The following is a 121,896-nucleotide window of genomic DNA, read 5'->3' as shown; positions in this document are numbered from 1 at the left end:
ATCAGGGATACATGAAATGTCTTTTTTTACACTCCATCAAGTGCTAAACCACATATTTTAATTTGCTTCATATTTGGACTGTGGCTTTCTTATCCTGGAGTTTTTAATAGCTTAATGTTGTTATTGCTGATAAAAGAAACAGGTGTCTGTCTTACCGCTAAGATAATCAAAGTTCTTTATACACTATTTGAATGAATCTGATATCTTACAGAGATTTTTCTTAGGACCCTCTAATACACTGTTAATTTGGACCATTTACTTGCTAGGTCTGCTGCACAGCTTTGATTCTGGAATTCCTATTCATTATCGTCTTAGTTTGTCAGCTGCTACAACAAATAACAACACAGTGGGTTGGTTTAAACAACAAAAATATATTGGCTCATGGTTTTGAGGGTATAAGTCTAAAATCAAAATATCAGCAAGACTTGCTTTCTCCCAATGTATAGTGTTCTGGTTCTGGCTGCCAGCAGCCCTTGGGTACCTGCCAGCAATCCTTGGCAATCCTTGGGGATCTCTTCTCTCAGTCACATGGAAGCTCTTCTGGTTTCCACTGACTTCTGGCTTCTTGCGTGGCCTCCAACTACTGGCTTCCACTTCTTCTCTTTATAAGGCCTCCAGTAATAAGGATTAAGAGCTACCCTGATTCACTTTGGCCATGTCTTAACTAAAAATAACACATTCAAGAGGTCCTATTTACAATGGGTTCACACCTCAGGAATGCAGATTAAGATTAAGTACATGCCTAAATTGGGGTACATAATGCAATATACCACAGTTTTATACCTCTTTAGGTCTCCTCTTTCTTAGCTCCCAATGTTCTTTTCTTGATTTGTTTTACTAAAGTAAATAGAAATTATATAATTTTCTCAGGAGAAGAAAAATTGCTGGGAAGCAAACTTAATCCTTGCTTGTCTGACTTTTATTTTGCTTTTGTGCTTAATTGGTAATTTAGCTGCATATAAAATTCTAGGTTCAAAATTATTTTCCCTCAGAACTTTGAAGGCATTGCTCCATAGCCTTCTAGTTTCCAGCTCTGAAGGCAAATACCATTTTATTTGTCTTTCACAAATATGCCTGTTTGTCTTTCACAAACCTTTTGAAAATTTCTATCCTTGAAGTTGTGACATTTCACAAGAACATGTCTCAGTGGGTGCCCTTTTTCATTTGTCTCACTAGACAGTTGGGGAAGGTTCTTAATCAGAAGACTCGTGACTTTCTTTTGTTTTAGGAAATTTTCATTTATTTCCCACATTATATCTTCCCCTCCTACATCTTTGCTCTTACCTTCTTTAATTTTTGTTTAAAACAAATAAGCTCAAGGATCTTATAATAAAAAGTAACAAGGGAGAGACTAGCAGATGCTGCCATGTGCCTTGCCATGTGGCAGAGGAGCCACCAATCACCGGCAGCCCGTCTTCAACATGAAAGATTGGCACTTGTTTCAGTCTCCTAGCTGCTAAACGTCCATGCAATGGGTTAGCTTAAAATGATTTATTGGCTCATGATTTTGAGGCTAGGAGAAGTCCAAAATCAAAGTGTCATCAAGGTGATGCTTTCTCCCAGGAGGCATTCTGGGGCTGGCTGCTGGCAATCCTTGGCTTTTCTTTTACATGGCACGTGCACATGGCAGTCTTCCTGGCTTCTCTCTTCTCTTCCAGGTTCTGTTGACTTCAGCTTCTGTCTGCTCCTTGTGTCTTTCTCTTCTGAGGCCTTCTCTATAAGGACTCCATTGATGGGATTAAGACTCCTCCTGATTCCGTTGTGCCACACCTTAACTGAACTAACCTCAAAAAATGTTCTATTTACAAGGGTTCACACCCACAGGAATGGGGTACAGGGCTCCAAGCTACCACAGCAGTATTTCTTAAAACATGCATCTACCATACAGTCCATTCAATTCCTTGGTATTTACCCATGAGACTGAAAGCATTTGTCCACGCAAAAATTTAGTTTCAAATGTTCATAGCAACTTTATTTGTAATATCCAAAAAAACTAGAAACAACCCAAATGTCCTTCAACAGGTGAATGGGTAAGCAAATTGTATATATCCATATAGTAGGATACCATTCAGCAATAAAAACTAACAAATTAATGGCACACACAACAACATGGATGAATCTCAACAACATTATGCTAAGAAGCTGTACACAAAGTATATATTATATAATTATATGAAATTCTAGAATTTGAAAACCTAATCTATAATGACACAATGCAAATTAGTGTGTCCGGTGTTAGGGATAGGGGTAATTAACAAGAATCATTTGGGTTGAAGAAAATATCACATCTTGATTAGGGTGCTTTACTCTGTATACATTTGTCAAAACTGTTATCAGTCACGTTACTGGATCAATGCAGTGGATTCTTTGCCAAGGCACTCAAATGACCAATTCCTGAGGCACTGGGGTTTCAAAGAGAGAAAAAGTTTTATTGCTAGGTGTGAAGCAGGGGAGCAGATGGCCTATCAGCCCAAAATCTGTCTCCCTGAACTGCAGTAATTTTGATAGTTTTATAGTACCAAAAGATGGGTAGGTGTTTTGGTTTGCTAATGCTGCCGTTACGCAAAATATCAGAAATGGATTGGCTTTTATAAAGGGGATTTATTAAGTTACAAATTTACAGTCCTAAGGACATAAAGTGTCCAAACTGAGGCGTCAACAAGAGGGTACTTTCACTGAAGAACGGGGTCCAGAACACCTCTGTCAGCAGGGAAAGCATGTGGCTGACGTCTGCTGTTCCTTTGCTCCCAGGTTCTGTTTCAAAATGGCATTCTCCAAAATGTCTCCAGAGCAAACTCTGGGCTAGCATCTCCAAATATCTCCAAGCATCTGCTTTCAACAGCCGTCTCCAAAATGTCTCTCTCAGCTGCTCTTGGGACATTTTGTCCTCTTAGCTCCTGTGCATCCTTAGCTTAGCATCTCCAAATGTCCTTCTGTCTGCAACTCCAAACATCTCTAAGCATCTCTAAAGCATGTGGACCTTGGCTTAGCACATCCCAGGGCATTTTTCATCTCTCTGCTCTCTGTGCAAGCTCCCTTTACAGGACTCCAGTAAACCAATCAATACCTACCCTGAATGGGTGGGGGGTCAAATCTCCATGGAAATATTCAATCAAGAGGTCACACCCCAACCAAAAAGATTAATAACTCTGCCCCCACAAGATTGTATTAAAAAACATGGCTTTTCCTGGGGGACATAATATATCTAAACCAGCACAGCAGGTTTTAGAATAATGAGCACAATGACCCCAGATGATGTAATTGGAGGTGATTAATTGAGCATGCACAGACTGATTACATGCTTAGTCACAGAACATATGCAAGAAAATGGAGGCCTTAATATGATCATGGGCGTGCTTTTTAGTATTATGAGGTACAGATCACTTGTAGGTTAAAGTCTAAGCTACTGCACATGTCAGGCAGGCCTATTTTGGTTAGATCCAGCTTCAGTTATCAAGATAACTTTGGATTTGTGGTGAGTTAGTTCTGGGCTGATCCAAGACCCTTCATTAATAAACATTAGAGGCTGTCTTCAATGACCATAAGACTTTAAAGTAGAAAAACTGGATAAATGGATACAAGTGAAGGTTAGTCACAAGGTTTTTACAATCACAAGGGCACAAGATAAAGGCTATATAATTATTATCAGAGATCAAGGCAGCTGGTTTACAGTTCAGATTTCAGGTATTTCCTTCTGTCTATTCTAATTTACCAGAAAGCCGAAAGGAATATCTGTATAATGATTCAGTAATCATAATCAGCCCTTAAATCCTAACTTCTCAGTTACATCAATGATGATATAATAATTCCTATCAACTAATGTACACTTAAAACAGGTGTATTAATTTATATGTAAATTACTTCAAAGTTGATTTTTAAAGTTTTTTTTTTTTTAAGAAAAATGAATTGGGGTATTTTTACCTGGCTCTACCCAAATAAACTAAAAGGCAAGAAAACAGTTCTTTCATTGAGGCTTTTTTTTCTTTTTTTTTTTTTGAATCATAGTTATTGTGATCCTTCTTAACATCTTGGTCTTAAACTTTTCTTTTTTTATTAAGCAAGAACATGTGATTACCAAATTGATAATACTACCCTGTAGCTTTCATAACAAACACTAAACACTAAATTGATACCATATATTTCCTAATTTAAACATTCATTTTGAAGATCTTTTGTCACACCCTCAAATTTCGTTATAGTCTTCTCAGTAGTAATTTGAACAAGGTTTTTATACATCTGCATACTGCTGCTAATTTTTGAATTGCATTGGCAGCATTGGACTGTTTTGAAGTCCTCCCACCCCCAATCACCTTCAAGTTATAATCATGTGTTACAGATGGAGAAGTGGCTTCTGTGGATTTCAGTTTCCATTCTGAGTCTTTTATTATTAAGACTAGGCTCTGGTTAACATTTCATTCCTTAACAAGTATAGACCCTAGTTAACAATACTTCAGATCCTAGGGTTCTCAGACAACAGTGATCAGTTGGATGTATAATTGGAAAATCAGCATAATTGGAAATTACATAATTTCTAAAACTGCAAATGACTGATTTTTTTTTTTTTTTATTCTGCTTTCTAAGATGGTAAGAGTTTTGGTTCTTTTTTTGTGAGAGGGTTCCTTTTTCATAAGCTACTGAAAAGAAGGTTATCATGGTTAAGTCCTTCAAGGAAATTAGTAAAAATATGCTCATTTTAAGAGGCTAAACGAAAATTCTAAGAACACTAAGGATGATGATGGGAGATAAGCACGCTCATGCACTGCTCCTGGAAAGCAATTTTGCAAGAATTATTGGAAGGTTCATACTCTTTGATTCAGTAATTCTTCAAGGAATCTATTAAAAGGAAATTATCAGAGATGTGCACAAGACAGGTATAAAAGATGCTCTCAATAACATTATTTTTTAATAACATTTATTTTTAATTGTGGTGAAACTGACACAACATAAAAATAATTAACCATTTTAAGTGAGCAATCTTTTGACATTAAGTACACTGATAATACTGTGTAAGTTTCACCATATCTATTTCCAGACTATTTTTATCATCCCAACCAATAACTCCCCATCCTCCTGCTTGCCCACCCCTGTTAACCACTATTCTGCTTTCTGTCTCTATGAATTTTCTTATTCTAATTATTTCATATGAGAGAAATCATACAATATTTGTCCTTTTGTATTTGGCTTATCTCACTCAGCATGATATCTTTAAGGTTCATCCATGTTGTAGCATGTACCAGCACTTCACTTTTGTATGGCTGAATAATATTCCATTGTATGAACTTACCATGTTTGTTTATCATTTGTTGATGGACAATTGAGTTGCTTCCACATTTTGGCTTATGAGAATAATGCTGCAATGAACATTGGTGTAAAAATATTTGTCCAAGTCCCTGTTTTCAGTTCTTTTGTGTATATACCTAGGATTGGAATGGCCAGATCATGTGGTATTTCTGTGTTTAACTTCCTGTGGTACTTCCCAAATTTTCCAGAGTAGTTGCACCATTTTACATTCCCACTAAAAATGTAAAAGGGTTCCTATTTCTCTCCACATCTGAGTCAACACATTATTTTCAGGTGTTTTTTTTTTTTTTAAATAATAGCCATTCTAGTTGGTGTGAATGGTAACTCATTGTAGTTTTAATTTGTATTTCATATATTTAATGGCCATTTGAATACCTTTTGAAGAAATATGTATTCAAATCCTTGACCCATTTTTAAATTGGGTTATCTTTTTATTGTTTAGCTATAGAAGTTCTTTAAACATTCAGAATATTAATTCCTTGCCATATATATGGTTTCCAAGTATTTTTTCCAAATATGATCACTTTCTTGATAATGTCCTTTGATGTAGAAACATTTAAAATTTTGATTAAGTCCATTTTATTTATTTTTTCTTTTGTTGCTTGTGCTTTTGGTGTAAAATCTAAAATTCCATTGCCTGCTGTATGCTCCTAAAGATATTTTCCTATGTTTTCTTCTAAGAGTTATATAGTATTAGTTCATATATTTAAATCATTTCCATTTCGAATTTTTGTGATGAGATGTAGAGGTCAACATTCATTCTTTTGCATGTGTCTCAGCACCATTTCCCCTTTTTTGTGGACTTGGCACCCTTGTCAAAAATCAACTGGCCATATATATGTGGATTTACCTCCGGACTCTCAATTCTATTCCATTGGTCTATATGTCTGTCCTTATGCCAGTATCACACTGTTTTAATTACTGTGGCTTTGTAGTAAGTTTTGAAATCAGGAAGTGTGAGTCCTGCGACTTTGTTGTTTCTCAAGGTTGTGTTGCTTATTTGGGGCCCCTGGCAATTCCACATGAATTTGAGGATCAACTTCTCCATTTCCGAAAAGAAAAAAAAAAAAAAAAAAATGGCTGCTGGAATTTTTATGATGAAGTTGTAGATTGCTTTAAGCACTACTGACATCTTAAAAATATTGTCTTCTACTCTGTGAACATAGGATGTCTCCCTTTATTTAGTTCTTTAACTTCTTTCAGCAATGTTTTTTTCTGGTTTACAGTGTACGAGTCTTTCACCTCCTTCAGTTAAACTTATCCCTAGGTATTTTATTGTTTTATATGCTATTGCAATGGATTTGTTTTCTTGATTTCCTTTTCAGATTATTACTGGTGTATTGAAACCCAACTGACTTCAGCATGTTTATCACATATTATGCAATTTTGCTGAATTTATTAGTTCTGGTAGCTTTCTTGTGGATTCTTGGGCATTTTCTATATATAGTATCATATATCTGAATAGAGATAATTTTAGTTCTTCCTTGACCTTCATAAGCCCCTACTCTGACTGGTGGACCAGAGTGACATTTTGGGTCTCCTGGAATTAATGTCACTTCTGAGCCAATGTCTAATAATCCCCGAAATATCTGATCATTTCCTTTTCCCCAATGCACAGTTACCCTGGTAAAAGGCCATAGGTCCCCCTGGGGAAGGGTGGGAGGAAGAGTAACAGTATAAATTTTGGGCAGTGTAACAGGGAACTTCCCCAAGGGTACCTGGCCTTCCCCTCATTCCAGGGGCTCTGGGTCTGTAAACTGTCTCAAGTCTGAGAATTGATTAAGGGGCTGTGACTCTGCTTTTGCAATTCAAGGTAGACTTTTGTTCACTTGACCTTGAATTCTTCTGCTTACCCAGATCAAACAATTTAGTAGACTGCTCATCTATTTTACTTCTGGGTACTCCATGATCTACTAGCCAATGCCATAAGTCTCTGCAAGTAAGATTATTTTGACTACTGCTTTGAGCCTGCTGTCCATTATGGTAGCCATGCCCACCTTGTCTTTGGCGATTAACTGCTGCCAGGTGGCTTCTGCTGACTCAGGATCCGATTATCCCCATTTTAAGGATTCCAGCTCAGTGACAGCAGTTCCCACAGTAATAGCTGACCTACAGAGAAGTACGACCACAGAGCAATTCAGGGATGATGGAGCTTGTCTCACAAATGTATTCCTCACAGTCCTGGTAAAAGGTATGTCCTCCGGACATTCCTGGGGTGTGTGAGTGGGTCTTCCATGATAAATCCACTCTAACATTCCAGTATCTCTAAGCCTTTGGATCCCCTCCTCTACATTATACCAGGGCAGTTCTGGCATTTTGACCTCAGGTAATGTCAGCCACCTTTTAATCCATGTTTCAGCCAACCACCCAAACAGTTAACATCCTTTCTAACCCCTTGAGCTACAACATTGAATGCAGAATGCTTAGTGGGCCCATATCAATAAATTCAGCCTGATCCAACTTTATATTCCTTCCACCATTATTCCATACTTTTAATATCCATTCCCACACATATTCCCAATTTCTGTCTATAGAAATTGGAAAACTCACGCAGTTCTTTTGAGGTATAGTGTACTTCCTCATGGGTCACATTTTGTATCTCACCCTTCCCTTTGGGGCCTGTTGGGACTTTAGTCTAGTTATAGGTCTTGAAGCAAAGACTGGTGGTGGGGTGGGTTATGTAAAGAATTAGAACTATCCCTCAAGCCATTTACCTCAGGACATTCCATTGCAGTTTTATCTTGTGAAATAGGATTAATCCCTCCAGACAGAGGAGTGAGGGCTGCTTCCTCAGGGAAGGTGATTATAGGTTTAGCAGGCACTAAAGGGTTAATCTCTTTAGGTGGAGGTTGGATGGCAGGCTCCTCAGGGCAGACTGGAGGTCTGGAAGCCGTTTCCTCAAAGCAGGCTGGAGGTTGGGTAGCTGTCTCCTCAGGGCAGACTGGAGATGGGGAGGCTCTTTCCTCAGGGCAGACCATTACAGGTGTATGTAGCAAAGACTCAGCAGAATCCAAGGTCTAAGAAGCTCCCAGATGGAGCCAATGCATCTGGTGCATGGATCACACTTTGAGTGGCAAGGATAAATACTAAATACCACCATTTATGATGCATGTTTCCTGGGGTGGGAGGGTGGGGATCCCTGAATCTAATCAAGCTTCTAGATTGAACTACCAGTTTATAGGAAGTACATCTGTAAGTATCATCACAAGGAAGCAATCGGTCAAATCTAAAATGTGCTGTATTCTATAGGACAAGTGACAGTTTCCCCAACAAATCAATGACAAGAAAAAGGGGTAGGGAGAACTGTTACAGATTAAAGAGACATATCAAACAAATGCAATGTATAGATTTTCCTGGATCTGATTTGAACAAACCAATAGTTTTGAGACGATCAGAGAAATGTGAACATAAACTAGACATTAGTTATTGAGGGATTATTGGGTTTTGTTGTCTTCATATTAGATGAGTTAATGGTATTGTGATTATGTTTTTTTTTAAAGTACTTAGATGAAAATATGATGAGTTGCTTTATAATGCTCAAGCAAAAAAAAAAAAAAAAAAAAAAAAAAAAAAAAACCCAAAAGGGGAGAGTAGGATAGATTAAAAAAAAGTTGGCCATAATGTTAATAATTAAGAGCTGAGTAATGATAATGGATACAAAGGGATTCATTATAATATTCTATTTTTGTTTGACATTCAGAAAATTTTTAAACCAATTTTTTTTGTAAATATAAAATTACAGCTTTACTCAATATTAACTGTTATTTTTGTTTACCAGTTCTCATGAAAAATTGTAATTTAGAGCAAAGGAGAGGGAAAATGTACATACTTGCTACCCAGTTCATTTAAATTTGGCTTTATCAACCATTATTTAATTCAAATATTGAGCCCATATATAAATTACCAGACTCTTCTAGCAGAAACCTTCAGGGAAAAATGTGTTCCCGGTGCTTGAGCATCAGAGTTATTTAGGGTATTAAAAGGCCCTTTCTGTTTAAACATTAACTAGTTAGACTGGTCATTATTACCAAAGTCATGTACTGTTTTGATTCTTAACTCTGCTAAGTAACTCTGAAGTAGATAAAAAACAATATGCTCCTTTTCCAATAAGAAAAACCTCTCTATTCCTTACTGTCCTAATTAGTCAATTTTTCTTTAAAAGCCAAAATAAGTAAATAAATAAAATTTTTAAACTCTCACAAAACCTGGAGTAGTTTTCCAGGTCTCCCCTTCAATGAGGAATAGATCATACCCGGCTCATAACAAGGGTTCAACAAATAAGAAAAACAAATAATAAAAACCTCACCATATTACCTTACAGATACCTAGTTTATCAAAATGTAGTATCATAGAATTTTTGCCATCTTTCATTTGTTTACCCTGTTCTTTTGCCATTTTGTGACATGGACTACTTTTAGTCTTTAGGAATGTTGTAATAAAAACAATAAAAAGGAAAATTTTAAACACAGCATGTATCAGGCAAAGGCTCTTAGTTGTTTGCATTAGAAATGACCTCTGATCTAAGCAAGAAAAATAAATTACTGAAAGGACTTTGAGCAGCTTACAGGATACTCAGAAAGGATCCAGGGTAGCACACTGGAAAATGGGGCAGGTACAAAGGAGCAGAGCTAAAAACACTACAAAACCAAATGGGTGAACACCTGGACAGTGCCAGCATTTAATTTCTGCTTCTCCATTTCATTTTGCCACTCTTGCAGCCCCTGCCATCCATCGATAACAGAACGGATTTTCAGTGGTCAGCTTCTTTGCAATCAGTAACTTTTGATTCAGCCTAACAGGATGAACTGCGGTCCAGTGCCCACGCCTCAGCTGCTAGGATGGCTGCAGAAACCTTTTTATCAGCTTATACAGAAGGCTCTGCCTAACACCAATAATTACAAGATGGGGAATTCTCCAAACAGAGGAAGGGCATTCAGGGGCTGAAGAGCCAAAAGGAAGAAGTCCATTATCCAGATTCTGTGGTTTCCTTGTAATCTACAAATGAGAAGCACAATTAATAGGTCTTTTTGTTTCTATGCTCAAGAGTATTTGATAGCTTTTTATCATCACAATATTCAGGAAAAAAATATTTTAGAATTTCTTCAATTTTGCCTGAATTTAATACTCTACTTCTTAGAAACAACCCAGGCTCAGATAACATTTTTATATGCTGTATTGTCACATGTTAATAAGCTATTGTTGATTATTTCACAGTAAAAGTATAAATAGAACCCACATTCAATACATTCTCTTCTCTTCTACTGTTAACCTCAATTGGCCTTCAGCTTTATTATCAATATGGATAATAGTTGACCTAAATCAAATTCTGCTGTTTAGACTCTTCTTCCATCTTGAATAGCAAAAATAAAAAAATCCAACAAGTTCTCTGAAAACCTAAACAAATATCAGCAAATCTACTCTTTACTTAGAGTTCCCTTTCTACCCCAAATAACAACAGAACAAAACCACTATTCAGTTTCATGACTTTTTCCAGCCCATAATATATTAGAAGTAGGAGGAGAAGGGAAGGGAAGCTGGATATATAAGACCTAAAAAAAAAAAAAAAAAAGCCACAAGAATCAAAAGTCTGTTTAGTATAGTGACAAGTAATAATCAACAATCCTTAGCTGAAGTGGTTCAAGGTACATTTCCTAAAGAGGTAGGATTTGAAGTGGGTCTCAATGAAGTAGCAGGGTATGATTAGAAAGAAACAAGAGACGTAGGCCATCTATTTACGTGAATAATTTTAGTAGCAAAAGGTGGAGGCAGGTAAGGTGAGTTTAGCCAGAGCCGGGCAGCTGTAGGAGAATGGGAAGGACCAGATAAAAAGCTTCCAATGGCAAACTAAGGAATGTGACCTTGGCCCTGCAGACAATAGAGAATGAGGTTATTTTAGTAAGTTCTAGAAACAGTGTCTTCGGTTTCTTTTTCTGTGTAGTGTATGGACTGGACTACATGAATGTTTGTTTCTTAAACTTTTTTGACCCCCCCACCCCACCCCCATACGTCCTCTAGGAGAGCGTTAAGGCTGGGAATCACTGCTAGCTCTAAAATCCCTCAAACCAAAAAGATTTTGTCTTTGTACTGTTAAAAAAAAGTTTTCGTTTTGTTTTGAAACGCAAGATTGTAATACTCAATATGCCTGATCAAATATCTCCCCTTCTTCCTAAGCTCCGCTTCCAACCTCCTTGAGAATCAGTGGACTAAATGAGTCCTAAAGTTAAAAACTCCAGGATTTCAATTCCACAAAAGAGAAAAAATAGTTTAGTACTGAGTTCTTTGAGGGAATCTACAATGCCATCGGGGGGACTGATCGTTGCAGTCATCTTCCAATTGTCAAAAATGTTCAAAAATATCAATTTCCTTCCTCGGAGTATCTCCAACATAGCTACTCCTTCAGCTCCGACAGCTGGGTGCCCACTTCCCAAGGCCCACAAAGGGATCAGGGGAAAGCCGTACTTCCCTGTGATTTCAAGTCCGTTCTTTCCCTTAAGACCTTTGACTGGTTGGGAAATAGTTGACTTCCTGTGTGAAACTGAAAAACTTAACCTAATTCCCATTTCCATGAAAAGTAATTTTTTTTGGCCAAACTCTTGACAGGACAGAAGCTATTTATACGAGAAACATGCAACGTGATTCATCCTTTCACCTCCAAAACCTCATTGCCGGTGCTAACACCCCATTTACAATCAGTAACAAAGTAATTAACCGCCATTCTTATAAACGGATGGACTTTCACTGGGTTGATTAAAAAGGAGAAAAGCACGAGGTGTGTCAACATATTTTGCTCGGGGTCTGAATCAATCTCCAAGGACTTTTCCAGCTCTTTACATCCTCTGCTTGTCCTTTCTCTGATGCCAGCGCTTCCTCTTTTTCCTTCCTCTCCTTTCACTCCCACTCTCTACTTCTGCAGCCTTTCCTTTTCCTTTTCCTTAATCTATTTTCCGTTTCAGGCTTGCCAAGAAAAAAAAAAAGCCAGGGCTCGAGGGAGACCTTGGGACCCAGATAGGACAGGCTCAATCGGAGCTGTCACCGAGAGACCCTTCTTCTCAACATCTACGCCGCTGGGCTGCATGTCGGGATCCCGTAAGAAAAGATAAAACACCCCGCGCGGCACACGGAGGGGGCTTCGGCGTGATGACGCAACTGTGGGAAGAAGCGCCACCTCCGCCCAGACGCCTGCGGTCTCGCGAGAGCGAGGCCGCTCCGCCCCGCCCCGACCCCTCGGGCACTCACGTGACAGTGTGGGGGCTGGTTGCGTTGCAGCGGTCACATGATAAGCAAAGCCTTCGGCCGGGGTCTTCTTCCTGCCCTGCGGAAGCCGGAGCGGCTGGGGCTCCTGGAGTTCTCTGGGAAGCTGCTGTCCCTGTAACGCCCCTACCCTCGGTCTCCCCGCGTTTTGGCCTAATCCCCGCCATTCGAGTTGAGGCGGGTTGCAGGAGGTGCGGGTCGCCAACCGCCAACCGCCTCGAGACCTTCTCGCGTCGCTCGGCTCCTCACTCCCCGGCCTCTCCCGTCCCCTCGCGCCCATGGCAGCCCCCAGCGGAGCTCGGAGGTGGCAGCTGCTTCTGCTGCTGCTCGGTAAGACGGGGGAGAGGGGAAGGACATGGCGGGGGGGCGCCGCTGCCGTCCCGGACTTTGAGACGCCGCGGCCTACGGGAGGAGGGGGGAGGCCGAGGGGCTGCGCAGTGCCACCGGGTCGGCTGGGCTGTCTGGGGCCCCGTGGGTCGTTCCCTGCGCCAGACTTGTTCTCTCTCTACGGTGAAGTTTGGCTCATGGCCGAGTTCTGCTCGTCAGGGGCGGCGGCTTCTGCCGGGCGCTGGCTGGGCTTGCAATTTAGGGCGTGGGATTCTGAGGTAGAACTCCACTGACAGGTGGTTTGGGAGTTGGAAGTCCTGATGCCTTAAAGTGGAGAAGGCGGGGGGAGGGATGTGTCTTCAGGGCTGGAGATCGTAGGTTAGGTCACGGTCCGCTCTCGGGTTTGATGTTTCCACACAGTCACTGAATTCATTTTTCCTGGGCTCTTAGGTTCGAAACGAAACTTGTAAGTGATTGCTCTTTGGTTTGGTAATTTCGGGATGGCTATGGTTGGTTAATTTAATTTAGTGGCAAGTTTAGCTAGGGATGTCTAGGGAGGTTATACAGCCAAAAATGGCAGGAACTTATCTCTGTGTCGTCTCTCAGGTTGCCTGAATAGGTGACCTAAATCAAGCTCTTTACAGCATAGATTTTACTCAGAAGAAAATAGAGAGGGCACTGCAGTGATTCCTGTCTTTTAGGGTTAATGCTTAGTACTTTTCCCTTGGATGTGCGTACGTATGTAGTTCTTTTACTGTGAATTGAAGTTTATGTTAAAATGGTATAATTATCTTTAAGCTTTTCGCAGATTATATGGCAGGCAAAATGAGAGGTAAAACTAGGCTTCGGACTCACAATGGCAGTGTTCATGTCTAATAAATAGATTTAAAGAGCATTGTTCTCATTTCACAGTAGTGTGTGCTGGTTCCTATAAGCCAGAATGAGAGAATCCATTAACACGTTGGCAAGCATTGTGACTCCCGATCAGTCTATAGAATTTGTAGAAGCAGAGGGTGCTTTTAAGAAATTTTATTCTTATTTTTCTGGTCTAATAATGAGGAATATATGCCATCTCTTAAATGTGAATCCATTATAGGGTTTAATTTTAACTCTGTTCGGTGGCCCTCAGTAAACCTGTCTCTGTAGCATTCTTTCTCACCGTCCCACCTCTCTCCACCCCTTAATAATATAGCAAGATTTATTTTTATTGCCAGATTTAACTGAAGAGACAACTCTGTACATTAAATACATACATCTTGATACACGGTCCTATATACACCTGTTCATGAATTCTTTAAGTCTCATCCTATCTAAAATTCTTTTATTGTGATTGAATGGATTTAGGTGTCACTTTTGTTTTGTTTTGCTTTTTAAGTAAAATGAACAATTGTAACTGTATGAGTAGCCACAAGAGATGACCTTATTCCAGTAGAAAACTTGAAACCTTGCTCAGGACCTGTGACCCTTTACCAGCATGTGTAATTAGTTTTAAGAAGAGTTGTTGAAACAATTTTTGTCATGTCAAAACAACTGCTTTATTCTTTTATTAGAAAAGCTCTCAAGCATTAGAAAAATCCATAACTTCCTTATATTGTGATAGCTTGGAGTATTGTGCATAGTCATTGCCAGTAGTTTCTTTTTATGCTTTAGGTTACATATCTTGCGGTTTCTATTGGAAAGTAAGAATTAGGCTTAATAATTCACTCTATCCTCATTTTCTTAATTTCCAGCCAAGTGCTTCTCTAAAGCATGTTTATAGGTCCCCAAACCAAAGTGGGGGGAATTAGAATCATCAATCTCATCTTCCATTTATCAGGAGAAATTTGCAGAATACCTAATATGTGCCTTCCACAGTGCATGCCCTGTTACCAGCCCGTAGTCATCAAATGCAGTCATTTAGAACTTAACTACTAATATAAATTGGACTTCTATTCTATTTGGTTGTATATTATGGGAGGAGTACTGTCATTGGATTATATAAAGTTCTCAATTCCACTTTCATCATAATTAAAATTTATTGTGTAGGATCTTTGTACTATACCATTTGGTGTCAGTAACCTCAGAGTGTGTGTATATGTCCTTTATTTTGAAGAAGTGCATCTTTAGTTCATTCTAAAGATTTTCTTGATACATGTGGGTAACATTAGAGGTGAAATTGATGAGCAGACAATTCTTACATAATGTTCATCAGAAGGGTTCAGTTTTCTCTTTGGGTGAATTTTATTTAAAATCGGTTTAGTCACACAGCAGGAAATCTATTCAGACATATTCTGTATGTTTCAATTTCTTGTTTATTTTTTTTCTTTTCACCCGTTAGTGAGTGAAAACTTCCATTATGTTGTCATTTAAATAAAATCGGGTTTTTCAACAATATATAAATATTTTCAGTAAGATAAGCATCTTTGTTTGTTGTCTTTGAGTATTTTGCCTCTGTGAAAAGTGTTTGGCCAGCATTAAGAATGAAAATAATTGGTCTGAGGAGAAAAATGTTCTTTCTTCACTTAAAGTAAGAAGTATAATCACTTTATACATCTTTGACATTGGGAACTTAGTTGCTTTCTACCAGTTCAACGTTAGGTAACCTTACCTAGCACATTTCTTGAATGTTTCACTTTTCATATTAAGATGTATTAAGTTGAAATTGGTTGTGGATAAATGGATTGCACCATCTCCCAACTGGTGAGCTATACTTCCAGAATTGGTGAGAAATAAGTAAATTAGTCCTGGCCTGTTAGTAAAAGTTATTTTTTCTTTTTGTTTTTTATTTGTTGGTTGCATGAATAGCTCTTCATATAATTAGCTTTTTAACCTCAATTTCATTATATCTTTTAGGTTTTGTATTCAATTAAAAATGCAACTTTTAAAAAGATCTTTTTAAAAATTGGATTTAGGTCTGCACAGTTTCACCAGAAAAAAAGCATCTTTTTAATAAAATTTCAGACTTCTAAATTACCAATTCCTCATGTTAATAACTGGGAATTAAAGCTTCTTTTGTGTTTGAATACTTGGAAGAAAGCACTGACAAAGGTGAACTGGAACTTTTATTTTTGATACACAAGATTAAGGGTAATTGCATAATGTGACTCTTTAAACCATTAATATTAACTAGATTTTGTCATTCCCCTTTCAAAATGAAGAATTGTCACTTGGAAAGTTTTATACCAATTAATGTTACACTTGATTGTGGGAGTTTGTCAGGTTGATACCCGAATTCAGATTGAGTATCAAATTATTAGATCTGAGGTCAGAATGTTTTTCTGCTCCTGTAATTTTGAGTTCATATTGTTAGCCCACCCTGAACAACATTAATCTTACCTTTCTCTCTTGAGTCCACAGGATTTTTACAGTACGTGCTTTCACAGTACCTGCTTTTATACTATATAGCATTAATTCAATGTGTTGTGATTATTTTTATATGTATATCTCTCTTCCTCATCTTAACAGTCCAACTTGTGTCTGACATAGTAAGTACTCCGTGAATTTATGAAGAAATGTCCACCAAATTTATGCATAAACCATCTTTTTAGAAATATGCATACTTGTGCCCTATCTATATAGGTTGTGATTCAGTGACAGGGAGAGAGGCTTGGTCTCCCCCCACCTCCTTTAAATCTTCATAGAGGATCATCACTGGTTAAGAAGAAAAATACCAGCCTAAAAAAATCAAGGCAAAACAAAGTAAGGTGTAATTTTTATCAAAAAATTTACTGTATTGATGTGTTCCTTCAGATGGCAATCTTGTTTCAAAATCAAATATTTCACAATTCAAAGCATATTTATTAACTCAACAAATGCTTGAGAGGTAGAGTGGTTCAGGGCACAAGCTTCTGAGATAGAAGACCCTAGGTTCTAGATCTGGCTCTGCAACTACTTACTTGCTTAATGGCCTTGAGCAAGTTACTTAACTTCCCTGTGCCTTTTCACGTCTGTAAAAGGGGAATCATAGTAATGTCTACCTATTAGAGTTGTTATGATAATTAATATATTGCAGAGTGCTTAGAGAAGTACCTGGCATACAGTAAAGTACATTATAAAAACTTGGTAAATAATTATTCAACTGAGAATTAAATGGTGAACTTGATAGATACTATCTGTACCTGTACAAAGCTTAATGTTTTAATAGTAATAGCTGATATTAAAACCCTAGTGTCAGTGTCTTAAACATGCATTTTTTTTTCATTTAGTGCTCTGAAGAACTTTACCAGATATCAGAACTCTTATTTCCATTTTACGAGTGCAAACAAAATGCAAGTTTGGGAGGTTGCTTGTTACTTGCCCAAGATCACCCAGCTGTAAGTGGTGTCAGAGCCAAGCTAGAATCTTAAGGTGGTCTGACTCAGAAGCACACCTCTTCCTTCCCACAGCTGCACTTGTTATAAAGAATGAAATTTCTACAAGTAGGTGTATTTTGAAGGAATAAACACAAGTTACTCCTTTATATCACCTTTTGAAAAATGATCACATTCACATTTGAATGAAGAAATGCTTGTTTTTATGGATTGACATTTTATAGAATTTAAAAAACAAACTTCTAATCATTAGCATAAATAGATTTCTCTTGCAATATTTTATTCTAATGCTGCTGTGGACATTTTACCTTGACTAGAATAGGCTTCTGGGAGTAAGGTTCTTATTTTAATAATTCAAATTTTCTGTACCTCTCCAGAATAAATATGGGCTCTTTAGATGCTTCTAAAGCTTATTTTAAATTTGTAATTTACTAGTACTTATTTGTTTTCCTTCAAAGTTCAGACCCTCAGCATATTTATTAAATGAAAAAATTGTATGATTGAAAAGTTACTTAGCGTGAAATGTTTCCTAATGAAGTGCTTTGGGTCAATAAAAAGTTTTTTGATGTTTTAGAAAATTATTTTATGAAAAGGAAGCTTAGTAATAGCTGAACGTTGCGTACTTATGTGCAAGGCATTGTACTGTGCATTGGGTTATCATATACTCCTTCCCCAGCAGCATCACATAAATGGTGTCTTACGGATGGAGAAACCTAAGCATGGAGGGGGCAATAACCCACATAAATGGTGAGCTTAGGTTCAGGATTCCCAATGGGTCTCTGGCTCGGAGCCTATGCTTTTGAAACATATTTTGCCTCTTTTGCCTGCCTCACTTGCTTTTGCATGGCATGGCATCTTTTTCTGTAGCTTTTGCACACTCACCCCATCCCCTACAGTGAGGATCATTTTTCTATTTTTAAAAACGTCTGCTGGATTAAAAGCAAGTTGTGGAATCTTCTCTGGATTTGTAGAATAGAATGTTCATTAATTAGAGATGCTTTCCGGGTAATCTTGCCCGAGTATTGTGAAAGGAACTTCGTAAGGGGGTAGACTTAGAGGAACTTAAAAGACAAAACAAAACAGACAAAAAATTGCACTCTAAATAGGTTTCCTTGTTAGACATAGTTTGCTTCATTCTCATGTAGCAACTTTTCTTTATGAAGAGACCTTGGTACTTACTTTTCCAGAGGTATAAAGGAAGATTTGTGGGACTTCTGGTTATACTCTATTTGTTTTAGGCTTGAGTAGTAGTTGCTCTGAAGATTTCATTTATAAACGTCCTAAGGGTAAGATGAGTCGGGTTCATTGGAGTCCACCTGCTTTCCCAGGGACTAATATTTTAGAATACAAAAATTAATTGCATCTTCTGTTTTGAGTATGCTGCCCTCAGAGCGTGTTTAAGTCATATTTACACTTACCATATCAAATCATATCACAAATGTATAAATGTTCACTAAAAGGGCATACACTCAACTTTGATAGTTATCACCTTTCTGTATATATATATAATATTTCACAATAAGGAAATAACTGAAACTGTGGAACTGTAACTACAGTTACAGTTACCTCTATAACTGCTTATTAAGTTGTACTTTGAAAGTTATCACCTTTCTGTGTATATGTTATATTTCACAGTAAGGAAATAACAATTTGTGGAACTGTAAACCATAGAATTCCTTGAAATTTGTTCTCTAACTACTTGTTAAATATTACTTTGAAAGTTATCACTGTTATGTATATGTTAAATTTCACAATAAAGGGCATGCACTCAAAAGCAGGGCAGTGTGTGTGCGCGTGCACGTATGTGTGGCTTGCGCTAACTTGTACCAGCAAAGACACGTAATGGCACGTAATTTCTAGACAAGTAATGCTACACAGTAGTAGCTGATAAATGTTTGCTTTCAGAATTAGGCAGTGTGCTGGTTTGGAGCTGTTTTGTACCCCAGAAAAGATCATGTTCTTTTTTTTTTTTTTCCCCTTTTTTTTATTTTAATGCAATTTTATTGAGATATATTCAAACACCATATAATCCATCCAAAGTATACAGTCAGTGGCTCACAGTATCATTAAATAGTTGTGCATTCATTGCCACAATCAATTGTAGATTTTCATTATTCTAAAATAAAGAAGAAAAAAAAGAAGACCCAAAACATCCCATTCTGCTTAAACCCACCCACCCACCCCCATTATTTATATATATGTATATTTTTTAAGGCCGTGTTCTTTTAATCCATTCTTGTGACTTGCAGACCTATTGTGGGTGGGACCTTTTGATTAGGTTGTTTCAATTAGGATGGAACCCAGCCCATTTAAGGTAGGTCTTAATCCTTTACTGGAATCCTTTATGAGAAGACTCATAAACAAACAAACCTAGCTTTGCTTGTCTGTAAAAGAAAATAAGATATATGCTTTGTAATATTAACTTCTCTACCATAGTGATCAGATTACTTTTGCTATTAAACATCTCAATCACAGGGCCACGGGGGTATGAAAGCATACATGGTACTAGCCCTTAAAGAATTTACTGAAAGAGGAAATACTTATTGATCACTCCAAAGCTGGAAAGACCCAAGAGATCTTCTATTCTGTCCCTTCACTTTAAGAATATGGCAGTTCTAATTAGAGAGGTTATAGGATGTGCCTAAAGTCACACAGTCAAGTTCACATTATGTAAATTTACTCACCATTTTTTTTTGAGGACCTTTCTAAAGTTGGCTTCAGATAAATATTCTTAAGTAAAGCATTAAATAGCTGTAGACCAGGTTGGCAAGTTGATCAGATGCATTTATAGATGATATTTTCAAAGTAGTGTCTGGGAGGGACAGAAGACCCAGATGAACCAGCCTGTGTGATCACCTTGTCAGCTTTTTAGTGGTTTAAAAAGCACAGTGAAATCTAATAAAACTATCGCTTACAGCTGTAAAAAACAAAAATGCCTAGTTGTATTTTCAAAAAGGTATTTATTTAGAGTATTTCTGTCTTTCCTGGAATTAGCAGGCCTCATGCATGGTGCATCTTCAGTGTTTGTAGTGAAAAATGGCAACGGGACAGCTTGCATAATGGCTGACTTCTCAGCTGCCTTCTTGATGACTTATGATACTAAAAGTGGCTCTAAGGTAAGAAATGCCAGCATAATTCACTTTGCTTGTGTGTGTGTATGTGTAAAGATTATTTAAAGATTTTAAATAAATCCTTGAAAAATAATCCTACCTTACTAGTTCTTTTCGTGTATGCATGTTTCCTCCTAGGCCCATCAATAACATGCTATTTTATAGACCGTAGCTGCCATAATAGACATACTATTTTGTGTTTTGCTTTTCACTATTTCATCATGAATATTTTCCCAGCTGTCTTCATAATTATTTTTATAATCACAATGTAATACTTCATTATGTTAATTAATCATGATTTTTTAAGGCACTCCCCTGTTGGTAGTTTTTTATTTTCTTTTAATGTCCAGTGACAGTTCCATAGATATAGCTTTTTTGATCAAATGAATTTTTTAGATGATTATACTCCAGAAAATGTGTATAAACAGTTATTTGATATAAAGTGTTAAAAGCACTGTACTCATTTGATCAAAATGCTTCTTGTATTAGTTGTTTTGCTTAAACTTTGTGCTTACATAGGATGAGTTAGGTTTTTTGCATTTCCTAGATTTCTAACAAGTAAATATCATGTTTTTGTGTGTATTTCTTTGTGTGTTAATTACTTTTTAAAATATATATCCTTGAACCAAATCTTATTTTCATTTCTTTGTTGAAACTATCATTTTTCTTTTTCCACATCCATATTGACAGCATCATATCTTTTTACTACTACTCAAAGAGCAGTTGGAGCTAGGATTGCTGGAAAGATAAAAAGTTCCTTTGAAGCTCTGAAATTTGTGCTAGCCTTATTAGTTTAGTTATGGCTTCTGTAATGTGGTTGCTATTAAGGTAGAAAAAAAACTGGAAGTATTTGGTTTCATAAAACTTCTCAAATTATAAAGACTTATCTAAGTTCTTTTAAATTTCTGTTTCATTTAGATATGGTGGTTGGGTTCTTAAAGTATCCTTTTGTTAGATATTAGTTATGTTACATGAATGGGATCGTAAATATATTCTTATGTGCTTTACTGTTTTAAAAAACCATGTCTTTGTCAGCTCACAAAATGTCATCTCATGACTGTCATTTTTTTTTTAAGGACTGCCTTAGTGTATGGTTTAACCATAATTCATGTAACCAGTCCATTTCATTTTTTTTTTAGTTCATTTCATTTTGATGGTCATCAAGTTGTTTTCCAATTGTTTTGCTTATAATAGTAAATTCAAACAATTCTGCAATAAAGATCCCTCTTCTCTTTGTTTAGAGATAGTCCTAAATAAAAATTTCATTTAAAAAATAACTTTTTTTACAAACATAACATACAGCTCATTCTGAAGCCAAATATGGATTGTTTCAGTTTACCAAGACAACTTTAGGTTTTAAATACAGTTTTATTGAGATATACTCATGTACCCTACAATCATCCAGTGTTCATTCAGTTATTCACAGTACCATCATAAAGTTGTGCATTCATCACCAGAATCGGCTTTTGAATATTTTTACAACTTTAGTTTTTTTTTTTTTTTTTTTTCATGCCTGCCTTTTTTTTTTTTTTTTAATCATCATTTTATTGAGATATATTCACATACCATGCAGTCATACAAAACAAATTGTACTTTCGATTGTTTACAGTACCATTACATAGTTGTACATTCATCACCTAAATCAATCCCTGACACCTTCATTAGCACACACACAAAAATAACAAGAATAATAATTAGAGTGAAAAAGAGCAATTGAAGTAAAAAAGAACACTGGGTACCTTTGTCTGTTTGTTTCCTTCCCCTACTTTTCTACACATCCATCCATAAACTAGACAAAGTGGTGTTTGGTCCTTATGGCTTTCCCAATCCCATTGTCACCCCTCATAAGCTACATTTTTATACAACTGTCTTCGAGATTCATGGGTTCTGGGTTGTAGTTTGATAGTTTCAGGTATCCACCACCAGCTACCCCAATTCTTTAGAACCTAAAAAGGGTTGTCTAAAGTGTGCATAAGAGTGCCCACCAGAGTGACCTCTCGGCTCCTTTTGGAATCTCTCTGCCACTGAAGCTTATTTCATTTCCTTTCACATCCCCCTTTTGGTCAAGAAGATGTTCTCCGTCCCACGGTGCAGGGTCTACATTCCTCCCTGGGAGTCATATTCCACGTTGCCAGGGAGATTCACTTCCCTGGGTGTCTGATCCCACGTAGGGGGGAGGGCAGTGATTTCACCTTTCAAGTTGGCTTAGCCAGAGAGAGAGGGCCACATCTGAGCAACAAAGAGGCATTCAGGAGGAGACTCTTAGGCACAAATACAGGGAGGCCTAGCCTCTCCTTTGTAGCAACCGTCTTCCCAAGGGTAAAACTTATGGTAGAGGGCTCAACCCATCAAACCACCAGTCCCCTATGTCTGTGGTCATTACAACTTTAGTTTTAATTGTTATAAAATAAAATGTTAATGGAAGGGGAATTTTTACTGATAAGAATAATTAAGTTAACTTGGTCTTAAATTTGAAATGTATTTTCAGTCCATTACTGACATAGAAGATATCTTTCTTTTGGTGTTTCTGAATCCCTTTAATAATTACATTCTAATTGGGTTTTTTGTAATTGTGTTTGTTCTAGAATGCGACCTTTGTCCTGCCATCTAAAGCAGAAGTACTAAATAGCAGCACTTGTGGTAAAGAGAATACTTCTGACCCCAGTCTAATGATTGCTTTTGGGAGCGGACATACATTGACCTTAAACTTCTCAAGGAATGCAACACATTACAGTGTCCAGCTGCTAAGTTTTGTATATAACTTGTCAGACACAGATATTTTCCCCAATGCAAGCTCCAAAGGTAAGGCCCAAAATTGACCAGTTATATGGTGTTAGAAAAATGGGGGGAGGGGTGACATGGAATGGTCTAAATTACTTCGACTTAGTATTGCAAGTTCAAATTCAAAATTATGATTTTTTTATATAGAAATCAAGACTGTGGAGTCCATTACTGACATCAAGGCAGACATAGATAAAAAATATAGATGTGTTAACAGCAACCAGATACACATGAATAATGTAATAATTACACTCCATGATACGACTATCCAGGCATACCTTTCAAGTAATAACTTCAGCAAAGAAGGTAAGATATTATTTGACTCATTGGTGCTGTTTGTTTGACTATGGTAAATGAAAATTACTTCTTTATATCCTGATGTCTGGATGAAATATAAGTTAAATAAGCATGCATCCAACCAGGACTAAGTTGATAGTTTGCACTGCATCTTTGAAGAACAGTCTACCTTTTTTTCTCTTTTTAGAGAAGGTGACTGCTGCACATGAGGATGGATATACAACTTGATTTAAAAAGGGTAAAAGAGCAAAGCAATTGAAACCTTCTCTGTATCTTCTCTTGTTATAGCCCTAATGAGATTAGGGTCACAGGATCTCTTTCAATTCAAGCCAGTTGTCTTTTCTAGTCTTATCTCAGTCCTTCCTTTAGGCAGGTCTAGGGACAGGTGGTAGGAACATTCCTTTCTGATTAGGTTGTGACCACTAGAGGATTTATCTACTATTTCAGCTAGTGATGCAGATTTTATCCTAGGCTAGTCTAATGGCTGAGAGCAGGAGCTCTCAAATAAGATGACATGCCAAGCCACTTAGCTCTGTGATCTTTTTCTTTACTTGTAAAATAAGAGTAATAGCCTTAGATGGTTGTTAGGATTAAAAAAGGAAATTTATGTAAAGTACTTGTCCAGTGCCCTGCACAGAGTAAATAGTAAATACATGTTAAATATTTTTACTCTTAAGAAAATTTTCTTCCCTAATTCCTACCAGTCATCTCAAAATTCCCTGTCATTTTGGTGTGGTGTGGTCGCAAGATTGCCTTTGGGTATGCTTAGTACTTCTTTTAGAAAACCAAGGTTGAACTTCTCCGTGGATAAGTTTATGTTAAAGACGATAGCCATCTCTAATCTTTTGCCCTGCCATGACAAGCCTTTAATCTACAATATTCCTCAGCAACCTTGCTTAAAGTGTCAGAAGTGACTGTTGGGATAGTGACCAAAGGGATTGTTTTGTCATCAGTGGTAATTTGCATATTATGACATTCAGTCATAGTGTGCAAATAGAATTTAAGGAAATTGAACTTAAGGAAAAAAACTAACATTTATTGAATTAGTTACTTTTATTGCATTTATGAAAGCTTGTCTAACCCGGTGAGAGATGCAGTGATACCCCCTTTCTTGTAGATGAACAGAGTCACCCAAGATGTTGTAGTAAGTGGCACCAAGAGTCTGACCAAGTTTCTGACTTTTCTCCATTCCACGTCTTCTCAAACTGGGCCGGGAGGGATAGGTTATAAGCACCATGTGTGCTTCATCAGGAAAAGAAGAATACTAACTATAAGCCTACATATTGAGACAAGCGTAATTAATGTATATTAGAAGGTAATGTCCATCTATCAGCCTGTCCAATATATTCATCCTATAAAATAGATCTCATTCAGAGCTAAAGGTGACTTTAGTTAGGCATGGTAGTCAAGTGGGAGTTAGAGTAAGAAATTAAATAATATAAGTAATCAGTGTTTAAAATGATAAATCTCCAAATTATCTGGGTTTCTTATCTAGCAGAATACATCTGAATTGTGTCAATGTTCTCTCAGATCTAAAGAGAAGGAAAAAGCAAAATCTGTCAGATAAAATTGGAAAATGATAGATGATCTAGTTTACTGACTTCATACAGTGATTTCACTGTACAAATGAGGCCTGAAGGTGGTTATAGAATATGGCTCATTGTGCCTTACAACCATAAATACATGTCAAGTGATGGCTTGTTTTGCTTTGAAGACTTCTAAATATGCCTAAACATTTTCTGGCCTACCCTTTCCTGGGCTTCGAGATATGGTCTGGTGCTATTTAAGTGACTTGCTGCTATGTGTGGGATGGGAGTGGACTTCCAGAGCCCTGTGCCTGGAGGCCACATTTTCTAGACTAAAAGTGGAGACAAATAGAGATATGCTAATTATGTTTTTAAAGGTTAATTTATCCTGTTCAGTGGAGAAGCATATTCACCTTATTGCAAATTGAAAAGGTATAAAAGTGAAGCTTTCCTTCTCATACCTATGCCCCAGACACCAGTTCCCCTCCCTGGCAGCTATCAGTGTTACATACTTGGATTTGACATAAACATTACTCTAGAGATTTGTAAACTCCATTTTGGGAAGCCATCCCAATCTGTTGAGTAGAGTTGTTCAGCAGAAGCTTGCCCTTACATTTGAGACGTGAGTCGAAGAATATCTTCCCTCACCTCCCCACTCGTACCATGGTGGTAAGCCCTCTTACCAAAATTTGATTTGATTTTATGATAAATCTGCCTGTGTATATATATACTTTGGAAAGGAATATCCTACTTCTTTTTAAAAGACACTAAAACAATCTATTAGTACATTATACTGGGTAAGAGGAGAGTTAAGAGGAAGCTTCAATACTGCAAGTTCATAGAAGTTGGAGTGTACTGACTGACTTTGCTTTTGATTATCCCAAGGAGTAAAAATGAAGAGTTCTCAGAGGTGTCTTGATCCATATTAGCTCCTCTTTTCATCGGAGGGATGAGGGATGGAATAAAATCACAGACAAATCGTGTGTACTCTTTAGTAGAAAGGAAGGAGTCTCCATGGGACTTTTGGAATTCATCTCATTATTTAGTTAGATCCTTTACAGTAATTCCTTATCTCAGTCTGGAACTTGATTGCTAAGAAACAGGAAAAGATCAGAAAAGAAAATGAACAAAACAGCTTGAGCTGGCAAGACTTCAAGGTTCCTTTGCTAAAGTTGGTGCCCTCTTTTCTTGAGTGCTGATCTCATGACCTCTCATAGAACCTATTAATTCTTTCTTTACATGATGTTTTATGGAATTTAGTTCTCTAATGGCCTAGGCTCTAGGACCAGTGAGTAGCAAGTTAGAAGAGTTCTAGAGGGCCAGTCGCCAGTAGGCCTACTTGAGTGAAGGAGAAAAGAAAAACATGTTGAATAAGGTCTCCAGATCTCAAATACAGTAATGAATCTTGGTAAACCTAAAGGGCTTAATCTATTGCAATAGAATATTGATATATTCTGAATAATTTTCTAAAGCTTAATTATTGGCATATTCTGTTTAAGATTCATGTAAAATGGCTCAGCTAGCCAGTTGACTCTTCAGAGTCTCAATTCCTTAAAGGTTTTAGCTAGCCACAGTTTTATTATACCACTTTTTGTCTATTCTTCATGTCTTGTTTGGTTCTTTTGTTTTTTGACAGTGATTGGTATTAATTATTTTGCAATTAAAGAGATCAGTATTTTCCCTAAAGATAGAACTTTGAAATAACTGACCAAATATACTACCATGACAACATACACTGTTTAAAAACATTGATTTATATTGAAATTGAGCCATCTCTTCATCTCTTCTTGTTGTACCAATCTCATTCTTGTGGTTCTTAAGCACTTTTTGACTTTTTTTATCTCTTAACTAAATTGATAGCTTCTTGAGGGAAAGGCTCCCATATCAAATATACTAAATATATTTTTATATATTCTGTTTGTTTCCAGCTGCTAAAATAAAAACTGTACAGTGGGTTGACTCAGTTTCAGAGGCTAGAAGGCTTGCTTCCTCCAGGAGTCAGTATCTTCTGGCTGGCCAGCAGTTTTTGGGGTTTCTTGACTTTTCTGTCACATGGCAATGCCTGTGGGGGTGTCATCTTTCTCTTCCGGATTCACTTGATTTACCAGTTTCTGGCTCCTCTCCGTGTGTCTGAATTTTATTCTATTTATAAATGACTCCAGTAATCCAAATTAAAGCCCAAACTGATGTACTTGGTCACACCTTAACTAAAAATATTGTCAGACGGTCTTGTTTAATGGGTTCACAGGAATGAATTAAGATTTAAGAACTGTTTTTCTGATGTACATAATTCCATCCCCAACATAGTCCTAGTCTGTTCTATATATTATGGATTCTCAATAAATATTTATTGAATAAATAGGTTCAGTACTTTTTTTCAGTCATGAAATGACCCCCTTTTCTCATGCCCATGTAAAATTTTTATTTGATAAATTGCAGGTTAAGATATTAAAGTAGGCTTCTGTGACCTTTATTTGTTATTAGTGTAATGGTGGCCTTTACCAGAAAGCCCTCGTTCATCTTGCCTTTAAATATATTGTCATATCTAAAAAAGAAAAAAAAACTTGGGAACTTAACCGATTTTATTTTGAAACAAAGTAAATCACAAACCAAGAGAGATTGAACTGACTATCCTGTCAGTTTTGTTAGTTGAAGATGAGTTCTAAAGAAAACGTATCTTCTTTCTTAAGGTCTTCAAAAGTAGGGTAGATGATTATCTTTCTGGAATGATGTAGGCATGGTTCTAGCTGTAGAGGCTGGAGAATAAACTAGGTGAGTGGGTCTCAAATTCCAGTGTGCATCAGAATTAAATTTCCAGCCTCATGCTGATTCTGGCTTAGGTTTGGGGTGAGGTCCAACCCAGGCATCTGGGTTTTACCAGCTTAGCGTTGTGTCTTTGAGAAGTGCTAAACTGGATGAACCTCTCCAGGCTCTTCCACACTTGGAGGGCTAGAATTTTATTTTCCACAGGAAGCATATATAGCAGTGTCTTGTTTTAAAGCAAGGATTTATAATTTATTCTTTTTTATCTTTAATGTTTGATATATAGATACTCATTGAATGAATACTCTTGTATGACCAGTAGAAGTTAGAAATGGAAAGTACTTTTAAATATAGTTTATCATAAATCTCACTTCCTATCCAATTTGACAGTATTGTTTTCTTATATCTTAGGAATCAGACTCACTCCAAATCTAGCTTAAGTTGAAGGAATCAATACTAAGACATCTCTTTCCATTTGAGACTCTTCTTAATTGAAACATACAGGTTTATTTGAATATTTGTTGTTGCCAGGAGATAATTTGGGACCTATGGAGCACACTTTAGAAGTAGTCTGGCAGCAAATTCTTTTCTCCCTTTATTTTCTGTGTGAAAGAAACTGAGGATAACCATGTAGCAATGCCTAACCTCCCCCCATATTTATCATACTTCAGTACATTTTATTTGTGATTATCTCCTAGACTGTGTGTACTTGGTGTTGAACATTTGTTTAAGAAGGAAGAAGAAATGTTTTTGTTAAAAGGCGTGAATTTTGAATTTATAATTTACATAGAAGGAAGAGAGGAGAATTTATCCAAACAGATTTCTGAAGTCCAGAATTTTTCTGATTTGTGGGTAGATCAATAGTATGTTAAGGAAAATGAATGTGATGAGTGGATCATACTTTAAAAAATAATTGTCAAATGAGTGTAGGCTACACTTCTTAAATGTGTATTGTGTATTGTGTGGCCATTTAGACTAGAATTTGGAGAAGAGTCTTTTGGTTTGGTTTGGTTTTACACATTTAACTTTTGTCCATTTAATCATGTTGTATTCTATATTCGTTTATAAAGTAATGGTTGAAGCTAGTTTTAAAGATTTAGCCAGAATTTCAACTTGGAGCTTAGTTGAAGGATAAGAAGTGAACACAATGTTTGTCAGCACATCATAGGTTAAGACTTTTCTAATTCATGATTTAGGCCTTCCAATTTGCCACATCACTGTTAACCTAAGGTCAGAATTCACAGAGGTTGATACATTTACTTTATGGTCTTTTTTTTTTCCTACCATCTTTGTTACTATATTATGTCTAGAAAGGGATTTTATTTTATAGGATTAGATGTGTGAAAACATCCTCAGTGAGTTGACCTTTTCAGAATGAATGGTAAATACCAAATATGTTAACAGTAGTAAGTTAAACTTTCTTGTCTCTTCCCTCTCCCAAGTTGATGGAATGTGAAGGTGGGAATTAGCAACCAAAGAAGAATTTTTGGTTTTGGGTAAGAAATTAAAACGTGATTGGAAAGTTACAACTCATCCCTTACAGTCTTTCCCACCACATAAAGTATTTTTAATCAGAAGGCTTAACCTAGAAGGAAGTGTTTGAATAGAAGTTGAATAAATACTGTCTTCAGAAACAAGATGGTAAAAGAAAGAACCTAATTTTGATTTTGATGATTTTGTATACCTTGGTTTTTTAGAACATAAATTGTAATCTGTCCATAAAAGGCATGCAGCTCTCCTGTTTGCTCTTATAAAAATGTTCCATTGTCTTTCTACTTTTGGTTTAGTTTGCCTTAATTTTGAATGTAAATTTTTGTTGTCAACAATCATGGTGAACAAGTCAAATTCTGAGAGACAGAATAAAATTCAAACTCCTTAGCATGTCCCTTAAGGGCATTTTGTGGTCTCCCCACATTCCAGCCTCCTTTGGTTCCGGATTATGCCATATTCTCTTATCTCAGGGTCTTCACATACTCACAAACTGTGCCTTTCCTGAAACTAGAATGCTTGCCCATACCCTCACCATCCTCTGCCCCAAATAGAAACCCAAAACTGGCTAACGCCTATTGATCTCTAGTCACAGCTCAGATACGTCCTCAGACAGGCCTTAAGGTCTTTAAAAGTAGGACCTGCTCAGCTGTTCCTCCCTTAAATCATCCTATTCTTCACAATACTAAGGTATATTTGTATGTTTAATATCTGTTTCTTATGGACTAGTATCCATCAGTTCAAGGACCCTTTGTTGTTCTTCAAGCAAAAATTGTTGCTAATTCTGTGCCTGGCACGTAATAGGAACTCAGATAACATTTAATTGAATTGTGTCATTATTTCACATGGTGTATTGGCTGGCTATTCAAACAGCATGGCCTTTCCTACTCTAGTTCCTTCATGACTAAAAGTATTTTTGACCTCCAAAGTAAGGTTTGTCTTGCAGAAGAGGATAAAACAAACACTGTTGAGGCACACAGAGGTGAAAGAAGGTGCTGTGGGTTTAAACTGTTGCATAGAGGATGAGATAAGGAAGAATCTCCATTTAAAGCTGTTATAGCACAGTGGAACTGTGGAGACGGGAGAATTGAGAGTGCTTGAAAAATTCTCTTGCCACTCTGCTGCCCTTGCTCAAAAGGTTCTGTGGGACAGTTACACCCAACGCTCTGATGCATCCATTGTATGTAATGATTTAACTTCTATACATCTAGAAAGGTATTAACCATGTAACATCCTTGGGAGAATTGAAAAACTAGTCAAGTTGTTTTCTGTAGGACTTACTGAGAAAGTCTGCTAGGGTCTACCGTGAGATCAAAGAGTGAGTTAAATTTTAAGTTCTGATTGAGGTATTACAAGCAAGCGCTGATGGTTATAGGAAATCTAGACCTTGAATTTTCTTCCTGTGAACAAAATTACTTATTTCCACTATTCCTCCAGAGACACGCTGTAAGCAAGATGTAACTTCCCCAACAACAGCACCTCCAGGTCCAAAGCCTACAACTCCTTCACCTTCTCCAGTGCCAGGAAGTCCATCTGTGTATAGGTACAATGTGAGTGGCACAAATGGAACCTGTCTGCTTGCCAGCATGGGGTTACAGCTGAACATCACCTATGAGAAAAATGATGGCAAGGTATACAAAGAATCATTTTTGAGGCATTTTCTTTTTGTATATTTGGGACTGGCATTCTATATCATCAGAAACTCACCTTCATAGTTCATAGCCTTTTAGAATATGTATCATGGAAAAAGAATGTGCTTATTTTTGTAGATAAATTTTATTGGAATACAGCCATACTATACATGTACCTGTTGTCTTAAGGCAGCTTTCCTCTAAAGTAGCAGTTGAATAGTCGTGACAATGACCATATCATATGGCCCACAAAGCCTAAAATATTTGGCCCTTTACAGAAAAAGTTTGTTGGCCCTTACACAGACCATTAAACTTCTATTGCTTAAACTTCTATCACTTACACATTTGTTATTTTTGTGCTCTTCTTTTGAAATAAAATTTTCTTCCTTAATGGTGATGAACTCTATGGGACTGTGGCAAATAACTTGCTTGTGATGAATTTTTTTTTTTTTTTAAATCTTCATTTTATTGAGATATATTCACATACCACGCAGTCATACAAAACAAATCATACATTTGATTGTTCACAGTACCATTACATAGTTGTACATTCATCACCTAAATCAATCCCTGACACCTTCATTAGCACACACACAAAAATAATAATAATAATAATTAAAGTGAAAAAGAGCAATTGAAGTAAAAAAGAACACTGGGTACCTTTGTATGTTTGTTTGTTTGTTTCCTTCCCCTGTTTTTCTACTCATCCATCCATAAACTAGACAAAGTGGAGTGTGGTCCTTATGGTTTTCCCAATCCCATTGTCACCCCTCATAAGCTACATTTTTATACAATTGTCTTCGAGATTCATGGGTTCTGGGTTGTAGTTTGATAGTTTCAGGTATCCACCAGCTACCCCAATTCTTTAGAACCTAAAGAGGGTTGTCTAAATTGTGCGTAAGAGTGCCCACCAGAGTGACCTCTCGGCTCCTTTTAGAATCTCTCTGCTACTGAAGCTTATTTCATTTCCTTTCACATCCCCCTTTTGGTCAAGAAGATGTTCTCCATCCCACGATGCTAGCTCTACATTCCTCCCCAGGAGTCATATTCCATGTTGCCAGGGAGATTCACTCCCCTGGGTGTCTGATCCCACGTAGGGGGGAGGGCAGTGATTTCACCTTTCAAGTTGGCTTAGCTAGAGAGAGAGGGCCACATCTGAGCAACAATTGTGATGAATTTTGAAGTGTGTGATCTTGAAAGGAAGGGCACTAGGATCTGTACTTTTCACACAGGTATGCATCATTCTAACAGTATCAATCAGAAATAACAGGGAAAACCTGTTTTGAAATCCAAAAAATCTGCAGTAGTGCAAACTCCTAATGTTTTCCTTCTGGTTTTTGTTGAAATAAATGTGGTCTCGAAGTTACAATTTTAGAATTGTTTTTGTTCTTTCCAAGTTTGTGGAGGACCCAAAGCATAAAATAGAATGGTAATCTGTTTGCCTTTCTTGTTTAGACTGTGACGAGAGTATTCAATATCAACCCAAATAAGACCGCAGTTAGTGGGAACTGTAGCTCTCATTTAGTGACTCTGGAGCTCCGAAGTGAAAATGTCATTCTTGTCTTCAGTTTTGGAATGGTGAGGACCTGTGGTTTTTCTTCTTTAATACTAAGGATTTTCATGTCAAGCTTGCCTTGGTTTCCTAACATGCATTGTACTGTAGTTTACCCTCTACAACTTTTTTCCATGTACTCAGTGTAGTGCTCAGTAGGATCCCTGTTCTTACTGCTTTAGAAAGCCAAGGCTGCAGTGTGGTGCACAGCCAGAATGAAAATAGGACGTAGAGTCTTAAAATTCACAGCCCTGCCTTAAAATGGAGTCTGCTTGCTTTTTTCTGTCTCCCAATTTTGAAGATCATTTTGGTTCCTCTGCCTTTTTTTTTCTGCTAACAAATGTCATCATCCATTTTTTCAACAGGCATTTAACAGGTGCCTCCTATGTGCCAAGCAACTGCTGACACCTGAAGTAATAGCATTTTCTCTATCCTGTACCTTTTCTTAATATATCCTAGGAAGAATCATACAAAGTTTGCAAAATAATACATGAAGAATAGAAATGTCACTTATTATAAATATTTTCAATATGCTATGCAAGTGAACTGATCGATATTTGGGTTTCTCATTAATTTTAGCTTTCCTAATGCTGCTTCCCTGTACCATTCAGAAAAACTTTGTTTTAGAACATATATCCTTCAATCCCCATTTTATCAGAGAATCTTAATGATTCTGCAAAAATGTTCTGGAAAGAACTAGTCAAAATTTTTGTTCTCCAAGTTTGTATGATGCCTTTTATAGACAGAATATTTTGTAGTTTCATTCTAAAGCTAAAAATATGGGAAGTAAGATTTATTACCAGTGACTTTTCAGGTTTAATAAAAATTTGAATCTAATAAGTCTGATAAAGAATTGTTCTTTCTCTTTTAAGAATGCAAGTTCTAACCGGTTTTTCCTCCAAGGAATCCAGTTAAATACAACTCTTCCTGACGCCAGAGGTAAGACTTCCACAATTCATATGAATATACCCCACTACCACCACCACAAGATTTCCCAGAATAACTAGACAACTCAATGATTTTGCAGACCCCACTTTTAAAGCTTCCAATGACTCACTGAGAGCACTTCAAGCCACTATTGGAAATTCTTACAAGTGTAATGCTGAGGAAAATGTTCAAGTTACAAAGACATTTTCAGTCAACATATTCAAAGTGTGGGTCCAGGCTTTCAAGCTTGAAGGTGACAAGTTTGGATCTGGTAAGTAGCATCTGATTGTAGTGTTTACAGTGATAGTTGGAATTGAAGCGTTTAAGACTCTTCCACAGTCCTGACATTCTCTGGTTCTATTTTGGATATTTAATAGCTTCTATATTGGGAGTGTGAGTGGGGGTGGAGGTTCCCTTTTTCTCTACAAAAAAACTGATTCCTTTTCCCAATCTAAGGTATTTTTAGAGAAAATTCCCCTTCCTGTGTTACCTTGCCTCAGAAAGGCCCAGAATATCTTTCAGATGTAAATACATGTGAACACGTGACAGCATTTAAGAAAAATGTCATTTTATGAAATAGTTGTTGCTGTTCCCTTTGTTAAAGTTGAATATGAAAATGTCTTTCTGGTATGTTGAGTGTTCCAGAAGGGCCTAAAGGCCCTGTATATTGCACAACTGACTGACCACATTGACAGCTGAGTAGCAGTTTCTAATGTGTGGGCAAATACATTTCTATAATTTTACAGCCACGCAGAAAATCACATTCTCTGTTAAAGGCTTCTCTAAGTGACAGTTAATTAGAATTTGGGATCTCCCACTTTAATTTAATTTTCTTTCCCCTTCTGGTGTGTGGGGAAGAAGTTGGGAGGAGGGCTAGACCTATCTTTAAGATCTTAAGATCCCTTTGGTGACAACAAATGTGACCATGCAATATATCCTTTTTTCTCTTCAGTGGAAGAATGTCAGCTGGATGAAAACAACATGCTGATTCCCATTGCTGTCGGTGGAGCCCTTGCAGGACTGGTCCTGATTGTCCTGATTGCCTATCTCATCGGCAGGAAGAGAAGCCATGCTGGCTACCAGACGATCTAGCGTCCCCACTTGCTCATCGCCACCACCACTGTAGATCAGCAGCAGTTGCAAGGGGTCTATATTCATTTTCCCTGAGCTTAAATTGGTATTGAAAGGGAGGCATACGTTCTTGCAAACTGTTTTTCAAGTCTGCTTTATCAAATGTGAAGTTCATCTTGCAACATTTACTATGCACAAAAAAGTAACTATTGAAATGATGGTGTTAATTTTGCTAACTTGGTTAAATGTTTTGCTAACTGGTTAAATATTAATATTTACCAAAGTAGAACTCTAAGGTAAGGGTAAGAGTACATTTCTAAATTGGCACTGGCTCCACTATCATTTGACTTCTTAAGATTCTGGTATTTGGTTTCTTCATTCTTTACTGTATTCAGATTTAAGCCTTACAAAGGGAAAATGCTTGGTCTTAATACTTAAAATTGATGAAAGCTAGGTAATTGTTACGTAGAAGAAGAAAAACGTAAAAGTACTCCAAAAGATGAAACTATGAAATGCTTAAATTAAGCTTTGAAAACCAGGACAGGCTGGACCGTACACGGTGTGCAGCATTCATCATTCAAGCATTACAGACTTAATTGGGCATATCTTTGGTATTTTTGATGCTCTGCCACTTAAGAACTGGCACTTTTTAAAATATAAAAATGGGTGTTATTTTTATTTACTTTTTTGTAAAGTGATTTTCAGTCTTCTGTTTGAAGTTCAGGGTGCTCCTATTTCTGCACTTGTGTACAATATAGATTTCACTCTACTGATTTATCCGCTTACAGCTTGGTTGGGGTTGTACACTTCAAGGATCAGTTCATATGTAATGCATTGCCTGTAACAATGCTAATAAAAATTCTCTTTCTTTATTTGTCTGGACGTAGTACTTTTGTCAGCTAAAAACGAAAGACCATGACAGAATGATGTTGATCTTACTTTTAAGTTAAAAGTTCACTAAGAATAGTCAGGAGTTAAGTGTATAACAGCAATAACCACACTCTGGGGAAGGGTGAGGAGGTAGTCTGCTCAAAGTGACACCTGGTTTTAGAAGAGGACTTTGTAGCCATTCTTTTGGATACTAACTGCAAGAAAACATTAGTTTTCTCTTAAATTCAGTCTTAAATTATAAGAATAAGGCCAACTGTTGTGGCCTCTAGCAAACATCCATCTATGTCATGAGTAACATGTACTAGTTAAAAATAAGGATGCAGTGGAGAGAAGAGGCCAGAGCAGGTGGCTTCTCTGTAGTACTGAAAACTGCCATCTCATCTGTCAAAGGACCACAGGTTCTGAACAAGAACATCTGAAACAGAGGGGCTCCGTGGTGTGCTGATCCAGTTTCAGCTCGTGAACCAATATGTTTAAAAGGACAAGTCAAGTCTGGTTTTGCAGATAACGCATTTAAAATGCTGCCCTCCCCTCCCACCTGGCCCACTCTGTAGGCCAAGTCACTGCTACCTCAGGTTCTTCATGAAGAGCTTGCACAGCAGTATTTCATTTGTTCCTAATTGCTTAATTTGTTTTTGTTTTTTATTTAAGCAAATACAAAACATTATCAGGGGCTGCAGACCTTGATTTGTAAAGCTGAGAAAGCCTGCCGATAGCCCCCAGAATTTGAGCTCCCCTGACCTACATCATCACACACCTGCATCAAAAAATCCTGTCCTGGAGTCTGCTGTCAACACTGGACCTTACCTTACAGTCAAGCTCCAAGGGCTTCCATGTGAATTTTTACTCTGGGAGTATGGGATTTACTTTTGGTAAAACCTGATGTGGCCCTGTATAATTATTTTGCCATGCGTGCTGGGTCCATACTTGGCGCTGATTAGCAGTCCTCTTCAAATCAAGTGCGGAAGAGCACAGTCCACGTGAACAGGGACACTGAGCTCAGAACAGGATTTAAGTTGTCAACAATCTGTTGTTGCTAAGGAAGTAAAAATTCTCAAGATCCCAGAGGATGGAGTTTCTTAAGGCCCTCAAATAGCAAAACAATCCCAAGAGTTAGGAAGTTGGTGATATGTCTCTGATTAATTTCCCAAATCTAAAGAAATAGATGAGATCTTGGACAGTTTATCAAGTATTTAAAATGATGAAGAAATGATCCTTTTGCCTATTCCAGAAAGGAGAGAGAAACCAACAGTCATGGCCTCTATAATGCCAGTGTTCAGGTCTTGGCAGATGTTTTGTGATTCACAGCATAAAAGTTAAGAGAACGTTAAAGTAATAGCATTTGCTGAAGCAGGCAGTAGTCTCTGCCTGACAGGACAAAAGCTACCAAGGAACCAAACTGAGCTCAGAAGAGCCTATCATGTAAATGAGTTGCGCCCCGTGGTAACCCCCAAAGTGGACAACATTGCTTTCCCTAGCAGATTTGAAAGCAGTGATGTGAGGCGATGAATAGTTAATACCCAGGCAGGTTAGCACTGAGGAAACACCAACTACTGGGTGAACCTGATGCAGAGATTCCAGATGTTTGTATTTCAAGAAGAGGAACCTTGGCAATTTGAGGGTTCCTTTCAGAGGGTCTGTGAGGTCTTAAGAAATCCAACCAGCTAGTTTAGATAAAACTGCTTCCAGTGAACTGCCTTGGAGAGATGCCAGCCTCATCCTGTCCAAGGTAGCGTGTGCTTCACCAAGTCCTGGAATTGAAGAGGGAGAGCTACGCAGCTGGTGTTGAAGTGTTAACAATTATGCATTTATGAGACCAGTCTTTTAAACAGCTGTGCTGCATACATACAAATTTGTATATCGTGTCCTTCCACATGGCAGAGGATGATCACAAAATTTTCAAGTCCACCAAGAAAGCAAACATCCGTTCTTATAAGGCAATAAGCACCACTTTAGCTTCCATAAGAATTTGGGGATTGAAAGAATCAATGATTATCGGTAAGCCAGATTCTAGGCTTGCTGGGCCAGTGATGAGCAACTCCAGTCAGTCCAAGTCACTTGATTTCTCAGTTATTTTTTTTAGTTGTGAGTTAAGAAAGCAGACCCCAGGATCTCTATGATCCATTTCACTTCCCCAGACCATGACTGATCGAGAGCCACGATGTGATTAAAAGTACAGTCCACTGTTTCACTTCCTAGCAGCAAACCTTGTAACAATATCAGAGTTATTAATTGGGACATTACTGTATTTTGGTCCTGACTCCATCTTCATTCATGGATAGGCTCTTGACATCTGCTCCTCTTTTTCTCAAGGGAAGGAAGCCATCGTAGTGATTGTCTGTTTGTCGTACGGTAGAGGTGATGACGGGGGTCCCAAGAGTTTACCATGATCTGTCTGGTGAGACAAGGAAGTAGGTGCAGAGCCTGAACCAGAATCCAGAACTTGGGGCCCCTTAGACAGGGCTCTTGCAATCCTCCAGGCTGTTGCTCTGGACGAGGATCTATCAATATGGTGAAAACATGCTTCCTTTCACAAAACACTTCCAGAGTTCAGAGTGAATTCAGTATCGACTCTCATTCCCCTGTTCCTCTTTGAAGGGAAGTGAAACTTCCATGAAGACATGTAATTTAAGAAGCCAATCAACTGAGCAGGAGTCAGGACAGAAATCTGTAAGGGGTGCTAAAACATAACTGGAAATTCAGAGACAGAATGAAGGTGAATTTTTTTCCTGCCAGACTGATTATTTATTTGGAAAAACTAGGGTGTTTACAAGTAACAGCAGATGGTTAAACCTGAGTAGGGTAAGCAAGCCTGGGTACAGCCATCAGCAGGCCAGCCAGGGCTCAGCTCTGCCGAGAGTTCTCAATCCAGCCCCAAGGCAGAATCCCTATTTCAGGCAGTGAGGCTGAAGAAATGAAGTGGAGTCAGGGCTGGGGAGACTCAGGGGGCTCCTGCCCTGCCAGAGATGCTCCAGCTGGGTCTGTCTTGCACCTCTCAGGCAGCTTCCCACCATTCCCAAGCCTGCCTTCCTCCAGATGAGGCTGTGGGCTCCTGGGCAGCCTTACCTCAGCACCACCATTTTAAACACCTTTCTCCTGAGAGGACCGTCTTGAAACCTAGGATGAAATGACTGAGGCTTTCATGGGCCTGATTCAAACATCCCATTCCTAAGGGTTACACATTTACATCTGGTTTATTTTCATGTAACACAATAATCTTTGAAAATAAATTTTTAATTACCCTTTCTAAAGAGAAATTACTTGCCACATATCCAAACCTTACATAAAAGTAAATGTTCTGCCACAGAAAAGAAGGGACTAGACTAATATTTTAATTGTCATCAATAACATAATAGTGACAGTTCACTCTTTTGATTTTAATTTTGTCTGCCGACAAGCTGATAATCATAAACTCAGGTGTTGGCATACTTCTAAATACAAATGCACATATTATATGTATTATTATTAATGTCTCAGGAAAATTTCTTTAGAAAGTTACGACAACTCAATCCTAGAGTCGTAGAATGACATGATTTTAAATCTCTCTTTTAAAAAAGCATGACTAAAGTGTAGTGACATCAAGTATTTACAACACTAAAAAGGGAAGCAGTAAAAACTGGTCATGTCAACTCTGGAAATGATTCACTGTCAGTGCAAAGAGTGGAGGAATGTGTAGTTGCGGAGACGGACGGTTTACCCCTGAGTGAGCAGCCTGGCACGACAGCTCTCTCGAAGCTTGGTAATGGTTGTCATAGATAAGCTTCCAGGTTCTGAAAATATTTTCTGGAAAAAAGAAATGGAATTTGTTTAAAAACAAACCAACCCAACAACACATTTTTACCTTAGCTGCCCCCTACTGAAGGCTAAATTGCAGCAGATGGACAGACTGTCTGCCCCATGTGAAGCAGAAGGGAGGACCAGCCCACAGTAGGTAGAGTCCACACAGCTTACCAGAATTGGGCAGGACTCATTTCTGTCGTACGGCCTAGGACTGCAAGTCTGCCTGCTCAGTAAGTGTTAAGTGAATGAATGTAATGGGGAAAACATGATCTTAAAAAAGATTTCTTTAGACTTTCTAAAATGAAAGAATGGCGCCATAATAAAATTGCCCATTGAATCTTACAACATACTCCATACAAGAGAGAACTGCCGATTTTTCCTAGAGGCAATAAATGGAGAGCCAGGCCAGCAAACATACAGAAATCCACAGAAGGCTAAGCTTTATTTTAGTGGCTGGTTGCAAGAACCAGCTAGCTAGCAGGAAACCACACTAAATGGTGTATCGTTTGGCCTATCCAGCCGATGGCTGTGGTAAAAAGCATTGCAAAAGCAAAGAGCTTAGATAGACCATAAGTAGGCCATTAGCTCTTGAGTAACTTAGAGTTAAGAAGCTGCATGACATTTTAAAACACCTTGCATTTGTGTAGTACTTGGTTGTTTTCAAGTGCTTTCATACCCATCTGATCTTCAACTCATTCTCTGAGAAAGACATTGCCACTTAGATGAGGAAAATACTACTAAGGTAGAAAGAGGGGAGGGGAGGGAGTCAGGTGGATTCCCGGACCTATGAACACGCCTATATTCAAATCCAGGCGCATTATTCTATTCAAAATGGCACGTAACACAAAATAGTAAATGACAAGGCAAACTTGATAGAAAATACTGACTCTGCCACAGAATTGAATGAAATTTGTCAGATATTTGCAAATTAAAGTCAAGAACACTTAAAACCAAAGGCTACCCGGAGATTGAGAGGCAAGAACTAAGCAAATGAAGAGATCCCAGCTGTGGCTGGGGCATCTGTCCAGCTTACAGGGCTCAGCCTCCCTTGGAGAGAGCCCGCTCTGCCTCTGCCACCGCTGCTTAGGACAAGCCCCTGCACCAGCAGCTTTCTCCTTCCTGGGGTTCTGGAATTGTGATTAAGAGTAAGGGACCCTGTGCCGGTTTGAATGTATTGTGTCCCCCAAATGCCATTATCTTTGTAGTCTTGTGTGGGGCAGACCCTTGGGTGCTGGTTGGATTTGCTTGGAGTGTGCCCCACCCAGCTGTCGGTGATAATTTTGATGAGATGTTCCCATGGAGGCGTGGCCCCACCCATTCAGGGTGGGCCTTGATCAGTGGAGCTATATAAATGAGCTGACTCAAAGAGAGAAAACGGAGTGCAGCTGGGAGTGATGTTTTGAAGAGGAGCAAGCTTGCTAGAGAGGAGCATCCTGGGAGAAAGCCGTTTTGAGGCCGGAGCTTTGGAGCAGACGCCGGCTGCCTTCCCAGCTAGCAGAGGTTTTCCGGACGCCATTGGCCATCCTCCGCTGAAGGTGCCCGGTTGCTGATGTGTTGCCTTGGACGCTTTGTGGCCTTAAGACTGTAACTGTGTAGCGAAATAAATCCCCGTTTTATAAAAGCCTATCCATCTCTGGTGTTTTGCATTCTGCAGCATAAGCAAACTAGGACAGATTTTGGTACCGGAGAAGTGGGGTGCTTTTGCTGCTGAGTTTGCAAATACCAAACATGTTGGAACGGCTTTTCAAATGGATAATGGGGAGTTTCTGGAAGAATTGTGAGGAGCTTGATAAAAAAGGCCAAAACTGCTTTAAAGAGACTGATTGTGGAAATATGGACTCTAAAGATACTTCTGATGAGGCCTTCAACAGAAATGATGGATGTGTTATTGTGAACTGGAAGAAGGGCGATCTTTGTTTTAAAGTGGCAGAGAATTTGGCAAAATTGAGTCCTGGTGTCAGATGGAAGGAGGAATTTGAAAGCAACAACCTGGAATACTTAGCTGAGGAGATCTCCAGACTATCTGTGGAGGATATACCCTGGCTTCTCCTTGCAGCTTGTAGTAAAATGCGAGTGGAGAGAGATAAACTTAGAACTGAACTCTTGGGTTCAAAGAAACCACAAGCTGATGGCTTGGAAAATTATGAGCTTCCAGAGGGTGGAATCCCAGAAGCTACAGCCCAATGTGAGGATGTAACCAAACATGGAACCCAGGCGCCATTTCAGTACAAGCCAAGATTGGAAAAGGAGTTAAGCAGAAAGGATTTGTGGAAAGTCCTATTGTCTAATGGCTTTGACCCGTGTGCTTCATGCAAAGCCAACAGAATTTTTGCGAGATCTTTAGAGACAGAGCCATTGCCGGTCTGGACTGGAGGAGACAGACAAGGAAAAAATTAAAGGAAAAATCTCTTCAAAGACAGAGCTATGGAGGTTGAGGTCAGGAGTCAGGAGGTCTCGGGCTGGGAGAGCGGAGCAGCCCACATGCATGGAAAGGGTGAGTTTGCCCTGGAGGTTGAAGGCGGGCTTTCCGCCTCGTTGCTCAGGGAATGTCCTGCCACCCCAAGCCCCAAAGAAGGTGGAGCACATTTCCAGGGAATTGGGGAGAGCCTGGCTGCCACCCCACTGTTCTGAAGGGGTTGAGCGTGTGCCCCGGAGAGGGAAGGGAATCTGGGAGCTGCCCCGATGTTTGAGGAGGGTGGGGCCAAGAATGTGGTCTCCCCAATGTGTCGATATGTTGGAGCACTCACCCAAGAATTTGGAGAGGAAACAGCTGCCAAAAAGGCCCTTGGGAAGGGTTAGGCTCCCGCTCTCTCAAGCCCCAAGGATGCAACATCGTTCTGTTAATGACTTTCAGACTTTGAAATCTAATGGAGTTTGTCCTGCGGGTTTTAGGAACTGTTTTGCTCCTGTTAACCCTATTTTCCTTACTGTTTCTCCTTATGGCAATGGAAATGTTTATCCTATGAATGTCTCTCCTTTGTATATTGGGAGCACATAACTTGTTCTAAGTTCACAGATCCACAGCTAAAGAAGAATTATGCCTTAGGACTGACCACGCCTAAATTGATTTTGATGGGATTTTGTACGTAACTTTTGTTACCGAAATGATTTAAGTTTTTGTGATATTGTGATGGAACAAATGTGTTTTGTATTTGGAAAGATAATGTCATTTTGGGGTCCAGGGAGTGGAATGTGCCGGTTTGAATGAATTGTGTCCCCCAAATGCCATTATCTTTGTAGTCTTGTGTGGGGCAGACCCTTGGGTGCTGGTTGGATTTGCTTGGAGTGTGCCCCACCCAGCTGTGGGTGATAATTTTGATGAGATGTTCCCATGGAGGCCTGGCCCCACCCATTCAGGGTGGGCCTTGATCAGTGGAGCTATATAAATGAGCTGACTCAGAGAGAGAAAACGGAGTGCAGCTGGGAGTGATGTTTTGAAGAGGAGCAAGCTTGCTAGAGAGGAGCGTCCTGGGAGAAAGCCGTTTTGAGGCCAGAGCTTTGGAGAAGACGCCGGCTGCCTTCCCAGCTAGCAGAGGTTTTCCAGACACCATTGGCCATCCTCCGGTGAAGGTGCCCGGTTGCTGATGTGTTGCCTTGGACGCTTTGTGGCCTTAAGACTGTAACTGTGTAGCAAAATAAATCCCCGTTTTATAAAAGCCAATCCATCTCTGGTGTTTTGCATTCTGCAGCATAAGCAAACTAGGACAGACCCTAAGCATGTAGCTGAAACAAGTGTGTGTGGGCTTTCTGGGCCACCATATTTCCCTGTCTGGAAAGCAGGTGCTGTAGAAAAAGTCCATGTGCAAAATGAGAGAAAAGTGCAAAGTACTTACTAAGATAAGTAAAGAAGTCATTTATCCACACAATAAATAGATAAGTATGTGGAAATACACAAATACATAGAGCAGGCCAGCCTTACGACTTTTCTCATTCCCAGTTCCAGAATCCTGGAGATTCACCACACCTCTGCGTCTTAAAAGTAAACTCCCTTTAATATGCTTAAGCTGGTTTGAGGCAGTTTCTGTAACTTTCAATCCAAATCCAATCTAATACACTGAGGTTAAACTACATCTATGCAGTTAAACCCTTACTCATGAAACCTCAGCCTATTTTCGCCAACACTTTTCTTAGGTCTTTGTAGGAAGAAAAACATTTAGATCCCTAAACCTGTAAGTTAACCACACAGCAAATGTAAAAAGTCAGTCATTGCGGACCATCTTGAAAAAAAAAAAAGTATTAACAAAAACTAAGGTCAAGAAAAATAATTTGAAAAAGTTTTTAAAGAAGTATCATGAGATTATGGGGGACAAGTGGTGAGGTTCTCACCTTACAATTTATAAGATATGCATACCAATGCAAAGGAATTACTAATCATATGAACTGAAGTTTGAATTGCTGGCAAGCTGGGTGGATTCAACCTAACTCAGTATATTCCTACAGCTCACTGACTCAGAAAGGTAGGTCTGTATATTTATTTAACATCAATGCTCGTTGCACCAAATTGTGCCTATTGATCTTGCCAGAAAAGGGGTTTTGAGAAGCTTTCCTGAAACACAAGCCCATAATGTAACAACCTTGGGAAACACTACCTGGGGAAAAGCAACGCTCACCTTTTTCATAGCTGACTCAGTTCTTTTTCCCTTTTGTTCACTTCCATGGCACTTTATAAAAATGTCTATAACTGAAGACAAATCCTTTACATCATGCTACAAACCTACAGTATGACTTGCTTTTTTTTCCCCCCTCTCTGCCATGCTTAACTTTCAGGCAAAGAGCTGATTCTAGGAAAATAAAAACTCATTTTCACACCACCAAGCTACAAGAGTGGCAGACAGAGGCAGCTAACAGTGGAACGTCTAGTAGAGTCTTCACCAGATTGCCACCACACAAGTTACCTTGTCACCTTGTCTTACTCTTAGGAAGCTAGACTTTAAAGTCAGTTTCCTGGAAGCCAAAATTAACCCTAGTACACTTACGTAAGGCCTCTTGAGAACTTGGCACCTGGAATAAGCTCCTCTAAATAGTAATTTTTACTGACACTGCAGTTCACAGCATGCTACAGTTTATATCTTCACAGACGTTCTTATGTTTGCAGACGCAATCTGTGGTTGACTTTAGTCTTTAATTGCTGTTGGGATATTCAGTTCTAAAAAATTTGTTAAGATATTGTTTTCTGTTCAATGAAGGCTTGACTCTTGACTTAAGCAAAAACATCCTGAAAAGACCGACATTGCTGCCCCCAAATGCTCTGCCAGTACCGGTTTCCAGAGACAGCAGCCCTGGCTCGCCCCCAGCTCCTTACCAGACCGAGATCTCCATTTGCTGCACAGAGACCCCCAACCCTCAACCTGACTCTCGGCTCCAAAGCACAGCACCTTCCAGGGAGAGAACAGGGGTAGGAGGGATGCGGGCCTGGAAAGTTCCTGGGTCTTCCTACAGACTAAAACACGAATGTTTACTGTGTGGCAAATGCCCTCCCTCTATGCTCGTGTGTCTGAGGTAGCAGGTGGAGACAGGTACTCAGGTGTTCTGTCAACCTCTGAACAGTGGTTTTTCAGGATGGGGTTGCAGAATACAAATGGGTAGTATGAAAAAATATTCAATATTATATTCCCATTCAGGAACACATTTAAAAGATAGTAGTTTAAAAAGGAAAGCTCCACAAAATGCCCTGGTTAATGGGGATATTCGAGGAAGGCACCCCCTCCAGCCAAGCAGCCTGGGGGGAGAGGCGGGGGTAGGACGTGCTCCTTGTCGAAGGGAGGGACCTTTTCAGAATTGGGGAGGGGCCAGGGGATGTGAGATAACATGTTTTACCAGAAAGGATGATGGGCTAAACAGGGTTTTGAAGATTTAAAGAAACACATGGACCCCACTTTGTGTAGAAAAATACATGAAGAAGTCTCATGTCTGATTTCTGAGCTCAGTGATCACCCACCCCTGCCCCACAAGGAGCTCTCCAGCGTAAGCAGAGGATTTCAGAAACGGAGAGATAACGGGTCCTGAACGTATGCAGGTGTTCAACCTCATGCAAAAGAGAAAAATAAACCACACTAAGATACCATTTTTTACCTATCAGACTGGCAAAAAGATGGAAGCAACCCAAGCATCCATCAACTGATGAATGGATAAACAAAATGTGTATACGTATGATGGAACGTTATTCAGCTGTAAAAAGGAATGAAGTCCTGATACATGTAACAACATGGATGAACCTTAGGCTATTAGGTTGAGTGAAATAAGCCAACCACAGAAGGACAAATATTATATAATCTCACTGTTATGAACTAATTAGAATAAGCAAACTCGTCATTAGAATCTAGAATATAGGTTACCCAGAAGTAGACAGGTGTTAGAGAAAGGGGAGTTGATGCTTAACTTGTACAAAATTTCTATTTAAGTTGCTGATAAATATATGGAAATAGATGTGATGGTAGCACATTATTGTGAGTGTAATCAATAGCACTGAAGTATAGAGGTGAGTGTGGTTAAAAGGGGAAACTGTAAGATGTATATATTACTAGAATAAAAATTAAAAGATAAAGCATAGGATTATACAACACAGTGAACCCTATTGTAGATGATGGACTGTACGTAATACTACAAATCTAAGAATATTCTTTCATGAACTATAAGGTATGATACTAATTCAAGGTGTTCATAATAGGGTGGTATATGGGGAAAAATACACCTAATATAAATTATGGATGATATATAGTAGTACAATTTTAATAATCTTTCAAAGGTAACACTGTTTAAAAAAAAGTACAATTTCCAAAAAAAATGCTACCATTAATCGTAACAAATATTCCACACCAATACAAGGTGTTGGGGGTGGGATGGTGTATGGAAATCCTGTATTTTATGCATGATTGTTTTGTAAACCCATAACTTCTCTAATTTAAGAAAGAAAAAAGTGTGCTGTGTTAGGTTTAGGGAGGGAGAAAACAGGCAATCTCATACCCTGTGGGTGAGGGTATAAATCGATACCACCTCTCTGGAGGGCAACTCATCACATTCCACTTTGGGAAATTTATCCTACAGACATAATCGGTTATGCACAAGATGATACGTGCACAGAGTTACATGCTAGAGCCTTATTTGTAGAAGCCTGAGACTGCAAACAAGTTAAATATCCATCAACATAGTACAGGAGAAAATAATTACGGTAAATCCATACAATGGGAAACCACGCAGCCACAAAAAAGAATGAGGACTCTGATATGGAATCATCTCCAAAATGCGTGGCTAAGTGATGAAAGCAGAACAGCAGGGGCAGTGCACTGCCATTTATGTAAAAGGGGAGCAAGAGACTAGAAATCTCCTTGCACCCTTTTGCACTTTTGGAATTTTGAATCATTATCCACACTATAGACAGATAGCTATATGGAAATATACAAATAAATACATAAAGTAAATGTCCTACATTCTGAAGTGATAGACTGTAAACCCTTGGGATTATTCAGGGAACATTTTGTCCAATTTCTGTTCTTTTAGTTTTGACTCTTGATCTGTCATTGTTTCCTGCAGCAGCTCCGAGGCCAATTAGGGCTCTTCATAAGGAACTGGGTTTGAGAAGTGGAAGCAAGAAAAACAGAGTAAGACTTAATTCAGCTAAGGGAGAAACTACTTCACAATGAGGAAAATGGACGACACACAAGGAAGGGAGGGAGAGCTGTGAGTGGAAGAGGCCCACGGCCCAGGTTCTTGGGAACCCAGTGAGACCAGGGTTCGCACAAACTGCCGCAAAGAACAGACAGTGGGAAAAGGCATAAGAAAGAATAAGATTTTTTCATTGGGGGCTGGCTATCTTTTCTGTTTAATAATTTAATAACCGTTTGTGCAGTTACTACTTAGCAATTCATGGTTAAAAATTGGCCAAGTGTAAGGCTAGCATTAAAAACTTTTTTTTTTTTTTTGAAACATTTCATTTTAGAAATTCTTTAGCAGGTTCATAATACACAACACCTGAGATTCAGTTTAGAGCTTTTCCATGATAACTGCCCAGTCCCTGAGAGGTGGTAAATCAAATCCTTCAAAGTATTCTAGAACTTTGGTTCAGTGTGCATGATTGTCACGTTGCCTTTATATATTGTGCTTAGCTCTAATATAAAATAATTTTTATTCTCCAGAAAATTCTAGATGTTCTTGTAGGATTTCAACAGGTTTTATGTATACATGCAAAAGCCCTGTTATGTGTTTGTTAATACAACCTGATCACACAGAAAATAAGATTCATCATACTAGACTCATTATACAACTAACTTTCCTTGAACGGCTGCAACTATTCGGTGAAATGAGATACAGTGATTCTCTGCACAAGCATGTTGACACAAAGTAGGTAGAGCAGCCAAATACACACCAGCTTCCTTTGTGGTCAAGTCTTCTATGTGTCCCTCAAACCTGCTAAGCCCTGAAATCTCTCAACAATCGGCAAAAAAACCATATGGACCCCCATGGGTAACAGGAGGCCCAGGCCCCAAGCAGCCCATTGGGCTCACCGGGCAGGGAGGCCCAATGTCCACTGAAAGGAGTGAAACTGGCCTTCCTGAGTTTCTCCCACACGTACTCATTTTATCTCTGTGGCCCCACAGAGCCGACTTGACTTCATGTATCTGAAAACTGCTGCTCTGTTCCACCTCAGCCTTTCCCAGGCCAAAGAGTCCTCAGGTTCTTCAACCATCCTTTACAATCATTGTTTTGAGGCCCTCCACTCTATCCTGCTGATCCCCTTGGAAATCATCCCATGCGGCCGAGTCCTCTTTCGAGTGTCATAAAAGAACAGAACCCATCACCCCCCACCCCCCACCCCGTCCCCAGCGTGGCCTGCTGGTGCCACAGTCCCGGCACAGGGTGAGCCGCCCTGGGCTAACAGTGAAGTCCCTATTTTCTTCTTTTTTAACCTGTGCTGTGACCTGCTCCAATACCTGCACTTAAGCAGATTGAATGCTAAGGACTGGACAATTATTTGTTAAATTCTATCCTTCGGGAGCCCATTCTGACATGCTCTATTTGCCCTCCTTTCCAACCCATGCCCTCTGAAATCTGATAAGCAAGCCTTTCCCAACTTCATCCAAGTCTGCGCCTGTTCTGGTTTCTGTTTTAATCCGTCATCAGCTCCTGACATCTGCTCTAGTGAGGTCAGTCGCTGCTGCCTCCTGTACTTAATAACACTAGCACTTTAGGAGCATTTACTAGGTGCAGGTACTACGCTAAACAGTGGCATAAATGATATTTAAAACTAAATAACCTTAAAGACATTACTAAGTGAAAGAAACCAGTCACACAAAGCCGCATATTGCATGATTCTATTTACATGAAAGTTCTCGGTGAGTCCACAGAAACAGAAAGTAAATTAGGGTTTCCAGTGGCTGGGGATAGGGGATGTGGCTAATGAGTATGAGGTTCCTTCTTGAGGTGATGAAAATGTTCTGGAATTTGATAGTGCTGATGGTTGCACAATCTTGTGCATACAGTAAAAACCACTGGGTTGTACACATTAAAAGGGTGAGTTGTACAGAAGGTGAATTACATCTCAAAAATAAACAACTGCAGGACACTAGGATGTGGGACCTATTACCATCATCTCCGTTTTATAAATGAGGAAACTGAGTGTTGAAGGGGTTAAGAAACTTACCACAAGTTAAACAGATAACAGGGAAGCTATGATTCTGCCTGAATTCAGTGTCCTATGAGCTTCCTGACACGGGTGCATGAATTTCCTTTGTAACATTCTCACCGAGTGGCCTTCAACCTCTGCGGGAGACTTCCAAGGAAGGAGAACTCACCATTTCCAAAAGAAACATTCTGTCATTGGTTCCAATTTTACTTTACAAACCCCTCCAAATGAATCATGATTTAATTGCCATCTCACTGCTTTTACAGATTTATAGTCAACATTTCTCATCAGTCATCATAATCATTTATTTACTGAAACCACTGGGCACTTCTTGGTACAAGCAAAAAATATCAGCACTCACTGCCCTTCCTTTCTGAGAATGGTAGAGAGCTGAGCCACGTAACTGCAAAATCCCCTCCATGGTGAGTTGACAGGTGATCCTCCAGCTTCTACCTAAGGCCTGGGGGAAGGGAGGACCCCATCTCCCCTTAGTTTTAGCCCGGCCCGCTGGGAGGAGACAACTCTGATCCTCAGAAGGGTTTTACTCACACTGTCAGATCTGCTTCCTTGTGACTTCCACACCTTAGTCCTAGGTTTACATTCTAGAGCAACCAGGGGGAAAGCTGAATGACACCTGTCATTCGTAAGTCCTTCAAGCCTTTAAAGGGAGCTTAAGCCATGCATTTTCCAGCTAAGTTCCCTCAGTTCTTTAGGAAGGAAGGCAGTCCCAACCACCAGAAATCTCCCCACTTACTTATCTAACAGCTTTCGGTGCTTCCCAACTCAAAGCTGCCATTCCAGTTAGGCGGCTTTCACTACCTCCCAAGGAGTTTGGGAGAATCACCATTAGGCATCTAAAAATAGGTGCTAATGCAAGATGTAGGAGAAAACTGGGTGAAAGGTGCATGGGGCAGGTACTATCTACTTGTACTATCCTTGCTACTTCCTTTTGAGTTTATAATTATTTCAAAATAAAAAGTTTTTTTTTAAAAAGCCCACACATTCTACATTAAGGTCCCTCTGGCTCTAGCATTCAATCAAATTCTTGCTCACCTTCTTCCCACTATTCCATTTAAAATCTGCTCTTTCCAGTCCAGCTCTGCCTCACCGGCTCCTAAGTCTTTTCCTGCTTCTGCAGCCCCCATGCATTTCCCCTTCTCAGAATACCTGTTGGGGACCCCTTCTTTCATTCAGCCGTGGTCTTCAGCACCCACTGTTCACCTGTGCCAGGCCCCAGGACCAGCAGGGAAGCCCCTACCCCCAGGGAGCTGAACTTGCAGGAGGGGACAGACAACAGACAAGTGCAAATCTACCTGTGCTAGGAAGGAAATCAACAGGGTGTTAAGGTCGAGAAGAAAAGGAGGGTCTTAATTTAGACAGGATAATTAGGAAAGCCCTCTCTGATAACCGAAATGTAAGGAGGTGGTTATTGTGAGGAGCTGGGGAAAAAAGCAGAGGTGAAGGTCCTGAGTCTCTAGCAATAGAATATTGCTGATTCCCAGGCCCCTGTGAAAAAACAAAAAAGCATGGATAAATCAAACCCAGAAGTTTTGTTGATGCTAAAACCCTGAGTTCTTCCCCTTGTTATGGGACAAAAGTGATGGGTTCTCTGCCTGATGCGCCTAACAGCCAATCAATGACACCGGGTTTCAAAGGGAGAAAGTATTTATTGCTACCTGGGAAGCGGGAGAGCAGATGGCCTATGGGCCCAATAATCTGTCTCTGGGAATCTAAAGAGTTCAGGGTTTTTATAGATTCAAACAAGGAGGGTTGGAGTTGTTACAATTACAATAGTAAGTATACACAGGCTGGCTGAGAACAACCATTACAACAGAAAGTATAAACAGGGGTGAGACTAGGCTAGGATAACCATCACAATGGAAAGTATAAATAGGGGTGAGACTAGTTGAGTTTCAGTAATTTTGGGTATTAACTTCTGCCTATTCTACAATATAGCAAGAAAAACATCCATATAATGATTCAGTAATCATAATCATTTGTTGATTATTAATTTCTTGGCTACACCATCTATCACAGGCCTTTTAGGATCACATCATGACAGAGTTTGTGTTCTAGTGCTCCCCACCCACCCCTGGGGATCCTGAATTGGCCCTACATGTAGTCAAAGAAGCAACAAGAGGGGAGCAGCAGCCCATCTGCCCAGGGGCAGGTCACTGTGTGGCTAAGCCTCTGGAGAAGGAGAGCAGCCAATGGAATTCCAATGTGGATTACCACCCAAAGGTTTGTCTGCTGTCCCCAGGGCTCTGCTTGAGACGCAAGGGAGTGGAGGGTGGGCAGCCGAAGCAATGCAAGGAACTTCGTATCGGTAGGCAGGGCATCTAGCTCTGAGGCAGAAGGAGATGCTGCTGAGCAAGACAGATGAGAAAAGCCAGGACACTCCATTAGTTCAATAGCCAGCTAATAAATGCCTCAGGTGCTGGCCAAATGGGCACGCAGCAGAGAGAAGCAAAGCTTTCTTGGAGCCTGGCATGGCTTCTCAGTGTATCAGATAGCAACACCTTTTCTCTTCTGTTTGTGCTCAGGCTAAAAATAAAGCCAATGAACTCAACAACCAAAAGACAAACAACCTAATTTTAAAATGGGCTAAGGAACCCAGAACCCATGAATCTTGAAGACGATGGTACAAAAATGTAGCTTATGAGGGGTGACAATGGGATTGGGAAAGCCATATGGACCACACTCCCCTTTGTCTAGTTTATGGATGGATGAGTAGAAAAATGGGGGAAGGAAAAAAACGAACAAAGGCACCCAGTGTCCTTTTTTTACTTTAATTGCTCTTTTTCACTTTAATTATTATTCTTGTTATTTTTGTGTGTGTGGTAATGAAGGTGTCAGGGATTGATTTTGGTGATGAATGTACAACTATGTAATGGTACTGTGAACAATCGAATGTACGATTTGTTTTGTATGACTGCGTGGTATGTGAATATATCTCAATAAAATGGATAAAAAAAAATGGGCTAAGGACTGGAATAGACATTTCTCCAAAGAAGATAAACAAATGACCAATAAGCACATGGAAGTGTGCTCAATATCATTAGCCCTTAGAGAAATGTAGACCAGAACAGCAATAAAAGACCACTTCCCATCTACTAAAAATAAAAAATAATGTTATTGTCAAGGATGTGGAGAAATAGGAACCCTCTTACATTGTTGGTGAGAATGTGAAATGCTACGGCCACTGTGGAAAACAGTTTGGTGATTCCTCAAGAATTAAACATAGAATTATAATATTACCCATCAATCTCACTTAAGTATATATCCAAAAGAACTGAAAGCAGGGACTCAAACAGATAATTGCACACCAATGTTCACAGCAGCATTATGTACAACAGCCAACAGGTGGGAACAACCCAAGTGTCCATCGACAGATGAATGCATAAACAAAATGTGGTATATTTATACAATGAACTATTACTCAGCTGTAGAAAGGAATGAAATTCAGATATATGGCACTACATGGATGAACCTTGAAGACATCATGTTAAGTGAAAAAGTCAGACACAAAGGGACAGATATTATATCATTCCATGCATATGAAATATCTAGAATATGCAAGCTCACAGAGACAGAGTAGAGTATAGGTTACCAGGGGTGGGGGACAGAGAGAAAGGGGAGCTAACACATAATGGGTGTGGGTTTTCTGTTTGGGGTGGTTGGAAAAGTTCTGGTGATGGATAGGGGTGAGGGTAGCACAACATTGTGAATGTGATTAATATCACTCAATTGTACACGTGAAAATGGATAAAATAGGGGGAAAAAGAATCAAGCCAGCACTTACCTGCATAAATGTGTGACATTCTGTTACAAAATTTCCTTTTGTAATCTGCTTGAATTTATCACAAATGTCTGGAAAACTGGTGGCCTCCAAAATAAAGGCCTGATGTTGTTTAATTAACGTTAAGGCCACCCGGAAGATAATTTTTGAGCCTTCATTGAATAAACAGTCCCAAATTCGGAGCACAGTCTATTGAAAGAAAAACAGATGTTAGAAGAATCACACACAAAGTGACCTAAGACGAGGGGTGAAGTTTAAGTATGTTCTAAGAGCTCCGAGGCAGTGCATTTACTCTCTTACCTCCACAGGCAGGATATCGATGAACAGGCAAATAAACCAGCGAGATACGACCAGGGTCCACAGGACACCGTGCCCCTCCATCAGGTCAGCCACTGCTGGAATCTTCATCCTCACCAGCTCACCAAGGACTTCCTGGTCCGTCTTCAGACCCAGCATCGCTGGGCTATAGTAATCTTTTACAGAGAAGAGGAGAAAGAAGAAAACAAGAAATGTAAATTACACACACCAAAAAGCAAGCCCCGGCTGACAGCATAGTTCCCCTTGGAGTCGACTCAACCAGACATAACCACACAGGTTCCTTTTCAAAAAAAAAAAAGGGCCAAATGGCTGAGAGATTTCAAATGGAGTCGAGAGGTCACTCTGGTGGACCTTCTTATGCACTATATAGATAACCTTTTTTAGGTTTTTAATGTATTGGAATAGCTAGAAATAAATGCCTGAAACTACCAAACTCCAACCCAGTAGTCTGGACTCTTAAAGACGATTGTATAACAATGTAGCTTACAAGTGGTGACGGTGGGATTGCGAAAACCTTATGGATCATACTCCCTTTATCCAGTGTATGGATGGATGAGTAGAAAAATGGGGACAAAAACTAAATGAACAATAGGGTGGGAGGAGGGGATGATTTGGGTGTTCTTTTTTACTTTTATTTTTTATTCTTATTCTTTCTGGTGTAAGGAAGATGTTCAAAAATAGACTGGGGTGATGAATGCACAACTATACAATGGTACTGTGAACAGTTGATTGTATACCATGGATGATTGTATGGTATGTGAACATATTTCAATAAAATTGAATTTAATTAAAAAAAAAAGAAAGGGCCAAATAAAAAAAGAATGCAGGGGCCATGTCCCAAGCCCAAAAAGGCAGGAACTCTTGGTGAACGAGAAGCAAAACAAGGCCTCCCAGATGTCCACAAGGGGGAGATCTGGAGCCTTGAGGCAGGACGCCCAGCCTGGCTAAGGCCACTTGCTGGGCATCAGTGAAAATCTGCAAATAGCAGCTGCCATTTTCCAGTCACTTCCACTAGAGGGTTAGCCCCAGTAGCAACAAACAAACCAATCCTCATCTCAGCTGATCACCTAAGGGCTGTAAAACTGAATGCTGAGCAACCCAGCTGTTAGATCAGCAATAGTGAGAGCTGAGGGGAGGAGGAGGAGGTAGCTGTAGCTCAAGCTGGAGGCCTGAGGGCCGGCACAGAGAAGCCCACGACCTTCAGCTGTCTGCAGCAGCATTTACTTGGGCTGGAAATGCAAGCCGGTTTCCTATGCGTGAGACGCTCCTGGAGGTCGAGAGAGGTCCACGAGGCTCCTAGAGGTCAAGAGAGGACATAGAAGGTGGGGCTTCCAGGGGCAAGCGAACCCAGGACCCGGTGGGGTTATCTCCACATTATAAATGAGAATATAAATCAAAGAGATTTGGAAACTTGCCCAGGAAGAGCCTGTGGGATTCATGGCAGCCTACTTGGCTCAGCCCCTGCCCCCCATCCTTGCCCCTCCATCCTGCCTCCCACGGAGAAAGGACACAACACACAGCCAAGGGGAGAGCCAGAGGCCCAACTCACGGACATGAATTAGGGACCCCTTCAATCATTAATGTTATAAAACACAATTAAAAAAAAATTGTCCTAAATACAGATTTCTAGTCACATGGCTGGTTATTAAAATGTTTGCTGTGGATGGCGAGTGGATTTCAGGCTGGTGACATGGCCACAGCAGCAGGGATTGTGGCTTCCCCAATGGCTGGAGGAATTCTGAACCAGCTGGGGACGGCCTCCTGAGTACCCAGCAGTCGTCTGTTCTGATTTTCCATCAAACAGGATCCCCAAAAAGCAGCACCCATCCAGCCTTCCCTTCTCCCCAGCACTCTGTGTCATGTCACAAGACAGCTCCTTCCCTTGGAGCCATTAGACACCTTGCCCACAGCCCAACCCCAGCCCCCTTCCATCCTCCCAGCCAGGCTTTCTTTGTTTCTTTCTTTTTTTTTTGAAATAAATTCAAAGTTATATGAACAGTTGCAAAAACAATACTAGCCCCATACACAGAATTCCATCATACCCTGACCCCCCTCCCCCGATAGCTCAATCCACCAACTTTAACATGCTGTCACATCACTATTTCTTTTCCTCCCTCCCTCCCTCCCTATCTATCATCCATCATCTATTGCTCTGTCTTCTGAACATATGAGAGTTAGCTGCACACATCCTTGAACATACACTATAATTCACGTATACACTTCCCATGAACAAGAACATTCTTTTATGCAATTCCATTAAGCACACCTACGAAGTACAAGAGATTCAACAATGATACAAAGCTTACATTCTATATTTCCTTTTCCTTATGTCTCAACTGTGTCCCTTTGAGCCACCTGTCCTCTATCCTCCAATTCCACCCAAGTTCATCCTTAGCATTCAATTGTCATCTAGTTAGACTTTTTTTTTTTTTTCAGTTGTGGAAACATATATACAGCCTAAATCTTCCCACTCCACCCCCTCCCTCGCCTTCCATTAGTGGGATTAATCACATTTAGAATGTTGTAATGCTCTTTCCCACCATCCATTACTAGAAATTTCCCTTCACCTCAAACAGCAATCCTACACTCATTTCTTAACTCCCCATTGGCCCTTCCCCCATTTCTCTTAACCCAAACTCTACTTTTCATCTCTATGGTTATATTCTCTGATACTTTCTTTGTGTTTACTGTGGGGCTTAAAATTAACCTCTTAAATCCATAACTATCTTGTTCTTCTTTGATACCACCTTCACTTCAATAGGACACATAAACTATGTTCCTATACTCCTTCATTCCCCCACCTTTATATAGTTGTCTAAAATTACATACTTTACGTTGAGTTCAAAACCACTGATTTGTCATTAGAGTTTGTGTATTTTATATCATGTAGGAAATTAATAGTGGAGTTACAGTTCAAAAATTATTGACTTCTATTTGTATTCCATTGTGGTTGGAGAATGTGCTTTGAGTATATTCAATTTTTTTTTTTTTTTTTTTAATTTCTTGAGGCTTGTTTTATGTCTCAGCTTATGGTCCCTTCTGGAGAAAGATTTGTGATCACTAGAGAACAATGAGTGTCCTGGTGATTTGGGATGTAAGGTACTATATATGTCTGTTAAAATTCTCTATATCTCTTTCTCCTTTCTTTGTTTCTCTGTCGGTAGGGCTCCCTTTAGAATCTGAAGTAGGGCAGGTCTTTTATTGGCAGTCTCTCAGCATTTGTTTGTCTGTGAAAAATTTAAGCTCTCCCTCAAATTTGAAGGAGAGTTTTGCTGGATAAACTATTCTTGGTTGGAAATTTTTCTCTCTCAGAATTTTAAATATGTCATGCCACTGCCTTCTCGCCTCCATGGTGGCCGCTGAGTAGTTACTACTTAGTCTTATGTTGTTTCCTTTGTATGTGGTGAATTGCTTTTCTCTTGCTGCTTTCAGAACTTGCTCCTTTTCTTCAGTATTTGACAGTCTGATCAGAATATGTCTTGGAGTGGGTTTATTTGGATTTATTCTATTTGGAGTTCACTGGGCATTTATGTTTTGTGTATTTATATTGTGTAGAAGGTTTGGGAAGTTTTCCCCAACAATTTCTTTGAATACTCTTTCTAGACCTTTACCCTTCTCTTCCCCTTCGGGGACACCAATGAGTCTTAAGTTTGGACGTTTTATTTTATCTATCGTATCCCTGAGATCCATTTCGATTTTTTCCATTTTTTTCTCCATTCTTTCTTTTGTTCTTTCGTTTTCTGTTCTGTGGACTTCTAGGACACTGAGATGTTGTTCAGCTTCCCCTAGTCTTGTATTGTGAATATCCAGAGTCTTTTTAATTTGGCCAACAGTTTCTTTTATTTCCATAAGATCTTCTATTTTTTTTATTTACTCTTACAATGTCTTCTCTATGCTCTTCTAGGGTCTTCTTTATGTCACTTATATCCTGGGCCATGGTCTTCTTGATGTCCTTTAAATCCTTTGCCATGTTTTCATTCCTCGATTGTAGTTCTTTGATTAATTTTGCAAGGTACTCTGTTTCTTCCGGTATCTTGATTTGTGTGTTTGGAGTTGGATTCTCCATATAGTCTGGTTTTATCATATGCATTAAGATTTTCTGTTGTTTTTGGCCTCTTGGCATTTGTTTTGCTTGATAGGGTTCTTTCAAGTTGTAAAAAAAAAAAAAAAGGATATCGATTTAATTTTTCAGAAACACAGTTTGGTGGCGTACACTTTCTCTAACTAACCAGCAGATGGCGTCTGTGAGTCACCTATACCCCTCAAGTCAGTTCTCCTCCACCTTGTCCCCGCAGTGTGTGGGGAAATGATTCTTGTGGGTTCAGTTGGAGAACTCAGTTTGGGTGTGTTGCTGGAGCTGTCTGCCCTGAATGTGGGGTGTGTGTACGGGTGGCCAGGGAGGAAGGGCAGTTTTAATGTTCAAATCCCCCAGGTTCCCAGAGATTCAAGGCCGCCACAAGAGTCTAAGCCTTCACTTCAGTTCAGCCCCAGATCCTCTCTCTCACTGATCCACAAACCACCGGACTTGGCGTAGCGCCCCTGGGTTCTCTGAGCAGGTCCCCCCTCCCAGCCACGATCCTCTAGGAGCTCAGCTGAGGGAATGCCGCGCTACGTCACCAGTGCATGCCGTCCCTCAAAGGAAGCCCTGGGCCGCCGGGCTGTGCAGCAGCGCACTTTCAGCCTGAAGCAAAAATGGCCGAACAGGGCGTCTCAACCCCTGCCCCCTCGCACAGTTCCTCCTTCCCAGCTCTGGGACAACTGGCAGGGCTCTGGGCTGTGGGCACGGCCCCGGGCAGGAGTTTATCCAGCCCTCCAGGGGGCCAGCTGCTAGCCGCGGGGTTTCTTTCTGCTTTTGGCTCTCCCCTCCGTTCCTCCGGACCCAAGGGTATCTGCAGCGGGCTATCTTACCGGCCAGACACTGAGAGGCTGGCCCAGCCCCTTCTTGCTGTGTTTTACTGCGTGGTTGCCACTATTGCAGCTGCGGCCACTCCTGGGTTTTTCCCTTTTTTTTTTTTTTAAAGAGCCAGCCGGTCTCCAGACTGAGTCCTGGCTTCCCCAGACCACCACGCGGCTGCAGGTCTTCCAGCCAGCTTACTTGCTCATTTCAGAATGCAGACTCCCGGTTTCACCAAGTATATGGCCCCTCTGGGGCTAGGAGCCCTCGTCCAGCTGGTGCATAGCTGTAACCGGTATTCTGGGTCACTTTCTGGTTTTCAGCTAGTGTTTCTCGCAGAGGTGTTTTTTTGCCCTGTCTCAGCTAGCCGCCATCTTTGTTTCTCCAGGCTTTTTTAATGGCCTGCCCTTCTTTTTAACTTTTATTTTTTTTAATGTCTATTTTCTCCATGTATTTTTTATTACGAAGATGACATATATTTGCAATGAATTTGAACATTACAGAAGTGTATAAAGTAAAAACTGAAAGCCACCCTCCCCATACCATTGGCTAGAGATAGCCAATTATTATAAACAGTTTGGAACACCTTCTGTACATTTTATATAATCTACATAAACACACACATACATATTTATTTACTTATTTTACAAATAGGATTATATTATACATTGCCCTAAAAGTTGCTTTTATTTCACTTTACAGATTTCCCTGGACAACTTTTCATATCACCTCAAATAGATTTACTGTACTCTTTTTCATGGTGGCAAGGCACTCTTACATGTGAATGAGCCACAGTTTACTTAACCAGCTCTCCACTAATGGACTTTGAGGCTGTTGACAATTTTTTTGTTAGAATAAAGACATCTTTATGCACATGTGTGCAGCGTAAATTCCTACAAGTGGAGTTGCTGGGTCAAAGGGCTGTCCCTTTTGCAGCCTCATGAAATTCTCCCCATTTTCTCCAAACTTAAGCAACTTTTAGAAAGAGATTGATAGCTAAGGATACTTCATGACGTTTACCAAAATTCTAGCAGAATGAGCCAAACTTCCTAACGACTACCAAATACAGAAAGGCAGAGGGCAATATTAGGTCTGACTTTATTTTCTCATTTATTCCCAATGAGGATTGATGGCTTAAATTGGAGAAATTAGTTCTACTCTCGTCAGTGCTGCCTGGCGGCTCCCAGCTGTCAAGAAAAGGGAACCACCCCCCCTTGCTAAGGCAGATTTCCGAGTACCTGCCCCATCCCTCTGCTTCTCTGTTCTTTCTCAAGGGGCCCAGGACCTGGTGCTGGCAGCTGGGGGGCCTCTCACAGCTATTACCACACGTGCAAAGTCCATTTCCAACAGGCTTTCTCCCTTATCTTTCTTTTTGTGGACATTTGTCCTACCCAAGAACTTTTGGGGTTCCCCTGTAACTTCTTGGCTTGTTAATGAGATGCACTGCAATAAAGTTTAGTCTTAATTTATGCTATAAAAATTCAGTAAGTAATCTATTTAATAAAATAGGACAGTATGGTGTGTGAATATATCTCAATAAAATTGCATTAATTTTTTTTTTTTTGAACTAGGATAGTTAAAGACATCAGGAGCAAACACAGTGTCATGTTCTACTGTCCGTAGTCAGTCTCAGTTATTCATCATGGCAGGGGGAGGAGATATTTCTAATATTTTGATTAAAATAGAATCATCATAAGTACTGACATGACATCACAGTTACTACTTTTCAAAGTGTAAGCATACAATAAATAAAGCACGTTTAATGCTAAGTATCATGAAAAACAGTTTAGCAGAAGCCAATCCAGCTATAAAATATCAATCCAGTTATAAAATTCTTCCCTTTCAAATTATATTGTATCTGTCTCTTGAGTCTTTGGGCTATTAGCTCTTTTTCATTTTTCCTGTATAATTGGACAGCATTCCATTCCAGTTGGGGAGAGAAGGGTGCAGATTTTTTTAAATTATGCCTACTCTCTTTCCGAGTGCCATTAGTGCCGACCCCAATTCCACAAGTGCTGCCTCTAACACAAAATGCAGCTCAGGGGAAACCAGATTTGAGCATCACGGACCAGTAAGGCGATTTGCAGAGAATAAAGGATAAAGACTAAGCGGAGCATGACCTTGTTCTCAATTACAGAGAGGCCAGTTTGGGACACTTTCCAAAAGAAAAGATGTTAAACTCACACCCTAAATTACCTGCCGGAACCCAAGGCCTAAATCACCAAGATAGATGATTAAACAAAGTCCACCACGCCATTCCATTCTCCCTCTGCAGTGCACTCTTTCCTTGAATATTTGTTCTGTGCCTGGCCTGGCTGCAGCACCTTCCTCACTCTTCTTTCTAAGGCAGAAGGGCATTGCACTAGCGTCTAAGCGAGCACGTCCTGACACAGGATCTGATCAGGGCCAGCCCGCTGACCCTGAAGTTCCCTGTTGCTCCCAGGCCGTGCTTCTCCTTGACATTCTCACCTCTGCCAACGAGCTCACAAACTCCTTACTCAGGTTCAGATCCAGTGCCTTCCCTACCCTCAACACACAGGAGAGGACGTAGCTCTCCTAGGCCCCCCTCATGGCCCACACAGCTGTCTGGGGTTAAAACGTGCAGGCGAGCATTCGTGCACTGAAGCCTGGGAGCGGCTGCACACAAATTCAATGTTCTCCTTCACTTATTGATTTTTTTCTGCGTTTTTGTTTAAAAGCAGTTTTATTGAGATATATTCACGTACCATACAAACCATGCACAGTGTACAATCAATGGTTTTTAGTATAATCACAGAGCTGTTTTCTGTGACCCCAGTCGATTTGATGCTTTCATTACTCCAGGAAGAAAAACCCCAGACCCCTTAGCAGTCTCCTCTCAATCCCTCTGTCCTTCCCCAGCCTGACATAACCACTAAGCTAATTCTGTCTCTCTAGATTTATTTATATTTACATTTTATATCTCCTTTATTCTTGATTTTGTATTTTCCATAATGAACATACATGAATTATGTGATGTTTCTCTCCGCTCCCCTCCCTCTTTGTCTGTCTGTCTCTCTCTCTCTCTCACACACACACACAAACACACACACCTGGTATTTTTAATTAGAAAATAAAAGGCATGGGTAAAATCATATTACTAATATTACCACTAACTACAATATGCCTAAGAGCACTACCTACTGCCTGCCTAGTATAGACAAAGAAGTGGAGTGAGAGGAAGGAAGGAAGTCTGTCCTTTGATCATAAGCATCATGGAGTTAACCCCATGATTTACCTCATTTGAAAATGAAAGAACTAAGACCTTGAAACCATTTGGAGTTAAAAGCCCTATAAGGTAGAGTATAAAAATGGGGACCACCAAAAAGGCAGGATAGTTCCATTCAGTAACTGCCCACACTGAGGGTTCAGGGTCAACCCTGTAGACAAGGGCCCAGCGGATGGGTGCACAGAAGGGGCTCCCTGGCGCTGCCCCACCTGGGTCCTGTACTAACCACCTCATGACTTCAGCAGACCCCTACAAAACAGAGGACTTCTAAGGGAAGACCTTAAAGCTGTGTCCTATTCTAAGTTACTGTGAGGGCCAACTCCTCAGGGATCAATAAGGCAATTGATATTCAATATTTGCCTTCAGGAAAAAAACTACCCTTTAAGCCAGTGTTTGCAAATTCAAAAGTGCCAAAGAAACACCTTGGAGATTCTGATTTGGAGGCTGTGTTTCTAATAGCCCCAGTTTGGCTGGTGAGAGAAATGGTGCCAACCCAAGCCGGTGAAGCCAGGCCCTGGACCCAGGTCAGAAACACTGGGTTTCGCACGGCCCAGCCAGGAGACTCAGGGCATCTGGGAACTTCAGCGCCCTCAGATATGAAACGGGGGGGAACCACTCGATCTGCTGCCTCCCAGGTTATTACAGGCATCTACAAAAAAGTCCACCTAAAATAACTAGAAGATTACGAAGAACTGAGAAATAGACACAGGGATGATATAAAAGCTTTTGAGAACCCTCTGGTTATATCCAGTCATCTATTGCCTATACACCTCCATCCGAAAATCCTTCCTCTCCCCAAAATAAACACCAAAATACATAGGGATGGCTTCCAACTATGTACCGGCTACATCCCCAGCCTTCTCTCACCCTCTAACACACCCACTATTAGGAGTATGACCCCGGGAGGTTCCCGGGGAGCCCTGGAGTTGGAGGAAACCAGAGGGGGGAGTCTAGTTGGAACCGAGGCCCACCCACTCCCCAGTGCCTTCAGGAGCAGACCCCCAGCTCCCTTCCGCTCACTCCAAAACCCATGCACTTCTCTGTGTTCCTGTGGGAAAGGGAAACTGCTAGACGCAGTTTAAATGGACTCATGAAGATATTTCATGCTGGCGACACCTTCAGAAAAGCAGTTTGACTATTTATGTCTATATTGTTAACCCTTAAAAATGGCACATGTTTTGACACCAAAATTCCACTTCCAGGATTTTTTTCTTAAGAAAATAGTTGAAAATTGCCAAATGATGGAAGCAACCCAAGTGTCCAAAAAACCAATGAATAAATAAATAAAGTGTGGTATATATATACAATGGAATATTATTCAGCCATCAAAAGAAATGAAGTCCTGATGCATGCGAAAATATGGATGAACCTTGAGGGCATCATGTAGAGTGAAATATGCCAGGCACAAAAAGACAAATATTGTATGATCTCACTGATTTGAAATAATTAGAATAAGCAAACTGACAGAATCAGAATCTAGAATACAGGTTACCAGGGGATTGTGTGGGGCTAGGGAATGGGAAGTTAAGGCTTAAAATGTACAAGGTTCTGATTTGGAATGATGGGAATGTTTTGATAATAGATGGTGGTGATGGCATCGAGAACATAGTTAACAGCACTGAAATATACATATATATTTATATACATAAATAAATATATAAATATATATATATGCTGAATGTGGATAAAAGTGGAAACATTGGGTTGTATATATGGCACCAGAATAAAAATTTTAAAAAATCCATGAAACTGTACTACACAGTGAACCGTAAGTTAAACCATGGACTATAGTTAACAGTACAGTTATCCCTTTCACATCGCAGCACCTCCATGATCTGGAAAATCTGCATAAATTTTTTTTTTTTCAGGATTTCAGGAAGCACCCTGGCTGCCTCTTGATCCAGAGACGCTGCCTTTCCTGTTACTTTTACATTGCATTAGCTAAACCTTTTTTTAAAAATTTCAAACCAGCCTTGGCTGGCCTGAAAATCCATAGGGGTAGACCCTTCACCTTCATTTTCCTTTAGGGAATCATAAAAGGACTTAGCTTTTCTCGTACAATGTCAGAGTCTACCAGAACACCTTTTTCATAACAATCCTAGCTTCTGTGTGTCATCTGCTGGCCTTTGCGTGTCATCTGTAGCTTCCGCAAAACTCTCCAAAATTCCCATTTAATTTCTTATGCTGACCCACAATACATCAAAACCACACTGGGCAAAGTCGCAATGTGGAAGGGATAACTATATAATTATAAAAATGTGCTTTCATCAATTTTAACAAATGTTACAACCTAACCAATGCAAGGTGTTAATAACAGAGTGGTATATGGGAATCCTATATCTTAGGCACACTTTTGTTTACAGAAGAAGAAAAAAAAGAAATCGAAAGAAAGAAAGAAAGAAAAGGAAGAGAGAAAGAAAGAGAGAGAGAGAAAGAAAGAAAGAACTGGAATTTCATGCAAAGCTTTACCTTTAAGGGCATTTCACTGCAGCATTATTTATAACAGTGGGAAAAACAGAGACAATCTAAATGCCCACCAACAGTTAAATAAGGTATGTTCCAATCATAAACTGCAACACCATGTAGTCATTTAAAAAGTTTTTAAAAGGTATTTTACAACATGGAGGATTTCTGACCACATGATATTAAGTGGGAAAAAAATAGGATGTGGAATTGTATACTATGAGTCCAACTTTGTTTCTAAAATAGCTAGTACACAGAAAGAAGATGAGAAATAAATACCAAAAATATTAAAAGTGGTGGTTATCAGTGGGTGGTGGGCAATTTTTTTCTTTATCTAGACGTTTCTTTTTTCAATACTAATACAATGGATGCATATGACGTAAAAATAATCAGTAAAAATTGTTGTTACATAAATGAGATAACATACGTGGCACACGGTGGAGTAGGGTGAATATTGTGTCTGCCAGGAATGTGGCATGTTGATACAAGTGTATCAATGTCACATGTCTTCCTTTGAAGAAATATCCCTACCCCTCCCTGGTTTTAAATTGTGTACTGCAGGAATCATCAAGCTTTTGCAACAGAGAATTACTCTGCTCCTTACCTAAAACTTCAAGACTGACTATGGTAGCGATTCCCACGGATACTGAAGGAGGGTGGGGTGCAGTGTTAGAGAAGGAGGACTGCTGGAGGGGAGGGGAGTCTGCCACCTCCGATACCATCACAGCCTCTCCATCTGCAATTTGCCTGTCCAGACAGAATGATACCCAGGAAGTGCAGACACTGGAACGTGAAAGATGGTCTCAAAGGAAGAGATGCTAAGAGAGCCAGAGAAGCAGAGTCGAGAATTGGAACTGGAGCCAGATACAGCTCCAATTCATCCATTGGAGAAAGCCCATCCCATTTATTATGGTGAAAGCCCACATAGTCTTGAAATAGGATTTGACAAGAGAGAAGCAAATTCTGTTCCTTCCCACCCTGCCGTTGGAACTTGGGCAGAGGGATATGCCACAAAGCCCCATTGTGGCTTGTAATGCAACTCTAAATTAAAGATGCTCTTTAAAAAATGTTTAAGCTCATAATGGATTGCTTATACCAGACAGATGTTCTGCAGTCATAAACTGAGGCTAAGACTATGTTAACTAGTAAATTCTATAAGGCTAAAACAGATGTGACAGGAAAGGAGGCAGAATTCATTAACTGCCTGCAGTTGGGTCTTTGGAGTTCTTTAAGAAATGAGAATTGTGTTAGAAGTCTAGGACCAATAAACCAATTCCAGGTTTAAGCAAGGTATCTCATTTCTCTAAGTGCATTTTTCCTCATCTATAAAACAGGGATAATCACATTTATTTTGTTAAAATATTTACAATTTTATTGCTAAGGTACAGAGTAGAATGGCAGTGAGTGAATGAAATATTCTGAGCCTATCTCCATTTGGTACATCATATTATAAAAATTTTTGTATTCTAAGCCATTCTGTTGCTGAATTTGGGTTTACAAAGTTTACTTTAATGCAAAATACTGTACCTGAACAGTAAGAAATGATATTGTGACAACATAAAAATAACCCTGAGAGTCATAAATGTGTCCATTGATAAGGGCAAAAAAGTTATAGTGCTTCTTCACAAAGAGCTTGTTGTGAAGTCAAGTCTTGATCAAACCTTCCTTAACTCTGAAATGCAGACACCACTTTGAAAAGGATCCCCTTCATGCCAGGCAAGAGGCTCTTCCAAGCACAAAAGGCCCGTGGCGAATATTTTTTGCTTTTTTTCTTTCTTCCAAAGTACCTAAACAAACGAGCTGAGGGACTAAAGAAATAAACTGGAATGTTCATATACTCACAATGGACCCAATCTGTCTCATTAATCTAGTTGGAGGGATGAAGAGATGTAAAGATAGGACAGCCAGCCAAAAGCAATGTTAACTGAGAAAATATTCTAAAAACTAAGAAGTTTCTAAACTTTACAAGCAGCTAAGAGCTCTGCTTAAATAAAGAGTAGAAAACTGGACAATTACTTAGAGCTAGAGTAACTATCTTAAATTCAGCCATCTATTAGAGTATAACTCAATAAAACTTTATCTGCTAAAATTTAATCAGGAGACCCCAAGTGGAGAAACAGAAAACACCTCCTAATACACTGAGTTGCTTTTTTATTACAAAAATTGCTTATAATAACAGAGGCTTAGGTAGTGTGCAAAATGCTTTCTATGCTTTCATCTCATTTAATAAGTTCACAATTCACAATGTAAGTACTGAGGCTTATACATGTTTAGGAACCTGCCAAGATTACAAACCTATATATTCTGACTCCAGGATGGATGCTCTTAACCCCAGGGAAGAACTACCTCCCTGGGAAAAAAAGCATAAGCCAGCCCAAGGGGGAGTAAGGCAAGGCCATGTAAATATGGCACCCAGGTGGGGGGAGATCCTACAGGATACGTTAAATAAGAGAGAGACATCAAAGACCACATGTGCCAACACCTCTGTTTGGATGAACAAGATACAGCAACCCTTTCCCCTTCCCACCTCTGCTCTCAGGTGCCACACCTGTGAGCCCCTGTGACTGTGAGCTGAGAGTCCTACAGGGATATGCCCCTATTAGTCCACATCTTGGCCATGTCCTTCTAGCTGCAGCTGAGGTATTTCTGGGATAAGCAACTCAACCTGTTTCCCTGTATTTCACAGGAAATGAGGTCAAACCAGTTTTTCAGGATGCACATATATTAATTCATTACCGTGTTGGTTCAGTACTGGATGCAATATCCCAAGATGGCGCTCTCTTCCCCCACCCCTGTTCCTAAAGTCTGAGACATGCTCCATTTCACAGCTGAAGTCAGCACATGGTTCTCATTCTGCTCTTCTAATAAAGCAAAGGAATAATTTTCTCTCCAAGGAAATGGCCATGTCTATGCTATTCCTCCTCCGAGCTTCTATGTGATGTCTTTGAACTGTGACTACTCATGACAGCCACCCTTACTTCTAGAAGAGGACACTCGGTATCACAGGAGTTCTGAGCTGAGATTGAGACATCTGCAGGTGGATGCAAAAACACTAACTTTAGCATGCCCTCACTTGTTTGCTAAGGCTCTGTTAAACTGGGATCACAAGAGTCATCTGATGTAAAACAAAATCTTAGAGAAGATTTATTTATTTATTTACTTAGAGAAGCCTTCTCTAAGTGACTATTAAGCAATAGCTCAAATGCTACTAGTTACTTCCTTGCAACACAATAAAACTAACAAAGGATGCTGGAGAGACATGTGGTGCAGGCAGGGGTGGGGATGGAGGGTAGTGCAGTGTGGCCAGATGGCCTGCTGGGGAAGACTTCCTGCAATTAAATCTCAGCCCTCTTTACTAGTTTTGTGACTTCTCGCTCAGCCTCTGTTTCCCTTTGTAAAAAGATAATACTGTATTTTCATCACTTCAAAGATACACTTTTATCACATTTTAACTGCTCTGTACTTTTACAATTGTTTTACTATCACCGTCACCTAGAAGCAGCAGTCACAGCTCTGCTGAAGGCACTGAAATCCTATTTCATTGTTGTTTAAATTTGTGTTTCCTTGATTATTAGACAATGTGGTCCTTTTCTCATAAGTTTGCTGGCCATTCAGGTTTCCTGTTCTAGAAACTACCTATCAAGCTTCTTTTTATTTTCCACAGTTAGATCTTTATTCAAAAATTTGATCTGCCAACTTAGCGTTTTCCACCAAATCAGGGAGCAGAAACCTTCCCAGGCTTCACAATCTTTTGTTTAGGAGCTGTCTTGGCGGGAGACTTAGCAGCAACACATTGCTGTTTCTTTAGATGCTTGCTTAGCCTTTTTTGCTTCCTTGACAGCCTTGAGAGACTGTTGTCATTGAGCCTTTCTAACTTCAGGTTTCCCCTTGGCCATTATATCAAGAGATGCACGAAGTGAGAGCCCTCTGCAGGGCCAGTTCTTTTCTTTAGAATTTCTTCCAACTGTCCCTTTTGGTGCTTTCTGCTGTAGAGGATGGTCCAGTTTATCTGCTGAGGGTTCCTCTTGGAAAGCAATGCCAACTCGTGTTTTGCATTAATTAGAAAACCTTCTCTTTGGTCCTGGTGTAGCATCTCCAGTGTCCAGGGTAGATCTTGCACCCACTGAAACTGCACAGCTCGACCTTCACGGCTGTAGCCGCCGGGGAACAGGGAAGTGGCAAAGAGCTATTGGGCATATTCTTCATTTAATTTTCTACTGAGCTGTTTTCCTTTTATTTAGGATTTTTAGGAATTCTTCATATAATCCAGATACTAATCCTTTGTTAATTATATGGATTGCAGACATCTTCTCCAAACTGGTTAGCAGCTTGTCTTTTTACTTTGCTTATGATACTTTTTGTCAAAATTAGTTTTTAATTTTAACATAATCAAAATTTTCAGTTGTTTGTTTTAAACTTAGTTTTTTTTAAATTTTCTTTAAGAATTTCTTCCCTTCTCAAGTTTCAAAGTTTTGTTTTTCACTTTTGAATCCATCTGGAATTGAAATAGGGACCTAATTTTGTTTTCTCTCATGTAGTCAGCCCATTGTCACAGTATGATTTTTAAATCATCTATCTTTTCTCTATTAATCAATATATCTCATATACCAAGTTCTGACAGAGAGATTGAGTGATTGATTTCTGGCCTCTCGATTCTATACGATTGGTCTCTTTCTCCATCCATAGCATATTACCATATCATTTTTTTTTATTTTAAAAAGTTTTATTGTTGTCTTGAAGCGCAAGTATGAATAGCCTCAAAGATGGAAAGAAGAGAAATAAAAGTAACTTACAAATTATAGCTTTCATTTTAACCCTCAATTAAGCTTAACACTTTAGGTAGCTGTCTGAGAGAACACCATATTAATTATGAATTTTCTGCTTTAAATCTCTCCTAAATAGGTTTAAGTACTGTAATAAGAGTTTTGGTACTATAATAAGAATAAGATAATGTAGCCGCTGTTGAGGAGCCCACAATTTAAGGGAGGACACAAATAATTATACCACAATGTGTAAGTGTTGTAACAAGAATGAAGTGAGTACTGTGGGAACGTTGAGGAAAGGAGCTGCTACTCTTTAACCTGATCTAGTTAGGAAAGGCTTCACAAAGGGTGAGACAGTTGAGTTGGGCTTTGAAAGAATGATAACGAGTATTAACTGGTCAGGCAGAAGAGAATAATATTGTAAACAGAAAAAAGAGCATGTACAAAAAACCACAACAACATGATATTTTAAAAGACTATGATGAATTCAAGGAAGAGTCAGTAATTCAGTAGAGATTACTGGATAGGTAGACTGGTGAGCCATGAGGCTGGAAAGGTAGGCAAGAGTCAGACGTGAAAGGCCTTGCATGATATAATTAAGGAATACAGACTTTATCCTATATGCCAAGGGGAAGGACACGGTCGATTTTTCAGCAGAGGACTAACCCAATTTTATATGTATCTTAATAAAAAGACTTCAGCAAGGATGTGAAGAATATGTTAGAGGAAAGAGAGAATAGATGCAATAAGGGCCAAAGTTAAAAGAAAAAGACTTTGAAGGATATAATAGTCAACTGTTTCAAATGTTAACGAGCATCAACAGGATAAAACAATGAAACTGGACACTGGATTTGGCAATTAGGTCTTCAGTGGCTTCTGAAAGCAGTCAGAAAATGGTGGTGTGAAAACTCTATAGCAGACTGAGAACTGGACACGAAGTAGAGAAGTAGAGAAAGTAAGATTAGGTTAGCAGCTTGAGAGGATTACAGGATAGGAAAAGGTCTGTGGGTTATTATTATTTTTTAAGACTAGGGAAGACATAGTCATATCTGTTTGGCTGAAAGGAAGAAACAGTAAAGGGTAGATAAAAAATTCAAGAAAAAAACAAAAAACAGAAAAGATAAGTGATAGAACAAGGTATGGAGAAAGGCGGTGACAGCACCAAGAGCATAAGCAGAAGGATGAGTCACAGAATGGAGGGACACCAAACTTTGATGGGAGTTAGGGGGTACACAGAGAATCTTTAGCACTTGCCAACAAAGTTTATTTTGGGTGTAGACGTTTTCTTGGCAGCCAAATTTGTAGGCACTGTTGATACTTCAGTGTTGGATGTGATATTAAGAGATGAGTTTCCTGTAGTTGTAAGACCTTTCACTGAAGAAGTTGAAATTGATGAAGTGTTCACAGTACAATTGTTTGCTGCAATGCTTGAAGTAGAGGCAGTTGGTTTTGAAGCCGATACAGCTGTTGAAGAAGTAGCTTGGCTAACAACGTTTGGTTCTGTTGAAGGAATGGGTTTACCAAGTTGTGTGTGTAATTTAACCACTTTCTGATGCTTAGCACCACGAATGCGGGCAGCGTATGCACCTGCTCCTGTACAAGACACATCACAGAGCTCACAATGCAGTTGATCTTGCGTCCCATGAGTAGAATTGTTGCCGCTGCTGGTATTTTGTAAGCCTTTAAATGCAGCTTCTTTTTTCTTATGTTTCTGTCCTTCTAAATGTTCTTTGTAAGTCTATGGTCCAGCACAGCTGATCTTACAAACATCACAATAATGAATCTGGGGTGGTTTGGGAGGCTGTTTTGGTTTCAGTTGTTGATTTTGGAATGGTGCTTTTTCAGTAAAGGTGGCCCCTGTCCAGGCAGCTGCTGCCTGCTTCTGTGGCTGCTGCTGCTGCTGGTAGTAGGAAGATGCAGCTGAATATACTGCTGCTTCATAACCTGAATAAGATGTACCAGAATAAGTAACTGCTGTGGTACTGTAAGTAGCACCCCGAGTATAAGATGGCACCACAGTGGCTGTAGCTGCTACTGGCTGTATGGTGGAGGATACAGGATAAACGGAAAAAGTTACAGTAGCTGTACTTGGTGTGGCTGGTTTTATGGCTGTCACTTGTCAAGTTTGCTGGGCTTGAGTATACTGAGTTGCACCTTGGCTATAACCTGCTTCAGGGGCTGTCTGATAGTAGGTTTCAGCAACAGAAGGCTGAGGCTGGGGCAGCAGCCACTACAGCAGCAGCAGTTGCTGTTGGTTGTTGGTAGTACTGCTTACTATCACAAGCTACAGCAGGAGCTGCGGATCTTACATATGAGTACGAATCCTGGTAGTTTTGTGTAGTAGCTGGGGGTGGTGGTGGTGCTTCTTGTTGCCTCTGGGTATAACCATAGCCAGTTGCTGTGTGTGCAGGGGATAGCCTCCACAAGCAGCAGCTGTTGCAGCAGCTGCCAACAGCTACTGGAGCAGGTCTGGCAACTGCAACTGTAGCGGCTGCTGGTGCATAGGCAGCAGTAACTGTGTGAGCAGCTACTGGAGCCTGATGGACAGTGTAGCTAGCAACTGTAGTTGGATGAGAACAGGCTACATCTGAAGCTGGTTGCTGGCTATACTGGGCTGCAGCCGCTGCCACCTTCGCCCCGCTGTGGGTGAATCCAAAGTACTTGCTGGTTGCCATTTTGGCGTCTTCTCCCAGCTGGCTGGGCACAATGGTGAAAGAAACTACAAGGTATATGGGAATCATGGGCTCAGGCTGCTGTTGCTGAACTCTGAACTCTCACCCGCTGCCTCCCTCCTCCTCAGTGGAGAACAGACTGGACGCACTCCCACATCATTTCAATTATCATAGCATTGTCATAAATCCCTAATATTCTTTTTTTCAAACATTTTTCATCTTTCTTTGCCCCAGATTCTTCCATATTATTAAGCTATCTTTGCTTTCCTGGGATACATTCTCTTTGGATAGGAAAGAATACTGCATAACCATTGCTGGATTCAGGTTGCTAATATTATTATTTTAATTAAGATTGGTACACCCACGTTCATCAGTGAGAATAGCCCGCATGAAATCAAGGCTATACTAGTTTCACAAAATTGAGTTGGTGAGCAGTTGATCTTTTTCTATTCTCCGTAAGACTTTATTAAAAACATAGGAATGCTTTCTTTGTTCCTTCAAGTTTTGATACGAGTTTTTGTATTTCTGTGAAGAAGGCATATGCCTATTCACATCTCCTATTTTCTTTTGGAATCAGCTTTGTCAGGCTATATTTTCCCCAAAATAATCCAATTTGTCTCTTCGTGGTCTTTGTATTCTCTTGTGTTTCTTAAAAATTGCTATAGATTTTCCAGTTACAGCTCCCTTTTCATTCCTAAAATAACAAATACCTTTATTTTTCTTTATCAGTCTTGCCAGAGGTTTGTCAGTTTTTTTAGTCTTTCCAAAGAGCCAGCTTTTGGCCTAGTTCATCTTTTCTATTGCTTCTTTGTTTTCTGTTTCAGTCATTTCTACTCTTTGATTTTTTGTTCATTTACATGTATGTGTATAAATGCATAGAAAAAAGTCTGGAAATATATACACCAAACTGATAATGTAGTAATTACTTCTGAGTAGGAAAGAGGAATGGGGGAGGTATTAGTGAAGGAGAATTGCCATTTTTTAAGTCTATAATCAGTACCACAGTTTTTTTAATTTTTGAAATGAGAATTGCTGGGGATTGAATCATGCCCCCCATAAGGACATGTCTTAATCCACATTTCTGTGGGTGTGAACTGCTTTGTAAACAGGATCTTTAATGAGGTTATTATTAGTTAAGGTGTAGTCTCATTTGTAAACAGGATCTTTGAAGGTCCTAATTACAAGAAACCAAACTGAATCAGGTTGGGTCTTAATGCATGATGAGGCAGAGGAAATCTGTAAGGCGTCAGTCAGAAAAATGCAGAAGTCAGTAGAAGCCAGAAGTAGGAGAAGCAGGAAAGAGAGAGCGCCATGTAACAGAGACAAAGATGCAAGCCAGGGAGGCCCAAGATCGCAGGCAGCCAACACCAGAGCACTAGAGCCCCCGAGAAAGCATGGCCTGTCGAGATCCTATTTCGCACCTCTAGCCTCCAAAACCATAAAACAAAAATTCTGCTATTTAAGCCAACTGTTGTGTGGTATTTGTCATACGCCAAGAACAGTGCTTGCATGTGAAAGGTTTTCAACAAAAATTTGTTGGAAAGAACTGAATTGATCATGGACACAGACAATCATCATAATTCAGTCTTTGGACATAATTGAGATAGGAATGGTGAATCTGTTACAAAGCTCTATCCATATTTCATCTGTAAAGTCTCAGCACCATTCTCCTTTTCATTTCGTCTTCTACTTTGATTAAGGCCTTCACTGCCTTAAGCTGAGGCGGTTAGAATGGTCTTTCCACTCCTTTTCCCTCCTCCAGAATCTCCCTATAGCCACCCCTCTGCTCACTGATACCATATGAATCTTCATGAAATGCTCTTTTCATTGGGTCATTGGCCTGGAAGTCACCATGAACAGGTCTCCTCTTCTTCTTGAGGACCCTTCAACTGCCTGGCTTTCCTTTTCCTCTGCCGCTGCGCCATCCAGGCTGGTCTCGGACATTCTCATTTTTGTGCTCTTGTTAGTAGTAGTATGAGTGGCAATCCCAATTTCCCACTGTCTATCCAGTTCTTGCCTTCCTTCCTAATGCCATACAAGCCACATCTCTTCAATGCATAGGTTTTAGAGTCATAAAGCTGTGGGTTTAAACCCAGGCTCTGCCTCCTCTGGCCTTAAGTTTCCTCATCTGTTAAATGGATTCAATAACTATGTCTATGTGTACAGTTGTTCTAAGGATTAAATGAGAATGTATGTGCAATTAAAGATAAAACCTTAAACATAGTAAGTGTTCAATTTCAGCAGCTCTAGCTATACACCTCTTGCATCTTTTTAACCATATTTAAATTCTGGAAGTGGCAGTCAGTTCTGCTGAGAAGGCCCTGGGTTCACTCACTGGGGCCATCCCAGGCTCAACTGAGTCACAGCTCTGACTCAGGGAGGCAGTACATGGAGGATGGTGTAGAGGGAACTCTTAGAAGCAGCCACAAAAAATTCAACTGACCCTAGGCTCATATTCTGGCTTTGAGAGACCACAATCTCCCCATCCACTGGTCAGCAAGAACTTCCCCATCTCTCCCCACACACTTTCCAGGCTGTGTTTTGCCCTCTGCAACTATTTTTGTCCATATTTTCATCCATTTTATGGTTGGGGAAGGGCAGAAAACAAGTATTTGCTTATAATTTCTCTCCACCCAAGGATGGCTCTGGTTACTTTCTTCCTAAAGTGATCTTATACTGCACATCATAGTTTACATTGTGCTTTGCTATAATTGGTGCTTAATTTATGCATTTATTAATAAATAGAAAAGTAGAAATCCATGAAAAGAGTTATTTGCACCTTAAACAGTAATAATAATAGCTGCTAATTGTGCTCTTAGCAATATTCACAAACTCAATAACAAATATCTACACAAAACCCAGTTGATCTCTCATAGACTTTGTAAAACATTTCTTAATAAGAATTGCAATATACCCCTCCCAGTCTCAATAAAAAAGGGCACAGACTGAGGAACAGATGAGCCAAGCAGATGGTCTCAGCCAAATTCAAGCTCTAAGACGGAGAGGGAAGAAAATGCCACCAGGTCCAGAAATGCCAGCTGCTCTAGCTGGAGCCAATCTACTTAAATATTTTTCTTCTCTTTGACTCAACTGCAAAAAGATTTTTAACCTCAACTCTCAGGCAATTTAATAATGTTTTAATTAAATCTCGACTTGTTAGCTGAATCATTTCGATAACACCAGTTATAGTAGGAATTGTCAACATACCAGGTAATATTCTTCCAACAAGAGCGTCTAGTAGCCAAAATGATTCTTCTTCATTCTTTGTTATAAGAATCAGATATCCTGCTATAAAATTCATTCCCTGAAATTAGAAAAATGAGAAAAAGAACTCCACATGATAAGATTCGGTAATAGTTTAACTGCTAAGTTTCCATTTCTCTTGCTCATCCTAATATATGCACAATTCCAGAGTGATTTTTTTGAGAACTTTATAGATACTAAGGTGCTGCCATTTAGTTTATGGATTTAATCAGGTTTATATGAAAATGAAGAAAAAGAAAATATTTAAATGAAACTCTTCTGAATACTACCTTAAAATACTAAAATTCAAAGACTATCTCTTCAACTAATGCTAACAACGTAATAAAATAACATAACTTACAATTGTTTCCTAAAAAAAGTTAATCTTATAAATAATAATAGCACAAAATTATTTATTGGATGTTAAGCTATACCAATGGCCATTTTTTTTATAGAAACAAAGAGCACGATCTGACATAGAGGGATACTGAAAGAATTTTGTGGTGAAGATTATTCTGAAAAACTCATAGTGCACACTTGCCAAAAGGCAGGTGCTGCCAGAAGACATTGATATATGAAACTCTAAACCGAGTAAAGCAGCTAGGCATTGTTAAAAAGCACTTGGTATAATTGTGCCTAATCGTCTCCCCCAGAAAACCTCTTTGTTGCTCAGATGTGCCCCCCCCCCCAAGCCCACTCGGCAGGTGAACTCACTGCCCTCCCCGCTATGTGGGACACGATTCCCAGGGATGAGCCTGGACCTGGCATCATGGGATTGAGAAAATCTTTTTGACCAAAAGGGGGATGCAAAATGAAACAAAATAAAGTTTCAGTGGCTGAGAGATTTCAAATGGAGTCGAGAGGTCATTCTGAAGGGCGTTCTTATGTGCTATATTGATATTCCTTGTTAGTTTTTAGCGTATTGGAATAGCTAAAAGGAAATACCTGAAACTGCTGAACTGCAACCCAGTAGCCTTGATTTTTGAAGATGACTACATAACTATGTATCTTACATGGTGAGACTGTGTGATTGTGAAAACCTTGTGGCTCACACTCCCTTTATTCAGTGTATGGATGGATGAGTAGGAAAATGGGGACAAAAACTAAATGAAAAATAGGGTGGGATGGTGGGGATGGAATGCTTTGGGTGTTCTTTTTTACTTATATTTTTATTATTTTTGGAGTAAGGAAAATGTTCAAAAATTGGAGTGATAAATGTACAACTGAATTATGGTACTGTGAACAGTTGATTGTACTGTGGATCACTGTAGGGTACGTGAATACATCGCAATAAAACTGAATTTTAGAAAAAACAACAAAACAAAACAAAAACAAAAAGCACTTGGAAGGCTTTACGACAGTAAGAGCTCATCTTTGGGTGATTGTACTTCAGGTGACTTTGATTTTCTTTTTTTTTTTTTGCTTGCTTGTATTTTCGAAAATAAATACATATTTCTCTTGTATTAAGGGATAAAAACTCAATTTTATAAACTAACAAGATAAATTAACATTACATAAAATTTAGAAGGATTACCTGCAGAATTGCTAGAAATTATTGTAAACTGGAAATTGATGTGATAATATATATTAAGAGCTAAAACAAATAAATGTGTGTGTGCATGCACACACACAATCTTTCATATCTTTTTACCTTGTGATTTTGCTTAAAAAAGAAAGAATCCAAGAATGTGACTAATAATACAAAAGTAACCTATACACAGATAATCTTATTGCCACTGGTGAAGGCAAGAAGCAGTTGAGAGCTCTATGACTGAGAATGGAACCAATGAATAAATGATGTCCACCAGAGCTCGGAGAAGACATGACATCTGTGTCACCAAGGACAAGTGTGTGAACTGTGTTGGCTCGTGCAAATGCATATATGCAAAGCCTTGAGGGTAAAAAAGCAGAACACAAAGTAGCATATATGCTATGACTCTATAAATATATATATGAACAAAAGCTGGTAGAGCTTTTGGAATCATGCTCATTTAAAATTGTGTAGGTTTCATGAAATACAGTTATTTTTAAAACCCAAAAGAACAGTAACTGGAATAACATAAAGATAGTTCTAAGACTCCCCCAACTTCAGAAGTCCACATCCTTGATTCCAGACAATAAATTATTAATGGTAATAAAAGCTGAGAACGGCAGGAATTCTGTCTGAGAAGAACGGACCCATCCTAACTTCATCTTTATGCATACACCTCCTACGAGTAACAATGTAAAAATATACCTTATGAATTATTTAGATACAGTGATGACTAGTAGCTATTACATTTCTTTGCTGCTGGTCTTTTCAAAAAAGATTTTTTTGGGAAAAAAAAAAAAGATTCCTTGTCCACATTTTCTCTCCTTTCATCTCTGGAGCCCTCTTCCTTTGCTTGTGCCAAAGAGCAATAGCAAATACTGTTCAAGCAGGAACTCAAGTTGTTTAAGCAACCCAAATTTTGCACAAAAGGTTATTAAAACTTTTACTTAATGAACCAAGGACTTTGGGTTCCCTGGCCTTAATAATAATTTTCTGGAGCCATCGCCCAAGTGTGAACGTTAGATTTAAACTATCCGTCACGATGGCTTTCATTCACCATCCTCCTAGGAAACCTTTAACAAGCTGGCAGCCTAAGAGGATGGGAAGCATGTGGCCTCAAAAGCAGAGAAAGCTGCTTTCCAATTTCCGTGACAGCCCTGGGCTTGGTGTGCGCAACCATGGCGACAGCTATCATCTGGTGCTTTCATTCCGGATAAAAGGCAGTCAGTGCTCGCTCCTAAAAACACTCGGAGGCAAGCCCTCCCACAGCCAGAACACTGCACAGAGGCCTCAAAACTTGGTGAGCTCCCCGCAAAACTCAGCCAAACCGCACAGGCATCTGCTCTCTAGTGGGCACAGAGACACTGAAGCAGCACCATGGGGCAGAAAAGTCCAGGCTATAAAACACACATACTCTAAAGAGAGTATAGTGACTTTTGACTGTCCTGAATTAAAGGCTTGGTATTCTCTATTATATATAAAAGTGTCCCTTTGATATACTCCCAAACTAAGACCACTTCCTAAGGAAATGAGAAATGATTTCTGCCAGCGTCATATGCCAACCCATGCAGCAAATCTAAAACAAGATCGACTGAAATCAGGAGGCAGCAAAGCACGTTGCTCACCTTACCTTTAATCCCAAGAAAGACCTCACTTCTAGAATGTAACCTCAAAAAAGCACTCCCCCCAAAAAGGATAAATCGGGTCCGCAAAAAAAAAAAAAAAAAAAAAAAAAAGCTAAAATTAAAATTAAAATTAAAAATAAAAAAGAGCACATCCACCTTAGAACACACACACACACACACACACACACAATTTACAGTTAGGTCATTTAGGTTCTGACTACCTTTGTAGTCTAGTAGGTAAACATTGTGTTCACTTACTTCCCACGTTTCCCAAATTTCCACCTTTAACCCTTCTAACCAACATAGGAAACTAAAAACTAGTCATGCAATAGATAGTTTACTACTTTTTTAACTGGGAAATATTTAAAGCCTTTTCTAAGGCGTTACAGTTTAGGGAGTTTATGGGTGGTTGATAAGTACACTTAGCTCATATCTAGAGAATATCACTGATGTAAATGTGCGGGGTGTCGGTGCTTTACCTGACTCCTGCGTGCTAATTTGAGAGGGTCCCTGCTCTGCTTACCTGGCAATACCCCACACCTCGGTTATGATGCCCATATGCCAGCAGCACGTTGTACAGGGTCTTTTGTAAACAGGGATCTGAAGTTTTTCGGAATTTTACATTGTCTGGGAAGGTCCTGTCCATATCTGTTGGGAAGTTAACGAAAAATATTATTCAAATGATAGAAATAGACTGATCTACAAGCTACCTAAAACCATTCTCGTGTATCCATCCTTAAGAGTGTTGGGATTCTAGTTAAGATCTAAGGAACAGTTTTTGACCTTGGTTCTATAGTTGAACACCTGGTGGGCTTCAAAAATTTTTTAAAAAAGCATGTTTGAGCCCCACCCCCAGTAAATCTGATTTAACTGGTTTAGGCTGAATTGGTATATCTCTAACGCTGTGCAAGTGACTCTAATATGTAGGTAAGGTTGTGGGCCACAGATCTAAATCAAGAACTCTGACCCTTCTTGGGAAAGGACACTTTCCCAAACAGACCATGGAATATATCCTAAGGCCTCACCTCCTTTCCGAAGGTGACTTCACCAGCAGCCTCACGGCAGTCAGGGAAATGGGTAGTCCTTGGGACCCCCTCTGCCCTGCTCTCTGTAGCCCAAGGGGAGGTTGGGTCCCACCAGTCCTTTTCTCAACATCAGTGATGGCAGCGTGGGGTTTCTGGGAGCCGAGGACCTGGGGCTGCTGGGGGTCCTCATCCACCAGCATGAAAGCAACACTGAGCTCCGAGCCACCTCAGCTGCCCCCATCTTAATCTGCCCACCTCTTTATGGACCCTCAGGGTCCCTCACTTCCCTCCACAAGCACAGCCCCACTCAGCTGTGGAACAGTCTTAACTCTAGGGCGATGGGTGAAGTGGAAAAATATTTTACACAAAACTCTGGAAAATGTTCCCAACCCTGAAGGTTAAAAAAATAAAGAGATGGAACATATTGAGGTTCCCTTTCACAGATAAACAGACAAAACCGAATGCTAAGAGCTAAATAAACTCAGCATTGCCGGCTTTTGTATGCGGGAGGGTTTCTCTGCCCCTCCTTTTCCTGCTCATCAGGACACCCCCTTCCTCAGCCCTTCCTCCTGGGCCCCGTGACAGCTCCCCTCATGTCATTTTGTTCTGGCTAACCCAGTCCTGACCAGGGCCCAGCGGCGGGGAGCACCGAGGGACCAAGACTAAACCAGGCCCCTCACTCACTGCATACCATCAATATATATATATATTTTTTAGAGAAGTTGTGGGTTTACAGAACAATCATGCATAAAATACAGGATTCCCAGATGCCACCCTATTTGTAAGACCTTGCATTGGTGTGGTACATTTGTTACAATTGATGAAAGCACATTTTTATAATTGTACTATTAACTATAGCCCATGTTTTAACTTATATCATTATTTTTAAAGTTGATTTTTATATATTAATATGGCAGGCAGGCAGAAGAACAAAGAGGATATACGTTAACTTAAATAATTACTTTTTTCCTGATTCTAGTGACTGAGTTAAATTAGATTAGTGGTGTATTTGCTACTGAATGCATGTGACTATCCCAAAATGAACTGGGATATTTTTAATATGATTTGGGTATATGTGTGTGTGTATGTATATATATGTGCATATATATAACTATATATATCTCCATATCCCAAGATTGATAGAACACATTATTATTATTCTATCATTATCATTGTGCCGGTTTGAATGTATTATGTCCCCCAGAAAAAGCCATATTCTTTGATGCAATCTTGTGGGGCAGACAGAATAGTGGGGATTAAGTTGGAATGTTTGAATTAGGTTGTTTGCATTGAGATGCGCCCCACCCAACTGTAGATGATAACTGATGGGATATTTCCATGGAGGCGTGGCCCCACCCATTCAGGGTGGGCCTTGATCAGTGGAGCCATATAAACATGCTGACTCAGGGAGATGTAACTGAGTGCAGCTGTGAGTGACATTTTGAAGAGGAGCAAGCTTGCTAGAGAGGAACGTCCTGGGAGAAAGCCATTTTGAAACCAGAACTTTGGAGCAGACGCCAGCCACATGCCTTCCCAGCTAACAGAGGTTTTCTGGACGCTATTTGCCATCCTCCAGCAAAGGTACCCGATTACTGATGTGTTACCTTGGACACTTTATGGCCTTAAGACTGTAACTGTATAGCCAAATAAACCCCCTTTTTATAAAAGCCAATCCATCTCTGGTGTTTTGCATTCCAGCAGCATTAGCAAACTAGAACAATCATTATTATTAACTTTCTCTGCAATGCTGCAAGATGAGCATGCATATTATCTCTACTCTATGCCTAAGGAAATCTAACTTCTAGTTTAGCACTGATGCCTATATAACTGCTGTAAAATGCTTCACCAGTGTTCTATTCCCTACCTCTGGTCCCCCAGGCCTTATCTTTTCTTATAAAAAAACTATACCTGAAAAGAATATTATACTTAATGACTTGAAGCACATTACTTTTCCCTATGCTTTTTACAAAAGAAATTTTTTTTCTGGAATTCTAAGCATTTCAAAAAAAATGGAATAGGTCAAGGAGAAATGAGAATATTTTTACTACTTCAAACTAGTGGCCAGCTGTGGCCACTGCTATACAATATTCTTTAATATAAGAAGCCTTTCTGTATGTTTTGGAATTTTCTTTTATAGGAAATGAAATGCCCTTTCTTTCCATTGCAGAGGCAGACCTCAACAGGGATTTTCAGTCCCTGTTTATATGGCATTGTTATGTACCCCAGAAAAAAACATGTTCTTAATCCATTCCTGTCAGTGTGAACCCAGTGTAAATAGGCCCTCTTGAAGATGTTATTTTTAGGTGACGTGTGGCTAACTGAATTAGGGTGGGCCTTAACCCGTATTACTAGAGGCCTTATAAAGAGGACCTGGAAGTCATGGAAGCGAGAAAGGAGAAGACACCACCGTGTCACTGGAAACCCAAGGAAACCCAAGGATTGCTGCAAACCAGCACCAGAATGCTACCCACCCCAAGAGGAAGCAAGCCTTCTGCTCTCCAAAACTGTGAGACAATAAGTTCCTGTTGTTTGCAGCTGGCAAACTAAGACAGGCATGAAATTGGCTTTTTGGGAATGAAGTATTGTCACTGCAAAATGATTGATCCAAAAATGCTAAACAGAGTTTTTAAAATTTATTTTTCAAACAAACAGCCCTATTCTATGGTACGTCACAAGCTCAGCCTATCTTAAATCTCAGTTCTCTTCTAGATCTGCACAAGCACTTCTGGCCACGTGAGTGATGAGCAGCCGGGCTCTGGCCATGGGTATAGCTACTGCTTCTGCTCCGTGACCTTTGGCTGTATTTTGCTCTGTGTTGATCAGGACACCTGAGGGAGTCCATACCTGCTGGACTCCATCAGCCCCCAGGTGCCCCAGCTTCTGTTGGGAAATCCCTCTCTCCACTGACTCCAGTTCTGTGGGTATGAGACCCCCAGAAGGTCAGGAGGTCAGGGGCCAAGGCTGCCAGCAAGGACTAAAGGGTGGACACTCCTCAGGCTGGGGACACACCCCTTTCTCAATGTCACAAGTCATTCCAACCTCTCAGCACTTTAAAGTCATTGGGTTTTTTTTAAATTAAATATTCTGTATTTAAATTCGTATTTATCAAAAACTGAAAACCAGTAAGGCAGATGTATTTCCTAAAAACCTTATTCAATTTAGTTTGAACTTTTTTTGAGCACTTTGACTTTTAAGAGCCAGTAACCCTATGCCTATGCAACTGAGGATACTGGAGGATAAAGAAGTTAAGGGCCAAAATTACCAGTCCCTCTAAAAGTTATTATGGTTTGACACTCAAAAAGCCAATTCCAAAGAACAGAAAATGCTGGTGTGTGGCTTTATGATATGTATGTATCTATATATGTAAATCTACAGGTATTAATATTAGCTACACATCCCTTATGGCCATTTTCCTACATATGACAATTGTTTGCTTGACTGACTTTTCACTTTTCTGAGAGAGTCTTCATGCAAGAAACCCCATCTTTTTAATACCGTATTCTTTATTAGCTAGCTAGACACACAGATACTTGCTGAGCAAATTAAAAATATTATTCTCCCCTCATGAACACTTAAGTTTTTATTTTCCTTTGATGAAAAATATAATTTCAAATTAAAATCAGTTGCTGCATCTTCAACAATGTAAGTTTCTTCATCAACATTATGACTTAAAAAATGCAGTGCAAACACACATCCTTCCCTTGGGGTGCTGGTGCCTGACCTGCTTCTGTCTCATACGTTGCCATTTACCAGAGGGACAAATAGTTATCACCTGTCCTGATTGCTTCCTCCAAGCTGTCGTTCCTCTCTCCCTGGAGGAGCCTGTGGTAGTAGCCGGGGTTCTGTTCCATCTGGGCTTGGGCGCCACTCACGCCCATCCAGATGCGGGCCCGGTGCTCCAGGGGAACGCCTTTGCGGATGTAGCGCTTCACTGAAACAGAGGAGTGGGAGAGTTACAAGGAAAGAACAGTGTTAAGCTGAGCAGCCACAGGGAACTGAAAGGACAAATGGAAGAATCTAGAGACTGGATGTTTTAATAGGGCTGCAGAATGAGCGTGATAGTAAAGGAGTGAGAGCTGGGAGGGCAGCAGGCTGTGATAAGATAGTGGGGCGTCTGAGTTTTCAGATCTCAACTCCCATGGTGTGCTGGGGTGGGGGTGACTAAGTGGGGGAAGGGCAGAGGGCTCAGGATGTCAAGGGACTGCCCGGCTCTGGTTGTAGATTAGTCATTCTTAAGGACACCAGTTGTCACCCCCAGTGACTGCAGGATCTAGTGTAAGGTGGTTAAGGAATGTGGGAGAGGTTGGCAGAGAACAGGGATAAGATGGGGCTTGGAGTTATGTACCCCAGAAAGACATGTTCTTAATCTTAATCCATTCCTGTGGGTGTGAACCCATTGTGAATAGGGCCTTTTGATGAGATTATTTCAGTTAAGGTGTGGACCAACCCAGTCAGGATGGATCTTAATCCTATTACTGGAGGCCACAGAGAGAGAAGCCACCGGGAACAGCTGGAACCTGGAAGTCAGGGGAACCCAGAAGAGAAAGGAGAAGAAGCCACCATATGCATTGCATGTGACAGAAAAGCCAAGGAACCCCAAGACTGCTGGCCGGCCAGGAGATAGCGACTCCGGGAGGAAGCAAGCCTTCTAGCCTCTGAAACCAGGAGCCGATAAATTCCTGTTAAGTCAACCCACTGTATGGTATTTGTTTCAGCAGTCAGGAGACTAATACCCTAGTTTTTCAGTTAATCTCTGTAAACTGAGAACTTTATTTTATAGGGATATTTTTATTGACAATAAATATGTAAAAAAGTAACTCGTAATTTTCTAATAGCCATAGAAACACATAGGAAAAGAAGCCAAGAAACACAAGCTACCACAATTAATCAATATTGAGTAATTTCCCAAGGCAGACAGGAAAAATTCGTAAAACTAACATTCAAGTTAATTCCATTAAGCACAGGGATGTCACCTTGTGCTTTCAATGACCTTGATTTAACCTGCAAAACAGCTCATTCTCAAAGCAAATATTAAAAGCTTTCTTGTTTTCCTTTGATATTGCATTGTAAATATTATTAGAAAATAAATCACAATTTAGGAAAAAAGAAATAAAGTCATATGCAATTAGTAAAATCCCACAAGCTGCCACAAAAAGAAAATTAACTGAGGCATCAGCTGTATTTAACAGAAAAAAACAATTATAGGAATAATTTTATAGGCTACAGACTAGGAAAGCACTACAGAGTAAAACTTTTTTTAACTCAAACTCCAAGATGATCCAAAATTTGTGAGAATCTGTATGTGAATGCCTTAAGTTAATGGCACCAGGATGTAAGTTCCATGAGGACGAAGCTTTTTGTCCATCTCTTCACTGCTGGGCTCCCACTCCTGGAATACTACATGGGAGACAGTAAGTGCTCATTAAAGATTTGCTTAATGAATGCATAGGTGCAAGATGATCTGGAGGAGGGAAAGAACAAACACCTATACCAACCACTGAAGGTCAAAGAATACTTTTTAAAAAATCCTCTTTGTCTCTTTTGGAGCAAATTTGAGAGTCATATTTCTGGCAACATCATCCCAGTACACTCAGTCTGTTCATACTGCTGTAGGAACATGAAAATCATAAGCTTTATTTAAAAAAAAATTGTTCTAAAGACACTAATAATTCAGCCTGACCTTCCCTCCAAATTAGTATGATTTGTGTTGAGGTTTGGCTGTAGGTCTCATGACCTCCTATAAGGGAAGGGACTGGAAATGCACAGAATGAGTTGTTAACCATTCTTTGCTGAATAACAAAGGGGAGGTGGTCAGTCCCAACACAGGCAAGGACTGTTCCTATTTAGAGACAAGTTTAAAAAAAAAAAAAAAATGGGAAAGGACCTATAAAAAATCAGTTGTACGTCTACATACTAAGCAATGAACAACTGGAAATCAAAATTTTAAATATAGTACCATTTACAATAGCACTCTAAAATACTTAGGTTTAAATCTAACAAAATATCAGCTGGATATCTATGCTGAACACTGCAAAAGAAATCTGAGATGTAAATAAATGGAGAGAGATACTGGGGTCAGGGGTTCAGAGACTCAATATTGTTAAGATGTCAGTTCTTCCCAACCTGATCTATAGTTTCAATATGATCCCAATCAATGTCCCAGGAAACTATGCGGTAGATAATGGCAATCTGATTTTAAAATTTATATGGGAAGACGAGGAACTAGAAGAGACAAGACGATTTTGAAAACAAAGCTGGAGGAGTCACAGTATGATTGTAAGGCTTACTGTGAACCTACAATAATCACGACAGTGTGGTATTATTGAAAGGTTAAAAAATAGGTTACTTCAGAATCCAGAAATAAACCCTTCCAAACACAAATAAGAGCTTTTTGACAAAGGTTCAAAGGACAGTTAACAGAGCCAGGATAGTCTTTTCTATATAAAAATGGCTTAAAAAAAAACCCTGACAACATGAAGTGCTGACAAGGGTGTGGAACTTTCATGCATTTGTGGCAGGAATACAAAAAACAAAGCAAAACAAAACAAAACAAAAACACAACAAAAAACTGCTTGGCAGTTTCTTCTATGTTAAACATATGCTTATCATATGACCAGCAATCCCACTCCTAAGTATTTAGGAAAAATGAAAGCTTAAGTTCACACAAAAACTTGTATGTGAATGTTTTTAGTGGCTTTAAACAAATATCCTGCAACTGACAAATGGATAAAAAGCACTGTGGTATAGCCACACAATGAAATTTCCTCAGCAATAAAAAGGAATGAACTACTGGTACACGCAAGTTCATGGATAAATCTCAACTGCGTCAGTTGAACGAAAGATGCTAGACTTGAAAGGTTAAATCTGCATGATTCCATTTACAGTATATGGCATCCTGGAGAAGGCTAAACTACAGGGATAAAGAAGAGATCAGTTGTTGCATACTGGGACTAGAGGGGATTGACTAAAAAGGGGCAGCACTTGGAGAGAATTTGGCTGGAGGGATGTAACAGTTCTGAATCTTGATTACGATGAAGTTTACACAACTCTATGTGTTTGCCAAAACTCACAGAACTGTACGCCAAAAAGAGTGAATTTCACCGTGAATTAAAAAAAATAATTTAATTAAAGTAAAAAAGAAAAAAACAGAAAAGGGCAGAATGGTTAAAGACACCAACTTTGGAATCAGACATCCTCCTGATGCTGTGATTTATTAGCTCCAGATCTTCAGCAAGTTGCTTAACATTTGTAAGCCTCAGTTTCCTCATCTGGAAAATGGAGATAAAGCACTTAGCACGCCTGAAATATAGTATAGCATCAGTGAATCTTCACTAGTTCTAAAAGTTGTAGCAATACCCAGATGTTTCATGGAACAAAGGTTTCTGCTACTTTTTGATGTTTGTTATCTGAATTTACAAGGTTTCCTTAGATGACATTTAAAATACTTTAACTTGTCTTCACAGACTGACAGTCTCCCAAGGGCAGGGCTAAGCCAGAGAGCTTCACTAACATTTGGAGAAGTGTAAAATATAAAGTAAAATAAGTTTGGGAAAGTGTTAAAAAGGAAGACCCAAGAGAATTAACTTTCAACTGCATCAAAAAAGTTAAGCAAATCCCCAGTTTTTTAGTATTTGTCTTTTAAAATATATTTTTGCAATTAAATTTTAACTTAGATGGTGCTCATATTCTACGCCACTATTAAGGAGATTGAAAAGAAGCAAACTGGCTACTATGCTTTTTCCCCTGCCCAAGACCCTTTACACTAAGACGGAAAATAAAACAGGAATAAAGATAAGAACTAACTAAAAGGTAAGACTATAGTAAATTTGTTAAATTTAAGTCTTCCATACATCTTTCTAAATTAAGAAAAAGGATGTTGTCTTCTTAAGGACTCCTGGTGTACATTTGCTATGGAAAAAGGAAAAGAAAAAGATATATTCCTTGCATCCACAAATAGTATAATCAAGCAAAATAGGTTATAGTTGTCATATTAAGACATGATGAATGCAAGATTTGTGGATAATTGTGTTACTGGCAACATTAAATAGGAAGTACAGATTTAAACAACCCCCCCCCCAAAAAAAAAAAAGGTAGGAAGAGGAAAAAACAGTAGTACAAAAAAAAAAAGCAAGATAAGTTTGAAGAACAAGATAAAAGTGGGGATTTGGAGGTATGTCTATTGAAATTCAGCGACACAGTTCTGAAAACTGAGCTTCTTGGATATTAATCTCCATCCTGCATGCTCATCATTCCTTTCCATGCAATCTTTTCCCTGGGGATGTCACACCCCTGACTAGACTAGTTTCAGACTAGAAAACTGAGCAGGAAAAAAAATGGATTCACATTTCTGGAATAACTCACACACTGCTGTTTTAAGCCTGACAAACATCTCTCTTAGAGCTTTGCCAGTGCTAACAGGCTCCCTAAATGTCACACCAGGACACCATACTGAAGCCAGATCCACCAGATCACGGAAACCATTCAACCTCCACATTCCTCTCACCTGATGGATCGGCGTTCCCTGTTTCCTGTAAACATGTCAGGCTGCTACGTATCTCTTGTTCATCCTGATAGCACTTGAAGTTCAGGGCCTACCAGGAATCAAATATACTTGTTCCCAAACCTGTTTATGCCTATTATACATGTTGCCATAATTATACAGTTTAATTAAATATTATATATATCAGTAAAATACTAAAGTAAAAAAGAAGAAAGTTATTTCAATAAAAATCAAGTTAAATGTTTTACAAAGAGTTGATAGAGGCAAGTGCCACATACACACATACACAGACAACCACCACCACCAAAAACAAGAAACAAAAAAACCCACTAAATGCTGAATTTTGAATTAAGTGTGAGCAACATAATTGTAAAAGACAGAGGAAAAAGAATAAAAATCTGGGAGTGACACCATCAACATGGCAATGTGAGACATCCCCTGAAAAAACGTCCCCAGAGATTCAGGGAATAAAAGGACAAATTTTACTTGCTTAAAATTCTGGAGGACGATAGAGACTGGAGAAGGACTCCACAAACACTGAAGTGAAGAAAAACAAAAACACCAGGTAGGAAACTGCTATTCCGGAATGCCGGCCCCACTCCCTCCCCTCACTCGGTCCTGCATGGGAGCCCCTCGGAGACAGAGAGGCTGGGATCCCTCCCTCCCACCGCAGTCACAGACTCTAGAGTCACTCACAGGAGCGTGCTAGAACCCCACACATATCCAGGCACCAGGGCCCAAGTCCAAAGAAACCCAGCGCAGAACAAAAGGTGCTTAGGTGTGCTGCATGCATAAGGGCCCCCAGGGGGAAATAAAAGAGAGAAGATGCAGCTGGGAAGTGGGGCACTCACTCAATCCGGTTCCTGTTGGCTGGACAATCTAAATTAAAAAAGGACTTTTCTGGAGTGACCCACTTTTCCGGATTGACTCCACCTGGCGTCCAGGGACAGGATACCTTTACATGGAAGAAAACAGGACAGAAAAGCCTCAGGGAGGGAAAAGGGGGGTGGTGGTAAAATTGAACTGTTGTAAGATAGGAGAAGCACAGAACTGAAAAATTAGGCAAATGGGGCACTAGTGAGGGAGAGATTTAAACAAATCATAGAAGCTGGGGAGAAAATGATGCACAAAAACAAATGAAACAAATCAAGATTCCTCGAGAAGGAACAGAGGAGAGGAAGCTTACTTCTGGAAGTGAAACAATTGCATAACAAGTGCAATCTCAAAAACTGTACCGCCCATCCAGGGCAAGAATCAGATGAAGAAGAGCTGAAAAAATCTGATTAGAGAAACATGGGTTATTCTAAAGGTCTAGAATAAGGTGAACTAAGTGTCAAAGAAGAGATTTAACACAAAGCCAATCAACAATAAAACCCTAGGCAATAGATAAAAGCTAATCTTTAGAGTAAATTCATCAAGATAATCAGATGCCTAGACATCAACAAAAAAATACTAGTCATACTAAGAAACAGAAAGATATGGCCCAGTCAAGGGAACAAATTAAAACTTCAGAGGAAACACAAAATTTGTTGGAACAACTTTCAAAGAAGTTCAAACAAATCTCCTAATTCAATTCAAGGAGATGAAGGAAAATATGGCTAAAGGGATAAAAGATATTAAGAAGATATTGCGTAAGCATCTAAAAGAATGTGAAAGTATAAACAGAAAAATTATGGGGATGAAAGGCACAATAGAAGAGATTGAAAATACACTAGAGGCATAAAACAGCAGATATGAAGAGGCAGAAGAAAGAATCAGTGAGCTAGAAGACAGGACAACTGAAATCTTACAAACAGAAGAACAGAGAACAGAAGAGAAAAAAAATGAGCAGGGTCTCAGGGATTTCAGTGACAGCATGAAGTGCATAAACATATGTGTCATGGGTGTCCAGAAGGAGAAGAGAAGGGAAACGGGGCAGAAAGAACATTTGAGGAAATAATGAATGAAAATTTTCCAAGTCTTATGAAACACATAAATATATGTGTCCAAGAAGCACAACATATTCCAAACAATAATTCCTAATAGGCCTACTCTGAGACACATACTAATAAGAATGTAAAATGCCAAAGATAAAGAGAGAATTCTGAAAGCAGCAAGAGATAAGTTATTCATCATGTACAAGGAATTTGCAATAAGACTTATGCTGATTTCTCATCAGAAACCATGGAGGCAAGAAGGTAGTGGTATGATATATTTAAGATACCGAAAAAGAAAAAACTGCCAGGGAAGAATTCTTTATCCAGCAATACTGTCCTTCAAAAATGAGGGAGAGCTGAAAATATTCATAAGTAAACAAAAGCTGAGAGAGTTCATCCACAAGAGACCTGGCCTACAAGAAATACTAAAGGGAATTTAGGCTGAAAAGAAAATACAAGAGAGAGAGGCATGGAGGAGAGTGTAGAAATGATTATCACTAAGAGTAACTAAAAGGGTAACAAGGGAGAGATACAAAAACATACATACAAAAGCCAAAGGATATCAACAGGATAAAGGGCATATATGAAAAACCCACAGCCAGCACTGTACTCAACAGTGAGAGACTGAAAATCTGCCCCCTAAGATCGAGAATAAGACAAGGATGCCCACTGTTACCACTATTATTCAACATTGTGCTAGAAGTTCTAGTCATAGCAATTAGGAAAGAAAATGAAATAAAAGGCATCCAAATTGGAAAGGAAGAAACAAAATTGTCACTATTTGCAGACGATATGATCCTATATTTGGAAAATCCTGAGAAACTGACGACAAAGCTACTAGAGCTTACAAACAAATTCAGCAAAGTGGAAGTATGCTGGCTTGAATCTATTATGTACCCCAGAAAAGCCATATTATTTTAATCCAATCTTGTGGGTACAGACTTATTGTGGGTGGGATCTTTTGATTAGATTGTTCCCATGGAAATGTGACCCCACCCATTCAAGGTGGGTCTTAATTAGTTTACTGGAGTCCTTAACAAGCTAAGAGAGAGAGAACGTGCAGAGCTGACACAGACCCAGATATTTGGAGATGCTAAGCTAAGAGATGAATCCTAGAGTTTGCCCTAGAGAATCTAAGTGAGAACCCACAGATGCTTAAGGAGAAACCACTGGAATCAGAAGCTGAAAGCAATGCAACCCGGGAGCAAAGGACCAGCAGACACCAGCCATGTGTTTGCCTTCCCTTAGAGATGCAGACAGAGAGACATTTTGGAGACAGCTGTTGAAACCAGAACTCAGGAGTAGAGTAGATATTGCCATGTGCTTTTCCACATGACAGAGGAACCCAGGATTCCATCAGCCTTCCTCAGTGGAGGCATCCTCTTGTTGATGCCTTAGTTTGGACACTTTTTTGGCCTTAGAACTGTAAATCTGTAACCTAATAAACCCCTTTTAAAAAGCCAATCCATTTCTGGTATTTTGCATTCTGGCAGCTTTAGCAAACTGGAATAGGCCGGATACAAGAGTGATGTGAAAAAGTCAGTAATGTTCCTGTACACTAGTAATGACCTAACTGAAGAGGCAATTAAGAAAAAAATTCCAATCACAATAGCAACTAAAAGAATCAAGTATCTAGGAATAAACTTAACCAAGGATGTAAAAGACCTCTACACAGAAAATTACAAAACTTTTCTAAAAGAAATCAAAGAGGACCTAAATAGGTGGAAAGATATTCCATGTTCGTGGATAGGAAGGCTAAACATCATTAAGATGTCAATTCTACCTAAATTGATCTACAGGATCAACACAATTCCAATCAAAATTCCAACAGCCTACTTTGCAGACTTGGAAAAGTTAGTTATCAAATTTATTTTTAAGGGAAAGGGACTTCAAATTGCCAAAAACATTCTAAAAAAAGAACAAAGTGGGAGGACTTATACTTCCTAAATTTAAAGCCTACTATAAAGCTACAGTAGTCAAAATAGCATGGTACTGGCACAAATGTAGACATACTGATCAATGGAATCAAATCCAGAGATTGGAAATAGACCCCCAGATCTACGGTCAACTGATTTTTTTTTTAATTGAGATTGTTCGGATACCATACAACTATCCAAAGATCCAAAGTGTACAATCAGTTGCCCACGGCACCACCAAACAGCTGTGCATCCATCAACACAATTATTTTTTTTTTCAATTTTTAGAACATTTTCACTACTCCAGAAAAGAAACAAAGACACAAAAAAGGAAACTCACATCCTCCCATACCCCTAACCACGCCCCCCCCATTATTGATCCATAGTTTTGGTATAGTACATTTGTTACTGTTGATGAAAGAATGTTAAAATACTACTAACTGTAGTATATAGTTTGCAATAGGTATATATTTTTCCCTGTATGCCTCTCTATTATTAACCTCTAGTTATAGTGACATACATTTGTTCTAGTTCATAAGAGAGATTTCTAATATTTGTATAGTTAATCACGGACATTGTCCACCACAAGATTCACTGTTTTATACATTCCTATCTTTTAACCTCCAACTTTCCTTCTGGTAACATGCGTGATTCTGAGCTTACCCTTTCCACCACCTTCACACACCTTTTAGCACTGTTAATTATTCTCATTACATGCTACCATCACCCCTGTCCATTTCCAAGTATTTAAGTTCACCCTAGTTGAAAATTCTGCTCATAATAAGCAACCGCTCCCCATTCTTTAGCCTCATTCTATATCCTTATATTCTGGTAACTTATATTTCATGTCTATGAGTTTACATATTATAATTAGTTCATGTTAGTGAGACCCTGCAATATTTGCCTTTATGTGTCTGTCTTACTTCACTCAATATAGTGCCCTCAAGGTTTCTTCATCAACCCATTTCTTCTAAGATGGTTTTGTTCAAACACTATACATTCCGTCCCAAGTAAACAATCATTGGTTCCCCACATAGTCATATATATATGTATTGAGCACCATCGCCACTCTCTGTATAATGACATTTCTTCCACAATGATGGAGGAAGAGTCAAAGAAGGCAGAGAGGCAAAAGAAAAAGGCAAGAGAAAGAGAGAAAAACAAACAAACAAACAAACAAACTTGATAGCTAGAAGGTGACAAAAGGAAAGATAGCATTAACCTAAAGTAGAATAAAGAGTCAGACAACATCACCAATGCCTGGAGTCCCATATCCTTCCCTATTCCCCACCCCCCCATATGCATTTAGCTTTGGTATATTGCTTTTGTTACATTAAAGGAAGCATAACACAATGATTCTGTTAATTCTAGCCTCTAGTTTGCATTGATTGTATTTTCCCCCCAATCCCACCCTATTTTTAACACCTTGCAATGTTGACATTCATTTGTTCTACCTCATGTAAAAACTTTTTGTACCTTTTATTACAATCGTTGAGCACCCTAGGTTTCCCTGAGTTACACAGTCCCAGTCTTTATCGTTCGTCTTTTGTTCTGGTGTCTCACATGATCCCAGCCTTCCTCTTTCAGCCACATTCACAGTCATCTTTGTTCAGTGGACTTACATTGCTGTGCTACTATCTCCCAAAACTGTTTTCCAAACCTCTCACTCCTGTCTTTTCCTTTCTGTCTGTAGTGCTTCCTTTAGTGCTTTCTGTAGAGCAGGTTTCTTGTTCACAAACTCAGTCATTGTCTGTTTGTCAGAGAATATTTTAAGCTCTCCCTCATATCTGAAGGATAGTTTTGCTGGATATAGGATTCTTGGTTGGTGGTTTTTCTCTTTCGGTATCTTAAATATATCACCCCACTTCCTTCTTGCCTCCATGGTCTCTATTGAGAAATCCACGTATAGTCTTACCAAGCTTCCTTTGTATGTGATAGATCATTTCTCTCTTGCTGCTTTCAGGATTCTCTCTTTATCTTTGATGTTTGATAATCTGATTATTAAGTGTCTTGGCATAGGCCTATTCAGATCTATTCTGTTTGGGGTATGCTGCGCTTCTCGGATCCGTAATTTTATGTCTTTCATAAGAGATGGGAAATTTTCATTGATTATTTCCTCCATTATTGCTTCTGCCCCCTTTCCCTTCTCTTCTCCTTCTGGGACACCAATGACACGTAAATTCTTGCTTTTCATTTTGTCTTTAAGTCCCCGGAGACGTTGCTCATATTTTTCCATTCTTTTCTCTATCTGTTCTTTTGTGTGTAGGCTTTCAGGTGCCTTGCTCTCCAGTTCCTGAGTGTTTTCTTCTGCCTCTCGAGATCTGCTGTTGTATGTTTCCAGTGTGTCTTTCATCTCTTGTGTTGTGCCTTTCATTTCCATAGATTCCACCAGTTGGTTTTTTGAACTTTCAATTTCTACCTTATGCATGTCCTGTGTTTTCATTATATGGTTCATCTCTTTTGCCATATCTTCCCTAAACTTTTTGAATTCACTTATTATTAGTTGTTTCAATTCCTGCATCACAGTTGAAGTGCAAGTTTGTTTCCCTGACTGGGCCGTAACCTCATTTTTTCTTGGTGTAGGTTGTAGTTTTCTGTTGTCTAGACATGGTTTCCTTGGTTACCCCAATCAGGCCTCCCCAGACCAGAATGGGCTAAGGTCCCAGAAGGAAGAAATATTCAGTATCCGGTTTCCCTGAGGGTGTGTCTTAGAAAGTTGGTACACCCTCTGATGCCTCCGGTCACTGTGCTTTTCTGCCCAGCAGGTGGTGCCTGTTAGCCTATAATTCTTGACTGGTGTAAGTTCTGAAACAAAGGCAGGTAGTAGAGCTGGGCCCCACCCCTTCCCTCTTAGAGAAGATAGACGCCCTAGGGGGAGGTCATTAGCATTTCAAATGGTCTCTCTCTGCCTGTGCTATACCCTTGTCTAGGTCACAGAACTGGGAACTGAAAATGGCTGCGGCTTTCTCCACTGAGTCGAAAAAGGAACAGAGCTAGTCCGAGGCAACCCTCCAGCTCTCCAAGGTCAGTCGTCACCCAAAGCCTCTGTCTACTTGTTGGGGATTTGTACTCATAGTGAGCAGTTCACACTCGCTAATTAAAACCCCAGTTGGAGCTCAGCTGAGCTATATTTGCTTGCTGGGAATATAGTAGTCCCCCTGCAGTTATTCTGGATTATTTACTAGTTGTTTCTGGTTTTTTTTAGTTGTTCTAGGGGGGCTACTTAGCTTCCACTCCTCTCTATGACGCCATCTTAGATCCTCCTCCCCAACTGATTTTTGACAAGGGCCCCAAATCCACTGAACTGGGATGGAATAATCTCTTCAACACATGGGACTGGGAGAACCGGATATCCATATCTAAAAGAATGAAAGAAGACCCCTACCTCACACCCTATAAGAAAATTAACTGAAAGTGGATCAAAGACTTAAATATAAGAGCGAGTACCATAAAGCTCCTAGAAGATAATATAGGGAGACATCTTCAAGACCTAGCAATAGTAGGTGGCTTCTTAGACCTTACACCCAAAACACAAGCAATGAAAGAAAAAAATAGATAAATGGGAACTCCTCAAAATCAAAAGCTTCTGTGCCTCAAAGGACTTTGTCAAAAAGGTGAAGAGGCGGCCAACTCAATGGGAGAAAATATTTGATAAGAGACTGATACCCTGCACATATAAAGAAATCCTACAACTCAATGATAATAGTACAAACAGTCCAATTATAAAATGGGCAAAAGATATGAAAAGACATTTTTCTGAAGAGCAAATACAAATAGCTAAAAAAAACACATGAAAAAATGTTCATCTTCACTAGCTATAAGGGAGATGCAAATGAAAACCACAAGGAGATATCATCGCAGACCAATAAGAATGGCTGCCATCAAACAAACAGGAAACTACAAATTCTGGAGATGATGTGGAGAAACTGGAACTCTTATCCACTGCTGGTAGGAATGTATAATGGTACAGCCACTGTGCAAGACAGTTTGGTGGTTCCTCGGAAAACTAAATATTGAGTTACCGTGTGATCCAGCAATTCCACTACTTGGCATACACCCAGAAGATATGAAAGCAGTGACATGAACAGACATTGTACACCAAAGTTCATAGCAGCGTTATACACAATTGCTAACAAGTAGAAACAATCCAAGTGTCCTTCAACAGACAAGGGGATAAACAAAATGTGGTAAAAACATATAATGTACTTCCATACAGCAGTAAGAAGGAATGAGGTCCTGAAACATGACAACATGGATGAACCTTGAGGACATAATGTGAGTGAAGTAAGTCAGACACAAAAGGAAAGATACTGTATGTTATCACTAATATGAGCACCCTGGATAATGTAAAATCAGTGTCTTAAAATGTAGAATATAGGGGCCCTAGAGAAAGACAGAAGCTAGAGAAGGGGAAATGATTACCTAATATGTACAGATATGTTAATGAGGGTGAATTCAAAGGTACGGGACTGGATAGTGGTGACGATTGTTTGTTAATGGGATTATAAGTATCAATGCTGTATTGAAGGCAAACATGATGGAAAGTGGTTGTTTAAAGGCATGTATCCCACAGATTAACACTACAAATACAAATAAGTTCTTGCAGGATCTACTTCTAAGGTATGACAAGGATACAAAGAGTTAACAATAGAGTGGTATATGGGAAAAACTAACTGTTGCATCCTATGAACTATATTTAATAGGAATACCTTACTAGTACCACACTAATACCAGGGATAAATAATTAGGGGGTGATAAGAACTTTGGGGTGTTTTGAGTTACAATAATTGCTTAACATTGAGAGTGATGATGTTTGTACAATTAAGTGAAAATAATGTGAGACATTGATTGTTTATCTTGGACAGAATATATGCTATGTGAAATTAGGAACCCCCTATTTAATAAGTCAGGCCCTTGATCTTGCAAAAGAATAGTCTTTTCATCAAATCATGTTGGGAGAACTGGATATCCATATGCTAATGAATGAAAGAGGACCCCTATCTCACACCATATTCAAAAATTAACTCAAAATGCATCAAAGACCCAAATATAAAAACCAGAACTATAAAACTCCTAAAAGAAAACATAGGGAAGCATCTTCAAGTTCTTATGTAGGCAATGGTTTCTTAGACTTTACACCCAAAGCACAAGCAATGAATGAAAAAATAGATAAATTGGACCTCCTCAAAATTAAAAACTTTTGTACAGAGGACATTGTCATGAAAGTGAAAAGACAAATACTCAATGGGAAAAAATATTTGGAAACCGCATATCCAAAAAGTGTTTAATATCCAGAATACATAAAAAAATTCTTATAACTCAAAAATAAAAAGACAAACAACTCAATTTAAAAATGGGCAAAAGATTTGAACAGACATCTCTCCAAAGAGGAAATACATGTGCTAAAAAGCACCTGAGATGTTCAACATGACTAGCTAGTAGGGAAATATAAATACAAATCAAAACCATATCCACTAGAATGGCTACTACTAAAAAAAAAACCCAGAAAACTACAAGTGTTGAAGAGGCTGTGGAGAAAGAGAACACTCATTCGTTGCTGGTAGGAATGTAAAATGGTGCAGCCACTGTGGAAGACAGTTTGGTAGTTCCTCAGGAAACTGAGTATACAATTACCAAGTGATCCAGCAATCCCGCTACTAAGGTACCCAGAAGAACTGAAAACAGGTACCAGAACAGATATTTGCACACCAATGTTCACAGCAGCATTATTCACAATTGCCAAAACATGCAAGCAACCTAAGTGTCCATCACAACTGATGACTGGATAAACAAAATGTGGTATATGCATACAATGGAATATTCAGCAGTATGGACAAATGAAGTCCTGATGCACACGACGACATGGATGAAGCCGGAGGACACTATGTAGAGTGAAATAGGCCAGACATAACAGGACAAATATTGCATGATCTCACTGATATGAACTAAACAGAATAAACAAATTCATAGTGTTAGAACCTAGAATATAGGTTACCAGGAGACAGCTGGTGTCAGAGAATGTAGAGCTGCTTAACTCATACAGAATTTTTATTTAGATTGTTGGTAAAGGTTTGGAAATGGATGGTGGTGACGGTAGCACATTATTGTGAGTATAATCAACAGCACTGAACTACAGACGTAAGTGTGGTTAAAAAGGGAAACTTTAGGATGTATATGTTACTAGAATAAAAATTAAAAGATAAAACATAGGACTGTACAACACAGTGAGCCCTATTGTAGACAATGGACTACAGTTAATAGTACAAGTATAAGAACATTCTTTCATGAATTATAACAAGTGTATGATACCAATCAAGATGTTAATAGGGTGGCATATGGGAAAAAACATACCTAATGTAAATTATGGATGCTAGATAATAGTACAACTTTAGTTTTCTTTCATCAGTTGTAACTAAGGTAACCACTGCTAAAAAAAAAACAAAGTACAACTTTAAAAAAGTGCTGTCATCAATTGTAACAAATGTTCCACATTAACACAAGATTTGGTGGTGGAATGGAATATGAGAATCCTGTATTTTATGCATGGATGTTTTGTAAACCCACAACATCTCTAAAAAAATATTTTAAAAAATTTTTTTTAAAGAGAATAAAAATCTGGCAGGATTCTACAATCTGATTGCTTCCAAAATGACTTTTATTCTTGCTTTTACTTGGGAGAAAGCCCTGATATTGGAAAATGGAGACAATGCATTATCAGTATAGTTTAAGGAAGAAAGATGATTTTTTAAAAACTGATACTGGAAAACAGACACAATGCACTGAATGTAGTTCAAGCAAGAAAGAAGATACAGAAGTCAAATTAGTTGACCTACCCTACCCAAGGGAGAATGATAGAACCAAAGATTGGAGAATGAATGTGCATTTGTGTTTTAAGTAAAAATAAAAGCTTTGTGCACATATGTAACATTTTTTAAATGATTCCCTGCTCTAACTGACTTTTTGGTCAGTAGTCTAAAGTTAACCACCAGTCACCCACACTGGATATACCAACATCATACCAGTCATTTCATACATTGGATAACAGAGCTTCTGCATTCAAGGCAAACTGCAGGACCATGTGCAGGGTGGGGTGCCATTTGTGTGTGTGTGTTTGTACATGAACACACTGCTCCTGGAAGGAGGCATAAAATTAGTCATCAACAGTTGCCTCTACAGGTGAGACTGGGGTCTGGGGTGGGAGAGAAACTCAATTTCAATTTATATCTGTTGGTATAATTAAAATATTATTACCATGTAAATAAATGACATATATATACACACACACACACACATATATATACATTTAAATTTGATATATATCTATATAACTTTCTAAAATTAAATCTAAAGGAAGAGATCAATGTAGATGTTCAGCTGGAAATATGTTAACATACAGAGGCGGCGGCAGGGATGGAACATCGGTGTAACATGACTCATTCACACACACAAGATATTAGCTGCAGGGGTCTGAGTCACCCCATCTGTAAAGCAAAATCAGACAAACTCTGAGATCACTTCAGCTCTATGATATTATGAAATGCTTTTTATTATCAACGTTTAGTTAAAGTAAAGGGTGTCTCCATAACGTATGCTACTCTCCAATCAGAAGGACCTTAAGAAGGGGGGTTCTATCCAATGATAAGGCCTCTCCAGGAAGCTATTATCCTGGGACCACCTCTCCCCTCTCTCGAATCCCACACCCGGTCAGACAGCAAGTTCTGCAGATGACCCCGCTCCATCTTGCCTTATTTCATTCAACTTCACAAATAGGTCCCAAGCACCTGCTGTGTGCTAAGCACCACTTTGGGCCCTATTCACTAATCAAAATGCCTTTTAAAAGCAAAAATTGAGCCCAGGGGGGTCCTGGTGGCCTGTGAGGAAGTTGAGGAGGGTGAGTCCCAGATGGGGCCTGCAGCAGGCTTGTCAATTCAATTATCCCTACAATTTTTGAGCATGGAGCAAGGTGAAATTTTTGCAAAGGCACAAGGGATGTTTTTAGGCAAGTACACTCAGCCTGAGGGTATAAAGCTGGGATTGGTGGGCTGGGTCCAGAACACTGACCGAGGCACAGTTCAAGGTCACCTGCAAGGTCCCACCTCCAAGGTGTATCGAATGCAGGAATGGCTTGAGACAAGAGGAAGTCCCAAATCACACAGGGACAGAGCAAACTTCAACAGTGAACAAGTCATCGTAAAGTTGGATTACTCAGATTTCTAAATTGTCAAATAATGGCCTTAATTTAATTTTTCTAAGAAATTCATTAGCTTTGTTTTTATTGTTAATAGAGATAGAACTATTCTGTAGTCAATATTAGAATTTGTCAATAAGTTATTTTAGTACAAGACATTTGAATGTTACTGTATAGTCCATGTATGATGGAAAGATTACAATTATATACATTTATTCTAATCAATAAAAACACTTTAGAATCTTAAAAAAAAAAAAAAGCAAAACTTGAAAACGGCTTGCTTGAATAGTTTGCTTTTCTCTGGCTGATCACGAATGAATACACATTGTTCAGCTCTTCAGCACCTGGCCCAAGTGTCGGATTCTCTGGCTTCATCTCCTTCCCCACCCCATCACATACTCCCTATTCTGGTCACACAACTCTGTCCCTACCTCCTAACCTTCGTTAATGTCCACGCTTACCTGAAACTACTCAGGTGTACCCTCTTTCAGGAAGCCCCTAGTAATCCCTGAGCCCGCTTCTACCATAGCGCTCACCACACCGTATAAGAAACACTGATTTTTTGTCTGTCTCTTTATACTGTCTGTAACATTGTAGGCAAACATTTCATTCATTAATGTAACAAATATTTAAGTAATTATCCTGGCCAAGCACTTTTGCAGGTGCTACGGATTTGGCAATGAGTGAAACAAAAATCCCTGCAGGCAGGGAGGAATCTTTCAATTTAGGAGAAGCAGCACACAATATACAAAATAAATAAGATATACAACATATTAGTGATGAAGAGAAATAAAGCAGGGATGGGAGATAGGAAGTGTGGATAATAAAGTGTGGGTGGGGGATAGGGCATGTCTGCTAGGAAGGGATGGGCAATTTTAGGCAGGTGTCTAGGGAGACCTAATTGAGGTGGCATTTGAGTGAAAACCTGAAAGAAATGAGGAATGAGGCCTGTAGGGTATCTGGGGAAAGAACTCCAAGAAAAGGGAACAGCCGGTCCAACAGTCCTAAGGCAGGAGCAGGTGAGGGGAGCTCAAGGTACAAGAGAGCCACAATGCACTGAGTGAATGAACGATGGGGAGAGACAGCAGAAAATTAGGTCAGAGAGGTGAGATATGAGGGTGGCGAATACTGTAGGATCTTGTATGGGCTCTGGCTTGGACTCTGGTAGGAAGAGTTCTGTCACATGGATGGACAAATGGAGGCTTGCCAAATCTAATTTTGAGGAGTAAGGTATCAGTCAGTTTTATTCTCAGCTCCCAGATAAAATTCTCTGGAAAGAATGCTGTAGTTCCCATTCATATCTAACATGAAGGCCCATCTAAAAGGGGAAAAAGAACAGAATGTTCCTGTACCCCAACAGTGCAAGTTCTAATTGAAATCAGAGCTTTAAGAGTCATCTTTAAATCTGAACAGAACATACATATTTTCCTTTGCCTCCCAGCTCCCATGAGGTGCACAGTTAAGGACATTTACTTATCCTCAGCAGCCGGGCAAGAGCTCCATCTGTTCTCCCCCCAGGAACTCTGGTTGGTCTGATGCTTTGCAACTCTGTGTTCCTTGGCATAGCCCAAAAAATACACACACCCAAAGTTCAACAGGCATTCTTTCCATTTAAGGAATTTAATGACCAGGGCTCTTTTCTACAGCTCTTAAATTCACTTGGATTTAAGTCTGGTCAACTTAAATCCCCCAGACGCATGTGTTGAATGAGTGAGTGAATCAGGCTTTGAACTCACCTCTCATACTTTTCTGGACACTACTACTTCCCTTTAAAAGTTTAGACCATTTAATGGCTCTTCTAGTGAGTATTACCAGATAGGTTGAAAAAAATTCTTCATAAGATGCATAATCAAAGTCTTCAGGCCTTTCAAATCCATATGGATCAACCCTACAATATAAAAGGAATAAAGAACTGTAGACCAAGAACAAATTTTCCGTATACACACGTGTGACCTGTAAATACAAGGTACACTACCAAAATACATCTTAGCATTAAGAAGCTGAGCTACCCTGTTCCCTCACCCACAACTTTTCAGCCAATCGTCAGTGTTTTTATGGATACAGGATGCTGGGAAAAGGACAAAGAGCCTGCGTGGGAAAAGCCACAGTACGCTGACTTCAGAGCCGGCCAATATTTAACTGGAACCGCGGCGGAGCGCCACTGAAGAAACCAGACCTGCCCGCGATAGGGAGCGCTCCCTGCCTGTCGCTGCTCCCGGCGACAGCGAGCCCCAGACGCGCGGAGCCCCGGCCGAGCACCCCTCGGCCCGCCCCGGTGGGGTGCGAGAAGAAAATGGTTTTGCCCACAGCGGCGCGGTGGCAGCGATTCCCAGCCGAGGGATGACACGCGACGCGCAGAGCTGCGCCAGCGGGGGACGTAGCTCGGTCCCCACCACACTCCGCGGGGACTCGGCGATGGGTCACCCACCTCGCGGCAGAGGCGCGTCCCCGGAGCCGCCGCGGCCCCCACCCGCCACCTACCTGGGGACCCGGTCCCGCGCCGCCTGCGAAGCCGCGCCTTCCCGGCGCCCCTGCTCTCCCTGCGCAGGGTTCATGGCGCGGGGATTCGCAGGGGACCGCGGGGAGGCGGCAGGGGGGCGGCGAGGGGAGCCCGGGGGCGAAGCAGGCGCCTGGGGCCCGGAGCTGGGCGGCCGCGCCGGGTGCAGTCCCCGCTCGAGTCCTCAGCGGCCGCGGCGGCCCCTCCCTGAGCCAGGCGGATCCGCGGAGGCCGAGGGGCGAGCGGATCCAAAGTTCATCTCCCGGGACTCCGGGAGCTACTCCGCTCTTTCCGGGCCCTGCAGCGGCCGCTAGGAGGCGGTGCGAGGCGGTGCGAGGCGGCGGGGCGCCCTGGCGGGGGCGATCGCGGCGGAGGCGGCCCCCTCGGCGCCCTTGGGCTGGAGGGGGCCGGGGGCCGCCGCTGCACCTGCTCCCGCGGCACCTGGAGGGGAACTTCCCCGGGCAGCCGGAGTGGCGGGCCCGCAGCCGGGAGAGGGGCCCGAGCCGTCAGCCCCGCGCCGAGAGAGGGAGGAGGCCGCGGGAGCCCGCAGAGCGGACTGGGGCGGCGAGATCCGGGCGGGGACTTGGCGTGCGCGAGCGCCCCGCGGAGCCGGGTGTGCTGAGGGGATGCAAACCCGGGCGGGGGCGACCCCACCGTCCTCTCCCCAGGAGCAGCCGGAGGGCTGGGCACGCGCCCTGGCGTCCTGGTTTGGGGGTCTGGGGCCTTCGTTTACGCGCCCCCGGGGGCCCTGGCGAGGGGCTGGGCCGGAAAAGGGCAGCGGGTGATGTTCAGCCTCGCAGGACATCGGCCTTCCAGCGGGCTTTGGAGGAAATAAATCCCATATTTATTCTTATTAGATTCCTTAAAACTTGACTGTCTGGCAGACGTCGTCTATCCCAGTCAAAAGGCAGGTGGGAAAGGCTGGAGTTTTGACATTTGACTCCTATAAAGTGTTTTGTTGTTGTTATTTTGTTGCTTCCCTTCAGCCTATTTTTCAGATCTGAAAGCAAAACAACACGTAAACTACAAGTTTATGGTCCCAGTATCTCAACCCTTTGGAAAAACCTGCTCTGCTTCTGCCTTTTCCAAACCTAAAATATCTCCGAGGCTTTTAGCTAAACGCATAAAACAGAAAGGAGAAAGGAAAAACAGTTTCATTTCTCCTCCTGTCTCCACACCCCTAATCAAATCCTAACCTTGCCAGTTAGCCAGGCATTGGAAAATTACAAGCTCTGCCAGCAAACCGCATTATCCGTAAAATTAGCTAGCTGTGGTTTCTAAAGGGAGATTAACTGCAGATGCACCACACCAGAAACCTCAAGATGAGTCCGTTAATATGCTCAGGTGTCAGGCTACGCAGCCCTGAAAACACAGGCAAGAAGCCTGGGGCTCCCCTCTTTTGGCTGTCATCCTTCCCCAACACTCTGGTTTCAAAGTCTTGAAGTATGAGTCAGAACTCAGGGTACTCTGTAATTTAACAGTAATATGATCACATAGCTTTATTTGCTTTTTACTTATAAGGGGAAAAAAGTACAGCAAAAACTAAACACAGTAACTACCAAATGTATGTATCAGCTATCCATCCCTTATATTCCAGGGTTTTCTTGATTTTGAATATTTTCTTTTTTGGTCCCCATAAAAATTCCTAGGGATTTCAATACTTGGGCATGAAAACCATTTCTCAAATTTTCATGTCTATGAGACAGTCAGAAATTTGGCAAAATGTGTTTTGCATTTTATTTTGGAAATGTGATGAGGTAAAAGAGGGTGCTCTTAGATTTAGAGATTATTTTACTTCTGAAGCCTCAGCTCTCAAATCTCTCACCCTCAAGGGTCCCTTTATTTAATTCAGAACAGTAGGCAAATTAGGTTTCCTGTAGAAAGGCACCAATCTGTCATGCAAATGTCATATTAATAAGATACTGGCTCAGGACCAACTCCAAACTTTGTCCAGTCCACCAAGGAGGAAAGTGTCTTTCTGGGACTCCAAATGCATTTTTTCATTAAGAGAACCCATAAATAATGGCTAAATGTTGTAGAAATAATATCAGCATTCTACTTCAAATCTATCAGGGCCTTTGTGAACTAACTGGAATCTTAAAATCTGTTTTTCAGGAATGTTCCATCCAAGAGCTAAACAAGGAGCTTTAAAAGTAACTTGTAGGACACAACCTGCTCCCAAATTGGAGACCCCTGTCTGTCAATTTTTACCCTTTTCCATACCCTTGAAGAGTGTGGCAAATTTATTACACAGTTGAGCATAACCACAAATACCAGTTCCTTGAGTGTTCCTAGTTCGCTGGTTCTGAGAAAAGTTCCTAAAGCTTTCAACTCAGTTCAGCTGCATTTTGCTTTTGGAAGATGAAATGTCCCTTTTTTCAAAACCCTGATCTGTGCAATGGATTTGGCCCCTGTTTGACCTCCTTGGGGCATGCTTTTGCAGAGATTAAAGTCACGGACAGGGCTTCATATCCTTCCATCAGCATGTGGAGTCATTGCCTTGGTCTATAACTCTGTCTATTTCTACTGTATTTTACACAAAACAAAACAAACATGCAGGTGATTCCCAAGAATGTATGTGACACCCTTGTTATTTGACCCATTCCTTTCTTTGGCAGTCTCTTCTCTCTGTTCAGAACCCAGGATGGCTGTTACCAATCTACACAGATGACTCCCTGAACCACCTCTCTAATTCTGGCCTTTCTTTGGGGGCTCAGATCTCATTTCCTACTTCCTCTCAGTCATTTCTACTTGCATGTACGAGAGTCTCGCTCATCGTTTCTCGTGCCAGGCTCAACACCTTCTGGCCCAACAAACTGCCCCCTGACTTCCATTTCTCTATTAATACAGCTCTACTGTTCAGCTCCAGGCCTTGGGGTCCTGTTGTATACTTCTCTCTGCCTTCCCTTCAAGGTTCCCCTTTTCCATAATTCCTGGCCCTTCTACTAATGGTAGCGTGATTTCAATTTTATTTCCCTCCCAGACATCTTTCTCACAACTGCCCTTTAAATAACAGTCCTGATCATGTCACTGCACAGTCCCAACGGGAAACATAAATCACTTGGATGAGTGCACTTAAACTTGTATATGATGGTAAATATCCTTGACAGTGAATTCAGAGGCCAGATGAAACGACAGAGTTGTGAGCATTCTATTCCTTGGACGAATGAGATAAGAATGGGACTGCCTTCCAGGAAGAGTGGTAAGGAAAGATACGCAGAAAAAAGCTAGGGCCCAAGGCCCAATCAAGATGATTAGCAGCCAGAGGGAGATGAAACTAGAATGGTCTCCATGCAGTCTAAAAATTACCATCCCAACCTCCTCAAACTCCCCAAACTAACCCCGCATCAGGCCATAGTTCCCCACTTAGCAACAGGAAACAACTGGACCACAGTATCCTTGGTGTGTCTGTTTGCTCCAAATGCCAAGCGCTGTGAGTCTCTTGGGCACCTTCGCCAACCAGACTCCCTTCCTTCAAGGCTGGCAACCATGATTATCCACAGCAGGCTGGTTATGTCCAAAGGAATGAAACCATATTGTGCACACCCTCCAGGTACAGAAACTGCTCCACTTGCAATAAGCACATCAGCCAGCCTCCTGGATTCCTTCCCCAGACCTGCCCGAGTGCATCCCTTTTCCCAGGGCTCCCATTAAGGCTGTGTAATTAAACTTGCCTTGCAGTGTTAAAGCCATCCCTGGCACCCATTAGAGGTATCCATTAGTCCACCACACAGGTTAACAGACTCAGAATAATTGCATACAGCAGACCAGGTTGCAGAAACATGCACTCGGTCTAAGGATCAGGCTCCCCAGCCAGGTTTCCATGGAATCACTCATCCAATGATGCCCTCTCTGCCTTCAGGAATTCAGCCCTCATGCATTGCTTCATTTAAAAGCTTCTTTTTTCTTTTACTTATTTCTTTGGGCTATCTGACACCCTCAAGACTAAAGGAGTATCTAGGGAGCAATCATCAACAGGTGAAAAGCGGATGGGGAATTTTATTATGGAAAGACAAAGACAACAAGTAAACCTATTAATCAGTCATAAAATTACTCAAAGTGAAACAGCTAGACGTTATGCACTTCCTGATGTGATGCACTTGGGAGTCCCCAGCAGCACCTGTGAGGTTTTCTTGCCACATTATCGAGCCTGAAGCCAATCAAGCTTCACAGTACCCGGCTAGAGGAAGCACAGGAGATAGGGGACAGGTGGGATGCACTTAACCAGACCCAGAAGGTAGGAAGTTCTACAGCAGCGTGGCTCAGGCTTTCATGTGGACGCAACAGCAGATCCTGATTCAGTGGGTCTGGAGCAAGGCCTGAGATTCTCAACTTCTAAGGAGCTCCGGTGATCTGGTCTGTGGAGAAGGCTTTGCGTTGCAAAGGTCCACAGAACAAAACCGCCCAGTTTTTCAAAGAGTTGTAGACAAAAAGGGAGGGGGCAACTGCCAGAGATTAAAAAGGCCATGTGGTGATAAACCAAGTGTAAAGATGTATTTTCTAGCAACTGGAAGGAAATTTAACTTGGACTGGATATTAGCTGATATTAAGGAGCTGTTAATTTGGGTATGTTGATGATATTGTGGTTATACATCATATACATATATATAATCAGGGTAGGTAGATAAAAAACAGAATGATGATAATCACTGAGGATGGATACTGGCTACACTAAGGGATTGTTGTGTATCTCTGGAAATGTCCACAATAATTTTTTTTAAAGAGTAAAGGGCTAATGTTCCCCTTTCCTTGCTGGGAGGCTGGAGAGACCTCTCCTAGTCCTTAGAACTGACCCTGATGCATTCAGTCCCCAGCAGTGACTTCCATGAGCCTCAGCTTCCCGGTCTGTGATTTGGGGCCAGTAACCCCCTGTTTGTAGGATTCCCTTGTGGTTATGAGGTTTAAATGGTTGGAAAACACAGTGCTTACCAGCTTCTCCCCTGCCTGGCAGCAGATCTTTAAGAGGTAATTGCTGCTCCTTTTCCAGCCTCCTGCTTGTCTCTGAAAGCAAGCACAGACACATCCCAGATTTATTAAGGGAAACAAGTGGGGCAATCAAAATAATAAATGTGGAGTGACTTTGAGGTTTCCAGTGATCCCATAAAATGCACATATCCTAAATTGGGTTTCATGCCTTAGAGGTAGTAGGGATGTCTACTTCTTTTTTTTTTTTTTAATGCAATAGCTTTTTTTACTTTATCAAAAAATTGAAAAAAAAAAAACAATTCAGACAAAACAAAGGAATAAGAAGATCAAATAACCTAAAATAACTATTGCTTCCAATGTGTCTCTACCATACCCAAGAAAGTTTCCAAACCATAATTATTCCTGAGCATTCCATAACATTGAGATTACCCTCAAGAGCTTATCTGTTCTTATTAGATAATTGTTCCCCCTTCACTAGTTGCTATCTCTGTGTCCCCTACATTCTACAATATAATATATTTATTTTACATTTTTCACAGAGTTCACATAAGTGGTAACACAATATCTCTCTTTTTGTGTCTGGGTTATTTCACTCAGCTTTGTGTCTTCAAGGTTGATCCATACAACAGAGCTCTTAAATATATGAAGCAAAGATTTTCAGATAGGAACATCTGGGCATAAGGCCCACCCCTCCAAATGCCAAGGTGGAAAGCCTGCTCCTTGCAATGGCTGGAGAATAAACTCCACCCTACCCAAAGTCTGGGGGGAAAGCACTGTCTCTAGTCATGGGGAATTCTCTACTTCCCAGACATATGTTTCCATGATTCTTCCCTTGAAGGTTTCTTCCTTCATTTCATCCCGTATCTGGGATGTCTACTTCTGAGGGAGGTTTTATCAAACAACAAACTTACCTTTCATTCCCTTTCCACTTTTCTTTGCCCTATGTGTAAGGTCTAACCTGGGACACTTTTTAAAAAAAATTAAATTCAGTTTTATTCAGATATATTCACATACCACACAGTCATCCATGGTGTATAATCAGCTGTTCACAGTACCATCATATAGTTGTGCATCCATCACCCCAATCTATTTTTGAACATTTTCCTTATACCAGAAAGAATCAGAATAGGAATAAAAAATAAAAGTAAAAAAGAACACCCAAATCATTGCCCCCCCCCCCCATCCCACCCTATTTTTCATTTAGTTTTTGGTCATCATTTTTCTACTCATCCATCCATACACTGGATAAAGGGACTGTAATCCACAAGGCTTTCACAATCACACTGTCACCCCTTGTAAGCTGCTTTGCCATACAATCATCTTCAAGAGTCAAGGCTACTGGGTTGTAGTTTGATAGTTTCAGGTATTTACTTCTAGCTGTTCCAATACACTAAAACCTAAAAAGGGATATCTATCTAGTGCATAAGAATGCCCACCAGAGTGACCTCTCGACTCCATTTGAAATCTCTCAGCCACTGAAACTTTATTTCGTTTCATTTTGCATCCCCTTTTTGGTCAAGAAGATGTTCTCAATCCCACGATGCCGGGTCCAGATTCATCCCCGGGAGTCATATCCCACGTTGCCAGGGAGATTTACACCCCTGGGAATCAGGTCCCACATAGGGAGGAGGTAACCTGGTACACTTTTGAGTATCAAATAATTATTCTGGGTCAACAGGTAAAACTGGAACTGTCCAAGAAAGACCAGGTCACCCTTCCAACAGGCCTTTTTCTGTGGGAAAAGCTATCCTCTGAAGTGGATAAGAGAGCTTGGGTTCTAGAGGTGGACAGTCTGGGTTCAAATTTGAGCTAGCCTTGTGACCTTGGAGAAATCATTTAAACTCATCCTAAATGACTAACGGAGAAAATGTTAAGTACTTAGACTAGTGTCTGCCATATGGTGAGTGAACAGAAAATGCTGATTATTTTACTGTAATCCAAGAATAGTAGGCTCCACCAAGTTGGCCCTTAAAGAGCCTTCCAAATTTGTGTGCATCATTTACATCTCAGGGGAACCCCAGTGAGAGAGACTTCATTCTCAAAATGCCTCTTCTTCCCGCAGGGAAAGTCACCCATAGAATATCTTCTTGGGCTTCTAGTCACAAAGATAATTAAAGAAGAAAAACAGGTTTAGGGAGATGGGCAGGTCTGAAGTCTATTTGCTTTCCTTCTGTGTCATGGTAATTTACAGCTAAAGTGAAATATGCACAAAAGAGAGGTAAACGTATAAAGCAAGAGACTGATTTTAAGTGTAGCCTTCAGTATTTTAAAACAATTATTGTAACATACACAACACAAGGCTCCTCCATTGTTGAAATGGATTTTTGAATGTCAGGTACTGTGCTAGGCTCTGGGTATATCTACAGGAAGCTTATGATTTAGTTAAGGAGACAATATTTTTGAAGTGTTACCAATGAGCAAGTTTATTTTTATAATGAGATGAATTGAACATGTTAAAGAAAAAAATACTGCGATACGATATAATATTGTATAGTAACAGAAGGATTGCATGCAGGGAAGGCAAACTTATATTCAGAGTATGTGTCTATTCCAGTGAGAACAAATCGCTGCCCCTTCCATGATGGAAGTGGTCCAATGTAATCAACCTGCCACCAGGTAGCAGGCTGATCACTTTGGGGAATGGCGCCATATTGGGGACTGAGTGTGGGTCTCTGCTGCTGGCAGACTGGACACTCAGCAGTGGCTGTGGCCAGGTCAGCCTTGGTGAGTGGAAGTCCATGTTGCTGAGCCCATGCATAACCTCCATCCCTACCACCATGACCACTTTGTTCATGAACCCATTGGGCAATGACAGGAGTAGTTGGGGAAAGATGTTGACTGGTATCCACAGAATGGGTCATCTTATCCACTTGATTATTAAAATCTTCCTCTGTTGAAGTCACCCTCTGGTGAGCACTCACATAGGACATAAGTATCTTCATGTTTTTTGCCCACTCACAAAGTTCTATCACAAACCTCTTTCCCAGATTCCTTTGTCACCATTTTCCAATCATGTTCCTCCCAAGTCCTTGACCATTCAGCCAAACCATTAGCAACAGCCCATGAATCAGTATACAAAGGCATCTCTGGCCAGTTCTCCTTCCAAGCAAAATGAACAACCAGGTGCATTGCTTGAAGTTCCACTCACTGGGAGGATTTCCCCTCACCATTATGCCTCAGGGACATCCCAGAAAGGGGCTGCGGTGCTGCAGCTGTCCATTTTCAGGCGGTGCCTGCAAATCATGCAGAACCATCTGTAAACCAGGCCCAAGTTTTCTCTCAGTCAACTGAATGTAAGAAACTCCCCAAGAGGTCATAGTTGTGGGCTGGGAAAGAGAAGGTAATGTGGCAGGAGTGGAGGCCATGGGCATTTGGGCCACTTCCTCATGTAACTTACTTGAGCCTTCAGGACCTGTTCGAGCCCTATCTCATATATAACATTTTCATTTTATGATGGAGTGCTGCTGTGCACACCCAAGTTTACGGCTTGGCAGGTCAGACAACACCCAGCTCATGATAGGCAATTCAGGTCTCACAGTAATTTGGTGGCTCATGGTAAAGCATTCTGTCTCTAGTAAGGCCAGTAGCAGGCCGAAAGCTGTTCCTCAAAAGGAGACTAGTTATCTACAGAGGATGGTAAGGCTTTACACCAGATCCTAAAGGCCTGTATTGTGATTCTCCCATAGGAGCCTGCCAAAGAGTCCAAACGGCATCTCTATTTGCCACTGACACTTCCAGCACCATTGGATCAGCTGGATCATATGGCCCAAGTGGCAGAGCAGCTTGCACAGCAGCCTGGACCTGTTGCAGAGCCTCATCCTGTTCTGGTCCTCACTCAAAACTAGAAGCTTTTCTGGTAAATGGGCCAGAGTAGCACAACCAAATGAGGAATATGTTGTCTCCCAAATCCAAAGAGGCTGACTAGGCATTTTACCTCTTTTTAGTCATATGAGGGGCCAGATGCAACAGCTTATCCTTCACTTTAGAAGGGATATCTCTACATGCTCTACACCACTGGACACCTAGAAATTTTACTGAGGAGGAAGGCCCCTGTATTTTTGTTGGATTTATCTCCCATCCTCTGTCATGCAAATGCCTCACCATTAAGTCTAGAGTAGTTGCTACTTCTTGCTCACTAGGTCCAATCAGCATGATATTATCAATATAATGGACCCATGTGATGTTTTCTGGGAGGGAGAAACGATTGAGTCCCTGCCGACAATCTTATAATATAGAGCTGGAGAGTTGATATAACCCTGAGGTAGAACAGAGAAGATACACTGTTGGCCTTGCCTACTGAATGCAAACTGCTTCTGGTGGTCCTTACCAATGGCTATTGAGAAAAAAGCATTTGCCAGATCAATAGCTGCATACCAGGGAACAGGGGATGTGTTGATTTGCTCAAACAATGATACCACATCTGGAACATCTGCGGCAATTGGAGTCACCACCTGATTAAGCTTATGATAATCCACTGTCATCCTCTAAGACCCATCTGTTTTCTGCACAGGCTAAATAGGAGAGCTGAATGGGGATGTGGCGGGAATCACCAACCCTGCATCCGTCATTTTCTTAAGAGTGGCATTAATCTCTCCAATTCCTCCAGGAATCCAATATTGCTTCTGGTTTACTATTTTGTTAGGTAGGAGCAGTTCTAGTGGCTTCCACTTGGCCTTTCCTACTGTAATATCCCTCACTCCATGAGTCAGGGAAACAATATGGGGATTCTGCCAGTTGCTGGGTATGTCTATTCCAATTATGCATTCCCAAACCGGGGAAATAACCACAGAATGGGTCTGGGGACCCACTGGACCCACTGTGAGATGGACCTGAGCTAAAACTCCATTGATCACCTGACCTCCATAAGCCCCTATTCTGACTGGTGGATCAGAGTGACATTTTGGGTCTCCTGGAATTAATGCCACTTGTGAGCCAGTGTCTAATAGTCCCTGAAATATCTGGCCATTTCCTTTTCCCCAGTGCAAAGTTACCCTGGTAAAAGGCTGTAGGTCCCCTGGGGGACGGCTGGGAGGAATATTAACAGTATAAATTTTTGGCAGTTTAACAGGGTCCTTCCCGAATGGTACCCAGCCTTCCCTTCATTCAAGGAGTTCTGGATCTGTAAACTGTCTCAAGTCTGGGAATTGATTAAGGGGCCATGACTCTCTGTTTTTGTACTTCAAGTTAGACTTATGTTCACTTGACCTAGAATTCTTCTGCTTATACAGGTCAAACAAGAAGTTAGTAGACTGACCATTTATTTTACTTCTGGGTACTCCATGATCTACTAGCCAATGCCATTAGTCTCTGTGAGTCAGATTATTTTGACTGCTGCTTTGAGTCTGCTGTGCATTATGGTAGCCACGCCCACCTTGTCTTTGGCGATTAACTGCTGCCATGTGGCTTCTGCCTACTTGGGATCTGATTATCCCCACTGTGTTTAAGGATTCCAGCTCAGTGACAGTAGTTCTCACTGTAATATCTGACCTACAGAGAAGGACAACTACAGAGCTCTTCAGGGATAACAGAGCTAGTCTCACAAATTTATTCCTAACAAACTCTGTAAAAGATGTGTTCTCCAGACATTCCTGAGGTGTGCGAGAGGGCCTTCCATGATAAATCCACTCTAACATTCCAGTCTCTCTAAGCCATTGAATTCTGTCCTCCCTCCTCTACATTACACCAGGGCAGTTCTGGCTTTTTGACCTCAGGTAATGTTGGCCACCTTTTGATCCATGTTTCAGCCAACCACCCAAACAAACTGTTAACACCCTTTCTAACCCCTCAAGCTACAATAGTGAATGTAGCAACTCTGCTTAGTGGGCCCACATCAATAAATTCAGCCTGATCCAACTTGATATTCCTTCCACCATTATCCCACACTCTTACTATCCATTCCCACACATATTCCCCTGATTTCTGTCTATAGAAATTGGAAATCTCATGCAGTTCTTTTGGAGTATAGTGTACCTCCTCATGAGTCACACTTTGTACCTCGTCCCTCGGGGCCTGTTGGGACTTTAGTTATAGGTTTTGAAGCAAAGACTGGTTGTGGGGGTGGGTCATGAAAATAATTAGAAGTATCCTTCAAGCCGATTACCTCAGGACATTCTGTTTCATTTCCATCTTGTGAAACAGGATTGATCTCTCCAGAGGACTGAGGGCTGCTTCCTCAGGGGAGATGATTATAGGTTTAGCAGACACTGAAGGGTTAATCTGTTTAGGTGGAGTTTGGATGGCAGGTTCCTAAGGGCAGACTGGAGGTTGGGAAGCTGTTTCCTCAAAGCAGGCTGGTGGTTGTGTAGCTGTCTCCTCAGCAGAGACTGGTGGTGGGGGTTGGGGGTGGGGACTGATGGTGGGGGGGTTATTTCCTTAGGGCAGAACACTACAGGTATAGCTAGCAAAGTCTCAGCAGAATCCAGGGTTCCAATGACCTCACTGCCATTATTATCAGTCCATATGTCCCTATCCCAAGTTTCTAGATCCCATTCTTTTCAAATTAATGCTTTTAACAGCAGACACCCTCAAGGCTGAGATTTTAGTTAATTTTGTAAATCTGCTGCTCATACAATGAGACTGTGGTTCTGGTTTTCAGACCTCATCTGAAGCCACAGGAAATAAAATTCTTTTTCGTGGCATAGACAGAAACTTTTACATCTGTCATGCAGCATTTAGGTTTCAAATTTGAAGCCTTTAGCTCATCCCTTTCTCTTACAACTTTATTCAGTGTATCTAAGGCCGACCAGCCAACATTATTATACCTCTTAACTCCATAAAACTTTATTAAAGTGTCAAAAACACTGTCACTCAGAGTCTTGCTTTGTACAAGAGTTTGATTAGGAGAATCAAATGATATTTTGCATATTTCCACTGCTAACTTATGCCATGGACTTTAGTGCCATCTTGATTATTGGAAATGGGGTCATTAGTACCTTTAAATCTAATCAGAGTATAAAACCAATTGTAAAAGCCCATTTTAAGATTCTGTTTCTCAAGAACTACTCCCGGTACCAAGCTGTATTAGTTAGGATTCTTTAGGGAACAGAACCAACAGAAGATATCTGTGAATATGAGATTTTATACAAGTTTCTCATGCAACTGTGGGGATGCATGAGTCCAAATTCCATAGGGCAGGATGCGCAAGTCCAAATTCTGAAGGGCAGAATTCACAAGTCTGAATTCCATAGGGCAGGCCACAAGGTGGCAATTCCGATGAAGGTCTTTGATGAACTCCCCAGGAGAGGCTGGCTGGCTGAAGAAGTGAAAGTTGTCTCTTTCTCCCTTAAAATTTTTCAACTGATTGGATTAACTTGAGCTGATAGACTTCTCTCATTGCAGAAGATATGCTCTTCATTGATATAATCAGTCCCAGATGATTTAATAAACCAGACTTCTTGTTTATTAATGAGCCACAAACGTCCTAGCAGTAAAGGTTAGGCCAATGCTTGCTTGACCAGACACCTGGGCACCGTCACCTGGCCAAGTTGACACATGAACCTAAACATTAAACTGTGGAAATATTTTTTATGAGCAGGGATTGTAGGTGCAAAAAATAAGTAGTAAGTTAATTCTACTGGTCAGAAATAGGTATAGTAGTTCAGCTCTGAAATTGCCTACAATGACAATAGAGACAGGTATTATATAAAAATATTAAGCATACTCGATAACTGCACTTAAGGTGGTTACATAAGTGAATATCCTTGTTCCTAGGAAATATATATGGCAGTATTAAGTGTTCAAGGAGCATGATGTATACAACCTGTATGCAAGTGTTCAGAAAATGGATTGATAAATAGACCTATAGATGGATGGATTGATAGATAGATATTGATAGAATGATATCACAAATGTGGCAAATTTTTAAAATTGGTAGATCTAGGTATCTGGGGGATGGGGTATATTGGAGTTCTCAGTGTGGCATTTATATTATTTTTGTAAATGTCCTGTAAATTTGAAAGTATTTCACAATGAAAAGTTAAAAAACAAATGTCAGTCATAATTTTGGAGTTAAGTTAGTACCCAGAGAAACTAAAGAATTGCCTGCTAAGGGGAGGGCCCCAGGTCAGTGAAGGTAAAGGGGAGGCCTGTGACAGGGAGGGCTTTGGACTCTGACCTGGGCGGAGGCCCTAAGAGCTGGTGAGACCAGAAAAGCAAGTCCTGATCCTCATTTAATAATGTCAGACACCACCCAACTGAGGATAAAACCTCAAGCAAGCCATCCTACAAGAGAAAAGCTTCACAGACTGCTTCTATCTCAGAGTTCCTGGAGTGGAAGAGCTCTTCTGTTTTCTTTCCAAATCCAGAAAGCTGCTCAGACCTTTTCTGACCCTGCAGTGGCCCCAGGGCTCCACCACTTCTCCAAGCGAGCAGGGAGAGGCCAACGTTCTTCCCCAACTCCTCTTTATCTCCTTTGGTTTCTGAAATAGGGAGGGTGGAGATAAGGTAGAAGAAACCAATAAATCACTTCTTTAAAGAAGCCACTGCTCTGTCTTTAGCCATCTTCTTGGTTTGGTCTCTAAAAGCCTTGGCAGAAAATGTCTGTTACAGGAAAAGCCATGAGGAACCTCAATAAGATTTCTTTTCAAACACAACCCACAGAGAAGGTGCCTCAGCTCTACCCAACTGGGCTGTCTGAGGGTGAGGCAGTCCCAGTGATTGTCACATCTCGTACCCTCATGCCATGGAGTAAGAAGGTGTGTCATAAACATCTCCAAGGAAGGGATGCTGTTGAAACAATAACAACATACATTTGCCACGATTTCCCCATACATCTGTTCTGTATTTTAACAATCGTTCACTCTTTGCCCCCAGGATCAACTGATTTAATTATGCCATTGACAGTTTTATTGCCAAAGAGATAAGGTTTGGGGACTCCTAGGTTGATAATAGAGCTGCCGCTCTGATTCCTAGATGCTCTGCTGGTCATTTCTCCTTAGATTTCTCCCGATTGTCAGTCACCCCAGAGCTGAGGCTCCTGCCAGTCTCTCTGAAGGTACTGGAGAGAGGGTCCATCTCTCCCTTCCATTCTCTCACCTGAGCATGTCTCACATCTTTTTACCTGTCCTCTCCTGTGCCTCTCCTTACTGAACACAGTCTCCTTCTGGCAAAGACTACATCTTATTCATTTGTGGGTCCCTAGTTTCTGGCACAGTGCGTACTGCTCCAGTTATTCACTGCTGCGTAACAAATCACCCCAAACGTGGTGGTTTTAAACAACACCACTCATTTTAATTGTCTTTTGTGGGTCGGGACTTGACTGGACTCAGCTATGCAGTAGTCATTCAGGGTTTCTCACGCGTTGCAGTCAGACAGCAGCTGAGGACCCGAACTTCCAAGGACCCATCACTGACATGCCTGGGGTTCGATGCTGGCTGTCAGCTATTGTCATAGTGGGACACATTGCTGGGAACACCTACACAAGGCCTGTCTTTGTGGCCTGGGTTTCCTCACAGCATGGCATCAGGGCTCCAGCAGTGAGCACCCCAAGATCAAGCAAGCAGAAACCATATCACCTTTTATGACCTGGCCTCGGAAGTCACACAATGTCACCTCTGCTGTGGTCGCAGCCTGCCCAGAATCAGGGGAAGGAAACATGGACCCCACCTCTCAATAGAAAGAGTGTCAATGGCTCAGGGTGAGAAAATGGCATACACTGTGTGACCACTTAGGGAAAATACAATCTGCCACACTTGACATAACATACATGCTCAAGAAATACTTGTTGAATGAATATGTGAACGACAAATAAAAGAAATGGTGGAATCTGTGCTATTCCTTCCGGGCATGAGCTCAAAGATTTCTGAATGGAATCATAGGCCATTTCGATAGGGAACCTAAGATCCAATAGCCTCATTGGCCTGGATGAATTTATGGATTAGGGCCACTCACAGGTTTAACTAGATTTTTCTGAGCCACTCTCAAGTAATCTGGCCCCCACTTCCTTTGAGCTGAAAACAGGGATTTGAGGAACAAGGTGGGCCTGGTCTAGATGATCACCAGTCCAGCTTTAGTCTTGGGTCATTCATTCAAGAAGTATCTGTTGAGAACCTAGGCACTGTTCAAGGGCTTAGAAAGAAATAAGACAGGTGAAGTCTTGCCTGCTCTGGTTACCTGGGGGAGACAGAGGTATGTTAGAATTCTCTGTATGGGGTTGTATTATTTTTGTAACTGTCCTATAAATTTAGAAGTATTTCAAAGTAAAAAGTTACTAGGTGACTCTGATTAATCAGGTGATGCCAATTTAAAAACCACTGTTCTGACTCAATAAAGAGCTATTTGGGTTTATCCTGTTTGGAGTTCATTGAGCATCTTGGATGTATATAGTCATGTCTTTCAATAAATTTGCGAAGTTTTCAGCCATTATTTATTTGAATATTCTCTCTGTGACTTTCTCTTATTCTTCTCCTTCTGGGACTCCCACAATGCATTTACTGGTATACTTGATGGTGTCCCACAGGTTCCTCCAGCTCTGTTCACTTTTCTTCATTCTTCTTCCTGTTCCTCAGACTGTATGATTTCAATTGTCCTATGTTCAAGTTCATGGATTCTTTTTTCTGCCAACTCCAAGCTGCTGTTGTACCCTGTGCTGGTTTGGATCTGTTACGCACCCCGTAAAAGGCCATGTTCTTTTAATCCAATCTTGTGGGGGCAGACCTATTGTGGGTGGGACCTTTTGATTAGGTTCTTTCCATGGAGATGTGACCCCGCCCATTCAGGGTGGGTCTTAATCCTTTACTGGAGTCCTTTAAGAGAGCTCATGGAGAAAGAGAGCTCAGAGAAGCTGAGAGACATTTTACATAAGCTATGTAATTCAGAGTTTGCTCCTAGCAGAAGCTAAGAGAGAAGCTAAGCCAGAAGCCCAGAGATATTTTGGAGGAAGCCACTGAAACCAGAAGCTAAACACGGGAGAGAAAGTTCAGCAGAGCCAGCCATGTGCCTTCCCACGTGACAGAGGAACCCTGGATGCCACTGGCTTTCCTCAGAGAAGGTATCTACCTCTTGATGCCCCAATTAGGACATTTTAATGGCCCTAGAACTGTAAATTCATGAATGAATAAACCCCCTATTAAACGCCCATTGGAAAAGCCAATCCATTTCTGGTATTTTGCATTCTGGCAGCTTTAGCCAGAACAAACCCCTATGGAGAATTTTTAATTCCCTGTGCTGTGGTGTTCAGCTCCATTTTGTTCCTTTTCCTAATTTCCATTGGTCTATTGATATTCTTTTTGAGTTCATCTATTGTTTTCCTGATTTCCTTTAGTTCTTTGTCCATGTTTCCTTTAGCTCTTTGAGCATATTTAAGACACTTATAAAAATCTTTGGAATGTCCCAGGTCTGATCTTCCTCATTGATGGTATCTAATGCCTTAGTTGTCTTCTTTGCCTGGGTCATCACCTCCTGTTTCTTTGTATGTTTTGAAATCTTTTGTTGAAACCTGGAAATTTTGATATTTTAGTGTGTCTCTGCTGGAGTTTAGACTCTAAAGCATCTGTTTCCTTAAGCTTGTATCCAGCTAGTGTTACGGCAGAGCTTTCCTTGAATGCCAGGAGCTAACAAAAAAGGAGGAGGAGGAGGAGGAAGAGGAGGAAAAAAGAAAACACCTTTCCCAATCTTTGCAGATTGACCTGTGCAAGTACATTCCTTCAGGGCTTATCCATACAATGAATTTGGAGAATAGCTCCAGGCCAAAATGTAGGGGTCACCTGATCTTTTCTGCACCTGCCCCTTGTCTTGGGCATACACCTGTGGCCCAAGGAATTCCCCCGTTTACATATGTATGAATGGCCCCTCTCCCCTAGGAAAGTTACCTCACAGTCAAGGCACTGTACTGTATGTCCTACAGCCAGCAATCCCTTGCCCCAGGCAGTAGGACTAGACTGTGCCCCCACAGCATTCTGCGGAAGAGCTCTTTGAGCTTCCTTCTACATGTAGAGCAAGTTTTGGGACGATGAATCACTCAGGCCACCACCAGACAGATTGGGTCAGACATACATGCTTCCAGTATATGCATGAGGGTTACTCTGCTCCCTCCGGAACTGGGACAAGGGATCCTCACTGGGAGCAAAGGCTGGCTCTACTCCAAGCTGGTAGGGGTTGGGGAGGGGTCAGCAAAGATGCCACAAGACCTTACTGCTCTTAAGTACGATTTGGTGCTTGCCCTGTTACTGTAGTCTTTCAATAGTTTTCTGGAAGTTTGAGAAAGATGTTTCCTCCAGTTCTTGTTCTTGCTGGTTGTTTAAAACTTCTATGGGCAGAGGGAGCCCCGAAGCATTTCACTACACTATCTTCATCAGGGCAGAGCCCACCTGGTAACTCTTTACAAATGCACATACTCAGGTCCCAGCCCAGATCTTCTGCATCAGAATCTCTGGGGTGGAGCCCAGCATGCTAGGTTTTAATAAGCCTTCCAGGCAATTCTGATTCCTGCTGATAACCACCGTATCAGAGAATCTTGAAGTTGGATGGGATAGTAAACCTTGTACATTGGAGTCACCTGCGTAACTTAAAAAAAAAAAATTAAGTCTCATGTTGAGATTCTGATTTAATTGTATTAGGGATGGCCTATAAATAAATAAAAATCATGGGGATTTTTAAAATCTGCCTAAAGTGATTCCAATGTATAGCTGAGATTGAGAACCACACTGTTTGGATGTATGATACCCCCAAAATGCCATGTTCTTTAATGCAGTCTTGTGGGGGCAGACGTATTAGTGTTGATTAGGCTGGAATACTTGGATTAAGTTGTTTCCATGGAGATGTGACCCACCCAACTGTAGGTGGTAACCCTGATTGAATTATTTTCATGGAGGTGTGGCCCCATCCATCCAGGTGGGTCTTGATTTAATCACTGAAGTCCTTTAAAAATGCTGGCACAGACCCAGACAGCTAGTTGGCTTAGCTCAGAGATTCTTGGAGCTGTGGACCCCTGATATTGGCTGCATCTTAGAAAGACATTTTGAAGATGGCTGTTGAAAGCTGAAGCTGACACCCTGGAGAACGCCATTTTGAAATGCAACCTGGGAGCAAGCAGACACCAGCCATGGGTCGTCCCAGCTAACAGAATGTTTTCCGGACACCCAATGACCTTTCTCCAGTGAAGGTGTCCTGTTGTTGATGACTTACCTTGGACACTTTATGACCTTAAGACTGTAACTTTATAACCAAATAACCCCCCTTTATAAAAGCCAATCCATTTCTGGTGTTTTGCAAAATGGTAGCATTAGCAAACTGGAACACACCATCCCCACTAAGTAGGTGACAGCCTCTGTTTAGATCCCTCTTATAATGCTAACCTCAGTTTCTTTCCTGAAATATGCTGCTGAATTCCAGATCTTTATTTCCAGCTCCTACCCCTTTCCTAAGTTCTAGTCCTGTATTTTCAACAATCTAATGGACATTTCCACCGAGATACCAAGAAGGTAACTCAAGCCGAACTCATCTTCCCACAAAAAACATTCTCTTCCCTAGATTCCCCATCTTGGTTTTGACAATGATTAATCTATTGTCCAAGCAGGAAACCTGGGAATCATTCTTCAAAAATAAATTATAACATGTTCTTTTTCACTTTAATTTTTATTCTTATTATTTTTGTGTGTGTGGGAATGAAAATGTTCAAAAATTAATTTTGGTGATGAATGCACAACTATATAATGGTACTGTGAACAGCTGAATGTACGCTTTGTATGACTAAATGGTATGTGAATATATCTCCATAAAATTGAATTAAAAAAAATAAATTATAACAAAGTTGTGGGAACCCTGGGCCCAGGGCCTTCCCCAAGTGCCTTGAAGCCTATGCACACAGTGGCTTGCTTGACCTAGGACAGTTAAGGTTTGACCTACTCTCCTTGCTGGATCAGGCCTCCAGTGCTAAATGTAATCTATAGCTTACCTTCTCCCTGAAACTCCCTGAGATACCATTATCTACAAGATAACCTATAATCCCCCCTTCTTCCATGTTGACTATGATCTCTCCCTCCCTATGTCACAAGACATCTGCTCCCACGGTCTTTGTCCTAACCCTTGTCCACCACTCCCTGGCACCCCCTGCTTTGTGGAGTATCTTCATGTTGAGCTCTGAACCCCGCCGCCATTCAGAGCAGCTCCTGAATCCAGGCAACGTGACCAACTTCCATTTCCTTGTAAGCCCCGAATAAAAAGTGCATGCCTCTGATCATGCCCGGCGTCGTCTTTGGCCTCTCAGCAGCAAAGGCCCACTTGGGCCATGACAAAGTATAAATGCTTGCTGAAGTAATTTAAATAATACAGAACTAAGGCAAAAAGGGAAGGTCATCCTCATCATTCTCTCCTACTCCCACTACAAGGGGCTATGATTTATTAGACTGTTATATATATTTCTTTCCAAACTCTCTATGTTTGCATGGGAAATATGTACATGTACCATATACACATAGATATTTCATTCTTTTAAAATGGAATCTTATTCTACCCAAAGGTGGGAGCCCTTCTTTATGCCTCAACTCACATTCACTTATTAACCAAATCCTACCCTTTCTCCCACCTAAGTTGCCCAAGGAGGTTAAGAATAAATGTTTTTCAGTGAGTCAATTCAATGTACCAACATTAAAATTCAAAATTAATTTTTGGTGTATACATGTGTCAGAGCTCATCAAATTGTACACTTGAGATCTGTGCATTTCACTGTATATTAATTTTACCTCAATTTTAAAAAAATGTAAAAACATAAACCAGAGTGTTTTATCAGTAGATCTCCATCTCTACAGAAGAATAAAGAGTCAAGAATAGCCAGCATGTTATTGAAGTAGAGCAAAGTGAAAAATGTTGTCTCAATCAGATATTAAAGGTAGTAATAATTAAGTTATAATAATTTAAGCAGCATGATATTTACACTAGGATAGACAAATTGACTAATAGGATGAAATAGAGACCCCAGAAACAGAGCCAAGAAAATATAAAAACTCAATTTATGATGAAATTTGCAGATCAGTGGAGAAAAAACATTCAAACCTGAGACGTTAGGATTTAAGGGATGACTACTTAAATCACTATAAAAATATTCCTTTTTATTTTCTGATATATTAGAGTAGACAGAGGGAAATACCTGAAATCTCTGAACTGAATTCCAGCTGCCCTGATTTCTGATAATGATTGTGAAAGCCTTTGTGATTGTAAAAATCTGATGCTCCCTTTATTCATTTTTTTACTCTATAAACTTGTAATCACAAGGGCAACCCCCTAATGATAATGGAGGAAATTGAATCAGCTTAGAATTAACCAGTCACTCGGTTCCAGCACAGTTTCACTCCTTTACATTTGTAAATTGTTTCTGCCTATACTTGCTATGGAAATGATAACCCCTACTTCCCTCTTTTCTACTTATACTTGCTATTGAAGTTGTAATGAATTCATCTCCCCTTGTTAGAATCCAGAAAAACCTTAACTCCCTAGACTGGGGGAGATGGACTTTTAGACCAATTGGCCATCTGCTCTCCTGCTTTGTGCCTAGCAATAGGCTCTTTCTCTCTTTGGAACCCTGGTGTCTCAGGAATTGGTCATTTGAGCACATCAGGCAGAGAATCCAGCGTCTTTGTCCAGCATCAAAACTTATAAAGACAATCTAGGAGAATATCTTTATGGTCTTAAGAAAAGGAAGGCTTTCTTAAACAAGAGACAAACAGCACAAAACACAAAAAATTCATTGATACATTTGACAACATTGAAATTAAAAACTTCTCTTTAACAAAAGATGCTATATAAAGTGAAAAGACAAGCCACACAGAAGCTGAAA

The 121,896-nt window shown here is 40.3% G+C and overlaps 2 protein-coding genes and 1 pseudogene across 5 annotated transcripts; 1 reads left to right on the top strand and 2 right to left on the bottom strand.

The window, feature by feature from the left end:
* Positions 1-12,601: 12,601 nt before the first annotated feature.
* Positions 12,602-35,186, top strand: LAMP1 (lysosomal associated membrane protein 1). Of its 2 annotated transcripts, none has more exons than XM_037799873.1 (9): positions 12,602-12,882; positions 20,166-20,284; positions 22,864-23,080; positions 23,207-23,365; positions 30,571-30,764; positions 32,220-32,342; positions 33,189-33,255; positions 33,344-33,514; positions 34,196-35,186. In XM_037799873.1, the coding sequence occupies exons 1-9, from the start codon at positions 12,831-12,833 to the stop codon at positions 34,333-34,335; spliced, it is 1,242 nt and encodes a 413-aa protein (XP_037655801.1). In that variant the 5' UTR covers positions 12,602-12,830; the 3' UTR covers positions 34,336-35,186. The 2 variants fall into 2 exon arrangements, with proteins under 2 accessions (XP_037655801.1, XP_037655800.1); XM_037799872.1 differs by having other exon boundaries at positions 20,163-20,284.
* On the bottom strand, positions 31,806-101,769 carry GRTP1 (growth hormone regulated TBC protein 1). Of its 3 annotated transcripts, XM_037799874.1 has the most exons (9): positions 101,186-101,769; positions 100,441-100,592; positions 81,957-82,115; positions 77,683-77,807; positions 73,968-74,064; positions 52,704-52,876; positions 52,407-52,592; positions 38,903-38,988; positions 31,806-38,322 (listed from the first exon to the last, which is right to left on the bottom strand). In XM_037799874.1, the coding sequence occupies exons 1-9, from the start codon at positions 101,257-101,259 to the stop codon at positions 38,268-38,270; spliced, it is 1,107 nt and encodes a 368-aa protein (XP_037655802.1). In that variant the 5' UTR covers positions 101,260-101,769; the 3' UTR covers positions 31,806-38,267. The 3 variants fall into 3 exon arrangements, with proteins under 3 accessions (XP_037655802.1, XP_037655804.1, XP_037655803.1); XM_037799875.1 differs by lacking the exon at positions 31,806-38,322 and having other exon boundaries at positions 38,381-38,988; positions 101,186-101,768; XM_037799876.1 differs by lacking the exons at positions 73,968-74,064; positions 77,683-77,807.
* Positions 67,023-67,522, bottom strand: LOC119507417 (annotated as a pseudogene).
* Positions 101,770-121,896: the final 20,127 nt, after the last annotated feature.

This window comes from Choloepus didactylus, chromosome 12, assembly GCF_015220235.1.
Source record: "Choloepus didactylus isolate mChoDid1 chromosome 12, mChoDid1.pri, whole genome shotgun sequence".
Classification (NCBI taxonomy): Eukaryota; Metazoa; Chordata; class Mammalia; order Pilosa; family Megalonychidae; genus Choloepus; species Choloepus didactylus.
Note: the sequence above shows the minus strand (reverse complement) of the source record. Positions and strands in the feature narration are given on the sequence as shown.

Bases quoted from the DNA above. Each gene is read 5' to 3' on its own strand.
- LAMP1 (XM_037799872.1), top strand. From the start codon at position 12,831: ATGGCAGCCCCCAGCGGAGCTCGGAGGTGGCAGCTGCTTCTGCTGCTG. The intron at 12,883-20,162 runs GTAAGACGGGGG...TCCTGGAATTAG, and splicing joins GCTGCTTCTGCTGCTGCTCG to CAGGCCTCATGCATGGTGCA. The intron at 23,366-30,570 runs GTAAGATATTAT...CTATTCCTCCAG, and splicing joins TAATAACTTCAGCAAAGAAG to AGACACGCTGTAAGCAAGAT.
- GRTP1 (XM_037799874.1), bottom strand. From the start codon at position 101,259: ATGAACCCTGCGCAGGGAGAGCAGGGGCGCCGGGAAGGCGCGGCTTCG. The intron at 52,877-73,967 runs GTATGTTGACAA...TCTCTGTAAAAG, and splicing joins TGTTGGAAGAATATTACCTG to ATTACTATAGCCCAGCGATG. The intron at 52,593-52,703 runs GTAAGAGAGTAA...TTCTTTCAATAG, and splicing joins TCGATATCCTGCCTGTGGAG to ACTGTGCTCCGAATTTGGGA.